The 142,270-nt window shown below is 46.2% G+C and overlaps 4 protein-coding genes and 2 long non-coding RNA genes across 12 annotated transcripts; 4 read left to right on the top strand and 2 right to left on the bottom strand.

Moving 5' to 3' along the window:
* Positions 1–6,023: 6,023 nt before the first annotated feature.
* Positions 6,024–35,606, top strand: DCTN4 (dynactin subunit 4). The gene is made up of 13 exons (XM_039836568.1): positions 6,024–6,168; positions 8,504–8,574; positions 10,661–10,839; positions 15,716–15,759; positions 17,785–17,892; positions 19,454–19,527; positions 19,757–19,869; positions 20,165–20,274; positions 24,796–24,869; positions 27,592–27,646; positions 28,692–28,799; positions 30,523–30,620; positions 33,002–35,606. Exons 1-13 carry the CDS (start codon positions 6,034–6,036, stop codon positions 33,213–33,215), a joined length of 1,383 nt encoding a protein of 460 aa, XP_039692502.1. The 5' UTR covers positions 6,024–6,033; the 3' UTR covers positions 33,216–35,606.
* Positions 35,607–41,723: 6,117 nt separating this feature from the next.
* Positions 41,724–50,911, top strand: RBM22 (RNA binding motif protein 22). Its single transcript, XM_039836569.1, has 11 exons — positions 41,724–41,878; positions 42,320–42,373; positions 43,374–43,403; positions 44,042–44,174; positions 45,163–45,263; positions 45,366–45,538; positions 46,363–46,563; positions 47,518–47,682; positions 48,395–48,483; positions 48,677–48,808; positions 49,839–50,911. The coding sequence occupies exons 1-11, from the start codon at positions 41,825–41,827 to the stop codon at positions 49,967–49,969; spliced, it is 1,263 nt and encodes a 420-aa protein (XP_039692503.1). The 5' UTR covers positions 41,724–41,824; the 3' UTR covers positions 49,970–50,911.
* Positions 50,912–51,634: 723 nt separating this feature from the next.
* On the top strand, positions 51,635–53,649 carry LOC120581566 (uncharacterized). The gene is made up of 2 exons (XR_005647324.1): positions 51,635–51,997; positions 52,874–53,649. It is a non-coding gene; the product is annotated as an uncharacterized LOC120581566 (long non-coding RNA).
* A 412-nt stretch (positions 53,650–54,061) lies between these two features.
* Positions 54,062–69,323, bottom strand: MYOZ3 (myozenin 3). Its single transcript, XM_039836570.1, has 5 exons — positions 66,604–69,323; positions 61,402–61,556; positions 60,226–60,361; positions 59,586–59,748; positions 54,062–56,648 (listed from the first exon to the last, which is right to left on the bottom strand). Exons 1-5 carry the CDS (start codon positions 66,872–66,874, stop codon positions 56,480–56,482), a joined length of 894 nt encoding a protein of 297 aa, XP_039692504.1. The 5' UTR covers positions 66,875–69,323; the 3' UTR covers positions 54,062–56,479.
* A 1,059-nt stretch (positions 69,324–70,382) lies between these two features.
* SYNPO (synaptopodin) lies at positions 70,383–121,203 on the bottom strand. Of its 7 annotated transcripts, XM_039836562.1 has the most exons (4): positions 121,137–121,203; positions 105,911–106,540; positions 78,191–80,547; positions 70,383–73,149 (listed from the first exon to the last, which is right to left on the bottom strand). In XM_039836562.1, exons 2-4 carry the CDS (start codon positions 106,296–106,298, stop codon positions 72,469–72,471), a joined length of 3,426 nt encoding a protein of 1,141 aa, XP_039692496.1. In that variant the 5' UTR covers positions 106,299–106,540; positions 121,137–121,203; the 3' UTR covers positions 70,383–72,468. The 7 variants fall into 7 exon arrangements, 6 of the variants coding, with proteins under 6 accessions (XP_039692496.1, XP_039692497.1, XP_039692500.1 ...); XM_039836563.1 differs by lacking the exons at positions 105,911–106,540; positions 121,137–121,203 and adding an exon at positions 100,790–100,808; XM_039836566.1 differs by lacking the exons at positions 105,911–106,540; positions 121,137–121,203 and adding an exon at positions 99,393–99,629.
* On the top strand, positions 101,027–107,002 carry LOC120581562 (uncharacterized). The gene is made up of 4 exons (XR_005647323.1): positions 101,027–101,479; positions 104,527–104,629; positions 105,772–106,242; positions 106,549–107,002. It is a non-coding gene; the product is annotated as an uncharacterized LOC120581562 (long non-coding RNA).
* Positions 121,204–142,270: the final 21,067 nt, after the last annotated feature.

Here is a 142,270-nt window from a genome sequence, read left to right as displayed (position 1 = left end):
TATAATAAAAACCCTTTGCTGTATTTTTTTTCAAAAAAGATTATTTACTTAAAAAACAGTTCTTCAACACTCACCACATAGCAAGTGTTTTTATGTACAGACCATTTAGTTCTTGCAACAATTCTATAGTGAAAATGTTATTAATCCCCATTTTACTCATGAGCACACAGGGACCCAAAGAAGATAAGTTAACTTCTCTAAGATTACCTAGCCAGTAAGTGGCAGAACTGATTCTAAATGTCCTACACCTAACTGGTTCTTAATGTGTTAAGTCTTCTCTGTGCCTCTGTCTTCTACTCTGTGAAATAGGGTAATTCCTGCCCTATTGCAGAAGCACAATCAGACCATGCATGACTATGATAAAGGACAGTAATTGTGAGGATCAAAAGGAAAAATTGTTTTGACACTTAAGCAGTGATATTACATTTTAGAGAGTATTGGTAAATACTACTTATTTACTTTAAATATGCATGTAAATTGGATTTGTCCTTCTAGATTCACCCTCCACACACTCCTCCAACTTGCTTTGTGCATGGGTTGGTACATCTGTACCATATCTAGCCCACATCAGTGGGCCCTGTAGCAGGCACTGTCAATGCCTTGCCCAAATTCTTTGAACCTCACTCACTTCAGTTCTCCCCAGACTTCCAACTGTCAGTACCTCTATCTTTGTCTGAGGGCTTTTCCTGGACCCACAGAAGGCCAGTCTGCTAGCCTGGCAATCCAAAATACCCCCAAAATAACCTATCTCCAGGAGCAGCCTCCAACCAGACTTTAGGGGCATAAATGTCCCACTCTCTCATCTTTTGGTAGAAAAATGCTGAGATATGTATTTACACTGTTTCCCAGAGTTTTTCTGTGGGCCTAAGATCCTGTCTCTAGTACATTTTGCTTAATAACAATCTTATCGGCAGCTTTCTCTTCCCTTTATCACTTCCTCACTGCTCAACTGGTGTACCCTGAACCTCTCAAATAAATTTTCGCTTGAACTTTCATTTAAATAGACTTTTCACTTAAACCCTTATCCCAGAGTCTGCTTCTGAGGAAACCCAAACTAAAATAGGTTTCCTTGATGTCTGGCTTCCTGTTGGGTTTCGCTTTCCTGTTGGGAAGCGCCAGCAGGAGCTGTGGTGTATTGCATTCTACCCTCCATCCCAGGGTCTGCTAATGCCTGATTCTGCCCTGGATCCAAACGTCCAGCTCCGGCCAGGGGGCCCTAGTGACATAGTGCCTTTATTAAACTTTTCTTAAATTCTGATTTTAGCCCATCGTCTGTTCCTATTGGTACCAAGAGTGCTTTAGCAGGTTTGATGATTTCCGGGTTTGGCCTCAGTTTGTGATGAGGATACATGGGGAATGCACAAGGCAATGACAAGGATGGTAGAGGGGCAGAGATGGAAAGACAAATGTACAACAGAAGCTCACTGTTAGAATGATGGTAAGGGAGGGTGGGGATATTAGTTTTATGTCGCTGTAACAAAGTATCTCAAAATTTAGTGACTTAAAACGAACATTTACTATCTTACAGTTTCTGAGGGTCAGGAGTCCAGGAGTTGCTTAGCCAGGTGGTTCTAGCTCAGGTTCTCTTGTGAGATTGTAGTCAGTCTGTCAGCTGGGTCTGTAGTCATCTCAATACGTGACTGGAGCTGGAGAATCTACTCCCAAGCTCGTGTACTAGTTGTTGGCAGGCCGCAGTCCTTGCTGGCTGGAGTCTCTAGTTCCTTGCCACGTGGCCACAGGGCTGCTCACCAAAATGGCAGCCAAACAAGTGATCCAAGAGATCACCCAAAACAACAAGATAGTACCCAACAGAGAAACCATATATATGTTTTTTTTATATTATAATCTCAGAAGTGTTATTCCACCATTTCTTTTGTATGCTATTGGTCTGACCTTGGCACAATGTAGAAGGGGAGTACACAGGGTATGAATACTATCGAAGGCCAGTTTGGAGGCTGGCTTCCGCAGGTGTTCAAGGATAACAAAACATCCCATTGAACTTCCCCGTGAGGGCAGAAAGATTCTCAAATGAGACACTGACCGCTCAAAGTCTAAAAGAGCTTCCCAGAAATTAATTGTGAGAGGCACAAATGAGAGTGTGGGCAAGACTGGGAATCCTAATCATACAAACATAATAAAAGGAATCAACTTACTGTTCATTAAGTAAGCTGGATATCCAGTGTAACTTCAGACAAACCACTTCCTCTTTCTGAACGTGTTTTCCCACTTGCAAATGAGGAGATTGGACTAAACTCTATGGCCTAATAACAAATACTTGCTTAGAAACTTACGGTGTTCCATGCTTTATACCCACTTTAACTTTTATTAACTCATTTTGCCTTCACAGTCATAGGCAAAGCTTGTTTGGAAGAGCCCTTGGCACCATTCCAAATGGGCTGGGCTCTCTCCGACATCAGCTTCTCCTTCTCAGCTTGAGCTGGAGCTCTGAAGATGTGATTAACATGTTTAGCAACGGACTGGTGCTTTCTCTGAGCCTCTTGTGAAATATGCTTTCCTGTGTAGTAATCACAATGCTTTGTGATTTGGAACAAAGTCAAGTAGGGAAAAAAAACAGATAGTCTTGATAATTTCTGAGGAAATAAACTCCCAGTGGCTGAATTCAACTAAACTGTGAAATGGATTATCCCTTGGCCCAACAAGAGCTTCCCTGGTGTGTGACTCCAAACTACCCTTCATATGACAGTGTGTGTACATGACTTCCCAGATTTGGGTATCAGACTCTACTTTCAAAATATAGTAAGAATTCCGGTCCACGGCACTGTCACCTCATGCCTAGATCACTGCTGTAATCTCCAAACTGACTTCCTGTTTCTGTTCTTATCACTCTATAGTCCACTCTCAAAACAGCATCCAGAGTGACCCTTGTTAACTATAGCTCATATCACGGCTCTGCTTGAAATTCTGCAATGGCTCCCCACTTCTTTCAGAGCTATGGTCTCTTGAGTCGGTTCTGAGTTTGGTGGGCAAACATGCAGGAGGAGGAGATGAGTGGAATAGAGAGTGAATGGCCATGAGCTGTCTCTTATGAGCCAGCAGTTCAGGAGCCAGAGGTCTGCCTTAAGCACTAGCAGCAATTGGATAACAGCTGCAGTGGTTAACTCGAGGTCACCTTGCACATCCTCTGGCCAAAAAGGATGCCTAGCTCATGTCTCTGCATCCTCAGCAGGGCATGGCGAAAGTCTTCCTTGGTGTCACAGAACTGACATTAGCTTCTGGTTAGTCTACCAAGCACAGAGAAGGGAGCATGAGGGGGACAAGCTTTTGTTAGGCTTGAGTCGTTCTTGAAAAATTCCTGTTGAAGTCAAGGGGAGAGCAATCTAGAGATGTGAAACTCATGTGCCCCAAATCAGAATGATGCAATTCCAATAAACTTCCAGGGCAAAATTAAATAAGCTATCCATTAGCATCCTGTTTTCTCTTGTATTTGCTTTCTTTTCTTTTTAAGTGTTGTTAGAAGAGCCATCCATTTCTTCCTTAGCTGTGTATATGGATTAACTGATGTGGTGTACCGGGAGCTCCAGTTATGGAGTTAGAGAACAGAACATGGTACCAGGAGTGAGAAAACCTATGGGTATGTTCCTTTGACTCTCTGGACATGTTCTCCATCTGAAAAATGCAGGGATTGAAAATAGGATCTTTCTAGTATATGATAATTCTAAGTCATCCCGTCTACTACACCAGGATACTATAGCAGGCATGAGCAAACTGCAACCTTCAGCTGCTGTCTGTCTGTTTTTGTAAAGCCTGGAAGCACCACTGAAGCAGGTTGGCACTGTGAGCCTCAGAAACTAAGCCAGTGTCTTTCTGCATGTCCTCCTCCCTCTGCTTCCAGTGATTGTCTTCTATGCCAGTGCCTGTGCCTTGCTGCTTCTCAGGCCCATGCTAGTCACTATCTGTACATTGAGTATTGTGCTACAGGTGACTGCTAGTTGCCAAACAGTGACTCTCATTCAGCTTTAAAAAAAGGAAATCCTGCCATTTGCAACAATATGGATGAACCTAAAGGACATTATGCTAAGTAGACTACGCCAGAACCAAAAAGACAAATATTGCACGATTTCACTTATATATGGAATCTAAAATAGTTGAACTTACAGAAGGAAGCAGAGAGAATAGTGGTTGCCAAGGCCTGGGGCAAAGAGGAAATGGAGAGATGTTGGTCAAAGGCTACAAAGTTTCAGTTATGCAAGATAAATAAGTTCTGGAGATCTAATGTACAACAATGTGACTATAGTTAACAATACTGTATTACATACTGAAATTTGCTAAGACAGTAGATGTGTTTCGGGGGAGAGAAATGGTAACTATATGAGATGGATATGTTAATTAGCTTGTGTTATTTCACAACGTATATCAAATCATCAAGGTGTACACTTTAAATATATGTACATTTTAATTGTCACTTGTACCTCGATAAAGCTGGAAAAAAGAACTTAAGAAAATATGTGGAAGGCAGTATGCATAGGGGTAATGCATGCAAGCTGTGGAGTCAGAACAAGGTTCTGCGTTATTTATGGAACCTCAGATAAGTCATTGCAATTCTTCTATGAGACTCAGTTTCCTGCTCTGTAAAATACAGATAATAATATCTGTCTTTTGAAGTTTTTGTGAAAATTAAATGAGACAATGTAAAATTTTGACACACTGTCCTGCACTCAGTAAATATTAGCTAATATTATTCAGTTGTTTCTTCTCAATCACCAATTCCAATGTCAGACAGGTAATGATAAAATACCAGTACAGTAAGAAAAGCATAGACCCGGTGGCAGGTAATATAGGCTCCAGTCTTTGCTATGCCAGTTCTAAGAGGTCATTTTCTATATCTTAATTTATGCGTTAGAAACATCTCAAAGACACCTAGTAATATCATTCATTGAATTTATTCCTTCATTAGTCGACACTTATTGAACACCCACCATACTGTAGTTCCCCCTCATCCATGGGGGATTTTGTTCCAAGACCCCCAATGGAGGCCTGGAAACACAGTACAGAACCCTATATATACTGTTTTTTCCTATACATACACACATTTTTTCACTTAAAAGGAGCACTTTACAGCTTCTCTTTGGCACATCCGAATTGCCAGCATCATTACTCTTGTGCTTTAGGGCCATTATTAAGTAAAACAGGGACTACCTGAACACAAGCACTGCAATAGCATGACTGTGATATCAGTCAATCGAATCAAGACAACTAGCTACTAAATGACTAACGAGCGGGTAGCATATACAACACAGACACCATGATTCACTTCCCAAATAGGCCAGAGCAGGATGAAACGAGATTATATCATGCTACACAGAAGAGCACACATTTTAAAACTTATGAATTGCTTATTTCTAAAAATTTCCATTTACTATTATCAGACCGCAGTTGACTACGGGTTACTGAACTGTGGAAAGCGAAAACTATATTTAAGGGGAGACTACTGTATAGAGAGTTCTAATGCTAAGTACTCAAAACTTTAGTTTATGGCCTCTGCGTGGAGGAGCTCGGAGTCTAAGAAATTTCAAATAAGATAATGTCTGCCAGAAGTTTCCTACAGGTCAGTGGCAAGACTATCAGAAGAAAGTGCTGGTATGACTCGCAGCTTTCCAGTTCCATGGAACTCTGTCCCAGAGACCTTCCATCTACCTTCCGGATGTTTGCCTGGAAGGTGAGGGCAGAGGAAACAGTTGTAAATATAAGAAAGAGCATCCTTATTTTCTGGAGGAAACAAAGAAAAGGAGAGCGCTGGGCCTGTTTGGATTTGATCTGCAATTCTGTACTTAATTGGGAAGTCTAAGTCCCCCACAAGGTGTCCGCGCTCATTAAAACAATGGGATGAAGACTTAGGTGGGGGAAGAAACCGGGAATCCCGGCTGCGCATGCGTACTTTGACTTTCGCCCGCTGGCTAGGAAACCTTACGTTAATAAAAGACGTTGAAAGACGTAGGGAAGGCGGCAGGGAAAACGCCGGCTCTCGGGTCACGTGATGCGGCGGGAGCGTCGGTTGACTCCTCCCTTTCCAAGATGGCGTCTCTGCTGCAATCGGAGCGGGTTCTCTACCTAGTCCAGGGGGAAAAGAAGGTTCGGGCCCCGCTCTCGCAGCTTTACTTCTGCCGCTATTGTAGCGAGTTGCGGTCGCTGGAATGTGTGTCTCACGAGGTAACAGTCGTCCCGTGAAGAATATGTGTTGGGGGAAGGGGAAAGGCGTTCATATTAGTCACCGCGTTGGGCAGGGAAGCTCCGCGGGTGGAGGCGGGTAGTCATTTTCCTAGTTTGCTAATTGGTTATGTCTTCCGTCGCTCACATTTGCCTGCTGTTTAATTTGCTTATAATTTGTCACTTGGAGAGGAGGAGCGGACTTGGGTGGGGCTGAGCAGATTTTCTTGGTTTCAGAGCGCCCTCTGATTGGACAAACTTGAGTTTGGAGCCCTAGCAGTCTTCTGGGGGGTTTGGTAATAAGGTGGATTGGAGAGAAAAAGGTGTGGACCTCTTTAGTTCACGCCAGTTGAGGGGCAAGATACCGTTTTTTCCAGGATAGATTTGGGTGGGGTGGATGCAGGCATTGTCGTTCCTGTCCCTCCCATCCTGGAAGTTCTGTTTCTGCTTTGGCTAGAAACTGGGCCCTCATCAGACTGCCTTTCTCTGTGTCCTGGCTCAGGCCAAGGCCTGCAGCCGGGAGAGATTAGGATAGGTCGAGCTGAGTGAAAAGCACTTTAAATTGGGCATGTCATGTAAGAAGCTGGAAGTGTTATATTTATGGCGCTTCTCTTGAGGGCAGGGCGCTGTCCTTCATAGGCACAAATGGGTGTTCGTGGTGGGATTGCTCAGATCCAAAAGGCCCCACCCCATAAAAAAATCATCAGACAACCGAACTCAAAACTTCTGTAGCGCTTGGCACATCTCATTCTTTTAGTAAGCTTTGGAGATTAAAAGATGAGTAAGACATAAACCCTGCTGTTGAGTAACTCAACAATCTAATGAAGGAAAAGCTGATAGTAGTAATAGATACCATTTATTCGGTACTTTCTATTTGTAATATGATTTACATAATCTCCTTTAATATTCTAGAACTCAGTGGAGTAGATACCTTTTTAAAAAAATTCTTTACAGGGAAACACATAATGTTTGCCCTAGGCCACAGAGCCAGAAATTTGGGGATCAGAAGGAGGACTAGGATTTGAAAACGAGCATCCTAACTCAGAGAACTTCCGTGAAGATACCTGGACTGTTAAAAATACATATGAAAAACATGTTCTATATTATAAGCCACTTTACATATTAATAATTATTATTGGGAATGTTTTTTACAATTTTAAGAATAGTCAGGGAAAGCATTTAATACAAGAAAAATCAATGCCATGTATGTGTAATATGGTATTGGTTTTTCGTATATACAACATGGCATTGATTTTTTTTGTATTTTTCTTCTCCATTAACGTGTGCGCGAGTGCGTGTGTGTGTGTGTGTGTGCGTGCGTCTATCTTCTTGGCATGTCCTTTTTCTTTTAGATGCTTCCCTGTTCCACGTCCCCCCTTAGAATTTACTGGGATAGATTATCATTTGGTGGTTATTAGGGAGCTCAGTCTCATGATCTCTAAGGATCTCTTCAGCTGTGACATTTAGTCTGTAATTGTATCTTTTACAGACTGATGTGTACCTAGAGGTGGAGGCCGTTAGGGTTAGGGGAAGGATGAGACTAGTGAGGGCTGGAGCAGTCCATAAAGTTCTGATGGAAAACCTTGGATTAGAGCTGCACGTGAAGGGACAAGCGTAATTCAGAAAGGGGGTGTAAAGGAATGAATAATACTGCCTTTTATGAAAGGGGGTGTAAAGGAATGAATAATACTGCCTTTTATGATAAGTCAGTGTAAATATTAGCGATACTATATTTTATGTTCCTGGAGATTATTTGAGCAGCAATTGTATTAATCTTTTCAAAGATGGTCTTGTTTATAGCAGGTGATGAAAAAAGCCAGTTTCTGTCATAGTATTTGAGTTCAAATGAATTTGTTTTTCCATCTGCCCTTGAGTAGAGTTCTAAAATTTTCAAATAGACTCTACCTACCTTTAAGAAAATAATTATACAGACTTTAAAAAAAAGAATTTAATTTTTATACAGTGTTTTTGAGTTAAATACAATAAGACCCTTGTTTGCTTAGTAGTTTTATTTGTCATTTAAAAATGTCTAATTGGTTGGCTGTAGCAGACTTCATAAATGTTAATTTATGCTATTCAGTGAATGTGTATTTCTTAAATGAGAAAACGTTTTAAATCTCTTACAATTTATGCGTGGTCAAGTTACTATAATCCAATATAGCTATATTTGATCACAGCTTTACAAATTAGGTTATTTATTAATCTATTCTCTAGATTATTGTAGAGTTCTTTTATATAGACAATTTTTAACACATCTAATACATAAAACCTTGATGAAAGGGAACAGGAAAGATCAAAATGGAAAAATAGAAGGGTTCGACTTCTTGTTTTCTTCTAGGTGGACTCCCATTATTGTCCCAGTTGCTTAGAAAATATGCCATCAGCTGAAGCCAAACTAAAAAAGAACAGGTAAGACTGGGATCCATTTTTTCTGTTTCCTCAACTATTTTTTTAATAGTGGTAAGAAAACACATGGAATTAACTCTCTTTTTCAACTAGCTTTTTTTCATTTTTTAGCATTACCTTTGCCAGGATGATAAAGAAGATGATAAAGAGAATTCCCATTTACTCCATACCCAGTCTCCCCTATCGTTAACATCTTACTTTAGTGTGGTATATTTGACTCAGTGAGCAATACCGGTACATTATTAAATAAACTCCACATTTCATTCAGATTTCCTCAGTTTTTTCCTAATGTCTTTTTTCTGTTCCAGCATCCTATTCAGAGTTTTCACAATATATTTAATAGTTATGTCTTAGACTCCTAAAGCTATGATACTTTTGACTTTCCTTGGTTTTGATGACCTTAAAAGTTTTGAGGAGTACTGGTCACATATTTTGTAGAATGCCCCTCATTTGGAATTTGTCTGATGTTTTTTCCATCAATTGGGTGAATGTGTTTTGGGGAGGAGGCCCACAGAGGTCAAGTGCATCATATCAAGGGAATATACTATCATATGACTTATCACTGTTGATGTTAACCTCGATTACCTGGCTTGAACTAGTGCTTGTCAGGTTCGTTCCATGTGAAGTTACTCTCCCCCCCCCACCCCCCTTTTCCATGCTATATTCTTTGGAAAGAAAATCACCAGAGCCCAAACTTAAATAGTGGAGAGTTATGCTCCCCCTCCGTGAGGGCTGTCTATGTTAATTATTTGGAATTCTTTTGCAAGGAAGATTTTTCTCTTTTTTTCCTAGTTATTTAATCATTTACTTAAAGTAGTATGGGCTCATAGATGTTTATTTTATAGTTTAGGTTATAATCTAATACTACTTTTTTTTGGCTCAAATTATTTTACATTTGGCCATTGCAAACTCTGTAGACTCCTGTATCTCTTTGACATACCCCCATCATTAACTTTGAGGGTGGTTAGTTCATTCATTTGAGTACTTTCTTACTTTCCGGTACTAGATACTCCAGGCTCATTCTGTATATTTTCTGCCTCAATCCTAGCTTTAGCCATTTCTCCAAGGAGCCCTGGTTCCTTTTATTGGTGAATGGTATTTAAAACCGAGATCTGGGTGGTAGGCGTGTTCATTGCTCCTCGGTGCCATTTGGTTTTCAGTTTGATGTAAAAATACTTTGCTACCAGTCACATTTCTGCAGCTCCGTGGATGTGAACCACTATTATCTATCTTTCCTATCCTCAAGAAATACTTTTTGATAAGCCAGACACTGTTTTGTATGCTGTCCACACATTAATTTTATCATTCAGTCCTCAAAATATTCCTGTCAGGTGGGTACTATTATTATCGTTACTTTAGGATATTATCCAGATGGCAAAAATATTGCAGATAATTGGAGTTATAGAATAGAACTTCAGTACAAGTCCAGGATTGGAGGTGAAATCTTGATAATCTCAGGTGGTGGAAAGTTAAAAACAACAAGGCACAGGGGCCCCTGAAGGGGAAATTTTGGCTGAGCACTAGAAAGAATAGTGCCTAAGGAGAGAACAGAAAGCCCTAAAAATGCAGCACTTCTGAACCATTCCAGTTTGACAGCACTGTTTGGTTTCTATTTCATTTCTCTGGCACAGCAAACAAGCAGTTATTTTCCAAACCAATTTCATCGGTCATTGTATTGTTGCCTCTCAGTTTTCCATTGTGCAACTTGTCTGTTCTCTCTGAAGGCATAACTTGTGACATTTCTGTTTTCCTTGGAACTCTTCGTGGTGTGTACATGCATAAAAAGAATCCAAAATAGTTCATGCTAAACTGTTAATGCCGATTCCCTCTGTGGAGTAGCATTGGGTTGGCTCTAATTCTTTAGGAACTCTTGACGGTGATTTTTTCTTAAATGAACATATAATACTTTTGAAATTTTAAAACAAAGTCTATATGAATCTCAGGAATACTTATTTCATTTTGCTTTTGAGACTTCAAGAGTGAATACAATTCTCTCTTGAATTCCTAACACCTAGAACAACATCTGACACATAGTAAGTGCTTGATAATATTTGTCGAGTAAAGGAATTGTTGTATTTCTTTATCATAGATGCGCCAACTGCTTTGACTGTCCTGGCTGCATGCACACCCTTTCCACTCGGGCTACTAGCATCTCCACGCAGCTTCCAGATGACCCAGCCAAGACCACCATGAAGAAAGCCTATTACCTGGCTTGTGGATTTTGTCGCTGGACATCTAGAGATGTGGGCATGGCGGACAAATCTGTGGGTGAGTGAGGTAGACTTCACCATGAGATTTTGTGAAATTAACAGTGCTATAATTGCCCACAGATTATTATTTCTGTTACCTGTTGGGCAGTAGGAGCTAAATTCATAGTATTTTGTCATTCAGTCTTCCGCATTCTCAGATTCTCCCATTTATGGACAATGATATTTCATCTGAGACCAGGTTAACTTTAGTTTTTTTAGAGTTGGTAAAATAGTCTTTATAAATCACTTTCTTAGAATCTAAATATGGATGCTCTTCATAAAAAATAAACGCCCCTGATGACAAAACACATCATTCACACATTCACAAAACTAAAAGACAAAAGCGACAAACTAAGAACAATATTTGGATCATATATAACAGATAAAGTTAATGAGGAACCCTTATAAATCAATAAGAAAGAGACCCAATAGAAAAATAGGCAGAAGATAGGCAGCTTTCAGAGTGGGAAAAAAAATGGTCAGTAGCCAAAATGTGTACTCTGAAGGGACCACGGTAGAGTTAAAGCTCTCCGTCTTCACCCCAGACTCTTTATTGTCCTTGCAGATTCCATGGAAAGACCCTAACCTTTTATGAAGTTTCAACCCAAGTCCTACTCTTTCTTGTTTTCCTCCTCTCAAATTTTATAGACCTACCTTCTATCTTTTGGTATCATGAACTGTCTTGTACTATTACTATTGTTTAAATGTGAACTTTTCAGCTGTTCTCAACTCTAATATGAGTTCTTTGGGAACAAAGACCTTGTTTTGAATGCCTGAATTCTTCATTTAGTTTTCATTGTCCAGTTGATTAGAGTTTTTGTTTTCACTCACAACTTGATGTGAGGTAATATTTTTAAAAAGTATTAAGTATGCAGAAAGATATGTTCAACTTTGCTGATAAGCAGGGAATTGCAAATTAAAACTTTATCCATTGATTTTTTATGTCTGGTAATATCAGATGTTGGCAAGAACGTGGAAAATAGTTCTTTCATATGTTACCACCTCGAAGAGCAGTTTGACATCTGTTAAAATTTTAAATTGCTTTTTTCCTTCTGCTCAGTAATTCCGTGTCTCAAATATCTATCTTGGCACATTCAAATACATGCTCAAAGATATGTGTGTGTGTGTGTGTGTATGTATATACATACATATGTACGTATATACATGTAATGTTTATCAGTGAAACAGAAATATTGTGTGTGTTTGGACCTAAACACCACCTAACACATCAATTACCTGTCCATTATTTGAGCATTTCAGAGTGGAGATTGCACTTATCATTATTAGGAAACTTATTTTTACACTTCTTATACTTCATGGTTAACATCAGAGTAGAATCACTCCTTATATAGTCAGTTCAAAATCTTGAGTTGCTACTTATTTTTATGTAAATAGCATTGCTAATTCCCCATTGTCTTTTGCTTTCCAAAATTTCATTCATGAAATTTTCTGAAAACTTTTTAGACTTGTTAAAAATTCCCATTTTTGGATTTTCATGTAAAATTTCAGCTTTCCTACTAATATATGAGGAAACCCATAACAAACTCATGTTATTTGACATACTAAAGTGAAGATAGACTTTAGCTAAAAACTTTCATAGGTTCTTATACAATTTGGAATAAATATGGGTGAAGTTTCTTTAGATTCAACTCTGTTCTTAAAATTTTAATCTTTGATTTTACTCACTTTGCCCCTTGGTTTAAAATGCTTGAGCTCTTGGTTATTTTTCTGACTTTGTACATTAAGTTGATAAAATACTCTTCAAAAACAAAAAAAAGTTAACAAGTATATCTTAGTTTGTTAAAAACATTCATTGGTGGGTAGATAGTTCCTGAAATGTGATTTATATTAGAATGATTTTAGAGCATCTTTTTAGATTATGAGTAAATATTTATGTGTGTATGTTTTAATGTCAATGTAGCAAGCAAGTTGTTTGAATTTGTTTACTAATTTAAGGTAAATGTAAAAAATAAATTCCCTCAAATTGGCATAGTATATGCCTCAGTGAGTTAAAGTGTATTTTTCCATGTTTGTATTTTGTCTCTTTTTATCAAATTAAACAAAGCCCAGAAATCTAAATAGATTTATCAGCTTGTTCCTCTGTAAATGAATGTTTATGTTTTTGAGATTATGAGTCATTAGGATTAGAGAATTTATATTTCAGAAATTTAAAAACCCCTGCTTGCTTCTAGAAATCTGTTTCCTCTAGGGTATCTTGATAGCGATAGTTGAATACAAGGAGTTCTTAAAAGAGTACAGATAATTTCTTTTCCATGATGTTATTGGCATCTGAGAAGCTCTGAAACCACTTTAGTTATAACTATTCGTTTATAAATAAGCCATTGTATCAGTAAAGTGCATAGAAAAACTTATAATGAGATTGTGGGGTCTCCCAAATTGCTGTTGAGAATAAATTACCACTTCTAAAGAAGCAATTAGAACATTCACATTTTTAAAAATATTGCAACTAAAACATTTATTTTACATAATTATTTCTCATCATTGCCGTAAGTAGGCAACTTATAAAATATGAATCTTGTACTAAAGGATATTACTGCTGCCATTTCTTGCAAGGGAGTATAGTGTCGCTTTGAACAGGGTTCTTTTGTTTTGGGGAAAAAAAGTTGTTTTAAATTCTACAAATAATGCACATTCATGTATTTATCACCCAGCTTAGAAACACTAAACATAAACAAAACAGTTTAAACCCCTTGTGGAGCCACTGACAATACGTTTCAATGTGAAGCATTTGAAAACATACTGTATGTATCCTACCACTTTTCTCTATCCATATTATGTCTCTGATAGTAGTGGATTTCATGTCATCGGTGACATACCACAGTTTACTTACCCAGTCTCCTCTTGATGGGCATTTAGATGGTTACATTTTTTCCTTTTGACAACAAGTGGTGTTAGAAACATTCTTATATGTGTTTCATAAGTCACAAGAGTAAGGGTTTCTTTGCATAAGTAAAACTACAATTGCTAGGTTTAAGTTGTGTACATCTTTAGCTCTCCAAAATGGTTTACTAGTTTTTGCTCCTGCCAGCCATCGTTCCAGGCCCTTGGCAGTTTTTAGCATTGTTTTTCCAAACTGTTGGTTGTAAGATGCTATCTCATTATAGTTTAGCTTTCTCCTTTTTTTGGTTAGCTTTACTGAGATATAGTTTACCTATAACGAAACTCACCAGTTTTAAGTGTAGAATTCTATGGGTTTTGACAAATGTGTGTAATCAAGTAGCCACCACCACAATCATGTTACAGAACAGTTCCCATCACTTCAAAAAGTTTCCTTGTGCCCCTTTGCACTCAGTTTCTTCCCCCTACCTCCTTCCTGGCTGCTGACACACTGATATGCTTGCTATCACTGTAACTTTGCCTTCTCTAGATGTTTATACAATTGGAGTCTTGCAGTACATAGTCTTTTGTGTTTATCGTCTTTAGCTTAGCATAATACTTTTGAGATTTGCCCATGTTTTTGCTTTTTATTGTTGAGTAGTATATCTGTTGTATGGGTATACCACAGTTTGTTTATTCATTCTCTAGTTGATGGACATTGAGTTTTTCTCCAGTTTTTGTCTCATGAATAAAGCTGCTGTGAACATTTGCCTGCAAGTCTTAGTCTCATTTTTCTTGAGTAGATATCTAGGAGTGGAATTGCTGGGTCATAGGGTAAGTGTATGTTTCAGGACTGGAAACTGCCAAACTATTTTCTAAAGTGGCGGTACCATTTTGGATCCCCACAGCCACATAGGAGAGTTTCATTACATCAGCAATCCTTAGTATTGCCAGTATTTTTCATTTTAGCCATTCCAGTAAGTGTGTAGTGATACCTCATTGTGGTTGTAACTTGCATTTTCTTAATGTGCTTAATTTGCCATCGATGTAGTTTCTTTAGTGAAGTGTTTGTATAAATATTTTGCCCATTTTTTAACTGAACTTTTGTCTTTTTATTGAGTTGTAACAGTTCTGTATATATTGAACAAGTCCTTTGTTCAATATATGTTTTATAAATATTTTCTCCCAGTCTGTGACTCGCCCTTTTAATTTCTCAGCAGTGTCTTTTGAAGAACACAAGTTCCTAATTTTGAGGTCCAGTTTAGCAATTGTTTTATTTTATAGTTCATGCCTTTTGTGTCCTAGTGAAGAACTTAGCCTAACACAAGGCCACTAAGATTTTCACTGATATTTTCTTCTAGAAAGATTATAGTTTTAGCTCTTACATGTAAGTTTATTGTTCATTTCAGGGTAAGAGTTGTTTACATTGTGAGGTAAGGGTCAAGGTTCATTTTTTTTGTATGTGAGTATCCAGTTGTAGCACCACTTGTTGAAAATATTCATTATGGTTTTACTTTCAGTTTTCTGGAATAATCTTTGCCTTTATGATTTGTGCTGTTTGTTTCTTAGGTAAGAACATTTCCTCTACGTAGGGTCATAAAAGTAGAACTTGCACAGTGTTGCAGATAAGAGGAGGTTCTCTGGAGTCAGAGTTTGAATCCTGATTTACCACTTAACTATCTGTGTGACTTCAGGCAGTTATTTAACTCTCTGAGCCTCAGTTTCCTCAATTTCTCATTTGTAAAATGAGGCTAATAATAAGAGTTCCCACCTCAGAGGGTTATAAATATAAAATGAAATGTAAAACATTTCAGCTGCCTGGCAGAGAAGCTATACATGTGTTAGTTGTGGTGTTGGTGATGGTGGTGATTATCACCATCATTATATTTAAAGAAAATAATTTATTCTGAGCATTCTGATCTATATAATTTTTAGGACTCTTTCTTGGAAGTTCTGTGAGTTTATGTTTTACTTTGTGGCTTGCAGATGACCTATTTTTGTGAAAATGAAATTATCAAAATTATGAAATTCTTGTTTAATGTTCCTTTATTTTGCAGCCAGTGGTGGTTGGCAAGAACCTGAAAATCCTCACACTCAACGGGTAAGTAAAGGTCATCAGGCTGAAATAAGAAAAGATGGAGAGAAAGACTGAAGATCTTCCATTTTATCAGAGATATGGCCTATGCTTAGAAATCAGTGTTGTATATTTTGGTGTCTGTTACACATAGAAAGTGCTTCTCACTGTAAGACATTAAATCACAACGGCAGTTTCTTCCATTAAGTTAATAGAGAAACCTAGGTGTAGTTTTAGTTCTGTATTCAAGTTGTGAATCAGAAAAAGGAAACTGGATGTTTTTGTTTCTCAGATAATCTGCCAACTAAGTTCTCAAATACTCTTGGAACTATCATCAATATATAGATAACTTAACTCCTGGAAACACCACTAATTTAGAGGATGTCCTTGGACTTGACAGTGGTTGCTTATAGAATCGTGACTTGAACACCCTTTAACAGTTCATAGTGACTTCATCTCTGTAGTATACATTAGAGCTAATTTTTTTGCCCCGGAACTAGAATATGAGGAAGATAATTAAGTACTATTGAAATGAGTGTATGTACAATCAAGCTGCAAATTAAACAACAATTTATAATTATCTACTTTTGACATCAGCAAAAATTAGAAACACTGAAAATATCCTGGATGATGGTGTGGGGAATTGGACCTTTATCCATATACTATTGTTGGTGTAAATTAGTACAGATTTCTTAAGCTTCAACAGTGTCTACTTCCTAGACTCTAACCGATAGAAATACTAATGCATGAAAATATATATATTCATTCATCGAATATTTATTGAGCACTTACGTGTGCCATGGACTGTGCTGAACAATAGGAGTACATGGTCCCTGCCCTTATAGAGCTTAAATCTAATGGGAAAACAAAAATCAGATAACCCGCAGATAAAGGATAAACTGTAAATAATGTGAAGAAGACATAAATTGTACCATGTCAACATTTCTTAGGGAGAATTTCAGCTAGTTAGGGCCATAGCTTAAGATGTTGCTAAGATTTGAAGACAACAGGCATAAAAGGGAAAGAACTTAAGGTGGAGGAAAGGCATAGGCAAAGAGCTTGTGAATGGAAGAGGCAAAACAAGTTGTAGGCAAGATGAGTGTGACTAGAGTGAAGCATAGCATCAGGTGAATGGAGAGAATTGTGGTCAGACCACACAGGACCATGTAAACCAAGTTAAGGAGTTTGAGAAGGCTTTAAAGGTTTTAAGCAAAGAGCTGGCAAGATCAGATCATGTTTCTAAAACATAATTGTTATGAATTGCAAGAATGAGAGAAGGTACCAGGAGACCATTTAAGTCCTATCGTAGGAAATGGTTAAATAACTTACAAGACTTCCATACTATACAATAAGATGTAGCCTTTAAAAAGAATAAGGTAGATCTATTTGCACTGTCGTTCATGAAACTTTCAATGAAAAAGTTGTTTTTTTTCTTTATATGAAATATAGAAAGACCTGTGTTTATACATACAAAAGCGATATTTCTATACATAGGTTGTTACACATGTGTGCAAAATATACTTGTGTCTGTAAGTGTATAAGAAAGATATCTAAACTGAAATAGTAGATAACCCTGGTGATGAGAAAGGTGGACTTGAGATAGAAGTTTCACTTTTTATTTTTTTATATTTGAGTTTTTCACAACATATTTTTATGATTAAAATATATTAAAAAAATAAAAATGTGCTGTGGAATGGGGGAGGAAATAGAGTACAAAATGTCACATTCTTAGAAATAGATGGCCCTCTGGCCATGCAGGAAACAGGAGCAGTTATGAAAGGAAATAATGAAGTAAAAGAGAATAAAAAGAGAGCATGACATTTTTAAGCCTTTTCATTGCCCATTTCTACCTGTTGTTAAACTTGAAGTTTCTATTTCAATTCTGAAATAGGTCATGTAATGAAGAAAAATTCTTTTCAAAGAAAAGGGCAAACTTGCCCACCTTAATAATTTGTCATATATATATTATGTGTCTGGTCAGTGTAGTTGACTAATTTTGTATGTTTCTTTTTAGCTTTTTCATGAAAAAATACTGTCTTTGATTTCTTACAGATGAATAAACTGATCGAATATTACCAGCAGCTTGCTCAGAAAGAGAAGGTTGAGCGAGATCGCAAGAAACTGGCACGGCGTAGAAACTATATGCCTTTGGCCTTTTCGGTGAGGACCTGGTACAAAAAGGAGTTTGCACTTCATTGATCAGGACCTGTGTGGCATAAGGACAGCGACCATTTCAGAAAGTGGCCATTGTCCCTAGATTCCTGAAGGATGAGTAGCAGAGAAAGATTTCTCAGATTATAGGTGTTTTAGTCCAGTAGTGATGCTTTTGCCATATTATGAGTTCCATTTGAGTTCTTAGGTTTTAAGGGAATTTGTGTTTCTTCATCACTCCTCTTCTCTTCTGATTATTGCCCAAAGAGGCTGCTATTTGTAAACACCACAGAATTTGTGCAACTTTTAGATATTACAGAAAATCAGGTCAGCAAGTGGTAGATTTTATTCATATTACCACCATGTAGCCTACCCTCGACATCCTGGTATCTAGTTACCATAATTTGGGGAGCACCTTCCCATATTTCTTCAGTATGAAAACACTGACTTTTACACAGTGCATTTGTTAAATAGTAATATATGCAAATTAATTTTTGATAACGAATTATTTACAGAAGTCATTCTCCACTAGTTTGTATGCTACCGATCAGAAGCAAGGGATTAGGATTTGGAGCTTTTGTTATTATCCCCCAAGTTTTATTTGCTCTCACAGAACAATTTTTTTTCTGTATGTTTGCTTGGCATTTAATAAATAACATTTATTGAATGGCAGTAATATGTCAAGCCCCATGCTAAGCACTTTACACATGTTATTTAATCCTCACAATAATTGTAGATGGTATATCCCCATTTTACAGTTCAGAAAATGAGACCTGTAAAGGTTAAATAACTTGTCATACTGCTTCTGCATGAGAATTAGTTAAGCCATCAAAACCCTAAGAATTGGTAAAGTCCATATAAAAATATCTAGTTCAGAATTTAATAAAACATTAAAACTTGGAAAACTTCTAAAAGCCAAAGACTTTGATGAAGTCTTAATGAGTTTTTCTGCATAATCCAGTGATGCAAATAACGTATGCAAATAGCATATGTACTAGTGTATTTAGGAGAGAAATGTGAATTAAATGCACTATCTTTCCAACTTTCCCATATAACCTGCCTGCTGTATAAGTTTGCTTCTATCTTATGCTACATTTTTTTTGTCTCTGTTGCAACCTGCTGCTAATTTGGGGCCTACAGCAACACACTATTCATGTAGTGGTAAGTTCTCTTTTATGATTCTTGCTAACCCTGAAGAAGTTAGCAGGTGATCACTGGTGTCCCAAGAAGACATTCACCATGTGTCTTAGACATTCCACATAGTTTTGGTCTAAGCCATAGCTTAGATACTTTTAGGTTAATAGTTAAAAAAAAACATTTTTAATTTTACTGTATTAATATAGTTGCCGTCTCCATGTTTGGTGCTTTTATTATTTTAAGAATAAGAAGATATGGGGCTACAAATTACTCTCTTTAAAAGAAGCTTCAAATTAGTTTTGTTTGTTTTGTTTTGTTTATGTTTTGCTTATTTCCCTAAGCTTCTCATGCTGTCCCACCCACAATTCTTTCTTTTGACAAATAGGATTTATAAAGGTGAAATTTCTCATAGAAATTTCTGAACTCTGTTTAGGACAAATATGGGCTTGGAACCAGGCTTCAGCGACCACGAGCTGGTGCAACCATCAGTACCCTTGCCGGACTTTCGTAAGTTTGGACATAAGTGTCTTTGAGAAAAAAAGCAGATAGTAAAATGAAGAATGAAGGAATGTGATTTTTAAATAAATAAATAACAATTACCAATGGTGAAGAAGAGTCTCACTTAGAAGAGACCTAAAAGAAAGACTATAATAGAAGAATGTTTCAGTTTTTGATGTCATAGACTTTACAGATAATCAGGTGGACCCTTAAGAAAGTACTGCTTTTTCTCTTTTAGCCTTAAAGAAGGAGAGGACCAGAAAGAGATCAAGATTGAGCCAGCTCAAGCTGTAGATGAAGTGGAACCTCTACCCGAAGACTATTATACAAGACCAGTAAATTTAACAGAGGGTAATTTTATACGTGATTCTACTTTGTTTATATTTTACAGATAATTCTGCTTTTGTTACTTTTATGCCTTGGATGTGAGATTTTTAATGGCATAGTTGTCAGTAGTAAAATGAATCATGTAGAAAATAAAATAGATGTAATAGATGTAATCGTTTGAAGAACTTTAAAATGTCCAGTTTCTATATGGTAGTTTTGAAGAATACTATTCACAAAAACTGTTGTTTTATGTAATTTCATATAAGTCTGATTTTGAGCAAGTAACCAAACTAAGCCTGATTTCTGCCTTTCATGCTAGTGACCACCCTTCAGCAGCGCCTCTTACAGCCTGACTTCCAACCAATCTGTGCATCCCAGCTCTATCCTCGTCACAAACATCTTCTGATCAAACGGTCCCTGCGCTGCCGGGTAAGTATTGCATTCTGTCGAGTTGCCATTTGTACCAGGGAAAAGCAAACATAAACATGATTGATATCTGGCCAATATCAAAATCTCTGGAATGTAGTAAATAAAGAGAATGCATAGGTGTCCAGGCACTATTTTGAAGGTAGACTCAATCCTCACAACTCTGTGAGGTAGGTACTATTAATACACCTGTTTTACAAGTATAGAAACTGAGATATCCAGAAGGTTGAGTTCATGGTACTAAGTCCTAAAAGATTAGCAAAAGAATATATAGTTTAATAGAGAAAAAACAAAAAGGACTAATTTTTAAAAAATAAGCAATTTAAAAGAAAGCCAGAAAGAAGAAAAAGTAGCAAAATCCAGGCTCTGGGAATCTATAAAAGAAACAGTAGAGTTTCTTCAGTAAATAAATTGTAAAAAAAAGAAAAAAAGAAAAAAGAAAAGGAATCCTTTTAGATTACTCCTATTCAACAGAACTTCCTATGGTGATGGAATTGTTCTGTGTCACGCAGTCCAACATGATAAACACTAGTCACATGTAGCTTTTGAACACTTGCGATGTGATAGTGCAACGGAGGTGCTGATTCATCATCTTAGTTCATTTTAATAACCACATGTGACTAGTGGCTACTGTTATCACAGAGTTCAGTGCTAGGTTAGAAGAGACTTAAGAAGCATGTTAAACACAATGTATAGACTTTAATTCTTGATGCAAACAGAACATAGAAGGAAAGGGGCCAGAAGAGGAAGAACAAAGGAAAGGAAGGGGAAGGGGAAGAATAAGAAAGGAAAGAAAAATGTATGAAAACTTTAGAGAAATTTAAACTTTTTTTATGCTACTAAAAGAAATGTTCATTTTTTTAGTATTGTAACTTTTTAAATAGTATTTTAACTTTTTAAAATAGTTTTATGTTTTAGAGATACATAGCAAAATATTTTTGGATGAAATGACACGATGTGTGTATCTGTTTCAAAATAATCAAACATGGGGAGTGGATAAGAATGTGGATGAAACAAAATTGGCCGTTGTTGCTAACAGGTTGCTAATTGTTGAAGCCAGGTGATGGATACCTAGGGATATATAATACTGTCCTGTATTTTTGCATATGTTAGAAATTTTCTGTAATGGAAAACTTTTGAAAAGAAAGGAAAAGCCTACTTTAAATATAAAGGCACGTATAGATTTAAAAAAATGGATGGAGAAAAATATACCATGCTAACACTAATGAAAAGCAAGAGTAGCATTATTAATTTCAGACATAAGATTTCAAAGTATGACAGTTATCAGGGATAAAGAAGGGCATTACATATGGAAAAGGGATCAGTTCTCCAAGAAGATAATAATTCTTATATGTGCCTTATAGTAGAGTGTCAAACTATGTTAGGCAAAAACTGACAACTGCAAGGAAAAATAGGTGAATCCACTATTGTAGTTGGAGACTTAACACTCCTCTCTTAGAAATGAACAGATCCAGCAGGCAAAAATTCAGGACATAGTTGAACTCAGTTATATCCATCAGTCATTGAATATAATTGCCATCTACAGACTGTTTTATCCAAAAACACATTTTTCTCAGCTCACATGGAGCATTCACCAAGAGAGACTATGTTCCGGGCCATAAAAAAACACCTTAACAAATTTAAAAGAATAGAAATCATACAGTATCTGCTCTTACATCAAAATGGAATTAAACTAGGAATTGATAACAGAAACATAACTGGAAAATCTCCAAATATGTGGATTAAACAACACACTTCTAAATAACACATGGGTCAAAGAAGAAATCTCAAGAGAAATTTACAATATTTTGAACTGAATGAAAATGAAAACACAGCTTATCAGATTTGTGGAATGCAGTAGAAACAATGCTTAGAAGGAAATTTATAGCATTGAATGTATATAAGAAAAGAAGATCTAAAATCAGTAATGTACGTTTCCACCTTAGGAACCTAGAAAAAGAAAAATTTAATTCAAAGTAAGCAAAAGAAAAGAAATAATAAGAATTAAAACAGATCGATGAAAACAAATCAGTAGAGAAAAGCAGTGAAACCAAAAGCTAGATTTTTTGAAAAGATCAATCAATAAGTCACTAGCCAAGGTAACTAAGAAAGAGAGAGAAGGATACAAATTACTAATGTCAAATGGAAGAGTGGGTATCACTACAGTTCCCATGGAAATGAAAAGGATACTAAAAGAATACAATGAACAACTCTATGCCCACAAATTTGATAACCTAGATGAAATGGACCAATTTTTTGAAAGATAACAATCTGCCAAAACACACAAGAAATAGACATCTGAATAGGTCTATATCCATTAAAGAAATGGAATTAATTACCTTCTAAAATAGCACCCGGCCAAAATGTGTTGACTGGTGAATTCTACCAAACATTTAAGGAAGAAATTATATCAAATTTTCTATAATCTCTCAGAAGATAGAAGCAGTTAACTGCCTAACTTGTTCTACAAGGCCAGCATTGCCCTAATACTAAAACCAGACAAAGACATTACTAGAAAATCTACCAAAAGTAAACTGTGTGTTGTATTGACTCATCAACCTCACTTCTAGGAGTCTGAAGATATACCTCTACACAAACTAAAATGAGCAGAGATTAGAGTATACCCACACGATTGATTGGTACTCTAAATCTATGAAAAAGAATATGATGGTGTGGAATATCTTTTTAAATGCAAAAAGCAGGTTGCATGGCAGGTACATAACTTTGTGTGTAAGAAAGGAAGGAAAATAAATACATGTATGTATAAATAAAAAGTAAGAAAAAATGCATATGTTAGATTAGACTTGCAATAGAATGAAGAAAGCAGAAACAGACTCATATATGTGAGGAAACTTGATTTTACTAAATATGGCATTGCAGATCATTGAGGAAAGACTAGCCATTAAATTTTCCTAGGTCAAATGATTATATGAAAAAAATAAAATTGGGACTCTACCTCACTATACACAAAAGTCACTTTCAGGAACATTGGGAATTTTAAAGAGGGTAAATAAGAGACTATCTTTATGACTTTTGAGAGTATTCCATAAGTAAGGGAGGATTCTATAAGTAAGACAAATAAACACAAACTATAATGGGAAAAGTTATATATTTGATTAAAACTTGTACCCCTCTGAAGGAAACCCATGAAAACCCTAGGGTTTCATGGGTTTCCTTCAGAGGGGTACAAGTTTTAGAAGAAATGAAAAGATAAGATGTAGACTGAGAAAAATAATTTGTGGGGCATATAATTAAAAGATTAGTATCCAGAATATATAAAGAACTTGAGCAGAATAGTAAGGAAAAGGTACCCCAGTATAAAAATAACCTGTAGATAATAACATACAAATATTGGCAGAGGAAATGCCAATACTCAATAAATAGGAGAGAGACTCAAATTTACACAGTAATTATGGAAATGTACATTAAAACTACAAATTGGCAAAAGTTAGCAGTTTCGCAATATCTATCAAAATAAATACACTCACCCATTGATCCACTTTTAGGAAGTTATCCTACAGATACACATGTGGGAAATGATTCATATATGAGAATACTCATTGTGGCATTATTTGTAGTAGCAAAATCATGGAAACATCAATTAGTTTGGGTCTGGTTAAATAAGTTACAGTAGGATACAGGGGCACCTCTGCATGTGCTGTTAGGGAATTCCAAGATAGATTAAGCTTAAAAAACAAAGGACAGAGTATAAAATGCTCCCTTTTGTGTTATTGTAAAAAACAAGGTGATGATATGTATACCTTTATGTGCATAGGCTGTCCATGAGAAAACAGGAGAAGCTGGTTGGCTTTGGGGAAAGGAACCAGGGCACAGGTTAAATGGTTATCTTTACGCTATACCTTTTTTGTATTATTAAAACAAATTTTTAACCAGATTCATGTAGTACTCATTCAATAAATAAATGTTACTGTATTTTAAAGCATGAGGTCTGGAATCACACTACTTGGATTTAAATCCCAGCTCCAGTTCTTACTGGCTCTGTGAAGTTGCACAGATTACTTACTCTTCCTGTGCCGCATTTTCATCTTCTGTGAAATGGGGACAATAATAGTTATAGTACCTACACTTACCTCATAAAGTCAACGTGGTATTTAAATTCACTTAAACCAAGAATGTATACCTTCTACGCTATTTAGAGAGGAAATAAAAAGGACTGATACAAAATAGTTGAAAAGAAAACAAGAAAGAAAATCAACACAATCCATATTGATCAACACACATAGTAAGTACTCTGTATGCATTAATTTCATTATTTCAGTAGTTTTGAAGCACTGCAAAAGTATAATAATATTTGACAGTATAGTTGTTTATAGCTAGAAGTCCAAAACATCTTTTTTTGTATTTCCTATTTATTAGTAGTCTATACTATTTCAAAACATATGCGGTCTTACAGCAAAATAAAACAAAACTTCTGAATTTAGCAGCTGTCTTGAATTTGGCAGCTCTATGGATTAGCAGAATATGTTCCTGTTTTTCTCTGATACATATATTTTTTCTTTTTAGAAATGTGAACATAATTTGAGCAAGCCAGAGTTTAATCCAACATCTATCAAATTCAAAATCCAACTGGTTGCTGTGTAAGTATTTTAGGATTGCAGTTTTCAGTTACTGTTCGTTTGTTTGTCTTTTTTAATGTGAAATGTGCTTTACTCTTCGCTTAAAAAAGGAAAGAAAAACTATTTCTGTCAGAATGATCTTGCTGTTCTGTTTCTGTTTAGATTTTGAATTACATACCATGAAGTTTAAGGCAAACCTATAGGTAGAATCTGGGGTGTGTGTTTGTATCAGGGACACAATGATAGGATAGTCCATGGCAAAGTGATATGTTGACTATCGAATGGAGATTTACTAGTCATTCATTACAAATTCTAAAGTACCTAAGTTTTGGAGTCATCTTTTAAAAGCTTAAAAAATAATAAAGTATAGCAGATTGAAGAATATCCCTGTCACAATGTTCATTTTATTTAACTATATTCTAATAATACTTCGTTGAGTGAGATCAAAGTGATTAAGTTAATGTTAACTCACTGGGACTTGTCTTTAGAAGGGAAACTTCTATATGAAAATCACCTATCAAACAAGAAAAATATTTTGAAAAATTAGGAAAATATTGTCTTGATTTTAGGGTGAGATACCCTTCCTACATAAGGCAGGAAGCTCAGAAGCCACTAAGAAGAATAGACAGCTTTGACCTTAGCAAAAAAAAAAAAAAAAATGAGTTATAAAAAACAAAATTGACAACAAAGTCCTAAGACAGTAAAGTCACTCCATGACAAAAGTTAAAACACTGGAATGCAGGATTCCCACAAATTGGAAAGGTAAAAATGGAGAAGGATGAGGTGGGGCAAAGAATTTGAACAGACAGCTCACAGAAGAGGAATTGCAAATGGTCAGTAAATGTGTATGGAAAGATGCTGAGAGTTGATAGGAAAAGCTTAAATAAATGCATCTGTTGCTCATTAAAATGTGGGTAAATGTTTGCGTGCGTTAATGATAGGCTTGTAAATTGCTCGTCTTTTTGGAGTGGTCTGAAATATCAAGACAAAATTACATAGACCTTTTAACCGAGCAGAACTATCTCAGGAATCTGTTCTGTTGAAACAAAAGCACCAATATCTAAAGATACATTTAAAAGGAATTGTATTGCAGCATTTTCATGGCAAAAGCTGGAAACAATTTCAACATCAAGCTGATTAACCATTAACAAAGAAATAGTTTATAAAATCGGGATACACTAGTGCCGTAGAATATTATGCAGCAATTAAAAAGTCATTGGCAGTCAAAAGGGTAAGTGCTGGTCTGGTGAGCTAGGAGGAAGGAACTAGAAGGGCTTGGTCTGGAGTCTTTCGCTATGGCTAAACGTATTTCCCTCAGTCCTGAAATGAGAATAATACCAGCCCTGCCTTCTTCTTAGGATTGTTGAGAAGAAGCAAATGAGCTATATATTATGTTTGCAAATGCTTTATAACTGTAAATCACCATAAAATGTTCCATTTTCCTAACTACTTCTATTTAATACATGATTGGTTAGCAAAGAAGAGAACAACAAAAATGGAACATGTGAAGTCTGGCATGAGCATCTTTCTTAATTAAGAATTACTCTAATTATAGAAACTCTGAGTGGCAGGATGTGCTTAGCATTAATTTCTTAAGCTTGCTTTGAGAAAACGTGCTTTTTTCTGACATCATGACAGAATCACCTGAGAATCTTAATATAGAAATCTGGCAACATGTTAGCCCCGCTAAATCCAAATCCTTGATACTGGGGCCTTTGAATTTGTATTAAGTTACTCAGGTAATCCTGGCGACTAGCATGAAAAATATGTAAAGTTAAAATACCTCTTGCCTAGATTCTAAGGTGAACTTTTGCCTCCACTTCAAGTGTTTCTGCAGTAGATTTTGTCTTATGTTAATATATGCACACTTACTAACATTTATGCGTGCTTTGTTCTAAGCACTTTTTGCACGTATCATTTAATATATTCTTCACAGTAACCTTAAGATATAGATGATAATGTTATCCTCATTTTACAATTGAGAAAACCAAGGCCTAAAGAGGTAAACGTTTGCCCTAGTCTTTACAAAGAAATACCCTGGTATATGAACACTAAGCTGGGATTTGAACCTGGACAGTTTTGAGTCCAGAACAAGCACACATACATACAGTAGTCCATGGTCTTATTGAGAGAGGCTGCATAGCATAGTAATTAAGAGCAAGGACCCTGGAGCCAGACTGCCTGGGTTTGAATTCTGGCCACTTACCAGCACGTTACTTTTGTTCCCAAACCTAGTTTCTTCATCGTTCTAAAGAAGGTAATAATAATAATACCTATCTTGTGCTGTTGCAGTGAAGATTACATGAATTCGTATCTGTAAAGTGATTAAAACATTGTCTGGCATATATTAAGTACTATATAAAAGTACGTGGTAGTGTTTTTACACCCCTACAATGCATTCTTTAATCAGTCTTGGATCTTACAACCAGTTGTCTTTCAGATTGATGGAAATGAATTAATAAAATCTCAAAAATATATCTAATACATAAGGAAGATACCTTCTGTCATGCACACACATCTATAGGCTCTAATCAAGAAGTATTCATAAGATTTCAGAGAACTCATTACCAGTTTGGTTTCATGTCTTAAGTTCATATTATGGTGATGATATAATTTGCTAAAATTCTTTCTCTCTGACATGTTCTAATTAACATAAATCTTTTTATAGTACACTAGCTTTTTAAAAATGATAATTTTAAGAGACTCCAGTGACCATTAATGCATTTTTTTAATTCATGCACAGCAATTATATCCCAGAAGTGAGAATCATGTCAATTCCCAACCTTCGCTACATGAAGGTTAGTACTTTGCTTATTAACAGGAACAGAAAGCTCACTATCAAAATTGTGTGCGTGTTTATGTGGGTAGCTGTGTGTATTTGCCATGGGGCACAATGAGCAAGCAATAGAGAAAAAGAAAGTTTGGAATAATGAAGGGGTTGAGATTTTAAATTTTTTAAACTGGGATTCTTGACAACAGTGTCTTTGAATATATGCTGAAGGAGCAGTGCGCACATTATGTAGAGATGGAATTGTGGGTGGGGAAGGAAAGGAGATGTTGGACCCTGCAGGCATTTAGCTCTTCTCTACCATGTCATGTGTGTATATGTAGCAGATACCAGGAATCAACTATATTTCTTCTTTACCACAGCCCCTTTATTTGAGGTCCTTATCTATGGCCCTTCCACCTACACATGCCCCTAATGAATTGTATAATATTTTGCAGCAGCAGCTTGTTTAGTTCTTTCTTTTTGTGCTGCCCATGAAGACATTTATATAGCCCCTGTTCATTTTAAAAGTATTTTTTGCTCATCTCAAGAGAGTACCAAACAAGGGCAAATTATGGTTCAAGAAATCTTAGAAGTCTTTTACAGGCTTAATGTGCCATTTTTTTATGTTAATACATCTGACTAGCCCATAGCTTCCATATTTTATTTTATTTTATTTTTTCATATTTTATTAATGAGAGCTTCCTACCTTTTAGTCCTTAAGTGGAGGACTGAGTGGAACAAGAGTTATAAACTTTAATCACTCAGATAATATGCCTTCCTCAGGATTTCTGGATCTAGTAACAGGCCCTTTCTATGTGATCTGTCCCATTTCCTTAAAGAAATGGCAACTCCAGAGAGTATATGCCCTAACCTATAAATAACAGAATAGGAATCAGTGAGCACTTCGAGAATGCTATGATGTATAGGTATAAGTGATTGTTATTGCTCAAGAGTAAGTGGAGAAGGAAGTGGGGTTGAAGATTTTGTAAAATATTTGGTATAGCAACTAAGAAAGTGGAATTAGCTGTGGCAGTCGTGGAACATGTCTGAGAGATGCTTTTCTTACTCCACAGGAGAGCCAGGTCCTCCTGACTCTTACGAACCCAGTGGAGAACCTCACCCATGTGACCCTGTTGGAGTGCGACGAGGGAGACCCTGATAATATCAATAGCACTGCTAAGGTAGGAGCATTTCATCTCGTCCTGAATCACCTTGACTTTTCCTGGAGTGGCCTCATTTGACCTGGCTTAAAAAGGACTCCCCATTGTCTCTCATTTCCACATCCAAGCTGTTATCAAGTTCTTTTGATTCTACCTCCTAAGTTTTTTCCTTTATCTGTAAACACACTGACACTGCCCTATTCGAAGGATTCATCATTTGTTACCTAGACTGTGACAGTGACTTCCTAACTGACCTCACTATTTTCAGTCAACCCTTGCTTCCATTCCAGTTCATCTTCCGCCTTGCAACCAGGGTGATCTTTCTAAAATCAAACTTGACATGCTGATTATTTGCTATTTCTCTGACTTTGAGATGAAATTCAAATTCATTAGCAAACCATAAGAGCTCCTGAATGTCTTCACCTCTTTCTGTTCTTCCAGGATGATCTTCCCTCAGGTCCCCAAAGCTGGCATTCTCTGAATCATACATAATAATGGTGGTGATCCAAGCAGATCCAATGGTTGTGAACTTGCATGCTGGAGCATTACATATGCTATTCATTTTATCCAGAATGCCTCCTTCCTGTTTCCACTTCTCTAACATACATGCTCATACCTCTCTTTCAGTCTCATACATACTCGTTCTTCAGGACGCATAGGAAATAACACCTTTTAAAAGCTGGTATGCCTCCTCTAGATGCCTTCTGCTTACATAAAGGATACATAGGGCTAACTAAATATTAAAATAGGTGATTTTGACTTTCGGTGTCAGTCGAATGAATGAAATGTGGCCTTACTACATTTTGCTACTTGATGATTCATCTAGTACTTGAAATTTTACCTCAAGAACTTTTCTCTTAGACCATCTATTACTGACTCATAACTCAGTGTGATGTTCATCAACAAAAATTGGTAGACAGGATGCCCGTGTCTTTAATTAGCTGATATTCAAATAATATTTACTAGTAGAGAATTTCTTTATCCCTTTTTTCTTTCTTCCTTGTGCTTTTAATGATTTCACTTATAATATTATGTACAAAGAGAGATGACACATCTGTCCTTGTTCCTTTTCTTAACACCGAGAAGGTATTCCAGTGAGGATAAAGACAGAAATAAGTGCCTGATTATATACCCAGCTTGTGGATTTGCTGTTTTTCTCTTTATACTTCCCCAACCACATTTGTATCCATAAGAAGAAATGTGGTTGATATTATTATCTGTTAACCTCTGACATAGCAAAGTTGAGGCCTAGTTAAAATGTAAGTGAAGAATGCATAACTACTTTCCATGACCATAAACAAACCCAACTTCCCCATTTCAGAAAATATTATATTGGGAACCAATGTTTCTCCTTTATGTTTTTCTTAAAAAAAAAAAAATTCACGTACACCAGAAAGTATAAAGAATAATGTAGCAAATACTCATGTACCTCCATCCCCTTGAGAAATAAAACTTCAAAGACACAAAGCCCCTATGTCCTTCCCACTTGAATTCCCCAGTAAAGTAAGCTCTCCCTTGACTTTATCACTCCCTTAAATTTCTTTGTCCTTATATTTTTACTGGAAATGTCTATTTTTAAACTATGTTTTTAAACTAAATATAAGTGATATAAAGCTATATGTTTCTTGAATCATGCTGATTACTTCTGCACATCTAAATAAATATAATACTTTGCTATATTCTGTTGGATGACTCCTGTGATGTACTGATTCCTTCTAAGGCAGGCCTCTCTGTTGCTCTCCAGGTGGCGGTGCCTCCCAAAGAGCTCATTTTAGCTGGCAAAGACGCAGCAGCAGAGTATGATGAGTTGGCAGAACCCCAGGACTTTCAAGATGATCCTGAGTGAGTGACCTTTTTGTGATCCCCACACTACAATTGGCTGACTTCTTATCTGGATTTTTAAAAATAAGTTTCCCTATTTATAAAAATAATTACTATAGAAATTTGGGAAATATATATAAAACATGAAGAAGAAATTAAAATCCCCCCACAAAAGATAAGCATCATTAGCATTTTGGTGTTTGTCCTTCCATTATAGTTCTTTCATCATTGATATCATTCTGCAAGTACATTTTTTTAACTTTTTTTTTCACATAAATATGTTTTTCAAGTGCATGATTTTTAATGGTTGCGAACAAGATACAATATTTAATCTCTATAGATTTATCATTGGAATTGTCTACCCCCTCCCTTGCTCTCTTAGAGTAATTAATAGATTTACTCTTTCATACCTAAAAATTGAAAAGTAAACAATCAAACCTTTTCCTGAATGGGGAATGCATCAGTCAGGATCCAGTCTAAAGACAGAAATGGCGTAAGTTATTTGAACAGAGAGAATTTTATATAAAGAATTGTTACCTGGGTAACTTTGAAGGTTAAAAAAATTCTGAAGTATCCCAGAGATGTCAGGTTTATGAAGCAGCTACCACCCTAGGGCTGAGGGAACAAAAGAAAATGGTTAGGAGTGTTAAAATTTAGAAGCCTGAAGGAGAAGCCCCATGGAGCTAAAACTCAGGAGGTGAGAGAGGGGACAGTGCTTGACTGGTGCTGACATCTTAGGATGGCAGAGAAGAGGTAGCATGATGAAGCTGGTATTCAAGAGTTGGAAAACTGCAGCTGGCTATTGCCACTTTCTAGCTGAAGGAGCATTGCTGGAGTGATGCGCAGGGAACCACACACAAACAAGAAGGTCACAGGGAGGAGCAGGTCTACAGAGCAGAAATGCGGTTAGCAGAGTCCTGGGTCACAAAGCAAGATGTAGGAGGTGGGCGTGGACCTTAGTAATAATAATATACTGACATAGGGAATGTTTAAGGTTTTTTAACAGAATAATCAAAAGCTCCCTCAGCAAGATAGAAAGAAGAGAGAACACGGAATGGATTAGAAAAATAAAGTGAGGGCAAAGGTGAGATTATTATAGTGATTGTGAAACTTGGGTTAACTTCAGACAGCACCAGGGCAGGTGTTGTGCTCTGTTTTGTTAATCTATAGAGTCTGAGCCTCCACTCTACAAGTTCTCTTTAGCAGGTTTAGGCAGGCACTAGAAATTTGATGGCAGTGGTTGCCTAGGAAATTAAGGACAGAAAGACAGACTTTTTCCTTTTTACTATTTTCAACCAAATATTTTTTAATGAATCCGATACAAATTAAAGGTTTATTTAACTACAATACAAAATGCACTCTTTGTAATCTTTTGCTTTATGTGGGTCCTTAAATTACACTAAGTACAGAAATTTGTTAAGGTAAACTTCTGGAAAGATTATTTGAGGTATAGAATTCAGTAAGATTAATTATATGACATTAATAAAAAATTGATTTATAGTTCATATTATACTTTATAGGACTTTTAGATATCTGGAAATTAATGTTACGTAATGCCATTTAAATATGTAAATGTTTAATTCCAGTAACTTTTCCAAGAGTATCATTTGGACAGTAGATTAAATTCTGTTTATTTCATTGCCCTTTCACTTTATGAAGCTGTTTTTAAAGCACAAACTTCAAGTGCAAGTCAGAGAAAACCTCAACTAAAGAGATTGTTTTCTATTCTAAAAATTCCTAATTTACGTAGGTTATTTACAAAAATACACAAATTTATATTATTCTAGAAATTCTTTTAGCTCTGAGCTAGTATCAGTCTATGTCCTACAGAAATATTAGCATATTTGTATACAAACGCGTACAAAAGTAAATGAATGTATAGGGATGTTTGCAGCACCCTTGTTTATAAGAGAAACACTGGCAAAAACCTCAGTGTATACCAGTTATGGTAAATATAGAATAAACTATTAGGTAACCATTAAGTAGAATGAAGATCTAAATGTACCAATATGGAAAGGTGTCTGTGGTAAACAGAATGAAAAAAAGCAAGTTGTAGAATAATGTGTCCCTTTCCTGTTGGTTAAAACAGAAAAGTATAAACTCATAGAAAAATATCTGGTAGGTTAAGAACCCAAGTGTTTACAGTTTTTCTCTTGTGCTGAAGGGGAAAATAAGGGCAAAGACTTTTACTTTTCCCCATTTGAATTTGACCATATTTTACTTTTTTAACCTAAAAAAAATGAAACGAACATTTTGCTGAAGAAACTCTTCATTACAGATAAACGGGATAGTGATCATATCTTATAATCAGAGATTTCCTGTTGAGCCTTAAAATGACTGTAAGTCTTAGTGGCTTGGCTGACTCATGACCTTCCTAATACTGTGCTTATTTCCTTTCGTAGCATTATAGCCTTCAGAAAGGCCAACAAAGTGGGTATTTTCATCAAAGTGACGCCACAACGTGAGGAGGGCGAAGTGACCGTGTGCTTTAAGATGAAGCATGATTTTAAAAACCTGGCAGCCCCCATCCGCCCCATCGAAGAAGGTGACCAGGGCTCAGAAGTCATCTGGCTCACCCAGCATGTGGAACTGAGCTTGGGCCCGCTTCTTCCTTAAAAGGTTTATCTGTTGGGCATATCCCAAAGGACAGTATCACCACAAGCTTGTGTTAAAATGTGGAAGCTGCTGCTTCGGTAGGCCTTGTTTATAATGATGTAGCCGTGCACTACTGAATCCTATTTCTAGGAGGGTGGGGACATAAGCAAGGCATTAGGAACGCTGGGTAACTGCTGTTCCTCTTGCTCTCACTTCTGTTAACACCAGTATATCTGTGTCTCCCTCACTGAACTCTGCACGTTGAATATCAACAGCATAGTTTCATCCTGAGAAAGGGGATGGCTATTCCTTGGAATGGCATTAGATTTACCACCTGTGAAACTCTGACATACTGTCTCCTGATCTGATCTCACAAAGGATCACAATCTCACAAATGAAACTTAAAATGATAACCAAAAGGTAGACTTGCTAGCCATGATCCTGTATTGGTCTCAACTTGTACCAACTGCTTTCTGCATTCCATTAGATATAAACTGGCAGTCTGTAAACATAACCCTTCACTTGCCATCATGGCTCCCATCTTGCCATAGATTTCCATTTGACAGAAAAATACAGTTGTCACATTGTCTTTGGTTTTGTGATGAGTGAAAGACCTCTGAAATTCTTAAGGCGCTTTGATTTGCCCCCTTCTAAGTGAATACAGTATACTTATTTATTGACTGCTCTTAAAATTTTTTCCCAGTAGACTATGAAACTTTTAAGAATTAGAGAGGCAAGCACTTACATGTCATGTAAAGGGGGTGGCAAATTCCATTCATTTTAAATGTTGCCATAATATCCAGGGATTAATGCTGCCACAGGGAGGCAATCTTTACATGCCTTACTCCCTACCCCTTCTCTGCTCTGCCTCTCTAACTCAGTAGATTGTCGTGTGTATTCGGGACCTGGAAAGAGCCCAAAGAAAACTTGGTGGACAAGTTCACTTCTGGAATGCAGAAAACATTTAAAGGTTAGATTTTTAGCATGATCTGAACTAATGTTCTTTCCGTTGATTTTAAGAGGAAATTAAGTTATAATCTCTTGAATCCAAAACTGGATATTAAGAAAAGGAACCTTTCTTGAGTTCGACTTTTATTATATGGTATGTCAAATTAGACCATTTTGATTGTAAACTGTAAAATAGCTCAGCAAGTAACCCAGAGCACTTGCCTCATAGCCACGTGCTGTTTTCGGTTGGTATCCTGGAGTTGGATTATTAACCTTAATTTCTGTGATGTTTTCCAAAATGAGACTTGACAAAGTAGACAACCAGCTGCATTACGTTTTCTATAAAAGCATTGTGAGCAGTGGCCAACGGACTTCTGGTGAAAGAAACTTCCTGTTTATCCTGGTTTTGTTTTTAAGTTCAAGCCTTTACTTAAAACAAAAAAATTAAGATATATAGTAATGTAGAATACAGACAGGACATAGTATCTTGTCAGCTCCCCCTGGAAGATAAGAATATTTAGGAAGCCTTTGAAAGACACTAAATTGTATTCTTAAGGTCAAGCAAATTTTATGAAACAATGTTCCACAGAGTAATATATATGCTGCAGTGTAAGAAAAAATACTCATATCTCTAATATGACAGTAATAAGTAAGGTTTAGCCTCTTAGGAGTGGGGGCAAGGATTGTGTAATGACAAATATGCAGACTATAGAAATAGTTTAATTTGTTGTGACCCAAGTGTTAAATTAATTTTTATTTCACTACTTGCTAGAGCCTACTGTGAAGCCACTCCTCCACATTTGCCAGTGGAGGAAATAGGCATCAAAGTAGAGAATAGCTTCCTATGTTTGCACATTTGCATAGACTACACATAATTGTGTGTCATAAGTTTATGGCATGTAGCTGGCATTTTTTTCCCAAAGGTAATAACGTTGAAGGAATGGGTCTCATCAACCCTCCTGTGACGCAGAAACACAAAAACACTTGATCATAGAATTTTTTTCATCAGAAACTGAATTAACTTGCAGAATGACAGAGTCATTGGTTTAATATTTCCTCAAGATAGTTTTCAGTGCAAGCCAGTATTCTGTGTTAGACGTGGTTCAACACCTGTAGCTAGTGAATTCAGAATTTTGTTGCTTTTTTATATTAGATCAGGTGCAAGATTTTTAATGCATAGTCAGTGTGCACCACTGCAGGCAAATTAGATGTCATTAGCACTAGAAACTACAATTTTGGAAACTTAAAGCTGTAAGTTTGGATTCATGATTTGATTAGCCCACCAAAGTTTTTCTTTGTTCAAAGTGCTTATAGATGTAATGAGCTAAGTGTCATACATATTTGTGAAGAAACATCCTTTTTGGTCCCTTTTGGGAATGAGAGGCATTCCTTGATCTTTATGAATGACAGGTTCCTGTTTTGCCTTATTGCCTAATGTAGTGAAATAAAGCAGACAAAGCTCGAGTGTGTCTTTTCTTTGGTTTCATGAAGACTGCTCGTAATAGCATGGCTCAGAATCAGATGATAGAGGTGGAGCCAAAAGAATATGAGAATCAGTGGGGCATGCTCCCTTCTTCCATTTCTTTAAAGGAACTAAGCTAAAACCTCATACCACGTTAGTTCATTGTAACATTACATAGATCGATGTTACTTGAATTCCTTATAAACATATTCTCAGAACCATTATATAAATGTTGTTAGGTCTCTACCAGCCTTTATCCTGGGTCACTGCTGCCAAAGATATCCTTTCAAATATATAAAATGGCCCAACCCCAACAAGTAGCCACTCATCCACTTTTTCTGTACTCGTATGTATAACTCTTCCCTCCTTTTACTGTAAATGAATTGTTCCCCCTCCTCCCGTCTCAAGCCAGCCCCACCACTTAATGCACTCAGTCTCATCCTCTTACCTTTTCAAGGATATCACTTGAGCAATTCTCCCCAGCCCTCTCCTGCATCGTTTCCAGCAGCATGCTGTGATTTCTCGCATCTAAAAAGAAATTGACCTCACACCCTTCTTCAGTTGCCACCCTATTTCTCTACTCCTTTGACAGCAAAACAACTCCACCTTCCGGTTCCTTTCCTTCCTTTCTCACCTGAACCCGTCCCACTTAGGCTGCCACCACACCACATCATCACAATTGCTCTCGTCAAGGTCCCCAGCGATCCACACTTAAAATACATGGTCAGTTCTCAGTCCTTATCTACTCTCAATCTGACAGTTGATGTCTCCCTTCTTGAAAAACTTCCCTCACTTAGTTTCCAAAACACAGCACTCCTGATTTTCCTTTTACCTCACAACTTTTGTATTTTTTGCTAGTTCTTTCCCATCTTCCCAGCCTTGGAGTGTAGCAGGCCTTGTTTCTTTGACTCCTTTTTTCTCTGCTCACGCTTAGTGATCTCACTCAAGTTTCAGGCCATCTTTTAAATTTACATACCAATTCTAGAATAGTCTGAAATTTGAAAACCACAGTTTGGATTTTCTCTCACCACATCTGCCTCTCCCGCATTGGTCCCTAACTAAGCGGCAGCTGTATCCTTTCAGTTATTCACAATAAAAACCTTGGCATCACCCTTGCTCCTCTTACATGGCACATCCAGTAAGTCAGCAAAATCCTGTCAGCTCGTCTTCAAACTGTGACCACTTTACACCCTCTCAAACATTGCTATCCTGAGCCAAATCACCATCATCTGTAAGACCACTAGATTATTATGTACCATTCAAACTAGTCTTGAAACCACCCTAGTCCCTTTAGTCAATTTCAACATAGCCAGAGGGATTAAGTCATTTCTCCGCTTAAAACTTAGGCTTCTTGGCTTGCTCAAGAGCAAGGCAAAGTCCTTAACAATAGCTTATGAGGTCCTATGTGACCTGAAACCCACTCCCTAATCTATCTATTTGTCTATGCTCACCCACCCCAGCCACATGAGCCTGTGCTGTTTCTGAGTCTCCCAGCCATGTGCCCTCTGAGGGCCTTTGTCCTGGCTGTTCCCTCTGTCTCTAAAGTCCTCCCAGGTGTCTCTCACCCTCACGCAGTCAGGCCTTTGCTCAAATATTTCCTTCCATATGAGGCTTTCCCTGACCATCCTATTTAATGATGTAAAGCGCCCTCCCCTAAATATATTCTCTGTCCCGCTTTAGAGCTTTTTTTTCCCCACAACACTAAATACCATCTGCATACTGTATACTTTATTTTCTGACTTTTCATACTAGAACATAAATTCCAATGCCAGGAAATTTATCTTTTTAAAAAATTACTGTTTCTGCAGAGGTCAGAACAATGGCTGTCGAATAGTAGGCACCCAATATTTGTTGACTAATTCTGTCATCCTTTTCCTTATTTATTTAGCTGTTGATCCTTTATTATTATTTTTAATATATGTATGCCTCTGTTTTGTCATAAGCCAAATATCTTACTTGAGCTTTTTTGTTCTGGTGTTTGTGTACAGTACTCTTACCTCTTCTTACACTCTTCAGAATTCCTTTCCTGCTCCCATCTCTCTCAATCTCCCATCATAGTACTGCAGAGCATTTGCTTCTTCCTTGATTGGGGTTTTCTATGTATGTAGCTCCTTTACTGGATTGCAAACTCCTTCAGAGCCAAATCCAGGCCCCTTTGTCATCTGTTTCTCCTGTATTCCATTCAAAGGGCAGCCTGGAGCAAACTCAGAAGCTCAGAGCTAAGTCATTTCAGTTTCCTGCAGTCAAATCTTGGTCAGAAAATATTAAATAGAAAATTCCAGATATAATTCATAAGTTTTAAATTGCATGCCCTTCTGAGTGGCGTGATAAAATCTTGTGCTGTCCCACTAATCAAGACTGGATAATCCCTTCGTCCAGCTATGCGAGCTGTTTATGCAAACCGCCCGTTAGTCACTTAGTTATTGAATCGACTATTGTGGTAAGTATTGCAGTGTTAGTATTCAAGTAGCCCTTGTTTTACTTAATAATGGCCCCAAAACACAAGAGTAATGATGCTGGCGATTCGGATATGCCAAGGAGAAGTGTAGAATGCTCTTTGAAGAGAAAAGGTGGTGTGTATGTATGTACAGGATAAAACATATACAGGGTTCAGTACTATTCCTTGTTTCAGGCATCCATGGGGGGTCTTGGAATGTGTTCCCCGTAGATAAGTGAGGGAGCTATTGTACTTAACTTTATCCTCATTTTCTTATGGTCAGGGACATCTATAGTGAAAAATAGATGAGCCACCTGCACAAGATAGTGATTTTAAGTGTTAAATGGAAGTAACAAATAATATGGAATCAGCCAGTGAGAAAGTTGTATTCTTGTGTTTTCCTCCCCATACTTCTGATTAAATCAAGGAAAAAGTATCAATGCTTACGTTTGTAACATCTAACTCTCATTCAAAAAAACAAAAACCAAAAAATATAGTCTTCTGGCTCAGAGGCTTTGGCAGACAACAGTAGCTACTTACTAAAAAATACGTCTAAACATGTGATACTAATTTTCCATTTATAGAAGTAATCAAATTTTCCTTTTTAAATACAAGTAAAATGATGTGACTCAGGAGTTCCACTTCTGCCTGTGATGTAGAGATCTGGAAAGAATGTCACTCCCAGTCAACAAAAAAAGATGGATAGATGACAAAATCATAAATTTTACTGGACCTGTCAGAGAGCTAATGTGGCAGAGCACTCAAATAGCCTGAATTTCAAGGAGGAACAGACCCCTCCAGGGAGACAACAGACATGTAGACTGGCTGACCTATAGCAGAGCATGGGAAGAAGTGTTGACCACTATATGAGCAGGTAAGAGGAAATCAACTAAAATATCAACTAGAATCACTAATGGCCAAATTTGGGGCAACATGGCAGTATAAAACCCCTGGGAGCCTAAGACACTAAGAAAGCTGGCATGCATTCACAGGCTTTTTCCAAGACCAGTTGTTCATAAGAAAGACCCATGGAGACAGGAAGGGGAGTGGTGCTGGAGCTCTACAGAGCCTCCCTTGGTTTGGAGTCATGCAGGAGGGGTCTGCTACCAGTGTGGGAAAGGCATTAAACCTTGCCTCCCCCTGCCCAGGCCCTTCCCTCATAAGGAACCAAAAGACCTAAGCCACTGGGGGAGGAACAGAAAATCCTGTCTCTCTAGGGCACAGGTAAAAGACCCATTGCTGCTGGGGCCAGGTAAGAAAAACTCTTAACCTGGGAAGGGACAGAATTTAGTCTTGAACCCCAAGATTCTGTACTAATACCATTAAAGTTCTACCACTGCAGAAAGGGCGGGAAACTCTCCTTCACAAGGCCAGCCACAGATACAAGTCGGGGTTTGGCTGCTGCAAAGAGGAGGAGCAAGAATGCTGAGAGAAGATCCATTCCCAAGGACTGGCCACAAGGGACCTACTAAAGACTGAGGCTGAATTAGAACAAAGAACCCCTGACCCCTTCCTCCTCCTACTACCAATCCAGCAGGCAGCTAGTAACAAACAGCAGCTGCTTAGCGGGGTGGGCAAGGGCAGAGACTTAGCCCCATAGTGCAGGTATGCAGGACAGCTGAGAAGGCTTCTTCAGCACCAATCTAAAGCACAAAATAATGCTGAAGGATGTGAAAGCTGTGGTGCACTGAAGGCAACCGTAGCAGTAAAACCCAAACAACTCAGTTCCTGACTAGATTGACCAAACCCTACAAAAATGGCTTGACATTAGAAGAGGCTTGTCCATTTCCAAGCATTAATACTATTTACCTTAGTCTCTACTGTTATACAAGCAATGACTAGCATTCAAGAAAAATTGAGATACATAAAGCAAAACCAACCCATTTTTCATGGACAATTAACAAAACCATGTATGGACGTGCCCCAGATGTTGGAACTATCAAACAGGGACTTAAACTCTGATTAACATTTTGAAGAATCTAGTCGAAAATATAATTATAGAATATAAAAAAATATATAGAAAATGTATGAACAGATTTCAGCAAAGAGGTAGAAATTATAAGAGGCAAATTGAAAAAAAAGGAGATGAAGAATATCTTCTACGGGATCATCAGTGGACTTGTCATAGCTGAGGAAATAATCAGGAAATTCAAGAGATAGGTCAATAAAAATTATCCAAATTGAACCCCCTTCCTCCCACCCCCCCAAAAGTGAAACAAGAGTATTCAAGATCTGTGGGACAATATAGAATGGTCTAATGTGTGTAATTGGAGTTCCAGATGGAGAAAGAGCTGAGCAGAAGAATATTGAAAGAGATGATATCTAAAATTTTTCAAAATATAGTGAAATATAACAAACCACAGATCCAAGAGGCTCAGATAAACCCAGGGACTTTCTCATACAGGAAAATATATACTTGCCATATGATCAAATAATTTCACTCCTAGGTATTCACAAATGAAAGCCTACATCCATGCAACAACCTGTATGTGAATGTTTATAATGGCTTTTTTTAATGTTCACTGAAATCTGGAAGAACTCAAATGTCCATCAACTGGCAAATAGATTTTTTTTTAACCTCCCTGGTTCATCCATACATTGAATTCTCAGCACTAAAAAGAAACAAATTACTGATACAAGTAACAATACGGATGAATCTCAAATACAATATGCTAAGAAGTTGTTAGACTCGAAAGGCTATATAGGATTCCATTTATGGCATTCTGGAAAAGACAAAACTTTAGGTATGTATTGGACCGTGTGTGGGGAGAAGTGCATTGACTGGGGCACAAGGAAACTTTTTGGAATGATGGAACTATTTGTAGTGAATGTAAACATTTGTAGTGAATGTAAAATTTCCTAACTATAACTAAAAGGTAAATTTTTACTGTAAATAAATTATACTTTAAATAAACCTGAGTTTTTAAAAAAATAGGTGACTTAAACGTTTTAGGGAGTTCGATGTTAGCATCTGTCATGAAAGTGGTACCAGAATGCTTGAAATTTGTAAAATGTTGGCAGTGATTATTAGTTGCTCCAAAAACAGTGTAACAGTGAATGTGTTGATCCATAAGACCCTTTTCATTTCAGAAGTTGGAAAAACTGCCTTTGGATTTGTGGCTACACGACCAAGAGCAAATTAATCTCTCTGAACTTGTTTCTTTTTCTATAAAAGAGAGCCAATCGTCCTTGCCTAGAGTAATGGTTGTCAGATGAAATACATTACATCCAACTAAATTCGACTTTCAGATAAACGAGTCGTTTTTTAGTATAAACTTTTGCGACATATTTATACTAAAATGAGGTTCACTGTTTATCTGAAACATAACTTTAACTAGACGTTCTGTTTTTGCTTGCTAATCGAGCAACCCTACAGAAGTTATTGTGAGAAATGACACTGACAACGCAAGACGTTCGCCCAGCGTCTGGCATAATAAACGCTCAGTGAGAGCTAACGCTGTTTTAATCCCAGCCCCTCATTCATTGTTTGTTCCTTTATTCTTTCACTCAATTTTAAAATAAATTAGCTGTAGTTGGCGTTCTTCATCCCAAGTAAGGACCAACTCAAGGTAGCACCAGGTTGAAGCACATAACAAGAATCCAACTGTTAAGCGAAGAAATTCCGAACGGCTGACGTCACGACGCACAGGCCCCGCCCCAAAGGCGCACAAGACGCCTAAATAAGACGTGGACAAGCCAGGAAACAGCCCCAGGGCCTGACGGGATTGTGGCGGTCCTCTCTTCCTAAGTCGGAAGCTACTGCTGCCTCCGGTCGCTCTCAACATGGCGACTTCGCTGGGTTCCAACACCTACAACAGGCAGAATTGGGAGGATGCGGTGAGTGTGCCTGCGGGAAGAGGACGGGAAGAGGCGGCGAAGCCGGGCCTACTGCGGGCGGGCATAGCCGTGGCTGCGGGGCGGCCGAGGGAATTCCGGGAAGGAGCCAGCGCCGCGGCCTAGCTCGGCTAGAGCGGGAGGCTGGAGGGCGGCCCTCCTGCGGGCTTGGAAGGAGGGGGCTTAGCTTAGGGTCCGGGACCAGCCCTCTCTCCTTCTGTGCCCCCTATACTTTTTTCATGTTGGTCTTTTCTCCCGCCTCCTGCCAGAAGAGCGGGCAGCGCTCCCCGCTGCGACTCGGCCCATGCTGGACCTCGGGTTCCTGCCCTGCCCTGTTCCGCACCCTCGCTCCTCTCCCCTTCTCTTCTCCCGTACTCACGAGTGTGGCTGAGATGGCAGGGTCTTCGGAGCCTGGCCCTCAACCAGATTTCCCATTTTCACCAGGACTTTCCCATTCTGTGCCAGACGTGTCTAGGAGAAAACCCGTATATCCGAATGGTGAGTGATCTCGTGTGAAACGGGAGTTATTCGTGTTCTGTCAACGTGGTGGTTGGTACTTGCACACTGTCCATGAAGTGCTTCTCTTAGCCAAGCGGAAGTAATGATGCTCCTTTACTAACCCAAAGTCTAGGACAGTTTGCAAAGGACTGTCATTCTTATTCTCTCACTTTGGAACTCAGCGACAATCCTATGATGTAAGAGTCATAATAATAGCTAAGACTTGTGAAGCATTTTACCTAGGAGGTAGATCTGTTAACCAGAGGCTGAGAGAGTTTATGTCTTTTCATATGGCAAGTGAGGATTGGAGCTGGGATTTAAATTCAGATATTTTCACACCAGTGAATATTAGGTAGGGAACCAGGACTAGTAACTAGGTTTCCTGACTCCTAATCAAATGTCTTTTGGCCACTGCACCTTGTCTCTTTAATGTAAGCTATCTCCTATCCCTATAAAAAAGGGTAAAATTAGTGGCAGTTAACATTCAACAATTACATTCGAATTGTATTATAATGATCAATCTCAGAGATATTGATATATTGATACGTTCAAGATGTTTGAACCGCTTATGGGAAGGGAACATTTACTATATGCAGGTTATCAGCACAGAATGAGTCTATGGTAGTTACCTTCTGACTGAATTTTGTAAAATGAGCTGGCCATGGCTATATCCTCCCTGATTTGGGGACCATGGAAACCATTAGGAATTTTAGTTCTTGGGAGAAAACTTGGGATACAGAAGTGAACCTAAGAGCTGTGGAAAGACACATACTTACCTGGTGTTAGATCCATAAGATTCTTAAGAGATTACACTCATAGTAGGTAGTTAGAATATATAAACCTCCCCCCCTCAAAAAAAAAAAAAAAAAAAGGCGTTCTTCCCAACCCTCTTTAGGATGCTATGGATTTCCAGACATGTTTCTTGGGTTATATTTAGGAAAGGAGCAGACATCTGCTCTTTCTGAAACTCTAGTTCTTTTCTCTTTTTTTTCTATTTCAGACCAAAGAAAAGTATGGGAAGGAATGCAAAGTAAGTATGTCTGTTAAAGAGTAATGATTGCATTTTCCTTTTCTCTACCAAATTAGCCTTCAGCTTGCTGAGCTTTGAGGTTCTCCAGTAAAAGTCAATGCTACCCAGCTTTCATGTATTTATATACTTATTGACTGTTAACTATTTAGTGTGTGAGGTAAGAAAATGAGCCCTTTAATGTAGGGGTTCTTAACCTGGCATCTGTGGATGGGCTTTAAACCCCCTGAGACAGTATACCAAGTGTTGTGTGACTGTACATATGAGAATTTTAGCTGAGGAGGAAGATCATAGCTGTTATAAGATTCTCAAAGGAGTGTATGACGCTCCTTGCTCCTTTCTCCCCTCAAAAAAGATTAAGGGTAAGATTATTAATGGTGGTTACCTCTGGGTTGGAGAGGACTTTGAGTTTTGAGTATTGTATTTCTGTACAATGTACAGTGCGAACTTTACCAGGGCAGGGTGTTGTAAATATGATTGAAATATCAGTTGGCATTTAGACTAGATGATTGCTAAGGTCTCTTCTAAACCCTAGATTTGGAGATCCTTTTTTTTTGAATTCCTCATTATTATTAAGTCTCCTGGATTGGTTGTCTAGGTCAGGACCATTCACACTCTGTGGCTCTGATTTTGTGTTAAAGATCTGTGCCAGGCCGTTCACAGTGTTTCGTTGGTGCCCCGGGGTCCGCATGCGTTTCAAGAAGACTGAAGTGTGCCAAACCTGCAGTAAATTGAAGAATGTCTGTCAGACCTGCCTCTTGGATCTAGAATATGGTATGTTTGCCCTGTCCAGTAGATTTGAAAGTATGTAGATGCTGTTGCCCTAGACAACAAACCAGTCTTTTTATCTTTCATGTCTCACTCTGCCTCTGATTCTGACCTCCTTTGAAATGTCTGCTGTGGTTTGCCTTTCCTAGTAAGAGGATAACCATACTAGGCCATTCTAGAGTCCTCCTGAACAATAGGAAATTACGAAAAGTTGAGATTTAATCAGAACTGTCCTAAACCTCCCTCATTTATGTCCCTGTAGCCAAGGGGAGGTAAGGGCATTGTCCCTATGATAGGTAATTTCTTCGACTTCTTTCTAGGACCAAAGCTTTTTCCCACAATCTCTACCAAGAAGCTCATAGGCTAATTGTGCTTTAGATTTTTGTCTTAACTGTGTTGTTAGGACTGATATACTGCCACTGTTCAGAGTAACTGCTTCTGGAGTGATTTTTTTTTTTTAACTGCAGATGACTTTGTTTATGAGAAAAGTTCTTTTTCAACAAGAGTTTCAACCATGCAATAAAATAAAAGGGAAAAGGAAAATATGAGTTTATGTGTAAGATCAGGAAGTTACTCTGTTAATCAGAGTCCCGGTCACATATTATTTATATGTTTGTTAAGGACAACCCTTATATGACTGTGGCTATTCCAGATAATATGTAGGAGCAGCCTAAAAATTAACTGCTTCTACATAAAAGCTAGATACATTATTAATTTACAGGTTAAATCTGACTATAACCAAAGTTTGTTCCTCTAAAAGATTTTCTAAAATATCTGTTTCACCCAATCATGACAGCTCAGGAATTTGCATAATTTCTTAGAATGCTCTGTAGCAGTATTTGCTAAAGATTTTGAATAAAAATACAGTAAAGCCTCTGGTACCTAGTAAGAAAGTGGAGAAAAGAAGAATGGTATTGTATTTGTGTGCGTATTAAGTATGAATATTTTTAAATATACATGAGTTTTTTTTCCTCCTTTCCTTTGTACCAACCAGGCCTGCCTATCCAGGTTCGTGACGCAGGGTTGTCTTTTAAGGATGACATGCCAAAGTCAGATGTCAACAAAGAGTACTATACACAGAACATGGAAAGGGAGGTATGCTGCCGCTTTCTTGATGCAGTCTTATATTTGATAAGAGAATTAGTGGCTTGGCACCGTTTATATAATTTATCTTTTGAATTTGTCATCCCTGTGTAGATTTCTAACTCTGATGGAACACGACCAGTTGGCATGCTGGGGAAAGCCACGTCCACCAGTGACATGCTGCTCAAACTGGCCCGGACCACACCCTACTACAAAAGGAATCGACCCCACATTTGCTCCTTCTGGGTGAAAGGAGAATGTAAGAGAGGAGAGGAGTGTCCATACAGGCAAGAACTGAAGTGCATTTTCAGTATTTGCTTTCAGATGATCAGTCATCTAAGAAGTGAGAGATGCTGGCTTAAATTATTTTCGCTTTTAAAATCTAAAAGTTTATGAAACTGGTGTGGTATATCTTGTCTTAAGATTGTTTAGAAGAGCTTGATTAAATTGTTTTTACATATAATGGAACTTTTACTATAACTGAGCTTTGGGAAGTTTTGTTGCTATGCCATTTAATATAGATATTGACTCAAAGTTTCTACCCAAGATTTAAGTCTTCACCATCATGGTATAACTGGCTTGAATCTCAGTGTATAGCTAAACTAAGGCCAGGCATCTAAAGGGAGTGTGAGTATGTGTCAGTCAAGACTGCCAAACCTAAGAATTAGGAGTTCTTAACCTGGTGTTGGTTAACCCCACCCCCTCCAAAAAATTATTTCTTTATCTAGGGCTGGGTGCCTATCTTTAATCAGACTCTCAGTGGAATACAAGACCTCAGATACATTGAGAACCATTAACCTAGAGAGGGATAACCATGTTTTGGTTACCTCTTGTTTTGGAGAAGATTATGCCAAAAGCATTTCTGTATAAAGAAACTGCCATTCCAGATGGCTATTTAAATGGCTTTTAGGAGACTGGCATGGCCTTGTGGGATACAGTAAATTACTTGGTATTAGCTCTGTTTTGATAATTATGTTTCATTATGGCCAAAGTTATAGTTCAAAAGGCACTTCAAGGTATGTATTTAGGACTTGTGTGGCTACTATTCGGTGATACCTGAAGTTGTTTTCCTTTGTTTCACCTTTATGCATTGTTCTTTCTTGAACCATAGACATGAGAAGCCTACAGATCCAGATGATCCCCTTGCTGATCAGAACATTAAAGACCGATATTATGGAATCAATGACCCTGTGGCAGATAAGCTTCTAAAGCGGGCTTCAACAATGCCTCGTCTGGACCCGCCAGAGGACAAAACTATCACCACATTATATGTTGGTGGTCTGGGTGATACCATTACTGAGACAGACCTAAGGTTTGTGCGTATAATTTTATGAGCTCTTTTGGTTTTAACGGCCTTAGAATAGTTTGGAGGATTTTTTTTGTTTTTGTTTTTGGCAAAAACACAGGCAAGCATGATAATCCTGTACAAAGTACATTTTCCTGTAGCCGGTCTGTAGTCAACAGTATGCTGATTAGAATGTTTATAAAATTGTCCTTTATGATGCTAGAGTGGTAATGTTCATCAGCTGTGCTTGCTTCTTACTCGCATGTGGTAATAATCACATGAGGTTCTATTTGGCCTCATAGCCAATTAGAGTTTTTAAAATAGAACACACATCCAAGTATGATTAGTTGTGTAGAGAGGGGAGAGCTTTGCAATTGTAAAAGTCTTATGATTTAAATTGCTGGCCTTTTAAAGAGAGTGGCATTTTGTAAATTTCTGATTCTTGGCTTGTATTATGCTCTGCTAGATTAGACATCTGAGCAGATAGTGGAAGTTACCTCTTCCAAAGAGATGAAAGTAGAGAAGAAACTTAAGTTTATAACCTGCCCTTGGTAGCCTGTCTCCATGAACCCCTGTCTAAAGTGAGTTAGAGAATACCCAGGGGTTGGCAGATTTTTTTCCCTCCTCTTCCTCTTTCTTACAACCTTTTAAAAAAGTTTTTTTTAACACTCTTGACTCATTAGCCATGGAGGCCATAGTTTGCTAACTCCTTATCTAAGGTTTAGGGTTCTTAAGGAACCTCTTGGGGCTCCCTTTCCTCAGTGGGAAAAACCCTGAGATGTTCATTATTTTTTCTTCCCTTCCTCATTACACAGCACTCACAGTAGAGTTAGGTGTTGGAGCTGCCTGCAAGTGGTTAGGCAGATAACCATGGGGCCAAGTACTTTGTGGTGAGTCAGTGAAAGAGTTAATAATCCACTTTCAACCTCCTGGGAGTGTCTGTGTGTTAACTCTCATTTTTCTTTTCTTGTATCCCTTCAGAAATCATTTCTACCAGTTTGGAGAAATCCGGACGATCACCGTTGTGCAGAGACAGCAGTGTGCTTTCATCCAGTTTGCCACAAGGCAGGCTGCAGAAGTGGCTGCGGAGAAATCCTTTAATAAGTTGATTGTCAATGGCCGCAGACTCAACGTGAAATGGGGAAGGTGATAATTAGGCTACTTTAAGATATCTTTATTGAGATTTTCAAGAAACTTCTAGTATCTGGGCATTAGTAAGCCTTTGGTGAATAGGCTTATATCAATAGGTCCTTTAAAATGAGTTTTTATTCTTAATACTCATTCCTGTGGATGTTGGGATCATCTGCGGATGTTGGAAATTTATTCAGGGTTTTGGTTTAGTAATCTTTGAAGGTTCATGTTTTGTGACTAGGCTGAGTGTGATGCCAGGGCTTGAAAGATGGATTTGAGAGTGTACAAATAAATTAGACTCACATTCTATCCTCCAGAAGCTGATTGTCCAGTGGAGAAGAATAGCTAATTTAGGTTTGAAAGTGCTGATTGCATAAGGGAGACACAAGTAAAGGGCCCTGAAAGTTCAAAGGGGGAACATGTTTTCAACTTAAAACCAGGGAGGAGATTGCTAATAGCAGCAACCCTTATAGAGTGTTCCTGTGTGCTAATTAGGCTCTGTGCTAAACAAATGTAGGTTGCCTTTTCTAGTCCTTACAACAATTCTAGCAAATTTTGAACCTAGGTCTTGCTTCAAAACCTTTGCTCTTATCCACTCTGCACTGTGGCATTTATGGGAAAAGAGTGTTTGCTGAAGCGGAGGCAAGGAGTGAAAGAACTCCATTTGATGAGGAAACATGAGAAGTAGAGGTGTGAGAGAAGGTGTCGTGTTGTCTGTGACTCCCAGGTCCCAAGCAGCCAGAGGAAAAGAAAAAGAGAAGGATGGAACCACAGATTCTGGGATCAAGCTAGAGCCTGTTCCAGGATTGCCAGGAGGTGAGTACAACCGAGTAGCTTGCCAGCTTCAGATGCTCAGACTGCCCTCATATTCCTCCCATGTTAGACCGAACCCAGGTCTCTGGCTCCTGTAGTAGCTCTGTCCTCCCAGCAGGAACTGCTAAGAATTAAAGGTGGTGGAAACAACGTTGCACAATTGTCTTCCCTCCTAACTCTTGGCTGTTTTCTCCAGCTCTTCCTCCTCCTCCTGCTGCAGAAGAAGAAGCCTCTGCCAACTACTTCAACTTACCGCCCAGTGGTCCTCCAGCTGTGGTGAACATTGCCCTGCCGCCACCGCCTGGTATTGCTCCGCCCCCACCCCCAGGTAATTTCCACCTTCCTTCTTAGTAGATAGGTCTGACTTAGCCCAGAAAAATCCTTGTGAAGGTCCTGTCTTTATACCTCTCCATCATGTCTAACAATCTAAATCCTTGAGTTTGCCCCACAGAAGTCTACAAGTAAATCTGATTTGTTAGGATTCCTGGTATTTCATTTTTTTCCTGGCCTGCCAAGGAGGGGAAAGTTGCCAATTTTCTAAAGATCTAAGTATATATAAAATCAGAATGAGAGTTATTGGATTACAGTGACCTATCATCAGTTTGTTCTCTGTTCTAACCTAATCTTGATGCCCTGGAGTTTAAGTGTAGACTGTGGACGTGTGTCATTTCACAAAGCATTATTACCTATCTGCAACAAGATAAGGAGCTGTCCCAGAATGTAAATTCATTAAGAAAGTCTTCTTACAAAAAATTGTCAGACAAACTAAACAGTGCACTTAGTTGTATAATCAGTTACATTTGTTTTAAGGTCTTTATCTTGTTGGTGGCCAGTAATAAAACAGTTTGAGGATGGGCACTTTGTATAGCACTGCTCTAGAAAATGTCAGCAACAGTGTGAACAGTGAAGTAAATCACAAGTACCAGTTCTGTGGCAGAGTTCCTAGACTCTGAAGAAAGTCCTGGTTTCTGAACACCCTCTATTCCAGTGTAAGGCATTGAGGTTAGTGATGAGGGTGTCTTCCATCAGCCTGATTTCTTCCTCACCTCCCAAATCCTGATCAAATCCTGTCTGGTAGGATTGGCATGTTTGATTGATAGAAGTTGCTCACATGACATACTAGCAGATACCTTGAGGCCTGTGGAGTTTTCTTTTAACTTGAACTGAGAGGAACGGTTTCTCAAACCAAGGAAGTAATACAGGGAGACAGTCCTAAGCAAACCCTGTGAACGGACATTCTCTGAAGCACCTTGTCGTTTGATTTACGCGTACATGATTTGACTTTAGAAAGATTCAGAGGTTTGAAAGATGGTCAGGGAAACTGCAGGCCTAACAGATTTGTCTTCTCCCATCTGCAGGTTTTGGGCCACACATGTTCCATCCAATGGGACCACCTCCTCCTTTCATGAGGGCTCCAGGACCAATCCACTATCCTTCCCAGGACCCTCAGAGGATGGGAGCTCATGCCGGGAAACACAGCAGCCCCTAGCACATTGTCACCACTCTGGGGCTCTACGGAAGACAGGGCGCTTAAAAATCCCAGTAAATGAATCTTGGAATAAATATATTTTTCCTTTCTTTGTAGTTTCCATGGCAGCTGAATGTGTTCAAATGTGAGCAGTCAGAGAATGACAGCCATGCTTTGATTGATGGACCTAAAATAAGCTGCCATTAACACATCTGGTTACTACTATAATATTACTAATAAAACTTAATGCCTGTTCAGGACAAGCAACGGGTTGAATTGGAATGTCCAATGGAGTTACCATCCAATTATATGTTCATTTTATATTTTGGGGGGAGTGGGGCATTGACCTGCAGAAAAATCTTTTGACCATTTTTATGTCCATTGGGTATTTTCCTTTTTATCACCTAAAAAAAGATTACTAGTACTAATCATCGTAGTGGCATAAGTGTGATTTAACACTTCTGAAGTCACACCCTCAGAAAGAAATGGAAACCAGCAGCCAGCACAGCCCAGGTCTCTTCTTACCTCTCCTTTCCTCATTGATTGCTGAAGGAATCTGGCCGATAGTTTTATTTCTCTACACTACCAAAAAAAAAAGACAAAAATAAAAATTACTTTTTATTCTATCAATTGGGTAGAAACATGTCATGGAGCTGTGTATCACTGAAGAAACCTGGTGTCTGGGATGAAATTATTTTAAAGAACTTCCTTTAAAACACTTTTAACAAACTGTGAAATGAAAAAGCATTGGAGTGTGTTTGAATGGAAGATTTGTCACCTACAGCTGGAACTTTGATCTTCAGCATTCACCTTCATGTGTCTCATTTTAATTCCCTGCTTCTAAGGCAGGGGACTGTTTGGTCTTCACATGTTTGGATATAACTGAATTGTAGATGGTAAAAATAATTTGATGTTGTGTTGTATTTTTGTTTTTAAAAAATTAAAACGGGTCAATTTTCCAAATGTTGTCATAGGCTTATTTCTAGATTTCTATCTTCTTTGGTAGCTGAAATTCAGGTCAGTGGAAATTAGAAACAAGTTATATAAATATGTAAATTTTTGCTTTAGACTTTTGATTTTTATCTCAATCCATTCTATGATGATAAAAAGGACTAGATCCTGACATATGATGGTTGCTAAATGGTAGCTTTAAAAAGTCATCTTCATATTATACAAGACATTTTAAAAGGAAACAGGCAAAATTTCTCTTAAAAAATCTCTTTTCTGAAGCCAATTTCATGTCACTTTAAAATATGTATAGTTATGGGCTGGATGTACCCCATATAACACCCTTTTTTAGCTTTGTGGGAGAATTTTTGTCCTCCAGAGGGCGCCATCTTGCCATTTTTGTTTAAGATTCAAAAATTTATCCAAAGATATCCAGAAACACTGAGATTTAATTTTATTTCTAGTAATATCAAATGTGAAGGAATATTGGGTATTTCCAAGTATTTCAATACCATTTTGGATAGGGTTTTGGTTCGGTTTGTTTTGTTGGTCTACTTGAGCATGTAAAAGATTTTGAGCCAGTTCTAAATAAAATGAATCGTAGTGTTTTAATAATTGCTAAATTTGATTATACATATATACATATGCAAATTTATGACTACCCAGTTGTATATTGCTTTTTTGAAGAGATTCTAAATTTTGTGCACTGGCTATGGAGATTTTATATATATGTATATATATGTATATACACACATTTAAAGCATAAGCCAGTATAGATTGAATAGATGCTCAATTAGTCTTAAGTAAATCAGAATTATGAGCAATTAGATTTTGACAAAAACTTTTAGGTGCTTACCAAACTCCATTTCCTTTTCTTCTAGGGCACACAGCTGGGGTTACACTTGGTGAAAAGTAACCTTTGCCATTCCCAGACCTGGTCTGTAAAAACACCTCACTCAATCCTATGAACTTTTTCCCCAACTGCTGGCTGAATGCACAGGAGGATCCCTGGAAGATGGCAAAGTCACACAATGGAAGGAACCTGGGGTCCTCTGTCACTGCCTTGAGGAAAGCATTGTGATACGAGGAATTTTTGTTATAGTAAGCCATTGAGACCTGGGGATTTATCTGTTAAAGCAGTGTTTCCTAATAACAGATACAGTCAAATCTGATCGTGGAACATTTTTGTTTATACCAAGTAATAGTTTAAGCAGACTGAAGCTAGATTACCTGAATTCAAATCCTCACTTCACCTCTCTTCTGTGTGACCTTGGTCGTGTTACTTAACCTCTGTCTAGTCGTAATGCCTCACCTCCCACCCTTCTCACTACCTATGATATTTTGAGCTGCTCCCCTTATGGAGAAGACTCAGAAAGTATAGCATCATGACAACTGAAGACAGTGCCCATGAGGCAAAGAGTAAGATGTGACATGTTTTGAAAGCCAAAACAAGTCAGTGAGACATTATAACCTGAAATAAATGGAGGTGAAAGAGAAGTTGTCTAGGGTGACCCCTCCCCCACCCCAGGTCTCTGACTCAATCATTTGGTTAAGGAGATGTCTTTCAAGTTTCTTTGTAAACGTACTTTTTTCCCTTCCTATGCTCTTTTCCTTTTTATGGCTGAATAATATTCATTGTGTATATGTACCACTTTATGTACATCTTCTTTAGTCTCATCTATCAGTGGTTGCTTCTATAGATTGGCTATTATAAATAATGCTGCAATAAACATAGGGGTGCATATATCTTTCTGAATTGCTGTTTTAGATTTCTTCAAATACCCAGAAGTGGAATTGCTGGGTCATATAGTAGTTCTATTTTTAATTTTTTAGGAACCTCCATACTGTTTTCCATAGTGGCTGTACCAATTTACAATCCCACCAACAGTGCATGAGGGTAGAGCGCATTTCTTTGGGATGGTATTTGACTGGTTTATCCTTTTCCATTTACTTATTTTACTTCTGTTATATTTTTAGGGATGCTGCTTGTGAACAGCATGGAGCTGGAATTATTTTTTATCCAATCTGTGAGTCCCTATCTTTGAACTGGTGAGTCTTATCCATCTTCATTTATTATGATGATTGATACAATTAAATGTATTTATACCACTTTATGTGCCTTTGCTTTTTTTTTTTTCCTCCGCTCATTCCTTGTTAGATTCTATAATTCTTTTGGGACCCTTCTCCAATCATGTAGTTCTTTCAGGGGTGAGTGGAAAACTCTCTTAATATTTATTTGACTGAAAATTAATTTATTTTGCTCTCACTTCTTGAAGATATTTTTCCATTATTGCTGTTATTTTAAGTGTTGTTCTTTTGCAGGTAATCTAACTTTTTGGTCTGGGTGCCTTTCATATTTCTCTGTGACTTTGGAGTTTCGCAGTTTCACTACAGTGGTTCTTAAGTGTGTATTTAATTTATCGTTCTCATGACAGGGTGAGGATTGTGTAAGTTTATGTCTTTTATCAAGTCTGGAAAATCCCCAGTCATTTTTAAACTCCTTCTGGAACTCCTAGTAGTAGTATTGGGCATTTTCATTTTATCTTTTATATCTTTAAATATGCTCTCATGTTTTCCATTTCTTCACTTCTCTGTAATCCATTGTGGGCACTTTTAGTTCAGAAATTCTGTCTTCAGGTACATCTAATCAGCTATCAATCTATTAACGTTTTTTTTTTTTAAAGGGATTATTTTGGTATGGAAAGAGCACATAAAACACAAATGTACAACTAAATTAAATATTTTTAAGTGAATGTCTATGTAGCAATCACCCAGATCTAGAAATAGAAAATTTCCAGCTTTCCCAGAAGCATTTTATGTGTCACCTCACAATCACGAACTTTCTTTTCTCTCAAAGTTACTACTATCCTGCCTTTATTAAACACTTCTTGCATCAGTGAACATATACATATGGATTTTCCTTCCTTTGCTTACTATTTTGTTTCTGAGATGCCTCTGTAATGTAGCATGTAACTGTAATTCATTCACGTTCATTACTGCTGTGTCTAATGTCAGGTTCCCAATGTTTTGGTTATTCCCAGTCTTTCATTTCCATATCACTGTATGATTTCATTTATACAAAAAACAAAAACAAAGAAAAGTGAAGTTTTATGTGAAAAACTTGTTAGGCATCCAATTTATAGGAAACTTTAATGACGTGTTTTTTCAGGATCCAAATTTTATTTATTGTTGAGTAAAGAAGCAAAATACAGAATAATACATATAGTATGATCCCATGAACACAAAGATATATCTTTGCACTTATGCAGCTATACACATGTACATATTAATCTATTAAAATAATCCTAGAATTCTAGAAAGATCAAGCTTATGCAAATGGTTACTTCTGATATATGGGAATGGGGCAGAGTGCAGGGGAGTGGGAAGGTCTGTGTTGCATGGAAGGAGCTATGTAGGCATATACCATCACATTTTACTTCTTGCTTCATTTGTTCATTTTTATAATAAGTAGTCTTTTTAAAAAATCAGTGGAAGTCACATTATCAGAAGAAAGGAATCAGGATTTGCTTTGGGGAATAGCAGGCTCCCCCTTTCCCCTCAACCCCCACCAGGTTCTCCTCTTCTGTACCTAGTGGTTGCCATTACCCTCCAGAGTACAGCAGGGACAACCCAAGGTGGTCCAAACCCTCTCTTCTGTTTCAGACAATTTAAGGGCTGGTTTTCAGCTCATGGAAACATGGCTTTAAGTGGCAGTGCCCAAATTCAAGACAACATATCAATTGTAAGTAATTCTAAGAGTCAGACTGCCTGCCCCTCGAGACTGTGTGGGGTACAGTAAAGTCTAGAACAAAAAGAAAGTGCAACCATTATTCCATGCACCTGAGGACCAGCTGGATTCCTGACCTTTTCATCTTCCCAAGTGTGGGGGTCAGGGAGGAGGCAGAAGGAGGCAAGGGAAAGGGGTAATTCATGTTCAAAGGGAGCCCTGCAGTGATCAGAGACTTTCCTTCAGATTTCAGCTTTACAGACCCCTCAGTCACATCTTAGCAGCCTACTTCTCAAGCTGCATCCACTGCAAAAACATCTTTTCCAGTCAAGAGCAGGAGTTACCTGAAGTCTAATAATGACTGAGTGCCTATTATGTACGTGTCCAGCACTGTGCTCGCAACAACCCAATACAGGGGCTTCTATTATTTTCCTCACTTTACAAGAGGAGAAACAGAGGCCCACAGGTGAGAAATGACCTGTTTGAGTTCACATGGCTAACAGAGGCAGTTAGAACCTCTCTCATCCTGTCTGACTCCTCAGCCTGTACCTTTAACCCCTAAACTCTAAGGCAGGACACCATGATTCCAGAGCAAGTGAGCATTGGCTTGGCTACCCAGTGCAGTGAAAAGAGACACCCACTGGGATCAGACACAGTTCCATTTTGGCTCTGTCCCTGGACAGGCCACTTCCCCCTTTTGAATTTGGATAGCCACATATGTAAAATGAGACAATACCTTTCTCTTAAGGTTGTACCAAAAATTAGAAATAGGATATGTAGAGAACCTACTACCAGCCTGAGCACTGAGGCACCCAATAAAAAAGCAGCCATCATAATCATCACCATCATCGTCATCACCACCACCACCACCACTTGAACTTAGAGGCATTCCTTACTCTCCTCTTCCTAATGAGCTGGAGTAAAGTCCCAAACTGCTGATGAGGACTAGGGTAAGATCTACCTTGGAGCCTGCTCAGAATGGTGAGCAGGAGGAGGTGGGAAAGGTCTTTATAAGTGCCCCACTTTGCACTTGTCCTGCAAGGTGCCCAGAGGGGTTCCCTTCTTACCGTCTCATGGCCACCCCCCTAGTCCAGGCCTTATTCCTCGAAGCCCTGGCTTCTTGCCTTACTCCTCTCCAATCTGTGCCCCACATAGCAGCCATCAAGATCCCTCACTCCCTCGCTTAAGAACCCCCTCATTTTCTTAGTACGGCCTACCCCAACCTGGCCCTCTAAGGAGTCACCAACTCCTCTAACACAGCCCTCTCCCTTCCCCAGAACACCCTGCATCTGTGACAGTTCCACGCCTTTTCAGCAGACACTGGTCCCCTCACCAGAAATGCCCCCCATCACACTTTTGTTCCTTGATGGACCCTTACTTCCCCTCCAAGGTCCCACTCAAAAAAGCTTCCTCTGGGAAGCTGCTTGGAATCCCACCCCACATCCAGGGTTAGAGACCCCCTCCTCTGCCTCACAGCACTTTATTCCTCAGGTGTCAATTAGCATGCTTTAGAGAAAATTAAGATAATTTACCCCTTTATAAATCTGTATTTCCTACAGTCCATTCCTACTCTAGGCCAAGGCCGGGGCTTCTCTCCCTGCAGCTGTCACAGTGTCTAGCACATAGTAAGTACTCAGTAAATGTTTAGGGCATGAGTAGCTAAAGATCATCTGCATGTCAGTAAAAGGAAAAACTTTCTAAACACATTTGGGGACGACTAAACTTTTTGATCTTTGAGGCCATTTGCAATAGGTTTTGTGTGTGAAGGCCTTTCTTAAATTGAAATGCCATTAACAAGTCTTGACTCCAGCCATTCCCAGAACTCTGAGAGTAGAGAACTGAAGATTCAGGCTGGGCTACAGCTCCTCAGACTCCGGGAGGTTGCGGACCCAGCCCTGGGCCACTCTGTTGAAGCTGGGTCTGAGGCGGAGGAGTTCCAAGCCACTGATGAGCTCCGGGACGAAGGGGGTGCCCGCCCTAAGCATGGTTTCCCCGACCAGGGGTCCTCCAAAGGGCACTGGAGTCCTGGGGAAAGAAGAGCAGCAGGAGATCTGGGCTGTGTGGAAAAGGGCTGACAGAACACTATGGAGGTCACCATGTCTGTCTCTGGGCCTCAGTTTCCCCTTCTGTACAGCAAGGTTTTGTATAATCTTTAACAGTTTTCTCCAGCTCTGCCTCTAGTCAATATGGCTTGTTGCTTAGAAATAGGAGTTAACTTTTCAGAGTTAGAATTGGCTTGTCATAAGCTAAACTCTAGGTTCCCCATAAGTAAGCTCCAGAAGGGAATAGAGTTGGAATAGGGTTTTTTCCTTCCCCTTGTCATATCCCCTTAGAAGAATATACCATAAACTGGAATGAGAAAGGAGGATCAGAAAAAGCATTGAGAATCATGGAAATGCAGATTACAACAGACATGCCGTTTCTCACCCAGAAGACTGACAAGAAGAAATAATTCGTTAATGGGGCAAAGTTTCACTCATAAACTACTGTTTGGAGGGCACTGGGGCTGCTCCGTTGGAGGAGAGTTTGGCAGGAACTTTTTAACCTGAAAATGTGCAAACCATCAACCAGCAACTCCACCTCTAAGCATATGGCTTAGGGAAGCACATACACAAGGAAGCAGATATGAACAGGGATTAGTGACAAGCCAGAAACAACCCACTATCCAGGAATGGACACGACAAATGTAGTATACTCACGTGATGGAATATTTTACAGCCGCTTAAAAGGAATGAAAAGATCTATATGTATTAAGTTGGGTAGATTTTAAAGTCATCATGTTGCAGGTTACAGAAAAAAATGAAAGTTTTAAAACACATACACAAAACAATGTTATATCCCCCATAAGTACGCAGCTGCCTGTAGGAAATGTTCTAAAAAGCTACACACCAACTGTCAACAGTGTTACCTTTGGAAAGGAAACTGGGGTTGAGGATAATGAACAAAGGAACCTTACCTTTATTTGTAGTTGCTAGTTTAAAAAATTTGTATAAGTATGATTTTAAAACTAGTTTTTAATTTTAAGAAAAATAAAAAGCATTGCTCATATAGTGATTTCTCCACAGCCTGGGACCAATGGGAAGCGGGGAGTGCTTGCCCCTGGGGTAGAAGGGCAAACCTTGGGCCAGGGCCTGGGTTCCAGCCAGGACGGGGTTTCTGCCTAGACCACCCCAACAGTGGCGGCAACAGCCAGGTCCTGCGGGAACAAGCTGGGCAGTTTCCAAGCCAAGCAAGTCTCACAGTTGGGCCCTTGACTAGGAGCCCAGAGCTCTGGATCCTGAGCACAATTTGGCCACCAACATTGCTGTTCTTCCTCAATCTGCCTCGGTTGGCCCTTCTGCCCCAAAATGGGCCTGGGCTCAGGGTTCCCTAAAACCCTCCTTGGCTGGTGGGAATGTGCCTGGGCCTGTCATACCTGAGGTGTGAGGTAGATGGGGCTGTGACGTGAGCTGGCCAGCCTGGAAGCTGGTTGCCAGGACTGAATGTCTGCTGAGAGTTTTAAATAGCTGGGCAGGCAGAGCCTGAGGGCCCCAGGAGGTGAGGGAGAACAGTCCTGTCTGGCAGTAAACTCCAGAATGTCTGCCAACAGCTCATGGCTCACACAGTACCTGTTGGATGCAGTTCCTCCCATCAGGGCCCTCCCTGGCTATCAGCTGTTTAAGGGAAGTCATGTCTCTTCTGAGCACAATCTTTTCAAGGTCCATCACCCCCAGTTCCTTTTGCCCTTCCTCAGAGGGCCTGGCCTCCAGGCCCTGCCAAGCCCTGGTGGCCATCCGTCTGTCTTTGTCAGACAGACACAGTCTCTACATGTGGTCTGAGCAGGTGCCAGAGTTGGACTGCGGCCTCCTCTCTGTGGACCCTCCACTTTCACACTTAATGCAATCCAAGCCTTGGAATATTTTTCAGAAATAGCATCAGACCGAGGAAGCCATTTGCAGTTGAAATACAACCTCCAGCCCAAGGCCTTCCTCCAGTGCCAAGCTCCTGTCTTTACTCCCATGATTTGTTTTCAGGCCCCCAGGGCAGAATGTTAAATTTATCCCTTTCAAGTTCTCCCCTATTAGCTCTTCCAACCATCACCATCATTTCAATCTATAAATAATAATAATAATAATAACAACAACAACAACAGTAGCTACTGTTTATTAAGTGCTTATTACTGGCTGGAAACGCTGTCTATGTCTTCTTATGCCATCCTCACAACAATCTTTAGGAGGTAGGTACTGTAATAGTCTCATTTTACAGGTGGGGAAATGGAGGCTTGGAGAGGTTAAGCCACTTCCCCCCCGAGGTCACACAGCCAGATGAGGAGTCTGCACTGAAGTCCACGTTGAGACCCCATGCTCTAAACAGTACGAGGTGCTCCTCTGTGGCGCTCACCTCTGGTGTCTAACGTTTCACGGCCACTTTGGTACAGCCTTGAAGACGCTTTCAAGGCCTCTTGCAAATCATTGATGAAAATGAGGAAAAGGCTGAGCTAGTCTGTTACTGGTGAGATCTGGGGCCCCCACCTAGAGAAGGACATGCACTTCAATGTCCATCAAAGAGATGGTACAAAGCAATGACAGAGAAGAAGAAACCAAGCTCTGGCATCAGACAAACCCAGACTTGGACCCCAGCGCTGCCGCTGCTCCTGGCTTTGGGACTTTGGGCAGGTGGTTGATATTCCTGAGTGTGTCTCTTCACCAGCAGAATAAGAAAAATTGTAGCACCTGTCCCACCTTGTTGGGAGGATCCAACAAGATGGGTGGCACATTTTCCCATTCATTCCTTGTACATTTATTAAGCACCTACTGTGCTCAGGCAAGAGTTTTATTATGTTCTAGCAAGAGCTCAATAAATGTATATAAAGTGTTAGAGCCTGTCATGTAGAAATGCTCAGGAAATGCAGTTGCTGCTGTGGTTGTGACTGGCACCTGTGCACCCTCCGGATCTCTCCCCAGGCCACCCGCCCGGCCTTACTTGTTGAAATTTCGATACTCTGCAGGGCGGGCGATATGACTTCGGCCATTGCTCTGGTAGTCCCGGTAGCTGATGAACTCCTGCCACGGGCAATGGTAGCCCTTGGGGATGACCGTGTGGTTGAACTTCTCAGGCGGGACGCTCTTGAGTGGCTCGGCATAGCCTGGAGGTGGAGCAGGGCGCATGAGAGGCAGGCGGGAGGGGGCGACTGGGTTCCTTTCCTTCTCCACCCTCACTCCCACACCCACCCCATGGATGCTGTTGGTGTTGGAAAGACCGGAGCTAAGAAAGGGGAGTGGGTACGGGGGAGCAGTTAATGCCAAAAGTTGCTCCAGCAAAGGGGACCGTTTCCCATCCCTGGAAGCAATGAGGGTTGGAGCAGTGGAATTGTGAATTGGAATGTAGATTCTGGTCTTGGCTGAAACTCAGGCTCTCCGTGTGACCTAGGCTATGTTGCTGCCCCTCTTTGGGCTTGTGTTAGGTACGTGGAAGGATGTGTGTTTGGGAATGGAGGGTGGACTAGATGCTCTCTGGGCGCTCTCCCTGCGCCCCCACCCCACCCCCGCTCGGGCCTCCGTGGAGCACGCCCACGCTCCTCCATTCTCTCAGCCTCTGGTCCGGGACCAAGGAGGCCACTCACCTGGCGCCAGGGCGCTGGGGCTGTGGGCGCGCTCCACCTGGGTAGTTGCAGGTTGGGCATCCTCGGGGTCTCCAGGTGAGGTTGGGAAGGTGTGGAGTTCAGAGCTGCAGTTCTGTTCCTCCGGGCGGATGGCAACCTGGGCACAGGGGCGGGCACTTAGAGACAGCTGATTGCTGCCTGGGAGGCGCCAGGCAGCTTCCCCAGACAGCCACTGGGGTCTCTCTCTGTGCTCACCGTCCCAGCTCTACTGTTCCAGTCACCTTCCCCTTGGCACTTCCAGCTGCCATCTCTGGGAGGCTCAGTGGAGCAAGGGGCCAGGGATCACCCTCCACCAAAAGAAGAGGAGGCATAATCCTAGCACCCACCTCTCAAGGATGTTGAGGGGTATGAGTTAATAGTGAAGAGTGCTAAACACAGCACCTCAGAGAAATACTCTCTATATATTTAAGTTGCCATTATAATATTGACCCTGGGCAGACACTTAATCTCCTTGAGCCTCAGTTTCCTTCTCTGTAAAACTGAGATAATGATATCACTTTTTGAGCATTAAGCGAGATGATACATGTGAACCACTTAGCTAGCACTTAGGCACATAGCAAAGATAGGTGTTTTGTCATCTTTATTATTCTGCCCCATTGCTCCTTCTCAGTTGCCTCCTGTCTCATCCAGAAATTGGGTGGAGTAAGTATGGAACGCCCATGAGTTCATTAGAAGTACCTGAAACTGCCTGCTGCCTTTCTGAAGCCTGAGGATAAAGAATTTTGCCTGCTTGCTTCTACCAGCAGACTGTTCCCATGGCCTTTCCTTCTTCCAGCAGGAAGAAGAGAAAAAAGTGTTCTGAGTTTTCCATCTTAGATCAAGTCTAATCTACATCCTACTTGTTGCAAATTCAGCCCAGAGCACAGAGCTATTCTTAGCACTTTTTGTGGGAGCCAGAGCTCCTTCACGCCACAGCTCATCCTGCTCGGTCCACTATGTTTTATATCCGGGGAGAAATGCCTAAAGAAGTAACAGTTTTCTAGGATTGCACAGCAGGGCAGGGGCTCAGCCTTCCCCAACTGGAACTTGAGGGACTCTCCAGGGACCAGAGGTCCCCACCTGGCTCACTATTTGGCTTTAGGCTAACCACTGGCCCTCTCACGGCTCAATTTCCCTGTGAGCACAATGGGATCTTACCGCGCGCTGGCTGTCTGCTAACTCAAAGGTGAATTTCTGCACACGGCGTTGCCTCTTCTGGAAGAGGAGGGATCCTCTGTTGTTCCGCAGGGACAGCTCCTCCATCATCAAGTCCTGGGGTACACTCAGCTTCTTGCCCAGGTCCAGCAAAGGGACTGCAGGGAGAGGTCAGAACAAGCTCTTCTGACCTAATGCTCAGGGCACTCGGAGCCACCTCTAAGGGGACCTCCTCACAGCACCTTCTGTTTTGTATGAGAATGCCAGCTTCTCCCCACACTTGTCAATACTAGGTGTCATCATTCAGTGTACTCGTTGCCTACCTGATGAGCGGAAATGATCCCTCAGAGTTTAATTTGCATGTTTGACACTCAGTGAAATTGAGCACTGTTTCAAATGATCTTTGGCCATTTGTATTCATTACATGGATTTCTGGTGCAGCATTTTGCCCACGGTGGAGGTAGTGAGAAATGATCAGATTCTAGATCTCTTTTAAAGGTAAAGCCATAGGTTTGGGACGTGAGAGCGGGGAGTGGAGGATGATGGCAGGCTCTCTGGCCCGAGCCATTGGAGGGCTGGAGCATCTACTCCCTGAGGTGGGGAAGGCCGGAGGAGGAGAAGGTGAGCTATCAGGAGCTCAGTTTTAGACATGTGTTCTTTCAATTTTAAAACAGCTTTTCATTATTATAAAACATCATACATACGCATTGAAGAAAGTTAGAAAATTCAGATGTAAGAGAATGAAAACAGTTCTATTTTCTATCACAGAGATCGCCACTCTTAACACCTTAGTATCTATTCTTTCATATCTTTTTCAGTGACTGTATATTCATATATGAGTTTTTGACCAAAATGAAATCACGTGCTTTGTGGCTTTTATCAATTAAGGCTCTCTACCTTTCTAAGTGAACGAATTTTTGTTTTATATCATGTCTAGTTCATGTTTAAAGCCCCCTAATTTTCTTCAAAATCGGGCCTATTAGGTTTGAAGAGCCTTGTAGAAATCCAAGTGGAGATACCAAGAAAGGAGCTAGATATGTGAGTCTTTGTGTTCATGAGAGGAAACTGACCTAAGATAAAAATCAGAGTATCACGAGCTTAGAAATGGTCTTTGTTGTTGTTGTTTTTCGATGAAGAACATTACGGTTATTTCTTTTCTTGTACTTAGGACTATAGCTGGTTATAGCCTGGGGCCTCCAACATTTAGACCGAGGAGAGGAGGAACCAGCATGGGCGCCTGGGAAAGAGCACCCAGTGAGGCAGGAGGAAATCTAAAGAGTGTGGTATCCTGGAAACCAAACGATGAAAGCGCTTCAGGGAATATGGGGGTGATCAATGGCATCAAATGCTGCCGGTATGTCAAGTAAGATGAGGGCTAAATTGACCATAATATTTAGTAGCAGGCGGTTACTATTTGGTGATCTTCACGAAAGCCGTTGCTGTGGAGTATTTGGGTGTTAAAGTCTTACTGGAAAGGGTTCAAGAGAAAATGGACAGAGGGACAGATGAACCACCCCATGAGGAAGCAGTGAGCCAAATCTAGGATGTGGGACATTCAGCAGGGCACCTGGCCTGGTTTCGTCAAATGAATGAATGACATGGAAAAAGAAGGGGTGCGTTTTAGATTAAAAGAGATTTGAGAGACATAGCAACCAAATAAAAACAATGGTGCTTACTTGGATCCTCATTAAAACAAATTAGAAAATTGGAGAAAGTTAACTATGGGTCTGGTTATTAGATAGTATTCAATCGATATTGCTAATTTTGTTCAGTGTGCTAATGTCTCTGTGGCATGTAAGGAAAGGTACTTATTATTTTTGAAGCATTCAGAAGTATTTGGGGGCGTGAAATGACATACTCTTTGGGATTTGCTTTAGATTGCAGCAATAAAGTAGCGGGGCATGTGGGTTTCCACTCTCTCTGTATGTGTTTGGATATTGGCTTAATAAAATGTTAAAAAGAGAAAGAGAAGAAAAGTAGAGACAACTGCTTTGAGGAGCTGTGCTTGCTCTAAAGGACCATGGCTGGAGGCAGCTGCGGAATAAAGAGAGGTTCCTTTATTTGTTTGTTTGTTTTTAAAGAGAGAGAAATAACAGCATGTTTGTTAACTGATTTGAAAATGTGACAATAGAGAAAGGAGAATTTATTATGTATTTACATATAAATCGCCTTTAATATGTAAAATGTAAATACAATACAATAGAAAGAGGGGAGGGGAGGGTGCCCGGCTTCAGATTGGGGCGAGGAGAATTCATCTACCACACCAAGAAGGAAAACCGAGGGCGTGGACACAGGGCAAGCGAGTGGACAGATGTGGAGGAGGGAGCTTGCAGACATTCTCTTTTGGTGACCTGACTTTTCTCAGTGAAATAAGAAGCAAGATCGTTAGCTGAGAATGAAGATGAGGAAGGAGGTATTGGAGGTTTGAGGAGAGAGGTTGCTGTTTGTCGAAGACAGTGGTTTGGGAGAGTGAACGGGTCAAGGAAATGGACATGGTCACCAGGCGCACTGAGGCCATTTGCGTGTTAGAAGAATCTGTATTCTAAGGTCCCATTCATATATTTTAAAAAATAAATATATGTTTATGTACATATTGAAAAAGCTGCAAGGAGACTTACCTAATATTAGCAGTGATGACTTATGGGGCGTAGGAAGGAGGAGGGTTGGAAATTGTTTGCACTGTTTTTTTCTTCTTTTAAACAAGAAAATTTACTGCATACTAAAAATATAAAAGGCTATTTATATGTAAATACATAATAAAAAATCTCCTGGCATTATATTCTCAAATACTATCCAGATGAACTGAGCTCAATAAAAAAAGAAAAAGAAAAAGGCTCTAGATAAAACCTATTTGACTAAGCAATTCTATTTCTAGGGATTCATTCTTGGGGAGAAAAATTGAATAAACATGCCCAAAGATATTCGTACAAGGATGTTTATTGCAGTGAGGTTTCAAATTGTGATAACTGGGGATTAGTCTTGTGGTAGATGCTGCCCAGATGCCCTTTATCGGTAGCTAGCTGTCTACAACTGCCACTTTCTGCATAGGACTGTCCAGGTGAACAGAAGTGGCCATGGTCCCCTTGCTGCAGATGGGATGAATTCTATGGAGCAAGCAGTTCATGCTCTGGAGCCCTCACAGGGTCCTACACTAGAGCTGAGACCATATTCTTGCTGAACAATTTCCCCTGCCCTATCTGCTTGTGTCACTTCCCTTCTGAGAACATGACGTCAAGAAGTTACTTGCTTGGGAATGGTCAGGCTCTGTTCCTAAGAGTCCCAACCTGAGAAGAGCCCTACTTGGCCTGGGGTATTTGTGTGTGTGTGTGTGTGTGTGTAAATATATGTAACATGTTACGTGCTGGGGAGTGAGAGGAGGGGAGGTGGTGGGCTAAACCATACTAGGATGGAAAGAAATCACTGGTATGCTGCTAAGTGAAAAAAAAATTTAGGCTGAAGAACACAATATATAGTCTTTAGCCCATGTGTATGTATATGAGTTTATATAAACATGTTTATATGTTTATATATGGACAGAAGGATTGACATAAATATGTTAACAGTGGATCTCTCCAAATGGTTCTGTTATGAGGAACTTTCACTTTCAGTCATTCATGTCTGTTTTGTCTAAATATTTTATAAAGTGATGTATTATTTGCATAACCATATAGTAAAGAAGCAGCTCTGGAGACAAAGATTTGGAGTGACCTTTCAGCTCTACCACCTATACTAGACGTGTGACCACCTAGCTCCTCTGAGACTCGGTTTTCTGCAAACTGGGGATAATAATGTCTAACTTACAGAGTTGTTGTGAGGGTTATGGTGACATAACATACAGCATAAAAGCTCTTAGCACAGTATCTGACACATGGTAAGCACTCAATAATAGTAAGTGTTTTTGTTATTACTTTACAATGACTGTCTTTTGGTGGTGAGACCATGAGCTTATTTTATCTTTCTACTTTTCTTTAGTTTCAAAATTGTCTTTAATTAATACCCTAGCAAATAGCCACCAATTTATAATTTATATTTGGGGGGAGGGAGGGGTATATAATTAATTAATTAATTAATTAGCCACGAGAAGAGATAATGCATTGCCTGATTCTTCTGGTTAGAGCATGAACACCTCACAAAGTCTGCATATTTCAACACACAAAATCATGGAATAAAATTAGAAGAAAGAAACTGGACTCCAACAAAAGGAGGTAAGAACACACAAAATAGGTTAAAAGGATGACTCACATGTAAAGTCATACGATATGATTACATACTTCTTAGAACTCTGAAGGAGGCAAAACTGTAGCGGTACCCTTAGGTGAGGGTTCACTGTCCACCTGCATCTGAATCACCTGAGTTTTTGTCTAAAAGGGAAATGGATGGCCCCCTCCCCAGGTCCACTGAATCAGAATCCCTGGGGTGGACGCTGGGAATGTGCATGTTAACTAACAACACCATGTCACTATGATTCACATGAAAGTTTTTTTTTATTTATTTTTTTATGCCTACAGCACCTGGTCTTCCTAGGTGGTCTCCCATCCAAGTACTAACCAGGCCCGCCCTGCTTAACTTCCGAGATCAGACGAGATCGCACTTGAAAGTTTAAGAGCACTGATGTAGTTGAATTTGTTTTTAAAATACTTGAAATGCTCTAAAGTAGGCCAAATAAGCAGTCTCCAAAATTATGCCAGTAGTTCTGGAAGAGGTCTTACAAAGTTGGTAAACATGTATTTTAGATGATTTATTCATTGGATTAATCGGCTTTTAAGTGAAATGATTTGAATCAGATTGGATAGCCTGCTTTTGCTACCCTGCCCCACTCTTCCCCTGCCCCTTGTCTCTTGCCATGGGGACTTCATGAGACTCATAGTTTTAATCAGCAAGGAAAGGTGTGTGAAGAGTTTCAGGTCACTGTTAGGGCTGGATCTGGGACCAGAGCACTCAGAGCTCCATTTGTGGCTGAAGTTAGTTTTTACCTAGAGCACTCAGCCTCAGCTCCTGGGTGTGAGGACATCAAGGCAAGGCCCCTTCCTAGTCCTTCGGGAAACTTCCCAGCTCAGATGGCAGATTCCACAGGCACTCCCTCGGGGCTAGCCTGGAACTCACACCTGTTTGCCTAGGCGTGGGGCCAGCCGGCCTGAGCTGCCGCAGTCTGGAATCTAGAAGGGATGGGGTCTGAGGGATGCACAAGGGCTGGGTCCACCTTACCTGGTGTAGCTTGGTCTCCCATGGCAGCCATCACTGGCCCCTTCTGTTCCTTGGGGATCATCCTGTGGAGGAGATGATCCACAAATGGGCCAGGTCGCTTCCATTCGCCCCCAGACTGCCTCCCAGTCTCTGGTCCACCCAGCTCCAGCCCTGAACAGCCTTGGTCCACCCGAAAGTCTAAGGCAAGGGCTATCTGAGCTGGAAGAGTCTCGTCATACAGAGGAGGAGCCTGTGGCCCAGGGAAGGTGAAGGAAATGCTTGATGCTTCCATGCAGCAGGAGAAGCTCTCTCTCCTCAGGGGCTGGTTTCTGGGACATTAAGAGTGGGCAAAGTGGTTGTCTCAGACTATTGTCATCCTCCGACTCAGGTAAGCTCTGATCAAGGGCTGAAAGAGGATGGAAGTTTACATCAGGGGTGGGTATGGGTGGATAGTTTGGGGCGACACTGGGATCTACAAGGCAGGTCCCCAGTACTTGGCCCTGAGGCTTGAGGGCACAGGCTGGTCCAAGGAAACTGAGAGAAACATCACTCCCTTCCTCTACCCCCATCCCTGAGCTAACTTTCATAGCGCTCTCTTCTTTTTAAAAAATATAATTAAACTTTTTTTTCAATTACAGTTGACATGCAATATTATATTAGTTTCAAGTGTATAATCTAGTGCTTAGACATTTATATAGCTTACGAAGTGATCACCCCAATAAGTCTAGTACCCAATGGTGCTTTCTTCTTCCTCGCTCCTTTTCTCCCTCCTTATCCATCCCCTTGTTTGCATCTAATGGCACTTTCTAGGAATCTTGGAGGAGATTTATAAATAAAATGATGTCCAGAGCCCCAGAGAACCCTGCAGGCCTCAAGTCCAGATCCCCTAACTTGCCCCCAAGAGAGAAGGCAGAATAGTTGAGCCCCTTGACAGACTATGTATCAGTGTGCCCCTCCTCTTTGCTTCCAGATTTTTCTATATTCTTTCCTTTAAAAAAACAATCTGCCTCCATCGGTAACCCCAACACCCACTCCCACTCCCAGCCCAGATCAGTGGGCATTGAGTGGGGTGACCTGGCATCTAATCAGTGCCCGACTCCCTCTGCAACTAGGAATAAGTTGGTCTCCAGCTCTGTGACTCAGTTCCCCCTTCTGTAACATATGGGGTTGGGCTAGACCATAGGGATCCATGGAAGGGCTTCAGGGGATCCACAAGCCCCCTAAAACTGGATATAGATATGACCATGTCCACATGCATTTGGAGTGAGGGTCATGAGATGATCTGGAGTGTTCCAACAGTGACCGCTGAGGACCGCACAGTCCACCGGTCTGTTTATAAACACTCCCGTTACAGAAATTCACAGATGTTGGGAAGGGCCCCTCATATTCTAGACCCAGACCTCGCTTCCCTACTGCCTAAAGATCTTGGAGGCCTGAGCCCAGCCATTACCTATCCCTCACTTTGAATCCTAGCCACCCACTCCCCATTTAACCTAGAGAAACCTAGAGCTTAGAATCCCTCCCTTCCCAATTTAGGATTCAGGCCGTGAGGCCCTACAGCTCCCAGACCCTCCACAGGGCCCATCCTCTGCTTGGAGGAGAAGGGGCTCTGGGAATTGGCTCATTTCCTCCACTCACTCCCCTTAGCAACTCGAGCTCCTGGTACCTGAGAGCTGGGACCACAGTGGGCAGAGGGAGAGTCAGACCCTCAAGATTAACACCTCTGTCTGGAAGCTAAAAGCTGAGTGGTCGGTGTCCTTACAGCGGTCGCGCGGTCAGGAAGCAGAGTGCATTCTGCAGCCAGCTCTGGCCTCAGCTGATGAGAAGTGTTTCTGCCTTGTTGTGGCTCACAGCCTTATTTCAGGCTGCAACAGGATCCAGGGACAGATGCTAAAAGCACCAGGCCCCAGGGAAGACAGGTGCCAGGCAGCAGGCCCTTGCCGACAGACGGGTTTATACACACACATGCACATATGTTCATATGCACACAACGAGGTCACCTGGAAATGCCGAGAGTCAGTTGCCAGTCACTTGAGCTTGCTAATTGTATCCTTTGTGCCTAGAATGGGGCCTGATAGGAATGCAATAGATAATTTGTTGAACGAATGGATGGATGGTTGAATGCATGAATGAGCTGTCCTCCGGTATCTTTGACTTACTCATTCCTTCTTTCTTCTTTTCTGCCTTCCTTTCTTCCTGCTGCCTCCTTTCTTCTCTCCCTCCCTCCACCTTCACACATTCTCTGAGCCTCTCTATGGACTGAAAATAAATAAGGCAGGACCGTGCTTAAGGAGCTCAGCCAGGCCCGACTCAGACCCGTAAACAAGCCTCTGAAATGCATCATGGGAAATGCTCTGGGAATGCCCAGGGGATGGTGCCACCAACTCGTCTTAGGGATGGGGAAGGCTTCCCAGAGGAGGAGACATTTGAGCTGGGCCCTGAAGGCTGAGTGGGAGTTCACTGGGCAGAGAGAGGACACAGGAATTGCAGGCAGAGGCCCTGTTATGGATGAAGATGTTAGGGAGTCAGCGAGTAGAACCAGAATTGGTGGTGGGGGCTGCTGAGCGATGAAGCCAGACAGGTGGGCAGGGGCCAGACCACAGCAGGCTTTTCAAAAGGCAAGTGTGCTTTATAAAGAGCCATTGAAGAGTTTAAAGCAGTGGAATGGAGCGGTCAGATTGGCATTTTCCAAAGATATCTCTGGCTGCCATGTGAAAAATGGGGTTGGGGGCTGGGCAGGGGAGCCAAACTGGAGGTGGACTCACCAGACCGAGGAGTGAATGGGGCAGCTGGATGGGGGAGTGGGACCTGAGGGGGTATTTGGGAAATCACCAGGTCCTGTGAGAGACTGGATGTGGGAGATGAGGAGAGGGCCAGTCCTATGTCTGGCTTAGGTGACTAAGGAGGGTCATGGGGGAGAAGCAGATTGGAGTGGAGTGTGGATACTGAGTTCAGTTTGGGATGAACTTGGTTTGAGGTGTTCAGAGACTGGGACCACCAGGAAGCAGGGAGATACCATGCTCAGGAGAGGTTCCGGCTGAAGATATAGATTGGGTTAGAGGAGTACCAACCACTCCCAAGGAAGGGTGGGACCAGCAGAGACATGCTGGGTCCAGGGCAGGGAGCACCTGTGCCTGTGTGATGGCACACCATCCACGGGCATAGTTCTAACAGCTTCTTAGGAAGAAGCTTCGGCTCGGCTGTAGACGACTTGAGTTCAGCTTCCCGCTCCTCAGGTGCCTCTGCCAGCTCTGAGATTCTAGAGAGGAAGATGAAGGATGTTCCCAGGGCAGGCTTGGCCTCACCTGAAAATGGGGCCACAATCCCCTCTCTGGGCAAAAGACGCCCCCATCAGGAGAGAAGCATTCCTGCTGGTATGAGTCCTGAGCTCACTAGGGTTGCCTGGACTCGGACATGACTTCCTCCTTCTGCCTCCTTCTGACCTACCATTAGGAAACAGCCCCAGAGCATTGGGCCCTGACCCAGCCTGGCCCTGCCCACTTCAGGCCCTGTGGTCAGGACCTGGGCAATACCACCCTGAGACATCACCTAGCCCAGCTCACTCATTACACAGATAGGGAAGCTGAGGCCTGGAGGAGTGGCCAGTGCAGGGTCACCTAGTAAGTACTTCAGCCCAATGACTGCTATGGCCTGTAGTTTTTCTGTCGTTCCCCATCTCTCCTACTTCCCAAGCTCCAATCCCATGTGGGTCAAACATGCTCATCTACCCGGAGTCCCATGGACTGTTCCATGGTTGGAGAGAAGGGCGTTGGACACAGCTGAAAATGACCCAGGAGGCAGAAGGATGCAGGAAGTATTTATTTAGGGCCAGAACTGAATTCTACAGGAGGCAAGAAACAGGACACAGGCAACCTCTAGTAGGCTGGAGGAGAGGATTGGGGGAGAAGGCAGTGATAGGAGAGAACAGCCAGACAGAACTGCAGCTTCTCGAGGCTGCGTCCTGCTGGCTCTTTGTGGAAATGCAGGTAGAAGTAGATACTCTATGCCACTGTCTCAGCCAGTGGCCTAATAGTGTTTTTTCTCTGAAAGAGGCCTTAGCCCCAGTCTTCTATGCTGCAAGTGACCCTGAAGCAGGTGGAGACTTTGGTAAATGTGGTCACTCATCATTGACCAAGCAAGAGCACCCTCTCATCTTCCCACCAACAGGGCCTATGTTCTCAATCCTGAGGGCCTAGGAACAAACCCTCTGGTATCACTTCTTTACTCCAAAGCACCCTACCTGCACCCTGACTGCCATCCTGACCCCAGCTTTCCCTAGCCTCACTTAAGGGTCCAGGTCTAACAATGCCCTGATGGGTAGGTAAGTCTACCCCTAACCCCAAATCACACTCCGTCTCTCATCTTTAGCAACATTCTGGTATCTTTTCACCTATATACCTTTGACCCTCAGCCAATTCCAACCCTTCCCAACCCCCATCCCCATCCCCACTGGTATTCTGAAGCAAATATTCTGAACCTCTGGAGGGCACCACCAGCCAACTCTGGACACTATAGAACTTAGCCACATTCCTTCTCCTGTCCCTCCTGGGGATTGGAATCAGAGCCATCAAGGTTTAAGAGACGGGCCAGGGCTCTCCAAGGTCACTGGGCACCAGGCACTAGCTAGGTCAGGGTGCTCTTGGAAAGAGATAGGCAGAACAGTGCCCACTCCTCTGGGCATAATATGGATGCCGGGGCCTGGAACTGAAGAGTAGATACTTCCTAAGGAACCAGAAACACAGGCTGACTCTGGTCTACCCTTCACTCACCTACCCAAGCTCACCTGCCTCTGAATTCTGCTCAGCCAATCTTTCACCACTACTCTCCCTCCCTTCCTAATACCATGAAATGCATTTCAAGACTGGAATGGCCCTCAGAGGACATCTGACCCAGTTCATTCCCTACTAGAATCTCCTCTGTGCATCCTGGCCATGGCTTGCATGCTTCCCCTGACAAGGAACTCTTTGATTCCTTCCTTCCAAATGGGCAGCCTCAAACTCAGGGCCATCAGGTAAAGCCATAGAATAGCAAATAGCTCCATATCAACTCTGAAAGGGCTCAGCTTTGAAAGGGCTGCCACGAAAGTGCCCAGAAGGGTTAGAGGCACCTATAGCATTCCTGGAGCCCAAGTCCTGGGCCTGGGGTAAATCATTGCCTTATAGTGCTCTTCTGGCTGCTGATAAGATGCCCTGGGCAGTCTGAGCTGGAGTGGAGAAAAGCATGAAAGGGACCTGGGAGGAGGAATTTTCCTGCCTCTTCTCTCCAGAGGAGCCAGCGGGGGCACCTTGAGCTGGCCTGTGAGACCTCGCTAAAGGTCACCGTGGTAAAAATAGAGCATGTCTGGGAAGAGATGGAAAACAGCTGCTTCTGCCTGGGACTTGGTGCCAGGCAGGCGGATGGTCAAGCCAGGGTTGGACAAGAGAACTTAGACTTACGATCTTCTGAGTACACCCCTCATTTGCCAGACTCCAGAGAGCAGAGCCAGATAGGGAGGAGTATGGAAGCCTCGAATGCAGCAAGTCCGGGAGGGTACATATACACAATGCCCTGCCTCTTCCAAGGCACTAGAGTGTGTTTGTGTTGATGGGAGGGGGCATTTAGACCTTTGGAGATTGTTTTGGTTCTAAAGCCCCATTAAACAGATGGGAAATCTGAAGGTCAGACAGAAGGGTCTTGCCCAGGTTCACACGACTGCATGATAGGGCTAGAACCCAAGCTTGGATCACTGCTCCTCCCCAAGCCCAGGGCTCTCCTCCTTGACCCCTTATCTCTAGGGCTGTCCAGAGGCCAGATCCCTTGGGGACGTGGTGCTGGGATCTCTCAAGCCTCATGACTCCTCTTCCGGCTCGGTCCTCCCGGGGTGGGGTTGGGGTGGGGCGGGAGGCATTAGGTGGTGCAGGAGGCCTCGGTGGGGAGGCTACCACGCTTGAGCCTCAGGCTGCCATTCCACCCGCGGGGACAGATGTTGTAGCCGAGGATGCCGGGGGACTTTGCCCCGGAATCCTCGGAGTCGAGAGACACGTCGGAGTCCGTGGGCGAGCGGCGGTAGGGGAAAGGTCTGGGCGGCGCGGGCAGCGGACTGCGGGGGCTGGCGCAAGGCGAGGGCCCAGCCAGCAGCGGGCTCCGCGGGATCGGCGCGAACGTGGCCCCGGGGCAGACTGCCGGGCCGGGGCGGGCGGGCTGCGGCGAGCGCATGCGCGGCGGCGGCGGCGGCGGCGGCGGCGGCGGCGGCGCGCTGGGCGGGGAGAAGGGCCGCAGGCTCTCGGCGCCCACCGGCCGCGGGGAGGCGCTCTTGCGTCGGGCCGCGTTGATGATGTTGCGCGCCAGGAGCGCTTGAAGTTGGCGGCTGGGAGGCCGCACCTCGGTCTCCGGTCGCAGCGGGGATACCGAGCGCTCGCTCCACGAGGGGGACATGGGCGGCGGCGGCGGCGGCAGCGGCGGGGGGCTGCTCATGCTCCCGCGGCCCTGCTCCCACGGCCCCGGGCTCACCCAGCCGTCCAGGCTGCTGGGGGGCCGGGACGCGCCCGGGGTCCAGGGCGGGGATGTGGGCAGGGTCTCGCGGCGGTCCTGGGGAGAGAGCAGAGAGGGCGAGGGCGGGCGTTAGTGCTGGGGTTTTCTGTACAGGGGTTTCGGAAGGGATCGGGGCTTACTTGTCCATTGTACAGAGTTGGGGAAGCCAGCGAGCAAAGTCAAATAATACCTGCGGTAAAACCTAGGTACCCCATTCTCAGCTCAGATGCTTGAAAAAGCCCAGGCTGCCTGCCCCTCTGCTTGACAGGGAGGCGGTTAGTGCTTAGGAAGGCTCGCTTTGGAGGCAGACCCCCTACCTATTGAATGAACCTGGATAAGTTTCTCCAGCAGCAGAAGCAACTGGAAACCTCTGGACTTCAGTTTCCTCTGTAAAATGGGGGTCTAATATCAGCACGTACCCCTAGAGGTTTGTTGTGAGGATTCAGTGACAGAACTCACTTAAGAGAGTGTTACATGTATGAGAAGATTCTCTGGAAGAAAATAAGTGCTCACTAGATGTCAGTTTTCATAAAGAAATACTTTATGAAATACCTTATTTTCATAGGGGTGGAAATAAGACTTTTAATGTATTATTTTTTATGTAAGTTTAGTTTTTTGAACCATATGGATGTATCTATTCAAAACCTTAAAACAAAAATATCGATTATCATTAAGGTTGGACTTAGGCATAGGCTTTCTCAGCCCCCTTGCCATGTTGCCATGGTAACCTATTTTTTTTCCCCCTTGGATGCCTTGATCAGGGAGGAAGTTCCCACTGACAGATGAAAACACAAAAGGAAGATGGGTCATTCTTCCCTAGGCAGCACACTCCCCTCACTGGACTTCTTGCCTGCATGGGGTGGGGAGTATGGACATCTTTGAGGTTATAAAATACTGCTCTGCTATACACTATCATACCTGTTTCCTGCCTACTTAGGGGCTTTTCAGTCTACAAGGTTCAGTCTTATCTTTTCTGTCTCATTAGATCCTCACAACAGACTGATGAGATAGCTGATATGATTACACCCATTTTACGATGATGAAGGTGAAGTTCAGGAGTGTAAATTTAACTATCCTGTGTGTTCTGCTCATCAGGAAATGTGTGTGTGTGTGTGTGTGTGTGAAAGGTGAAAGAGAGAGAGAGAGAGAGAGAGAGAGAGAGAAGGAGATAGAGAGAGAGACTATCTGCTGCTGAAAGGCTATATCATGCTTAAGTGGTCTGAACTGGTCTGAAAATGGAGGGGCTGGTGATCCATGCTCAGCGTGTATCTGCTAAACCATCCAACTGTTCATCCAATCAGATTCCCGCAATAAACCAGTCTGCTTAGGCTTTAATCCAATCCAAATTCACCAGCAGTCATTCCTCAGAGTCCAGAACTAGCCAGTCCATACAGTACCTCCTACCCAACCAAAATCTAGAACCATTTATAATGTCCATTCTCTCATCCAATCAGTAATCAGACACAGCCAAGCCACTCAGTCTCTCATCCAATCAGAATCTAATTTCTCCCCATCAAAAGGAAGCAACATAGAGTTATTGTTTTCTCCACACAATACAGCAGCTACTAGGTGAGTCGAGACTCAGAATTTGAGCCCTTTAACCTGAAGAATGCTGTACAGCCATCTAAACAGATTTTTCATGGGATGGTAATGCTGGAGTGACCCTTAGGGACCTCCTGGAGACATCCAAGGCCCCAGTCAAGTAGGAAAGTTAAAGCTCAGCATGGGATTCATCCCCATTTACTCCCAGGGTCAGAGGTGTGTATAGGTGAGCCAAAGACACTGGGAGTTGCTTTGTCTGAGACATCCCGGGAAGCCTTCCCGTCAGCTGAGCTGTGGGAAGTGGTGCCAAAAGTTCAAGATCAAAGCCTATCACATGCATTGAGGCAGAGTAACCAGGGCTCTTCAGCCAGGAGAAGAGTAGGCTTGGGCAGGGGGAGCTATAACTGTCTGAAATCCCTAAGGATTGTCTCTGCCTTTGGTGGCCACAAGGGGAAGACTAGGGCCCGCAAGTAGAAGTAACAGGATTTATTTCTCAAGCCTGGATTGGAATGTTGGGGGCAGTGGTGAGCAGCTAGGTCCTCATCATTTGGAGATGGGCCAGAGTCTGACCTCATTGGAATTGCCATGGCTGGGAACTGCCATAGCTGGGCACTGACTCTGTGTGTGCAGGGGAAGAAGTGGGGTGCACCATACAAAAAGGCTGTGGGAAATCAGAACTGTTCACTTTCTGACAAAGGTCTCAATGCACCATATGCACCAGAACTCTTTGGATTTCCAAGGAGTGAAAATTCAGAAAGCAGCACCCACTTAACCCAGAATTAGCCCCAAAGCAGGGTACGTGTGTGGGTGAAGGCATGGGTAGAGCAGAGTCAGACAGGAACTATCAGAGACCAAACACAGCTAGCTCCCAGACTGCTTTATACAGTCCTGTCATTGCAAAGAAGGGGAAACTGTGGCCCGGAGATGGGAAAGGGTTGTCTAAGGTCACACAAGGAGTCAAGTGCAGATCTGGAACTAGAACCCACTTCTTCTGACTCTCCATGGCAGTTTGTTCCTCTCCACCAGGGGCAGAAACTCAGCATTTTCAGGAGGCAGGTAGTGATGAACAACATGGAAAATGGCTAGATTTGGATAGTAGGAAGAGGAAGAGGGGACCTGAGCAAACCGGAAAGTCTATGGTCTGGCTAAAGGCATTTAAATTCTGCTTTTCAAGAACTCAAGACAAACGTGGACCATAAGAGGTTGCGAGTTTTCCCCATGCTCTACGGAGTTTTTGGCCAAACTCCGAAGGAGAAAACCCAAAATATGTGATTTCCACAGGACTCTAGTTTCCAGGGAAGAGAGAGGGCAGTCCTCACTCCCAAGCCAGCACATATCTGTACCCATGGCTGATCCAGACACGCAGCAGATGCAGGCAGCACCAGAGACACACCACACATTCACACACAGTAACTGAGCAGTCCCGCCCCACCTTCCAGGCCAGAGTCTGGGAGAAGGGAGAGAGCCCTGAGCACCATTCAGCGAGCGCAGAAGAAATAAAGAAGCAAGACAGATTCGAGGCAGAATGTATTGAGAACAGGAGAGAAAACAAAGTTTGGGGAAGAGCTCGGCCAGCCTGGCTGCAGGAGTTGCAGGACGAAGGTGGGCTCTTCCACTGCTGGCCCTCGGGAGTCCAAGGGAGCAGGGGTCTAGGCGAGGAGCTTCACTCTGTCCTGGGAGGGGCCTGGCATGAAGGAGCGCTCATTCATGACTCCCCCGCACATGCCCCTGTGTTCTGGGCAGAATGAACTCACTGAGAAGGGGGAAGGCACCCCCTGTTCCCATGGAGATGAGCCTGGAGCTCACGAAAACTGCAGGCTCAGCCCAGCATGGGCACCGCCTCCACCACCCCTCTTCCCGCTGGGGAGCCCAGAAATAGGGCTGGGAAAGAGAAAGTGGGTGGTGCCTTGGGAAACTTCCATCTGTATTCTGCCTCTTCTATATTCTCTCACCCCCCCCACAAAGCCTGGTTTTGGGGGGCTGCAACACATTAAAGGTGTCAGAGGTGGTGAGGCTCTCAGACTAGCTGACTCAACATCCTCACTGCACTACGAGTGGGGAAACTGAGACCCAAACACACACATGGAGTCAGTCTCTTATGTCCCAGCCTTTTCCTCGAAACCTTAAGGTCCCCTCGGCCTCATTCCACTGAGCTGCTGTGCTCCTGCCCCAGCCCTTGCCATGCTCCCACTGTCTCTAGGCAATGCTGTGCCTGCGCCATCCCAGGCTAGGCCTCTGACCCCCTGGATCCTGCGGCAGCTCACTCCAGCTACATCCTCCCCAGGATGCCCCGTATCTGTTCTATGGCAACTGTCCATTTCCTTCCCCTGTCTTCCTAGGAGACTGCCTTTATCACTTGCAAGGCCTTTCTCCCAAAGCACCAGCCTATCCTCTCAATCCTCACAGATTGTCACAGCCTGTAGAGCCCCAATTATATAAATAAGAAAACCGAGGCCCAGAAAGGGAAAGTGACTTGGCTAAAGTCACACAGCAAATGGAAGGCTGAGATGGGACCAGAACCCTCCTCTCCTGCCTCTCTCCCTGTGGCCCCTGCCACTGCACGGAGATGACTGCTTTTATTCAGGCAGATTGGCTGAGGTTGAAGCCAAATCAGCCAACAGATATATATATCACTTGGGGTCTCTGTCTTCACTGCACGCCCACATCTGCACATCCTTCTACAGGGCTCTCCTGCTCTCACGGGTCCCCTGGGACCTCCTCTACCTCAGAACAGTGAGGGCAAGCCAGATGGAGCTGGGGTGGAGGTCTGGGATGAACTGCTTTAGCTGTCCCTAAAGTGGAGCCGGGAGTTTAGAGAGGGCATGGAGGCAGCTGAGCAGCAGGGCAGGAAGTAAAGCGTCAGACAGCAGTGGTGGGCTAAGTCCTCATCCAGCAGAAGAACCCAGGAGAGGAGAAAATATGGAGGCCAAGGCAAAGCTCTCTAAAGTAGTGGAGAGGAAACGGTGTCCAGAAGGCAGAGGTGGAAGAGAGAGACCTGTGGAGGTGAGAATCCAGCGACAGGCAGAAAGATGCCACGAGCCGAGGCCACAATGAGGGTGGCCCCACTGGGCAGCTGAGGAGGCAGCCCCTTGGCTGTCTGGTTCCATAGGCACTGGCAGGCTCGGTTTGCTCCAGAAGCCCCTGATTGGGCCCCCTTCTAGGCCATTCTCCAGCAAGACGCTGGCTTCCCTGTAGTTCACAAAGGCCAAAGGAACCCCCAGGCTCGTTAGGGCCTGCCAAGGGAGTTCTCTCTTCATGACCCTCTTCCCCTCCGAGTAGCAGACCAGATCCCCCAGACATGGATGGAATTCAACCACCCTTGTGGTAGGGGACAGGCAGCTGCAACTCAGAGAGGGGTGGTGATTTGCTCAGTGTCACAAAGCTAGCTGGTGGCAGCGTCAGCCCTTAAGCCCTGAGTCCCCATACTCCTGACTCTCAGCCCTGTAACCACTTCCTGCCACATCTGCTCTCCATCCTGCCCTCGGAGACGGGGCCCTGACAAGCAGTGGGATCCCGGTGGGGTCCGTTACTTGAAGCAGAAGGAAGGCTTCCACACCTGAGCCTCGATCCCGGCATTCCGGGTGGAGAAGGAGGGCCTGGGGGCCTGCTTGGCTCGGGGAGACCAGGCCCTGGAGGGAGACACAGGGGAGATATCCCTGCTGTAGGTAGGGCTCACAGCAGTAGGCTGGAGGCCGTCCTGGCCGGGGGCTGTGTAGAGGCCTGGTGAGGAGCGGGTGGGCCGAGGCAGGGCGGGTGACCGAGGGAGGGTCGTCTTGGGTAGGCTGGGTACCAGGTCCAGGGAACTTGGCTTGGCAGGTGAGGCGGCTCTTGGAGAGGCCTTGGTAGGCTCCTTGATGGGAGAGAGGACAAAGAGCGAGGGCCGCAGCTGGTACGGTGGCTGTGGCTGCTTGGTGGGCTCTGGGCGCAGGACCCCGTCCTCAGGCAGGTAGCCGTGGTAGAGGGAGGCAGGTGGGGTTCGCGCTGGGCTTCGAGATGCCACTCGGAGGCTGCCAGGGGCATTCGTGGAGTATTTCCAGGACGAAGGCAAGGACATAGTGGGTGAAGGGCAGCGGGCCAATTCAGCATGGCCCGAAGACTCGATGACATACTTCTCCATGCGGGACTGGCGGCGGGCATAGAGCTCGGCCCCCTTCCCAGAGGCCTCAGACAGGTTCTGGTTGGGTTTGGGCTTTGGCTTGGCCTGGATGCGCGGGGACTTGAGGCAGGAGGCCCACTCAGGGAGGACGTCCTCGGCCGCAGCGGGGCTGGCCCTGTCCCGGGCTACCGGCTCCTGCTGGAAGTTGGAGGCCTCGGCCCCCAGCGCGAAGGGCTCCTCCTCCACGCCGGCCTCCCCCTGGTCCCTCTGCCTCCGCTTCTCATCCGCTGTCTGCACCAGATCCAGCAGGTCTGGATTCGGGGTCACCTTGGGCTTCTCCACAAAGGTGAACATGGATTTCCGGCTGCCCCTTCGGGCCATCGACTCCTCCAGAATGCCCGTCTTGCTGGCAGGAACTGCCTGACCTTTCAGATGGGAAGGCTTGAGGTCGGAGCTGGGGTACAGGGCAGAGTAAGACGGGGGAGACCTAACCCGGGAAGCCAGGGGAGCTGTGGACAGGGTCTCAGCATAGGTGGGGGGCGGGGTGAAGTTCCCTAAGGGGCGTCTCTCCAAGGCTGGGCTTCGCTGTGCCACGGGCCTCCTCTCCACCATGGGGCTGTGGGACATTACATGTCTCTGTGGCCGAGGGCTCCTGTCTGCCATGCTGTGGAGCTGGGGAGCTGGGGCCTTCCCCCCGAGATGTCGTCTCTCTACCATGGGGCTCCGCTCCATCTGGTTGGTGCTCTCTGATGCCTGGATCCCAAAGGGCCTGGCTGTCCTGTTGACCACGGATGGGGGTTTGGCCAGCGTTAGATGCACCTCGCTGTACAGCTTGGTGGGTGTGGTGGCGGCTGCTGGGCCAGACGTTTCTTGTTCTGCTGACACCGCTGGGGCACTGGGCTGGACATCAGTGAGCAGGGAGCTAGATGGGAAATCTGGGGCCGGAGGCCCGAAGTTGGAGGTGGGAGCGGCTTCTCTAGAGAAGATGGTGGTAGGTAGAGCTGATACCTTATCAATCAGGAGTGTGCTGGATCTCACCTCTGAAGCCGGCTCCTGGGGTTGCCCACCAGCACACAGGGTGCTGGGTTTGGAATCTGGCACGGTGCCGTTTGCTGGGAGTTGTGCCTCTGAAGAATTCTGTTGGGCGTTAGAAAGCGGCAGGCTCTGAGGGGTGACAGTTGCCGGTGGGTTCTGATTGACATCTGTGGCTGGCAGGTTGTGGTTGCTGTTAGAAGCTGGTGTGATGAGGGTGGCACTGGCTGAGGGAAGGTTTTGGTTGACATCTGCAGCTGGGCTGTGGACCTCAGCTGGGGGTGGGGTTGGTGGGCTCTGCTGGGCTTCTCGGTTCTGGGACAGGTGGAGCCCATTGGCCGTTAGCAGGGCTGCATTCTCCTTTAAATAAACCACCAATGGTACCTCTTCCTCCTCACTGGCCACCTTCTCCAGGTGCCGCAGCAAGCTGGCTTCCTCTGAGCACCCCTCCATGCTGTGACTAGGGACCCCTATGTCAGGGCTCTGGCAGTCGGGGTTCCTTGGAGGGCCTGGCTCGGGGAGTGAGGTAGGACTCAGGCCGAGTCCCAGGTCATGGCCTGTGGGGCTGGCAGAGGGCACTCTGAGGGACTCCTGGCTGGGCTTCTGTCCCCTCTGGCCGTGGCTCTCCAAGGTAAACTCGTTCACCCTCTGCCGGCGCCTGTTGAAGAGCTGGACACCGCGGGAGTTGGAGCTGGGAGGGGTGGTCAGCTGGGCTGCGATCTGCTGGCTCCGAGCCTTGGCTTCTTTCAGATCCTTCTCAGTGAAGCTAGTGCTCCGGCTCAATGCTGCGGGGAGGGACAGAGGCCCAGTTAACAAATGGGAATGCAGAACCCCAGGGTTATACAGACAGACAGACAAATGGCCACCTGAGCCCCTCCTACTGATGATCTTTTCCTCTGGCATTTGATCTTTACTCACTGTTTCCTAGAACTCCCTTTGTTCATAAAGACCCCTGACCCGACCATCGCGGCTCAACCCAAACGCCACCACCTTTATAAAACCTTCCCTGCTTTCCCTTCAGGGTTAACTGGACCGCCTTGGAGCACCGTGCTCCCCCCCCACCCACCCACAAAGGTGGTCAATGCAGCACTTTACCACACTCAGGAAGGAACACCCACCCTAGCAGTCCAGCCCCGCTACGTCCCAACTCATCTCCTCCCACCTCTCTCCTTCCCACTGGGCTCTTCCCTGCTTTCTTTTCTGTTCCTTGAAAATGCCAAGGTTGCTGTCCCAGGGCCTTTGCGCTTGCTGTTCCCTCTGCTTGGAACGATCTTTTCCCAGGTGTCATTCCATGTGGCTTCCTTCCTGCTACTCGGGACTCGCTTGAATGTCACCTCCCTGGAGGGGCCTTCCTCTGTAATCGGCCCTCCCCTTTCCTAGTTCGTCTCTTGGTCTTATTTTCTTCATGGCATTCACCGCAATTCAGAATTATCTTCTTTGCATACTTCTTAATTATCTATCTTCCCACTTAGAACATAAACTCTAAGGGGGCAATAACCTTGCTTGATTTGTTCAGCATTCTAACCCTGGCCCCTAGAATAGTGCCCAGTATAAGGTGGGCCCTCACTTTGCATGACTGAATGCGTGAATGACCCCCCCCAGAATGTTTTCTATGTGCCTTTCTTAGGCCCCTTTACACTTTCAAACTCATAGTATAGTCATTTGTTAAAACTAACACTTCTTCTTTTTAGAATAGGTAATAACAGTCACATAGTCTGGAAAAAAACCCATAAAGAAGTATACAGTGAAAAAATATCCCTCCATCTCTGAGCGCCCCACACCACAAGTCACGTAACAACAGATAGTTTCTTCTATGTCCTCAGAGTTTCTTCCTATTTTTATTAAAACAGTCATTTAAAATTTTTCATATTTTAATATTATAAAAGGAATAATTGGGCTAATTTCAGCACCAACTATACTAGAACATTATATTACTTCATTTTATTCTCATGAGAACACTAAGAGACAAGCATTACTGGCCCCTGTTTTACAGAAGTGGGAAATGAGGTCGAGAGACTTGTAAATAACTCACCAAAAGTCACATGGCAAAAGATGGCAATGCTAGAGTCAGAACCAGTCCTCTCTGGGTCCACAGCCCATGCTCAAGCTGCCTGATTGCCCCAAAGTGTCCCTTTGGGACATCCAGGAGACAGAGTCAGTGGAGGTTGGTATTCGGTCTGGGGCAGGAGTCTGGGGCCTGAGGTCAGGGATCGGGCTGGGGTCCCACCCCTATTAACCCATAAGTTCACCATAGGCAACCATTTTTTTATCCCCGGCGCCCAGCTGGCACACAGTTGTTGCTCAATATATGCTTATTGAACAATGACTGAACAAATGAATACATGAACGACAGACTGATGGACAGATAGATGGGACAGGCTGTGGCCTGGATTAGCAGCTCACTCAGTGGCTGGGAAAATTCCTCCCTCCATCACTCCCCCTTGCCCCGACTGTGGGAAGCTAATTAGTTCTTGAGGAATCTGACCTTGCCCTCCCTCCTCCCTTGCCCTCATTAGCACTGGTCATGACATGCCGCGTGAGTCTCCAGGGACAGTCTTTCTAGGCATCCTGCCAGGGAGGTTTAGAATTCATAGACTCTCAGCACTGGAAGGGCCCTCATAGAGGAGTGACTTCACCATCCCCGTTTTAGAGATGAGGAAACTGAGGTCCAGAGAGTGGCTCAGAGCAGGGCTCCCAGTAGGGTCAGCAGGGAAGCCACACAGAGCAGAGTGACACATACCCGTGCCCACCTGTCCAGAACAGCGAGAGCACACGGCCTGCCCCACGTGCCCCTGACACCTGGGAGGGCTCCTCTCTTGCCTGGATCATCTCATCTATAAAAGACAAAGTGTTTAGGGGTTTGGCCAGGCTGCTCATCTAGGGGGAGCTTAGGTAGGGGGAAGCCAGCCACACAGAAGGACCCTGAGGGGTCCTCGGCTCATGCGATGTCCATCTCCTCTGCTCTGCTTAGAAACCAGACCTCATGGCCCACATCTGCGCTCTGCCATTTACTAGCTATATGACCTTGGCAAGTTATTGGACCTCTTTACTGGACCTCTCGGAGCCAGTTTTCTTAATTGAGAAGGTGATTCAAGCACTATTGTTAGGGTTTGGAGGTTCTCATGAGGTCAATTATAATGGAGGCTTACAATTGTCAATTCCAGGTGGGTGAGGCAGAGGACTCATGGTACCCTGAGGTGTGCTGTTATTGGTGACCCCACTCTCCTCCCTGGAAGGGGTCAGAGCTCCTTGTAGCAAGGACATTCACTCCACATATTCGAGTCCTGAGAGGAGAGTCGACTCTTTAGTCACATAGCAGGGGATTCCAGAGTTCTGAGGCAGGGGACAGGGATTACTGCCCCAAATCACAGAACCTCAGAGTCTCAGAGATGGCTATCACTGGGTCCAATTCCTGCATCCTTAAAACCACGCCCCTGGGGGTACAAGCCTCTGTTTACCTACTCAACTGACAGGGAGCTCGCTACCCCGAAGAGGGGCCTTCTACTAATGAACATTCCTCAGCTATAAAAGTTACTTCTTACATTACCCTCCACCCCTTAATATGGTTCTGCCCCCTACTGTCACAAAGAGAAAAAGCTTCCTCTTTCCAACCTGAGAGCCTGGCAGAGACTGAGACACAAATCACATCCCCATGGGGCATGGTCAGAATAAACATCCCCAGTCCCACTGATATTTCTTACGACACAATGACACAATTAAGGTAATTGTAGTTAACACTCACTGGGTTCTTACTGCGCACCCAGCCGTGTGCTTTACATATCTTGTCTTAATTAATTTCCATGACAACCCTATGAAGCACAAACTATTATTATCTGCTTTTTGGTAATGAGAAAAGCAAGGCTCAGAGAGGTACAGTGAGCTGCCCAAGGGCACAGAGCCAGAAAGCGGTGGAGCTGGCTCACCTTTGCTCTGCATGACTCCAGAAAGCACCAAACTTTCTGGCTAGCGGGTTCCCACAGTAGGAGGCTCACAGGAAGTGCTTTGCTGTTTGGAGAACCTAGAACTCCTAAGTCCCTGCACTTTTCTTCGTTTCTCCTCACTTCCCTGCTTCAACCCTATCCCCAGGCTGGTTCTAAAGGCCACGGGTTTAGGAAATGCTCAAATGGCAGAGCGTGATAACCCTCAAGGATAAGCTGGCCTAGGAGGCTTAGAGAGGGAAAGGGTCACAGAGGAGGCCGTGGGCCAGGACCCCGTCTGCTGACCCCGAGCTGGGCTTGGAGCCTCCCCGGCTCTGCTGTTCTGAGACAAGAGGGACATGGCAGAGCAGGCCAGGGGAGAGCCGTCGCCCTTGATCAGGCTCCCGTGCCCCCCACCCCAGACTGCAGTGACTCCATGGAAAAGGAATTCGGCGGGAGGCTTGGACAAGACCCAACCAGCAATCCAGATGATTCTTGCCACCCTGCATAAACAAAGCTGAGAGAAGTGGGGCCGGGTCAACCACAGGCACTCGAAAGTCCCCTTTTGCAGGGCGCCAGGGGAGGTAGTTCCATCCAAAATTCCCCAGACGAGGGAACTGCCACCCCTGGCAATACCCCAGCCAGCGAGTCCAAGATTGTGCTCCCTGGTGTCACAGAGGAGCCAAGGGCCATAGGGGACAGGAATCTCACTGAGCCCCAATCTTCCTGGCTGCAGCCTGCACCTGTGCAAATCATAACACCTCACTTCTCTAAGCCTCTGTAGGGCAAGATCCGGGGTGCTGGCCCTTGAAAGACTCATCCTGGGCAATGTATCATGAGCTCTGAAGACAGGCCTTCAGGAGAGGCAGGGGTGAGAGCAGGCACACGGAAAAGCTGCCCCAGGGCAGAAGACCAGGATCCAAAAAGGTCAAATCCCTAAGTGGGGGAGGGGGACAGGAAGCCCTGAGTATAGCATTGGAATGAGTTTGCAATGGCTGCTGTAATTATGGAACCCTCACCACAGCTCAGGTGCTGTGCTATGTACTTTATACTCATCGTCTTGTTCGATCCTCCCAACAGCCCCCAGAGATAACGTTATTCTTCCCAGTTTGCAGATGAAACTAGAGCTCAGAGAGACCTGTCCAAGGCCATACAATTTGTTAGTAGCAGAGCTGATATTCAAAATTCAAAGTCTGGTTGCTGGGTCTCATTTCTTAACTTGTTACTCTGCCTTCCAGACCCTGACTCTAGAGGGAGAAGCACTAACAGAGGCTCCAGTGCTCCTGGATGATGGTCTGCAGAATCCTGTTTCCTCATCTCGCGATCAATGCCCCCAGCAGTGCCCTTTCCCCTGCATATTCAGCTGTTTTCTTTTCTTCTTCTTGGGAGAAGAGCTGATAAACTCATTCTTACTAAGACAGAAATGACTGCTAGGACATAAAAGGCTAGCGGAGTGGGAAGAGCATGTTGTTGGGAGTCAGAAGACCTGAGTTCTAGCTGTGCTGGGGCAGAGATACACCCTCCCTCCAATGCCATCAGCTCTGCAAGCAGCTGCCTGTCCTGCCCACCATCAGGCTTGTCTGGACGAAGGAGCCGAAGAGGGAGGTGGGGCAGGGGAAGGGAGGCCAGAGCAGAAGGTCAGGACAGGGAGAGAATTCAAGGAAATGTTTCTTCACACGGCTGCTGCCGTCAATGGGAGTGTCCAGGCCCCGGTTAGGCTGGAGTGGGAGGGGGCGGGGGGGACGGGCAGCCAGAGGTAGGAATACAGGCTGGCTGGAGATAGCCCACTGTGGCCGCCTAGGAGTCTTGGCAACGGGACAGGTAAACAGGCTGGGTAAACTGCCCCCCTGGTGGGGTCAGGAAGGAACCAATGGCTGGCCGCTGCACAACCTCTGGCTCAGCTGGGGGCAGGAAGATGAACTGGGCCTGAGTAATGGCCTGGTTACCTTGCCAGCCCCTGCCCCATATCCTCCCTGCTGAAAGGAGGAAATGACACAGCCTCCATTCCCTGGGGAGTTCTCCATCCACGCCAAAGTTCTGGTGAGTGCAACCTGACTGAGTTCCGGCAAACTGCCAGACCTCCACTCAGGAGGATAATAATTCATACTAAGGTGGGAAGGACTGCCAGGATATGGGAGATGCATAAGAACAGGAGTGGGGAGCCCCAGAACTAGCTCTTGCCTTGCTACTAACAGGTTGGCAGAAGTCATCATATGCCTCCCCTTAATGCCCAGAGGGGAACTGAGAACAGAGAGGAAAGCCGTATGCCCTAAGCCACACACCCCAAACCACAAAGGCACCTCCGAGCGCTCATCTTACTCACTCTGGCTGGGTCCTCCCTGCAGCCCAGCTTCCCGCTGGATGCTGAGCCGGCCTTGGTTCTCAAAGCCTCCGGGAAAGGCAGCCAATCGCCTCACTGACAGCAAGGAAAATCCCACACTGACAGCAAGGCGGAGGAGCTGGATGTGACTTCTCTCCTCCACAGATGACTCAACTCAGCTCTTTATCAGGAAAACTGATTTTGCAACAGCCTTTTAAATGGCCTCTCCACCTCCAGTCTCTCCCCCGCCAATCTACCCACCCCGTGCTGCCAGCCAGATTCATCTTCCTCCCGCTTGGCTCCACCGGAGTCTCTCTTCTGCCTCCTCAGGAGGTGAAGGATCAGGCAGCAAATCCTCATGGTGGCATTCAAGGCCCTAACGTGAAGGTCCGCCTGATCTCTGTACACTCGGCAATGGCCAGAGAGAATCCAACGACTTGTGGTCCCCACACCTGTGCTTTGAGTTCTTGCCTCCACTGTGGGGTTTGCATAGACACCTCTACCTGGAACCCTTCTCTGTCTCATCCTCTCTGCATGCCCTGGCTTTCTCAACACAAACGCCACCTCCCCTCCAAAGAGCTTCCTCTGACCCACCGATATTTTATCTGCACCACTCAATCACCTCATCACATTGCACTGTATTCATTATCGTGAGAGTTACCCTTCAGGGCATGCTTGCCACATGCCAGGCCCTCGCTTCATTTACAGTCACCCATGAGGTCAGCAGTACCCTCATCTCTGTGGTAGAGAAGCAACAGTTCAGAGGGAGCAAAGTGAGTTGCTCAAGGTGGCACAGCTAGTCAAAGAGCTGGGATTCAAACCCAGGGTGGCTCAGGGTCAAGTCCAGGGGCCCATCCCGATGTCTTGCTTTGCAACAATCAGGGTTTGAGTCTACTTTTCCTCATAGCCTACAGGAACCTCAGGGGCAGAGGCCTCCACTGCCTCACTGCTGTGCTCCTCCCTTGGCCTCCACCCCTTCTGCAGTGCTCATCAAATAATAATGAAGTTGATGAGGATGACAACAGCCAGCATAGGAGGAGCACCAGACTCTTCCGAACTGAAGGTTTAGCATGTTATTTTCTCTTTGAATCCTCACAGCAACTCATAAGAGAAGCTCCCTTACCTTCATGTGACAGATGAGGAAGACAAGATCCCGAGAATTAACAAACTCACCCCAGGTCCCACAGCCAGCAAGGGGCAGGCAGAGCGGAGTTGGAGCCCAGAATGTGACTGATTTTAAGCCTGGGCACCTCCTCCTAAAGAGCTCTGACCACAGAGCACACTCACTTTCCCCTCCCACTGTCCCAGGCCCAGCCCAACTGCCACTTCCTCCAGGAAGCCCTCATCCATCCAGACTCCTAGATCAGTGCTTCCCACCCACCCCCAGCTTGTACTGGCCCAAGGGCCTCATAGCAGGAGGAGGACTCCATTGCAAAAACAACAGGTTGAGAAAGCTCAGAAACCAAGGCCGGAGGGGAAGGAGGCCAGGCCTGGCCCAACTCCTGGTATCTCCCTGCTGGCAGTGGGCAGGGATCAGGCAGAGCAGGATGGCTGGGCTGGGAGGAACGTGAGACAAAGGCTCCCAAGTCAGGCCACAGCACTGCTCACTGCTGGCTGACCAGGGCCTGCTGTTGGGTTCACCTCTGTCTTTTCTACTGGCCTAAACGCTAATCTACAATTAGATTTTCAGGGACTTGGAAATGGTGACCCAGAGAGAGGCAGGCTCAGCCCAGGTGTACAGCAAACCGGAAAGGGCTGGTTCACCGATAGCCAGGCTCAGACCCAGGCTCCCACCTCCCAGCACAGTCCTGCTAAGCCAGGCCTGCCCACTAAGCCCTCAGCTGCCATCATCCCAGCCCCAGGAGCCGTGGATGCACAGAAAGGACTGCCGCACCCTCCCTTCCAGAGGAAACACTTAATCCAGGAAAAAAAAAGGTGGCAAACCAGGGTGGAAGAGTGATCATTTTTCTTAAACTGTGCCTCTACCAGGGGCAGGGCTGGACCTAGGTCACTTCTGGGTCCCCAGACCCCAGCCCAGGGCCTGGCACACTCTGGCCCTTTACACGGTTATAGCCCCCTCCTCTGGGCCCTGGGGCAGTGGCTGGTCTCCATCTCTAAACACCCCAGACTCAGCAGAGGCCATCACCCAGCAGGGGTTTAATAAGTGTCGACTGCATAAATGACTGGAGGTAGAGCACCCCCACAGTCCAAATTCACCTCCACAGTTTGCTCCACCATTCATCCTGGGAGATGAATTCTAGATTCATTTAGCTCTCAGATGTGTCTAGATTCTAGATCAGAGATCTAGAGGGTGGCTCCTGGGGGGAAAGTGGAGAAGGATGGAGGGAAGGATCAATAAGTCTGTGGGTGAACAGGGAGATGAAACCTCACATCCCAGCGTCAGACCAAAGAGGCAGAATATTCCACTAAGTGCCAGGAGAATATAGAGCCTAAGAATGAAATAAATTAGGATGAAGGACCCTGGGAAGCATTCCTGGAAGGGTGGCACATGTTCTAGGTCTTGAAAGATGGAGATGTGGAGACATCCCAAGCAATAGAACAGCCTTGCAGAGGCTGGAAGGCTCAAGGCAATCCCTACCCCACCCCCATCCCCACCCCACCCACACCTCAGTAAAGCCCAGGTGGACAGTAAGGAACCTTTGATAGAAGAGCACACCTGGTGGGCGTGCCCAGAGGCCGAGGGGGAATAAATTGGTCCAGGTAGAGTTCCACTGCAGTTATGACATCATAGGGCTCCTGCCACTGTGACGTCTGCCTTGGGTCTCTGGGTGGGTTACATAACTGCCCCACGGCCCCGGCCTCGGATTCAGCCGGGACGCTCTGCCGCCTCCGTCTCCGAGGCCTCGGCCATCTGTCTCCTCTGCCTCCCTCTTATAGAAAAGGCCACTCAGCAGCCGAAAAACGAAAGCCAGCACCCTGTGGTAAATTCCCCACATTCTTTCCTCACAGAAAAATAAATAACCAGGGAGAAAAAACGCAGGACGAATGGTAATGATGGCCCGACCATGCCGGAGTCGGAGTCGCACCAGGGCATAAACAGCGAAGGGAGCCCATCCTGTGCTGAGGCGGTGCCGAAGCTGCTTCTGCCCAGGAGGGGTCCTCGCCAGCGGGGCTCTGGGAGAGACCAGTTGGCCCGCAAACCCCTCGTGGCTCCTCCAGGCTGTGCTCACTCCCTTTGGGTCTCAAGCTCGCTGGCACCTGCCAGTGAAGGCCTGGGAATCCCCACCCCCCACCCCCACCCGGTCCTGTCCGGTGGCCTCTGTGGGCAAACTTCATTTTTATTACTCAGGTTGCTATTTACTGAGTGCTTCTTATTTTCAGGCGTTCGGTTAAAGTATTATTTTATTATGTCATTTCATTTTATCTTTGCAAGCTGTGAACTGGGAGTACTGTTTATCCATTGTACAGATGAGGAAACTGAGCCCCAGAAAGGTTTTGTGATTTGCTGAGGTTATTTGGCAGTGAATGGTCAGCAATCTCCACCTCCGTCTCTCACTCCCACATCCATTCTGCCCGCGCGCCCTCCCTCAGACAGCCCTCTTTTACCAAATCCAACCAGAGGTGCTGGCTCTTTCCCTCACAGGTCTTGCTCAACAAGTTGTCCTGTGCAACCTTTAGTAAATCACTTCTCCTCTCTGAGTGCCAACTTCCTCATCAGTAAAACAGGAACGATAAAATCTGCTTTTGCAGAGCCGCTGCTGAGCAAATGAGATGCAGAAATGATTTCTATAGTGTATAGCACTGTGCACAGCTGAAGGGCATTTAACTCAGCCTTTTGCACAAACCCACCTCCGCATAACTCTACCAGGCTAGGGCTCTATCTCCCTCCCTTCCCCAGTCCTCTCTGCTCTCCTGCTTACAATTAGGCCAACTCAACTTCCCTCACCCTCACCCCCTCACCTCCCCAGCATCCTCTCTGCGAGGGGACCCCAACACCAACCTCTAGCCAATGTGCGGTAGCAGAGAGAATCGAGTTTGAATCCCAAGTCTTGCTAGATGTGAGTGCCCAGGCCCCCTTGCACAGTCCCTAGGTCCAAGACTCCTAGGAGGGAAGGTACAGGTGAGGCTGGCTCCTACCACTTGGTACACAGCCTTGCAGCCAGGAGGGCACTGAGGCCCTGGGTGTGCCTGAGCCTGCTGACCCTGCCATGCCCCTAATGCCATTCACCAATTACTAGGCATGGTTGGCACTCCTCCAGCAGGAGGAGTCTCTTGCTGGAGGAGAGGCTGCATCATCCAGCCTCACCCTCCCCTTGTCTTTCAAACTGCAAAAGAAGACAGGATGTCAGGAGACTTGGTTCCAGTGTCTATCCTGTCACAATTTAGGTGAGACATTGGACTAATTCCTGACACTCTTTGGGTTTTAGTCTATTCATGTGTTCTCAGAAGGGGCTGGACCGTACTAGTGATTCCTACAACGTGGCGCCCCCACATGCCAGTGGAAGCAGAAGGATTTAGGTGGTACCCTGATAATTTAAATCTTAATAGTGTTGCAAATTTCACATATGTATTGGAAAAGGAGTATAATAAACACTGAATCTGTGAAAGGTATATTACTGCTTAGGAAGAGGTAAAAATAGATATTTTAGTAACGAATTTAGACAATTTAAATAAAGTTAGTAAGTATAGGTGGCGCATGGACTCATTCATTCATTCAACCAGCATTTATTGCATACCAACTAAGGCTAGGCACTATCCACAGCCACGAAAAGAAACAGACAAAAATCCCTGCTTGCATTCTAGTAGAGACACAAGATAATAAATATATCAGTAACTAGACAAATAAGTCAGATGGGAAATGCTTAGAGAAAAATAAAGCAGAGAAATGCAGACTGCATGGCATGGGGAGTGGTTGCAAAAGTAAATATAGTCATCGAAGTAGGTGTCACTGAGAAGTCACATCTGAGTAAAGAAGGTGAGAAGTTGAAGCATGTATGTGTTCAGGGAAAGAGAGACCAGAGAGAGGGAACAGCTAGGGCTAAGGTCCTGAGGCAGGCTCACACCTGGCAAGTATGAGGATGGGACACATAATGTGAAGATGAGGCACAAGTGAGGAAAACAGGTTCTCTAATGGCTCTTCTACCTCTGCCTTTTGGATTTCAGGGATCCCCCTGCATTGCAATCATTTGTATGCACACGTACGCGTGTGCGCATGCACACATACACGCGCCCGCACGCGCACACGCGCGCGCGCGCACACACACACACACACACACACAGGCACACCTTGCAACACATACGAATTTTTAATAGCTTCTTAATGCTGGCGAGAGCCCGGCCAGTAGCAGCGCATCCTCCCCTTCATACACACCCACTCACAGAGGTGCTGCTTGCTTCATACCTGCATTACACGAAGTTGAGTGTGTACATGCACGCACAGAGAGAGCAGAACCCACACGCGAATGTGTGCACAGGTATGCATGTGGAGACACAGGTACTCAGGTGGCAGACTGGCATTGATGCACACGCAGCAAGTACATATCTGTGGAAGGGCACAGGTGTCTCCCTCCTGCCAGCCTGCCCTGCCTCCAGGTAACAGAGTTACCAGACAACCCTTGTCTGGAGGGCACGTGCTACTGGCAAATGGTAAGTGCACCAATGGTGTGCTTTCAAATTCACTTCCTCAGCATCTCTGCACTTCAGACATGGTTTCCCTTTTCCAGGGGTACATTAAATCTGCCACCTGATGCTCAAATGCCCCAGGAGATCATGTTGCTGTGAAGAATGTCCCCCTTTCTCCTGTTACTGCAATTAAATGGATAAGCCATGTAAAATGCCTAGCACAGCGCAGTAAATGTTACCAGCTGCTACCAGCATCGTTACACGTCGCAGTCATCTCCAGCGCTGGCTTCATCCCTTCGGGATGCTCAGAGGCAGCTGAAGAGAAGGAAAGGGCCAGATTGGGAGCTGCAGACCTGGGCTTTAGTCTCCAACTCCAATTGTGAGGCCTCAGGTGAGTCCCGTTCCCTCCCTGGCTCAGATGGGAAACCTGCAGTGCTGTAAAATCCCCCAGGGAGTGTGTCCAAAATGCAGATTCCTGGGCTCCTCAGGCCTTATCACCTCATCCCATACGGTTCTGACTTCCAGCCCACAGTGTACCTGTCCTTTCACTGCAGGTTTACAAAAACTCTGGACATACATGACTTGTCCAACAACTTAGGCTTTGCGGACAATGGGACAACCCCAGTTAATGTCCTTCCGGCCATAAGGGCCTCCTCACAGGGCAGTGCACGGGGTTCCCAAAGTCTTAACACTACATCTGCCATTTGATCTGAAATGGTCTTTCTGTTCTAGCCAGCCTGAGTTCAAGTTCCAGCTGAGCCAATCACCGGCTATGATGACCTTCAGCAAGCCTTGTATAGGCCGAGTCTGTTCCCTCTTCTGTAAAAGGGTCTCCTAATTCCTACCCAGAAGAGTGATTAGAATTAGGTCTCACATGTACAAAGTACCCAGCATCAGGCCTGGCACGTACGCTCCCACGATGACGAAGCAGCATTACTCACAAGCTAAAGTGTGAGCTCCTGGAAGGCAGGAATCCTGTCTCATTCGTCAGTGTACCCACCCCTACCACATGTAATACGTGCTCAATAAATACGTGCTGATGAGTGAAGAAATGTCACCGAAGCAACCTTCTCCTAGTCCTAGCTTACCATTGTATTTCATGACCCGTTTCCCAGCTTGGGGGCTGGAGGCACTGAGCAGGGATGGTCAGGGCCAGAAGGGATAGGTATGGTTCCCGGGAAGCACCCTCCCATCTGCCCAGGCAGTGATGAGGGCCACTCAGGGAGGGCTGTGTTCCGGGAGCCCCGCATGTTGACTCAGAGGCATCAATAATGCACTAACATGTTCTCCTCTTGCCACCCTGTCACACTAAGAATAGCAACAGCTACCCTTTCAGGGATTTCACAGAGAAGGGAGCAGAACACTAAGGTGGGGACGAGCAGGGAAAGACGGAGCTGGGCTGTGGACCGGCAAGCCCTTCCCTGCAAGCCCATCTTCCCAAACTCATGAGACAGAGACCCTTGGAGGTCAGAACCGAAGGGCCTTCCAGGTGCCTGGTCAGGAGCTCTCAAGGGATAAGGGAGAGGCCTGAGAAAATGGAGCATCACCTGCCCTCTTCCACCAGAACTGTGTTATCTTTTCCTCCTCCCTTCCGATACCCATTTTAGTAAAGCTCAGTTCTCCACTCGCCTCCTGCTTCCTCTTCATGTGATGAATAAATACAGAGTAGGTACTTCTCCTCGTACGTGTTTCACAGGTAAAACTTCGTAGAGAGAGTAAAATTCTCTAGCTTTTAATTTCAATTTTTAGTTAAGTTTAAAAACAATTGACCTAGAACAGTGCATCTCATACTGTCACGTACATAGTAAGTACTCAAGGATGTCGTTAAATTGCAGATTCTGATTCAGGAGGTCTAGAGTGGGGCCTGAGAGTCTGCATTTCTAAGAAGCTTCTGAGCGATGCTGATATTGCATCCATGGTCCATATGTTGAGTATAAAAAAAACTAGAATATTTCTCTATAAAACAGGAGAAACTGAGGTCCAGAGAGGGAAAGGGATGTGCCCAAGAGCATACAGCAGGCTGGGCTCAGAACGCAGGTCCGCTTCCTCCTAGGACTTGGTCCTGGTGGGGCTTTGGGGTTGAATGGAGGTGTCTGGACTGGAGGGGACAGGCAGCAGTTATAAGCAGTGGGAGTCAATTCAGGGGCAGGCCTTTATTCAGCCAAAAGCTGAACCTCCTAGGATCCACAGGCTCCCACAAGGAATAACAGGAAAAAAGAACTCACCTTAACAGAGGCACTCAGCCTGAATGACAGCAGCCTCCCACCCTAGAGCATGCCCTCAACAGCTTGTGTTTGAGGCCTGATCGATCCAAACCCTTCTGGAAGGCAGGATGCAACAGGTGGCCATCAAAATGCAAACAAGATCCAGGGAGAGGAAGAGATGGCCTGAGCACTCTGCATTCAGTCATGGGCGAAGTGGCTGGGGGAGGGCAGAGGGGCCCGCTGGCAGCACTTATCAGGATGGGCATTGGAGGGAAAGAGGAAAAGGGAGGTAAGATCAGCCTCCTAAACCAGCACTAGGAACAGCTCCTCCTTCCTAGGACCGGCCTCAAACCCATTCGATTGCCCCACTGCCCCGTCTCCCATGCTGTGGCTCCCTTCATTGTGCTTTGCCCTGCAGCCACGTGGGCCCTCCTTCAAGTGCTCAGACAGAGGCCAAGCACTTCTCACCACAGGGCCTTTGCACTGGCTGCTGCTGTTGCCAAGACCCCTTTCTCCCTTCATCCCCCTATTGTGCCTGTCTGACCACACCTCATCCTTCAGGTTTGTTCACAGGTCTCAGAGGGAGCTTACCTGCCCTTGGAGGTCACATTCTTCTGCCACAGCACCCTCTGCCTCGCCGCTAAACTCTCATCAGATTTATAATTCCATCATTATTTGTTTTAGCATCAGTCTGTCCTGCCTGATGGTAAGCAGCCCCCACAGGCCAGGGGCCTTGGCTGTCATTTCTCTGTGTGTCCCTGCCCCTAGCCATAGCTGGGGCTCAATAAACATTTGTTGACTGAATGAAGGAATAAATTAATAAAAACACTGCTCACATTACTACTGCAAAGCCTTCACCTCCGTGGTTCCAAGTGACCTTGCTTACCCTGGAGAAGTTGTACAGGGCTTGGATTTACAAGATTATCTGGGCATGTAGCCCTCTGCTCTGCTACATTCCAGCTGAGTGGCCTTTACGGTCACATGGCCTCTCTGAATGGGGTCTCCAGCATTGTTGGTTGGGTCTATATAAGAGGTGGAACCTGAGAAAGGCTCCGAAAGCTGTAAAGAGCTTTAACTGGTAACATTAGTCTGCCCATGTTTGAGGCTCAGAGAGGGAAAGGGCCTCATTCAAGGCCACACAGCCAGTGTGTGGTGATGCCAGACCCCCCTGGCATAGCTTAGAGCCAACGGCTGAGCTGCAGGCCCACCCAGGCTCAGTAAGGGCACCATCTGCCTGGAGGCTGGGCAGGGGTGGAGAAGGGAGAGGAGAGGGTGGCTGGAAGCGTTCAGCCTCAGGCCCAGAGCCAGCGTAGGGTGGGCGGGGCCCCCAGCAAGAGCCCTGAGTGGGGCCTGGCAGCTGGGCATGGGGGAGCCAACTGGCACAGGCTGGGTGGTAACATGCCTGTTCCCCATGCGCGTGACAGTCTATTTTTTAATCAGCACCCTTCCCATCCCCCAACTCCATGTGCCCTCCCAAAGAGCCCCATAACAGAAATCATGTCCTGGCTGAGATCAAGGCCACCTTGAGGATCGGTGGGAGGGTCCCCAATTCCTACCACCCTATGGTGCCCATAAGTACTAAGCAGCCTAGGGGCAGGACAAAAGACCCAGGGAGGTAGGACACCTCCTATCCGTGACTTTGGGCCTGTCTCTGGACTCTCTGACCTCAGTTTCCCCCATGTGTACAGTGATGGGAGGCATGCCAGACTCCATGGGAGTTCATAACAACTCAGGCTCTTGGGACCTACTCAACCTCCACAACACTAATGACACCCACTCGCCAGGCCCTGGCAGAATCTCCCGTGCCCATAGCACTCCCAGGGCACACTTGGTCCTCCCGTACCTACTCCCAGGGGAGGAGTGTAGAGGAAGAAAAGAGGCTGAGCTGGCTCAAGGGCCCACCTCAGAACCCCAGAACCGGGACCCAGTGAGGTTCTTCCTTCCAGGACCTGAGGGCCAGAGATGATGAGGATTAAAGAGGAGTTGTAGGTGTTCTTAAGCAGGTGGTTCGGTCCCTCTGAGCCTCTGGCGGTCTGTCTAAAAGCAGGAGAGACCATGCCATGCAATCATTAAGCATATGGGCCTTGAGGGCCAAACTGCCTGGGTTTGAATCTGGCCACTTAGCAGTTGTGTGGCCTTTGGAAGCTCACTTACCCTCTCTGTGCCTCTGTTTCCCGTCTGTAAAATACTGATAATAACAGTACTTACTTCATGGAGCTGTTGACATGCAAAGAACTTAGACCATCCCTGGCACATAGTAAATAACCATAAATGTTAAATATTTTTTCAGAACATTCTTGCCTTTTGAACATTCTCTCTACAAGATGTTATTCCAGAGGATAAACAAAAGTCCCAGGTCAGCCCACTCTCCTGTCTGTGGGGCTCATCCAACCTGCCCTTTCCTGACCCACCCTGGTGACAGCCCATCCTGCTGACCCCATGGAGTCTCCTGAGCTCTTTCACACCCATGGCCCCCTCATATCCTTCCCAGCCCATTGCAGAGAGTCTCAGAACAGAAGCCTGAGCCACAGAGGAAGCAAATCATTTGTCCAAGACTACCAGCCGGTTAGGTAAGACTTGAAGTTCAATTATCCAACCCCGAAGCACAGGCCAGGCCCTTTCCCCTGTGCTGTGCCCCTCCTCCCACCATCAAAAACGGTTCCTGGTCAAATGTCAAAAAGTAATTTATACTGAGATATGAGTCTTGAGCGAGTGTCCATCTCCTCAAGGGCTTGAAATTTTAACAGAATATTATCGAAACATGATAATACTATTTAATAACTAATAGTTAATTTTTTAGCAGTTATCATCTCATTTGATCTTCAGAACAATCGTACAAGATAGGGTCTACTATCGTTTCTATCTTATAGATGAGGATGCAGAAGCCTAGAGAGGTTATATAACATGCCCAAGATCTCCCAGCTAGCCAGGAGGAGAACCCAGGGGTCCATCCACAGAATCTGTGTACTAGCCATGCAGGAAGCAGGTAGCACAGGAGTAGACTGAATTTTGCTCCATCTTCAGCAGCCCTTGGAGGTGGGGCAAGGTAGGGTAGGGTAGGGTCACACAGTAATGTACAACACTGCCTCAGCAAGTGGAAAAGATGAAGCTAGGATGGTGGAATTTCAGGCAGTAGCCAGTTAGTGAAGATTTCATTCTGGAGAGAGAAGGCTTTTGTAAGCCTCTGGAATTACAGGGCCTGGAGGCTGTCCTCACACTGACTCCTCCTCTGGCCATACTGGGTAGCAACTGAATCCCAGTGTCCAGGGACAGTTCACAAAGGACTCAGCTCACATACACATACTGGCCTAACTCAGCAGAGCCCAGCCACCCATCTGACCAGATCATGGGCCCCAGGCTCCTTTGGACATGCAGTCTGAAGCTCTGAGGGATGAAGGCATTTTCATAACCGCAGCTAATGCCCCCCTTGCCCTCGCACACAGGATTTCTATTTTATACCTTTTACCATCATTCGAAACACCCTTCCTCCCCACCAAATCCCTCCCATTCTTCTAGACCTAAGTTCTTGTCATGCCTCCTCCATGAAGCCATGACCACACCTTTAAGTAACATTTAGGTCTCTGCTCCAATGTCATCTCCAAAGAGAGGCTTTCCTCAACCACTAACAAAGCAGCCCTTCTAATTGCTCTCCATCTTAGCAGCATGGCTTACTTTTTTTAATGCCACTCTTATCTATCTGAAATTATCTTGCTGATTTCTTTGCTTCCCTTTTTCTTGACTACCTCCCCAATTAAAATGTAAGCTCCTTGAGGGCAGGACCTGACCGTAACCCCAATGCCTAAGGACCCACTCCACCCTAATTGTTAGCCAGGGGCACTAAGGTCCATAGAGAGCAAAGGATTCACACATCATACAGCAAGCAAGTGGCAGAGGTTGGCCTAGCACCTAGGTCTTGCATTGCAACCCAGGGCCTGTCCCCGTCCCCATCCCCACCCCAGTTGACCCTCTGCTGGCTTATCTTGTGTCTGCCTCCCCATTATGATCGGGGCCAAAGCCTGCAAGTCCTCAACAACAGCACCCTCCACTTCCCCAGGGGCCCATGGTGCCCCAATCTGTGCAGCCCTGCCCGCTTCCCCCTGTCCCTCCCTTCCTGGCATCAGCAGCTAAGATGAGCTCATGTCTGGAAGCCTGGGAGCTGCCCTGAAGGAAAACGTGCCTCCCAGGCCAAGGCCCCTAGGCCTGGAGGTATGTTCAGCCTTGGGGATGGCAGCCCTGGCAGGTGGAGGGAGCGACCTGACCCCTGCTCAGCCCTGGGATGTAAAGTGGCCCAAGTGGGTGTGAATCATCCATTGTGCAGTGGCAGAATGTAGGGAGGGGGGGTTATGTGTGAAGAGGAGATAGAGAGAAGGCTCCTCTGACATACTGTCCCCAAGGAGCTGCTCTGTCCCAAAGAAAGGGAGATTCGCCGCCTTCTACTCACAGCATCATCCCAGGCAAATCTCTTCCCCTCTGCAGCCTCAGTCTCCTCAACTCTATGATGCGGAGATTAGACCAAATGCTGATGAAGAGCTAGGGGTCAGTTGGGAACTAGACACCAAACACCATGGCTCTTTTCTTGTTCTTTTTTTCGCCTTGGGTAAAGGCAATAGCTAACATGGGAGAAAAGGAGTTAAAGGCCTATTTTAACCATGTAAATGCTGATTCCAACCACACTGTAATTTAGGTACTAGTTTTGGGGGGTGGGGGGAGCTGGCCCATGGCCTGCAAAGTGGGGCCAGCCTGAACACTGGTGATTAGGAGCCAGGGTGGCACAGCAGCAAACAGTTTGCTCTGAAGAAGTTCTCTCACTATCAAACTAGAGTGATCCTACTCCATTCCCCTCAATGTATAGATGGGGAAATGGAGGACCGGAGAGGAGGAACCAACCCAAGATATATGGAGACAGAGGCCGAAGACCAACCTCCTCCCAGCAAGCAGAGCATTTGTAATTCCTTTGAGGGGTCCTATTCCTGAGGTATATGGTAAGTAGTGGGAGGAGGAGGTCATTGGTTTGTTTGTGGCTCTGCCCCCAACATAAGATGGGGCCAGGCCTGTGGTTGGTGACAGGGAGACTGACACCAGAAAGGCTTCCAGTCTCTTATCCCAGTATACCCTAGTTGCTCTGATCAGCATCCTGTCTCATCCTTGCAATGTGACAGGGGTGGGACACTCTGTCACCACCCCTATAGCCACCACCAGCACTATTATCGCCAATGCAGTTGTTCCCTCGGGGCCACCCTGCTCGCCCTCTCACTGGGAGCCAGAGAGGGCAAGGGGCTTGCCCCAAGATCACGCAGCAAGTTGGTTTATTCCTGTGCCACCTGCCACTCTGGGTAGGGAGTGGGGCGGGTGCAGCTTCCCTGCTTGCTCTTGGCCCTTGTAGACAACTCACACATATGGAACACAAGTGGGAAGGGGTCCCTGTCCCCATCCAGAATAAGCCCATAACTTGGGGTCGGTAGCGTGGGGGGAAAGGATACCTCTTCCCCAGAGTCCTCAGAGAGGGCTCATCAGGGCCCTGGATGGGGCCTCCTGATCCCACAGTGACGCGGTTAGAAAGGAATCCCACCCTCCACTCGGGCCACATCTAGGGCCTCCATGCTCACCTGGCAAATGGGGAAAGAGTATTGATGTTGTGAGATTTGTATGTAGAGCCCTTAGGACAGTTCCCCTTCTCCCCTGGGTGCTCAGGAAAGGCCTCGATTTCCCCAGGCGGGGCTTGGCCTGTGGTCCCTGCGGTCTGACGGTTCGCGTCCTGCGTGCCTCGCCGGCACAGCCTGACCCGGCGCCAGCCGCCCCGCCCGCGGGAAGGGGGGACGCGGGCCCAGTACACGCCGTTCTGCTGCCCCACAGGCGCCCATGTTGTCAGCCCCAGGCAGAGTCCAACATGCCGTTTTCCTAAGTCCAGCAAGCCCGACCTTTCCCAGGGCGGGCTGGGAGGCGCCGACTTCCGGCGGCTGCCCACCTGTGAGCCCCGGGCTGCTCCGGCCCCTGATCGGCTTGCGGGCCCGGGCTCGAGGGCGGGAGCTCCCACGCAGCCCGGGGGAGTAGCTTCCCGGCGTCGGGGCGTCCTCCCGCTCCTCAGCTGCTCCAGAGCTTCGAGATCTCCGGCCCGCCCCCCACACCACCATTCAGATGGGGAAACTGAGGCCCGGAGTGTGGCAGTGACTCGGCCAAGGTCACCCTGCATGCGGGGACTGGAGCCCAGATGTGTCACCTCCACCTGGGCGGTGCCAGGAACAGCACAGGTGGGAAGGAGAGAGGTGCGCTCGGAGCCAGCACCCCTGCCCGGCCAGCGCCCCTCACTCACCACCTCTAGCTTCCGCGAGCGGTCCTCGACTTCACAGGCGACGCCACCTCTGCGCACCTGGCCGCGTCCCTCAGGGCGCCCAGCCCCGAGACCCCTGCCACCACCGATCCAGGCCGGGCGCCCCCTCCGCGCCTCCGCCGCAGCTACCTCCACCGCCTAGCGGGCTGCTCCGGGACCCGGAGCCGGAGCCGGGAAGGCTGGGCGGGCGGCAAGTCGCGCTCCTGCGGCCCGCTCCCCGGGGCCCTAGCGCCGCCCCTCCCGCCCCGCCCCGCTCCGCCCCGCCCCGCCCAGCCCAGCCCTCTGAGGTGCGACTCCCCTCTTCCCCTCCTTCCACCCCACCGACTCGGCCTGCGGTCTTCTGGCGGGTCCCCTCTCTTCCCTCCGCCTGTGCCTCACTCTCTGCTGCCTCGTTGTCTACCTCTGTTTCCTCTTCATCTATACATCTTTGGGTCGGTCCCTAAACCCTTCTGCTTTCTATTTCGCTCAGCTTCTTCATGTCGCCCCATCTATCTCATCCCCCCCTTTCTCTATTCCTCCCATTACCCCCATTTTAAATCTGTCTTTGTGATTCTGTCCCCATAACTGACGCCACTTCCCACCTCCCCAGCCTGTTTCCTTTCAGACCTAGATACAGCACCCTCTATGGCCCATCTTCCCAGCTTCTCAGCCCCAGTAACTAGAATAACTGTGGACCTTGGTAGAATTTAGGCAGTGAGCACTGAAGTAGGTTGTCACCTCCCCAGCAGCCTGGAGCCATCATGCCCTGACTTAACTGGTGAGCCAGCAACAGCAAGGGCAGTGATGCGAGTCTCTTGGGCTTCGGTTCCTCATCTTTACACTGAACTAAACGCCATTCAGATCGAGCTCAGCAGAGCCCCGTGGCAGCCACCAGTATGCACTGGAATCACATGAGGTGCTGTTAAAAGTCAAGATTTCCACATTCTGGTGCCCCCTCCCCAGTGTAGGGCGGGGAAATTGTGGGCTTGGAAACAGGACTGATAACAAGCACCCTTCACACTCCCAACAATTTTGAAACAAAACCACACTTGGAAAAATGCTGGCCTGGGTTTTCAGCAAAGTTTCCTTGAGTTCCAAGTACCCCACCCCTTCAACCAGGGTGGTTCCACTTTCATCGGTCTTTTATGTCAAGGTTCTGTGTTTAGATTTCTGCTGAAGGAAGTCAGAAATGTGCTGATGTGAGCCCACCCCAACCAAGGTTCTGTGAAATGCAGAGCTGCAGGTGGCCTGGTTCGGGGACATTTCCTGTCCCCCAGTGGGCAGGCTCAGAGTGTGGGAGGTCAGGTGACCAAGGAGACAAACCCTCCTTGGCTGCTCCTGTCCCTCCACTTGGCCTCATGGACCACAGAGAATTCCCCTGACCTTGTAGCTGCTCTTGTGCTGAGGTGGGGGCAGGGGGCACGGAGTGAGTCCTGGCGACTGGCATCAGGCAGGGTATTGCCTGCCCTGTGAGCGCGTGTGCTAGGAAGGTGGCTATAGCCCAGCCTGTGGGAAAGCAGGAAACAAACTGTGTGGGTGAGAGAGAGAGAGAAAAGAGAAAGGCTAAGATTACTGTGTGGGTGGATATGAAAAAGAAAGAAATAAGGAAAAGGAAGGAGGACAGAAAGTGGTTCGGTCTGTATGTGGGTGTGTGACAGTGGGCGTGTAAGAGTGGATATGCCTGCAGAAGAAAATGTGTGCATGCAAGAGAGATTTCAAAAGTGTAGGTGATCAAGAGAAAATGGAGAAAAGAACATACTTTTAACCCGGATCTAAGGAGGGAATCTGTGTGCTTGTGTGTTTCAGGTAGGACCGCAGCTATGTATACAAATCTGATACATGTCAAAGTGAGGCACGCATGGGTCAGGGTGTCTGTAGGAGGCTGTGTGCCACTGTATACCTCATGCATGGATGTGTGGGTGTCTGAGGGTGTGCACACGTGTGCATGTGTGTACATATAGAAGTATACACATGTGAGTGTTTTCATAAGAACATGGTGTGTATATACCATGTGTGTTTACACATGTGTCTACAGAGGGTATGAGCATGTATGTGTGAGCGCACATGTGAGGTTTATGTGAACCCATGAGCCCTGCTCCTACACGTTACCTTCTAATTACGCTCCCTATGGTGTGGAGGAGTGGGAGGAGCAGTGGGTGGAGGAGTGGGTGGTACTCTGCCTCTCTATCTGCCCTCTCTACCACAAGCCTGAGGAGCAGGGGCCTTGTCTTTGGCCCAGTGACTGCTCTCAGCTCTTATCATGAGCATGAGTTTCTCTGCCTCAACTAGATAGACATGGCCAGGGTCAGGGCTCACCTGCCAAGCCAGATCCACACCGCCATCCTCACCCAAGAGGCTCAGATAGTAGTGTCCATTAGAGTTGGCAAGGCCTCCAAATCTTGTAGATATCCCCCAAAACAAGTGGCCTGGAGAGGAGCAAAGGTGGCTCTCCCAAAGCCACAGTGAAGGAGGGGCTGGGTCAGCCGTGGATCTTGGGTCTCCCTGAGTGTCTCCAAGGAGGAGAAAAGATGGCTTGGCAGAATCCCCTGCCATCCTCGGGAGCCTGAACAACCTTTTCACAGCCCCAGGTGGGTGGAAGAACACAGCCTGCTGCCTTGTTTCCATGGAGACAAGGCAGTGCAGAGGATGGTGGAAAGCATGGGCCAGACCTTCCAGAGTTCAAATCTCAGCTCCTCCACCCACAGGCCTGAGACTTTGACAAGTCAGTTAAACTTGTTATGCCTTAGTTTCCTCATCTGTGAAACAGAGATAAGAAATGAACTTCCTAGGGTTATTTAGAGGATGAAATGAAGTAACCCATACAAAGCATTTAGCACAATGCCTGGCAGCTGAACTGAAAGACAGAAGCTCTGGGTTCTAGCTCTAGCTTTGCCACCAACTTACTATGTGACCTTGGACAAATTACTTGCTGCCTCTGGACTTCAGAGTCTCTTACAAGATTACCCACATAATAATCTCAATGAGCCCTTCCAGTTATGACCAGCTGAGGCTGCAGAGAGACAGCTGTAGCGTGGGGCTCGCTTGGTGAGATGTGGACTAGATAGTGCGGGCCGAGGCCTGATTATGAGCCCTATATGATAACTTCCTTCCCAAATATGTTCTCCCAAGTTGGCAGCAGCCTATGGCAGGAACTTGAGCTGCTGCCCACCTCATTTTTCTGCACCCCTGACCCCGCAGTCTGACAAGGACCCATTCTGCCCTGCTTAGCTGGTACTCAGGCCTTAGAGAAGTGGTCCTGGTACCCACCCATCCCAAATGGTGGGTGCCCAAGGCAGAGGATGTCATGACCCATACTTAAAGCTGCCAGGGAGCACTCAAGAGAAGCAGTTATAATTGCAGAAGGATGGGTGTAATTGTCTGAAGATGCTAATAATCCTCAGGCGGTAATGGGAGGAAGCTTTAAAAGGAAGCCCTAATCCACTAATAACCTGGCAGTTCCATAGGCCTCTTCCCTCTGGATCTCCGGGCAAAGAGAAAGGAGTCTGGCCACTCCCTTTCCCAAGGGAGCAGAAAGGCCACTGTGGGCTCTGACTCAAGATCACCAGATTTCTACTCTTCTGCAAGACTCAGCTTCCTTCCTGTGTTCACCTCTGAGAAGTCTTCCCTGCCCATTCTATCCTCCTGAGATGACTGCCTCCCCTGTCCCCAGAAATGTTCAAGACAGAACTGGATAACCATCTGGCTGGACACTTAAGAGAGTAATGAACAAGACGGTGAGGCAAGAAGGACACAATCGTAGTCTCAGGTCCAACACTGACTAGGTGACTTTGGACCAGGGACTTCATTCTCTGAGCCTCAGTTGCCTCACTGTACAATGAATAGAGTACCTGCCTTGAAAGGCTCCAGTAAGATCAAAAGATTGAGATACTGTGTAATGACTTAGCTCTGTGTGACAAGCCAAGAAGATTCAGCAAATGTAGCCCTTCTTCTCTCCTCTCCATCCATGGTCTCTCACTCCAGGTGTCAGCAAACAATGCCCTCTCCTTATAAATCCAGAACACAGTGGGAGCTAAGGGCAAAGCCCCATATTAAAAAAACTGTGATTGAATCATGGCTTAGCAGCTTGCTAGTCATAAGTCTTGGACAAGTCACTTATATTCTTTGAGCCTCAGTCTTCTTATCTGTATATTGGAGATAATAACAATATATGCCTCATGGGGATCATTATGAGATTACATGAAATGGTATGTGTAAAGCTCTTAGCACAGTGGGATTGGCACATAAGAGTTTAACAAATAATAACTGTTGTATTATTGAGCTGATGGTAAACATTTTAATTATCAACATCTTCACATGCTTATCTTGATTACTCTTAAATTTCCAAAACACTGTCCCGTCTAAGGTCATGGCAACTTCACAACAGCTCTGTGAGGTATAAAAATATAACTCATATTTTTATTTTATTTTCTCAGATGAAGAAATTGAAGGTCACCCAGGAGAAGGGATTTTGCTGGGGTTTGGCTAGTCAGCATCAGGTCCAGAACCAGCACCCATGTCTCCTGACTCCCAGCCATGGTCTGTGAGTGGGAAGGGGGCAGATCCTGGGCTTTTAGGCTCTAGGGGAATTGAATTTGGGCTGAGTCTGGTGTGAGGGCCCACTTCCAAGTTTAAGGTTGTTAGGCCCTCCTGGGGTCCTCCCTCTTCCTGTCCTAGATTCATTGAAGGCCCCTCCTTGCTCCTACCCAGCTCCCTGCTTGACCCAAGCATGGGGGGCGGGGAGAAGGTGGCTATGAGGGGTGGTTAAAGCCTGAAAAGAATTATTTCTGAGAAGAGAGTGGGCAAGATGGCTGGTAAGATGCCAACCAGGGCGTCATTGACGCCTGCAGAGAAGTGAAATGTTCCTTCAGTTTCCTGACGCACAAGCCCTCCCAGGCCTATGTCCCCCTCATGCCCTGAGCCCCCAGGATCTGCTGGCAGCCGTTCCTGTCTGAGTGGGCGTGGCTCAGCTCACGTCCTCCCATCTGGACCCGCTTCGGCGTTTCCATGGGCCCGGCTGTGGAGGTGATTCAGTATGGGTTTCCTTGACCTGTTCTGCTGTGCCGACTCCTGCCTCCTGAGAGCAAATTATCATCATTCCTTCCTTCCTTCCTTCTATTGGTGCAGTGCACATGGAGCTCTCCCCTACATACTGTCATTAGGTCCTCACTGCAGCCCAGGTGACCCGGCTCCTGCCTCTGTCATCTCTAACAGTTGGGAAACCAAGGCGTGGGTGAGGAATGTGGGCCCAAATCGGCCACCGACAGGCCAAGTGACCTGGACAGTTCTTCCTCACTCTGGGTCTCAGTTTCCCCACCTGTATAATTAAGAGGTCCAATTAAGATCTAAGGCTTCAGTCTCCACCTCATAAGCTCCATGAGGGCAGCAACCATGTCTGCTTTGCCCAGTGCCGGGTGCCCAGCAGCCTCAAGTAGCTGGCATTTAATACGTTCGACCAGGCAGCCCCACCCCATCAGTTGCTCACACTCCATGGTCATTCGTTGCCACGAAAGATTAAAAGGCAGACAAGAGTGAGAGATGGACTTTTTTCAACCAAGCATGATAACGTGGCTTTCTCTCACTGCCTTCTCACCTGCTCTCTTTGGAAGAGGGAAGAGCGGGCTTAGATGTGGTCTAGCTGGAGCTGCACATAGCTCACAGCCTCCCCTGTGTCTCCACAGCTGTTGATCTGGGCATGCCCGTGCGACTGTGACAGACCATTATGCATCACGGGAAAATGTGGTCAGGAAGCCCTGTGTGAAGAACCTGTAGAGTCCCCTATGACTCTGGCAGTCCAGGAGAAAAGGGACATAAGCTTACCTGGTTTCTGGGGAATCCTGGACACAGGGCTGGCTGTCATCACCTGCTGGGCCTTCACCACGTCCCAGTCCTGGCTGGCCCTGTCGTCATGCTGGGGCCCCCTTCGTGGCTCCCTGGAGCAGCTGGGTGGCTGGATGCCCAGGGCTTTGGGCAGCTTTGGTGCTCCTTGGGTGTCTCTGCAGGCTGAGTTGTCCCCACTCCTGCTGACCACCCTGTCCTTCTCCAAGTCCATGAGCCCTGCCTCTCCCTGCAGGCCCTCCTCGCCGCCACTCTCCTCAGCTTCCAAGGCCAGACACCTGTAGCTCCCATCAGGGATCCGGAAGGCACAAGGGGTAGGTCTGCCTTCGCTGGGTCCAAGGACCGGGGGTTGGAGGTGGGGGCCCAGCATGGTGCTGCCTCTCCTTGGCAGCACTGCAGAGAAGCTGGGGCCTGGGCTGGTGCTGGGGCCACCTGTGTGAGCCCTGGTCTCTGCTTCTCTCTGGGCCTCCTCTGGCTCTCTGCAGCTTTGCCTTCTTTAGCTGACTCACAGAGGTGGGGCGAGGTCCAACTGCGGGGCCTTCCTGGGCTGGGTGGGGTGGTGGGCCCCCAAACCCTCCTTCTGGTCAGTGGGCCCTCTTCAAGATGCTTTATCTATACAGGGAGAAAAGAAACAGCATATGAGACAGTTCCTGGGTGTTCTCGGCTGAATTTCTGAGATCCATCCACCTTATGGTTGGCCCTGAGAACTGCTCAGGGTTTGGGGCCCAGGTCCCTCAGATTCACAAGGAAGTCCCAAGCTTCGGTCACTTTACATCCCCAATTTTTGCCATATTGTTTGCCCCTTGACTTTTTATTTCCTTAATGCTTTTCTGTAAATCAACTTTAAATAACTTACTTCTGTTGCTTTAAACTTAAGCAATAAGTGCAGGCAAACCACAAGTATGATCTGCTGTTGTTTTTCCCAATACACGTTAAATAAATATCTAGTATTTAAAAATACTTATCTGGCACCACCTAGAAAGAATTCTTTCACACACCACCAAAGGTACATATGTCACCGTAATCACAGGAATAGTGGGACAGAGGGAGCAAGACTGGGCACAGGGACCCCTGAGAAGGCTGTGCACCAAGGGAGATGGTGTAGCAATGTGCTACACCACATGACAGGCTTTGAGCTAGAATCCCAAGCTCCGCCACTTGTGTGCTGGGCAGCAGTCATGTGACCTCTCTGAGCCTTGACTGCTCCATCTGTAAAGTGAGTACTGTAATATCTCCAATGTAGTGTGTTGCATTGAAGATTAAGTGAGAGAATGCAGGTAGAGGACTTAGCATAGTTCCTGAGACATAACTTAATACATGCTGGCTATTCTTTCCTTCTACAAAAATTTCTTGAGTTTCAGTCACAATTCAGACAAGATAAAGAGTATGGGGGATACAGTGAGGATAAAGAAGATATGGTACTCTGGCTCATGAAGCCTTAAAATCCGGTGGGAGAAGGGAGCTGTGAATGATAACAGGGATAATAATAATAATAACAATATAATTACTTAGAAACGATAACTATGATGATAATCCAGGAGAGGAGATGAAGGCTTCCTATAGGGATGAGAGGAGGGGAAGGATAGGAGAGAAACTTGGGCAGAAGAATTGGCTGGGCTGGGAGGCAGATGGAGAGTGGGTGTGGAGGAAGGGGGAGGAGTCTAGGATGCAGCTCTGGTGACAGTGTGGTTTCCTGATTTCGTTAATAGAGATCAGGAATAAATGGGAAGGAGCAGGTGTTCAGGGGAGCGGGGAGATGAGTTAGAGTCGGGATTTTGGAGAGAGATGAGAACAATCATCTCCCCTTGGGGGCCTGAGGAGCACTGGAGAGTTCCAGGCTGGAGACAAAGGTTTGAAAATCACTTGTGGAGGCACAGGGTGGAGGTGGACAAGATGCCCCAAGATGGGCAGGTAGCACTTAAGACAGGGCCAATAGCCAGTTACACTCAGGAGAAAACCTTGAAATTTGCAGATCTTGATTGCATCTGTACTCAACCAGCCATGTGAACTCCGGTGCGTGTGAACTCTCTGAATCTCATTTACCTGATTGCAAATGGGGAGAGAAGACCCCCCTCCCCCGCCCCGCCACACACACACACACACACAGACATTGTGCAAGTCAGTGGATATTAGTGACCTCAGGGCCTGTACTGACCTCAGCTGCTGTGGTACTTGGCCCAGAGGCAACGCCCCCAGCCCAGGCAGCGTCGGGCACCCCACCCCCACCCCAACAGGCTGGGTCAAGGCCTCCAGTTCTGGTTGGAGCTGGGACAGGAGAGTCTAATAGGGAAAAGGAAAGATAAGCACATAACCAGGTCCTGAGGCAAATCAGTGCCAACCAAGGGAAGGATCAGAAAGATAACAGGCACCTGTTACAGCAGCCTCAGTGACGGGGAAGTCAGCACGAAGAAGCCAACCTCTTCCTGGAGAAGAACAGGTGCTCATAAGATTGAACACCTATTCCGTGCTGGGTTATTCACTTAGGTCATCAAAATAAATCCTCTCAACCACCCTGTGAGAGAGATACAGTTATTCCATTTCAGAGGCGAGAAAGCTGAGGCTCAGGTCAGCAAAGTGACTCCGGGCCTGTCACACAGCTAGTAAGCGACAGAGCCAGCATCTGACCCCAGCTCTGACACTTTGATCATGATGGTGGGCATAGAGACATACAAGAGATGGCTCCAGGGCCTCATTCTTCTCCAAATTTTTTCACTCACCAGCTGCTGCCAGATTTCTGCCATTAATGTTTCAAAGAATCTTAGAATCTCACAAAGGGCCAGTAGAATTATGAAGAGCCCTAAATGGCTGTGTGACCTTGGGCAGATGCCTTCTGCACTTTGGAGTCAGTTTGCCAAAAGGCACAATGGCAGGGTTGAGCCAGAGGATGCTGGCGGCGGCGGTGGGGTGGGGGAGTTGTCCAGCCTTGGCACCACTCTGGTTCACATTGCAGGATGCCATGATTCTAAGCACTTGGAGTCCCCAACCCCGCTGCCGGCACCACCACAGGGCCAGATGGCTGGAGGTAGGAGTGGGCATGGGGAGCAGGGCTCCCTTTTACACCCCGCAGGGGCCTCATTTTGCTCTATCCCTGCTTCTGTTTTGCTGTATTTGATGGTGGCCACGGTTTCCAGGAAAGAAGAGAGAGGCGGAAAAGTTAACTTTCCGCCACCCACACAAATATTTTTGGCCGGCGTTGTCTTCATGCTGCCAAGCCAGGCGGGAGGGGTTGGCAGGAGCACTCCGATTTAAGTCTCCCTCCCAAGGAGAGAGGACTCCCAACACAGCCCGGGGTCCTGGGCAGGCCCCATATGGGCCTGACGCCTGGAACACCCACCCTGCTCAGGAGCCGAGGGTGAGGCGGGGGTGGGATGTTGGGACCCATAACAATCGTGGCAGCTGCCACTTTCCGCTGAGCATTCGCGAGTGCTAGGCCAAGCCTTTTACCTAACGCTCCCTGTGGAGCAGGTGTGCGATTGCTGGCTACATATGGGGAAACTGAGGCACAGAGAGGTTAAATTCTGCATCCAGAGTCCCATGTATGGTGAGTATAGTACAAGAAGCGATTTGAGCTGCTGGGCCCTGTGCTCTTACCCACTGCTCTCAGTGGCTGCAGACTGACTCTGGGGACCTCCACCTCCGCTGAGGTTGCATGCTCAGACACAGCACATCAATCTGTATGGGCACATCTTCACTGTGGGCAGCAGAGGGCTCACTCTGGCCTCAGTAGAAACACGAGGGGGGTCCTCTAGTGCCAGCTCCCCCACATCCACATCCCTCATCTGCCCATAGGCTCTAGACACTGAGCCTTGGCAGGCAGGGCTGATCGAATCCAGCCAGCGCACCGTTCTCATCTCAGAGAGGGGACTCTGAGCCCAGAATGGGGAAGGGCTCACCCAGGTGGCACAGCAAGTCGGACACAGGCCAGGTACCTGGTGCTCCAGCTTTTCACATAAGCCCTGCTACTCCTGAGCAGTCAGCCTCACCTCCCCTGATCTTCCGTGAGTCCCTCCTCTGACCTTCCATGAGTCTGAGCAGGGCCCCGGGACCGGAGGCCTGAGGGGCTAGAAGCAGGAAGACCAGGCAGAAGGCAGGAGGCTGAAACAAGGGCTGGCACGCAAGGATCCCTATGAGAGGAGCATATTAGAGCAATTTCCTCAGCACCTGGCACAGTGCCAGCCACATAATAACAATAACGATGATAATGGCTGATGTTTATGAAGTGTTTACTACGTCAGGTGCTATTCCAGACACTTAGCGTGCATCATTTGATCCTCATCATAACCCTATAAGGAGGGTGCTATTATTAACACCATTTTACAGATAGGAAATCCAGCTTACGTGACTTGCCAAGCTCACACAGCCAGTAAGTGACTGAGTCAGGGTTCATATCCTGATAGTCTAGCTCTAAATATCACGCTTGTCTGTAAGGCTGTACTGCCTCAATAGTTTAAGTAGTTACTGAATCGAATGAGTGAACGAGGAAAGAGAAAGGATGAGAGGATGGGAGGATAAAAGGGAGAAAGGGAGGAGATTATCTCTAATGCTTGGTACATTGCCTGGCACACAGTCGTCACTCGATAAATATTTATCAAGTGGAATAATGAATGTGGGGTGACTGTGGCATTAACTGTGTATGTAGCCTAGGGACAAAAATGAAGTTACCATGGGAAAGGGGTAACTCAGAACTGGTCCAGACGGCTCAAGGTGCACTACTGACCCCACACCATCTTTAAGGGCAGAATTTGAGCTGAGAGTATGTTCCTGCCTAGTGCTTCTCTCCCATGAAGGGGACGGGAGCCAAGGTGAAGGTCTCTTCCCCACGGTTCCAAAGGGGGAATCCCAAGCTCCTCCAACCTCCAGAACTGGTGAGTGTGAGGAGGTCTGGCTTTCGCAATTACCATTTTTTGCGTTCTTAGAAGAGTCGCTTTCTTTTAGTGGGCCTCAGTTTCCCCTACTGAAAAGGGCCTTGGGCAGAGTGGTTGGTGAGACTGATGGCAAACAAGGTTGAAACTATTCCTGAATCTTCTTAGTATTTCCCAGCGGGCAGAGTCAGTCCCACAGGGATGTGACCCCACGTTACCAGCCCCTCCTTCCGGTCCTACAGGACAAACTGACCAATCCTGGCCTCTCTCCTTCCAGCCTCAGCCTCCAGCCATCACTGTCCTGGCTACCCAGACTGCTCTCACCTCTTTCCCTTTCTCCCTACTTCATTTCCTCCCTCGGTTCCTGTCTACCTCCTTGGGGGCAGAAGGGGCCAGTGTTGGATCAGCATCATGTGAAGCTGAGGAGAGCTCTAGAAGGGTCAGGAAACCATCTCTTGGCAAGAGGTAGCTGTGAAGGGCTGGTAAAAACTCTCCAAGCTGGGATGCTAGGTGATCTCAAGAGGGATGACTGTCAACCAGGCCTCAGTTTAGCCTCATAATAGCTGGATAACTTTGGACCACTCACTCATCTCACTGAATTTCAGTTGTCTTCTCGGTAGAATGGAGACTCAGACTCAGTCATTCACTTATTCATTCATTCATTCATTCATTCAACACGTATTCACTGACTGTCAGTAATGTGCCATTCGCTAGTTTAAGTGCTGGTGGTACACAGTGAACAAAAGAGAAAGAAACCCTGCCCACGTGAAGCTCATCTGTTGGGGTGGATCAATAAATAAACAAGAAGGTATGTCAGATCATGATAAATGCAATGGAAAAATAATTAAACAGGAAAAGGGACCGGGGAGTGTGGTGTATCATTAGGTCAGAGAAAACAGTGGTATTATGGAAAACTTTGACAGATGCCATCCTGTGTTTTGTACGGCATACGTACTTCGAGTTCATTATTATATTAACTTCTCATATGCAATTATAAATACATAAAATCAGTAAATCCCTAGGAGACATATTTCTTATGCTAATATCCTGATTATTCAGTTGCTCATCATTTTAGAAGTTTCATGTTCCACTATGAATGAATAGTGGAACATGTCTACCATTTAAGACTGAGTATTTTTTTATGATCCGGTATATGAAAATATGATTTCACACATTAATATTCTTTCTTTGAGAACATTCTTTCCTAAGTTCATTTAATTGATAGAGTGTCTCCTCAATGTAAAACACATACTATACAATGAGTTTGAGGATAATAATAATGATATCATATAGTTGTGAGGATTAAATAAGTTAACGTGTATAATTACTAAAAAAGATACAACTTTACCATTGTAATTGTTTCTTTTGTTAAGGGGTGATTAAGGATATAATCAGAACAAGAGCAACAGCTTATTGAACATTGGCTATGTAGTGGACACTGTATGGTACATTATATCAGGTATGATCTTGTTTATTCCCCCAAAATAACCTTATGAGGCAGGCACCTACAACTATCTTCATTTAACATGGGAAAATGGAGGCTCAGGAGGGTAATCTCTGTAGGAAAACAATCAAGTCAGGACCTGATGGGTGCCTGGGACCTGGGCATCACTGGGGAGATTCTCTGAGGGACTGAAGTGAGGCCATTTTTCATAGCCCAAAGAACTCTTCATTCTGGCCCTGGCTCTACCATCCTCTGTGATCTTGGCCATGTCTCTCCACTCCTGGGCTTCGGTGACCACCAACCACACAATTATAGGACTGGGCTTGGGGTCTCTAAGTGCCCTTCCACTTCTGGATTGTTCATGAGTCCTGGCACCCAGCATATAAGGGGACTTGAGCCTATTCCAAGTGGATGCCCTGAATCCAGCCTGCTCTCAAAATCAGCCAAATCCCCTGCACGTCACATCTATTTCTGCCCTGCTAGGATTATAACTACATGGGCCAGAGAACCAGCTTCAGCAGAACTGGAGAGACTGAAGTCATGGCTATAAATACAAGGTCAAGGCTGGCTGGGGTCGGGCGGAGGGTGTGTCAGGGCCAAAGCCAGTCTGAGAAAAAAATCCCAGGGGTCCTGCATGCAGTCTGGCCTCTTCCTGGACACATAAGAAAACAGAGACCCAGAGGGGCAGGCTCATGTCCAAGGCTACAGGGTGGTGAGGGTTAGAGGTGAGCCTGGGATACAGCCTCTTGGCTCTGAGAAGAGGCTGCTTCTCAAGCCACCTATTTCCCACACTCACAAGACTCTTTCACCCAGCCCCGAGGGGTCAAACTGGCCTTGCCTTGTTTGGACAAGAGTAAGATATTATGATTTAAGTTTATAAAATAAAACTCTACTGATAACATACTGCTTTTCATCTGTTGGGTATATTGGGGTTCTCCAAATTTTCATTTGGGAAAGGGTTCTATGACTAAAAATTCAGAAAATTGCTAACATATCTACCTCTTACTCAATAAGACACCCTGTTCACCGTGCAGACTGGCCCAGCCATGTGCCGGAGCCATCATACTGACCCAGCAGCCAACTGTGTGAATCATGTCCCAACTTCGCACTCAGTGACATCACTCCAGTGGCTTGAAATTGGCCGTGGCGGGAGTTGTTACGCCATGGAGATGGGCAAATGCTACAAAGCCATGCTTTTCCTCCCCCCACCTCCCTGGAGAACCAGTTACTAAACATTTACCAGCACGCTACTGGGTTAAGTCCTTGGCTAGTGAATCCCTACCATGCCTGCTTCCTGGCTGTCTGAACTTGGGCCAGTTATTTTACCTCTATGAGTCTCTACTTTTCCCTCTGGAAAGTGGGAACCATAACCACACCTGCATCATGGCTACTGTGAGTGCTAAATGAGCTTGTGCCCCTAAGGGTCAGCACGGCAGTTCCCGCATTTGCCTGCATATTAGATCACCCAAGGATTTTTCATACATTTTAAAACTCTGGCCACACTGCAGACCATTCAATCACAACCTCCGGGGGCACCAATATATTTTTAAATTCACCAGGTGACTCTAGTGTGCAGATAGGTTTGGAAGCCACTGGCTTACATTGCCTGCCTCTTTGCAAGCCCTCGGCAGCTGTCCAGGAACCAAAGAAAGATAGAGGGCAGTGCAGACTCCTCTTGATTTAACTCTTGGGGTTTCATGAAAACAAATTTGTATTAAAAGAGTGATGGGGATATTTTCGTTTATTTGTTTGCTCTGTGTAAAGGCCTAATCTGCCTCAAGCACGCATGAGGTGCTGCCTTCAGGGACCACAGGAGGAGGGGCCTTTGCCTTCTCCCTTCCAGATGTGCACCTGGCCACTCCACACACTCCAGGGCAGATGGGCCACAGGCTTATAAACCCCAAGGAGGCCTCACTTCATATGGTGCTCAGATGGCTGGCTGGGAGATGGAAAGACCTCATCCTGGTCTCTCCCTCCCCCTCCTAGAGAGAGTTAAGCTGGCTCTTCTCAATCCACAGGCCGAAGACTCACAAGCCTGGCTCAGCCTGGGAGACATCAAGCTGCTGGCTTGGAAGACTCAGATTAAGAACGGAAGTATCAACTCTGATGACAAGGGCTTGGGGCCTCAGCCTAGCTTTCCCCTGGACCCCCACTACCAGCAATCAATGATGAAAATAATCATAATAGCAGCTAACATGTATTGCATTATACCATAGTAAGCACCTTAAAGGCAGTCTAATATAGAACTGTGCTGTCCAGTGTGGTGGCCACTAGCCCATGTGCTACCGAGCACTTGAAATGTGGCAAGTACAAATTGAGACATGCCAGAAATAGAGAATACACACCAGATTTCAAAGACTTAGTGCCCAAAGAAGAATATAAAATATCTCATTAATAACTTTCTTTAGATTTATTCCATGTTAAAATGATGCCGGTTTAGATTTATACAAATGTATTATTAGAATAAATTTCACAGTTCCCTTTTTTTTTTTTTTTTTCACTTTTTTAGTGCGGCTGCTAGAAAATTAAGAATCACATATGTGCTTGCATTTATTTCGATGGCCAGCGCTGGCATAGAGGTCAGGACGGTATGCTCTCCAGTGCTGCATCCCGGGCTTTGAATTGTATGCTGTATTCTGCCACTTACCAGCTGTGGAGACCTTGGGCAAGTTATATAAGTCTCTGTGCTTTGGTTTCCTCATCTGTCAAACTAGGATAATAGTAGTACCTACCTCTCGTGGCTTTGGTGTGGATTTGAAGTGCCTGGCACAGAGAAAGCACTCGGTAAAGTCAACTATCGGGGGACCTTTTGGAACTTGGCTAAGTGATTTTATTGGATCATCTCATGCCTCAATAGGTCTTGAGGTCCCTGTCACTGGTGGTGAACTAGCAGAGCCTGGGAAACTCCATGGCAGGCTACCCTAGCGTGAGATCAAAAACTGAATGTGGGTGGGGAAGGCACTGGCTGAAATGGTCTTTGAAGATGGCTCCCAGCATTGACCTGTGCTACGCTGCTGTCTGCCCCTTGCTTGGTGTTCTCCACTGTTCCTCTCTTTCTTACCATATTCTCCTTTCCTTTCCCAAATTTTCCCTCAATACAACTGAATGTAAAACACACCTATAGGTGCCGCTGGGGGCCAACATGAGGCAGGACACTGTGGGGAGAACAGAATGAAAACAGATGTGGCTCCTGCCTTCAAGGTGTCTAGTGTGGGGAGAAGGGCCTAAGACAGGAGCTCGAACATCTATAACATAAGGTGGGGGGAGACAAGGGTCACGAGAAGCAACGATTTCCCTAAGCCTCGATTTCCCCATCTGCAAAATGGGGCCAATAATAGCACCATCTCCTAGGCATTGTTGTGAGGATTAAACGAGATGATGCGGGAGAAACATTGGCCTGGTGCCAGGCACGTGGATGGGCTGAGGAAAGCGTTGGTCATTATTCTGGTTCCACAAGGGCTGGCACAGTGTCAGTTTTGCTCACCATTCTTTCATTCGGCACGCAACTTTAAGCTCAGGGGAGGACTTTGATATGTATTTCAGTTAGTTCCACCCTCTGCTGGAAGGACTCTCAGGGAGTGACAAAGCCAAGATAAAAGAAAATAGTAATCACCACCTCCCCACCCCCACCCCCACCGCCACCACCACCACCATGCATACAGGATGAAATAAATAATGAAAGGGAAAAATGTTTTGTCAACAGTTATCCAAAGCCGTTATTAAGGACGCTCAGGACACACTTGTTGAGGCAATGGCTGGCAAGACAAACAAGTGTGAGGGTGTGAGACTCTGGACATGCAAGGTCTAGGAGTTAGAGGTCCGGTCTCAGGAGTCGGGGCAGGTGCGGAAAGGGAGCTATGGCAGAAGACACTGAAAGAGGAGGCCGGAGAGCCCTGAGCCTAACTCTGCAGAGGCAATGGTTTGTCCAACCCCATCCCCTGTCCCTCCTCGCCACTGAAACCTTGGCTGTGACTGTGGGCAGGTCACTTCCCTCCTCTGGGCCTGAGAAAAGGGCAGCATCGTGTTGCTGCTTCCCCTGGCAGGGACAGCAGGGGAGATGAGGCTGAGCCGGGCGCCCTCGGAGACAGTGTGGGGCAGTGGTCAGCCAATGGGTTCTGCACGCCAGAGGCCCGCTTTGCAGTGGCCACTGAACAAACTGCGTGACCTTGAATGAGTTTTTTTCATCTTTCCGAGCCTTTTTTTCCACCTGCAAACAAGGGCTAATTACAGTGCCCACCTCCTAGGGCCGTTGTGAAGATTAAACAAGTTCACCAAGTAAAGAGCTTAGAGCTCAGTGGTATGTGCTCAGTGCACAGTAGGTGTTGTGGTGACTGCAGTGAGGGGCTGTGCTAGTGTCAGTTTTGGGAGGAGGGGAGTGAGGAGGTCGAGCTAGAAGGAACCACAGAAACGCTGCGTCCTAGCACCTGCCCCCCAGCTTGGAGCTCCTGTGCCATGCGTGTCTCTGCGTGTGTGTGTGTATGTCTGTATAGGTGTCTATATGTATCCATGTGTGTCTGTGTATATGTGTGTATGTGCACGTTTGACTGTGTGTGCCTATGCGTGTGTCTGCATGCCTGTGCGTAGCTGTGTGTCTGTATCCGTGCACATATGTGCACGTGTGTACGCATTCACACACACATGTGGCGGGGGTTGTCAGAGTCTGCCTGCAGAGCTGCCAGGAGTGGCCCAGGAGGTGGCTCAGCCAGGCCAAACGATCCCAGCACTTCAAGCTCCAGGCTTTTCTCTGACTCTGTTTGCTTTCTTTCTCTCCTTTCCAGTTCCCCTTTAACCAGTTCCTGCTTCTCGTGAGCGGAGGCAGGAGGGAGGCCCTGGCAGGGTAGGTACAGGGCCCTCCCCTTCCCCGCTCCCCACACAGTTTCCCACCTTCTGGCCTCCATCCTCCAGCCCCTGCCTCACTGCCACGTTGGCCCCACACGGGCCCCTTCGCCTCTCCGAGCTGTAGCTTCCTGGTTTCCTCCAGTAGGAAACCATCCACCAGTCCTGCTGGCAATGATGATGGATAACAGAATCACTGCCCGTCCATACCTGGGAACCGGGGCACAGCATTGCCCCAGGAGGTGTTTGGTAGTGTTTGTAGGGAGCTATGAAACCAGTTCCTGGGGGAGAAGCCCTCCCGGGCACCCCAGAGCCTCTGGTCTCTGGCTTTAACACCTACAAAGGCTATGGCTCTGACTGGGGACTAGAAGGACTATTTGAGGGGAGGAATTTGAGGGGCTAGAGCCTCTGGGGTCAGCCAGGGCCAGGCTTCAGCCCTCCAGGTTCCCCATTAAGCTAGGTAGCACTTACTGACCGCCTATACTATGTGCCAGGATCTTTAGGTTGGCTCATTTAATCCCCACAGCCACCTTATGGAGTAGGTGCTATCTTTTCCCCAATTCTATAAATGAGGACACTGAGACTCAGAGGGGTTAAGTAACCTTCTTGAAGTTACACAGCCTGTGGGGGCAGGGCTGGGGCTGGAACTGAGGCCTGAGAAAGAGTTGGTGCTGTTCCCTCACCTCAGGGCCCATCACTCAGTGACTCATTCTCCCTTATGTAAAGCAGAGAGGACACTCTCTCCGTAAGTCGGCAGAGTTATTGACAGGCCAGATGCCTCTGACTTACTATTTATCAAGTGCCAGACACTGTGTGCCAGGGCTTGTGTACCATCATCTTCTGAATCTTACAGATCAGAGAAGAAGAGCTGAGAGAGATGCCATGAGCTGGCAAGGTCCCATGGCCGCAGCAGAAGCGGAGCACAGGTCCACCTGACCTCTCTTTATTCTTTTTCTTTGTCCCTAACCCAACAGCAAACTTTAGTTTTCTTTTGCCCGAAGTCATTATTGTTACCAGTAGACCTGGATGAGAACTACAGGTAAACCGCTTTGTCACCATTCCACATTCTGCCTTTACCAAGCCCAGGACAAAGAAATTGAGGTGAAATCTAAGGAAGTGGTGCCCCAGGGCATCCCTGTGGGTGAGTGAGCTAAGTCTACTAGAATCCTCAGCCTCCATCTGAACCTGCGACTTAGCCCACCAAGCGTGACATATTTAAGGGGACCATGGCCATATGAACAGTTTCATTTTCTAAATGAGAACGTTTCATCAGAAAGAGATTCCTCTTTAAGCCCACATCCTTCCCACTAAACAGTGCCACCTCCCACTCGCTGGGCAGGCAGATCTCTCTACAATGACATCCACAAAGCTGCTCAGCTCATAAAGCTGGTATCTGTTTGCCCTTGGCCTTGGGTGTAGCTGCAGGACCCACAAGGCCAGCTAGGATGTGATAAGCAAGGAATATGCCCCTGACCCTAGCCAGATGCTTCCCCAGGATTTGAAACAACTTTGAACCTCGGTCCAAGGAGTGTGGATGACTTTGTGTGGCCATCCTAGCTTCAGAGAACCTGACCTTACAACTCACAGGGTTCTTCTCCCCCGCACCAACCTGGGAAGGCACCGTTCCAGAGGAACAAGAACCCTCTCTAAGTAGACAGATATTGCCCTATTCTAAGACAGAGCTAGAGAATTATTTCAACCTCACCGAGGACAATATCCCCTGGGGTTGGCGGGGACATTGGGCCCCAAAAGGGCAAGGAGCTTGCCCTGGGCTCTTTCTTTGCACCTACTGTCTCCTGAAGAAGGGGCTATGAATCCCCACTCCAGGATGCCAACCACATCCTTGAGCCAAAGTTTGGTGCCCTCTGCCTATTGCAGGTGGGACAAGAAAGCTGCACATCCTGCAGGGCCGTGCTTGCCTAGAGAGTTGCGGATGAGACAAGTCACCAGTGAAGACCCACAGATAAACAATCATTGGCGTGAGTAACAATAAGCCCAACAGAGAACCATTCAGTGAGGGGGAGGCATGCAGGGGCATGTTCTCAACGACGCTAGCTCCAACTAGCCCAGGCTGGAGATGTGACCAAGGGGCTCTGCTGAGGGCCTCCCCACTCCTACTTCCTACTTCCTCCCAGTGCACCCCTCCCAGGCCAATCCTAGGTTGGCACCTAAAACGCAGCCGAAGGGCCAGGGAGCCGAGGATGAATGACAGGAAAGGCTGAAGCCAGGGTGGCCCCTTGCTTACCCACCCACCGTGGCAATTCAAAGCAAGACTGACGCCAGACAAAGCACTTGAAAATGTTAGTCAGGAAACAATCTCTTTCCCAAACTCCTTGCCTTTGACCTTGGGCACCCAGCCCTGATCTGGGATGGGCTGATCTTTTTCCCAGTTCTGCCTTTTCCATCCTTGGTCCCTTCCCACACAGCACACACAGAACATGTACACACACACACACACACACACAAACTCTGAGGGGATAACTGAGCTTTTCACTCTAATCACAGAATTACAGGGCTGCTAATTTGGGGGGACCAATAGATGGTCTACACAGCAGATCATATCTTCCGGTCCTAGAAAGCCAGAACCAACACTGCTATGAGGATTTAAAATGATAGCAGCATAAAGAGAGCCTGGTGCCCAAATAGATGGGACCCTGGAGATATTCTACGGGTCTCCAGTCTTTGTTCGTTTGGGTAGTTTATACTTTTATTTAAATCCACTCACTGGTTTGCTGTGCTGTTATATATTTTTCCCCAATGTAGGTGAGAATAACATGCAATCCTTGTTAAATGAAAACTGGCAGTCCGCGGGGCACCATCTCATGAGATGCCAGAGCAGCACGCGCCGCACTTTGGGAAATGCTATCTTGGCTCAACCTTGCCATTGTGAGAATGGGGAAACTGAGGCTTGGAGACAGGAGGAGACCTGTCCCAAATCCACAGCGAGGCAGTAGCATGGCCACCACCAGAACCCAGAGCCCAGCTTGCAGCCGGGCTTGCTCCTTGAAAAACAAGACCCAAGACTCAGGTCCCCGTGAGGCCCCTGGGGTGACCCTACTTGCCACAGAATCAGAGTGCAGCTTCCAGCCTTTTCCCCAAGGATGAGCCCTCATCCCAGTAATCTTCTGACCCCTCCGAGTCTGGACGACCCCCCTACTGTCTCCCTGATGCCGTGGGCAAGCTGTCCCCCTCCCGGGCTTGATTCTCTCACCTTCTAGGGCTATCATGAACATGCCATGCTCCTGGAGGTGAACATTCTGAAAAGGTGAAAACAGAGGAGGGAGAAGAGATTATTATTATCAGCCTCTTGCTCTCTGCCTCAGCCTTTCTCTCTGAGAAATGGGTAGAAGTTTGGCAGGTGTGAGAAGACCGAACTGGGCTGGAGGAAAAGGAAGGTGGGAGGATGGTGACCACAGAGGAGTCGCAGCATAGAAGGGCCACCACCAATTCAGCTGGCGAGTCTCCTCATCCCAGAGGACACTCCCAGGAGGCAGCCAGCAGACTCCTAGGCTCTGGGTGACAGGACTCGGGCCCCAGGAGGCTGAGGGGGAGGCCGATTCAAGCCTGTGAGTGGGACACTCCACTGACCCGCAGACTCACTTACACGTTCACACACACACACACTTATCCATGCAACGTGTGCACACACAGAACTCAGACATTCGCTCATACGCTTTGACACACTCTCACTTGTACAGATGCAAAAGACCCCAACCCTTCCTGAGGGGGACCCCTCACACACACACAGACACACACACAGACACACACTCTGTGGCACAAGGTGGGGCCAGCCTGCATCTCTTCTCCCCCAAGCCCCAAGCCCCTAGCCCCAAGCCCCAGGCTTGGCGGCGTCTCTGTCCCGCTGCCTGGAGACACATGTGGTTTCAGTTAGCAGCAGAGCGGGCATTTCCGTCCCAGACAGCCGGGCCCTGCCAGGGCCCCGGCCCCACCGACACCCGCAAGAAGGGCCACCTCATTCTCCACCCCTCCACTGGTCATCCGGGGGCCCCGGAGACCCCTCTGCCTTGGAAGACCCAGCTCTCCTCTTCCAAGGCCGCCCCCTCACCTGGAGCCAGAGTCTGCACCCACTCTCGCAGAGCCCGACTGTGCCCGGGCTCCGGCCACAGCTGCCCGCCTGCCTCCTCGCTCTCGCTCTGTCTCCAGCAGGCTGAGTGGGATGGGAGGAGGGCAGGGTGTCAGGGGGGCGGGAGGGAGGGAGGGGAGGGGGCGTGTGGAAATGAAACTTTAATAACAGAGCCCCTTTTGTTTCCGAGCATATGGGATATTTCATACATACTGAAGACATTAGCCGTCTATATTTTTAAGGGCTCGGGCTAAAGGATGAATAAATACAGCCCATGTTCTGCTCGGCACACACGCACATGCAGAGTGCTGACTTCTGGAGCATTTCAAAACCCAAAGAAAAAGCCCCCAGTGACACCGGACACTTAAAAATAAATATGTTTCCAAAACCTCAGGCTAGCCTTGCTCCCTCTATCAGCCACCTGGAAGGCTTGAGTGTCCTTTTCTCCCACCACCCTCCCTCCATGCCTTCTGCCCTCAGCTCTAAAGCAGGAAAAAGCAAGCCCCTAGAATCCAGCCCCCACCAATCCCAATTTTCTCTCCCAGGAGTCCCACTCCCCAGCAGGATCCTAGAGTGTCAGAATTCCCAAAGAGCTTAAAAAAATCTTTGTTCTCCTCATTTCAGAGGCAGAGGACCAAAGGCCCAGAAAGGAGCAGGGACTTGCCTGAGGTCACACAGCAAATCAGGATCTTGAGCCAAGGGGCAGTGCCTTCTTCTTTCAACAGGAGGGATCCCTCACTTCTCCACCTCAGGGTTGGGGGTGGGGAGGTCCAGAAGAAGGGACAAGGTGTGGTCTGGGAGAGTGCCCGCCTGCCTTTCCCACTAGAAGGCTGCTCTGGGCACCCCCCACCCCAACTCTGGGCACCCATCCAGGGGAGACGTCAGCAAAACTGGGAACTGGGCCGGCCCCAGGAAATCCCCTTCAGGCCGGCAGATCCCAACAGGCCTGGAGGCCTCAGGTGCGGGAGCCTCCCTCCTTGACAGCTTGGCTCCAGGTCCCTTGTGTTCGCCATCTGTCCTCTGGGAGGGAAAACAGAAGCCGGGAGAGAGCCTTGGTCAAGCTGATGGCAGCGAGATGATGGCAGAGCGGAAAACTGTGCTCACTGGCATGCTTGGCTGTCCAGTTCCCCCTGGTCAGAGCCTTCCTCCTGGGCTGCAGTTTCCCGCTTTGGCACCCCCAGCAGTGGCCGCAGCTCCCCGTTTCTGTTAGAGTTTTGTCCTTTCTCAGTCTAACGATCCATTGAGTTTAGTTAGCATAGTTCTTTATATACAGTAAGTACCCATAATAAATGTGAACGACTTATGATGATGATGTTGACTGAGTTTGTGCCGCACACCAAGCCCAGTGCAAGCACAGCAGCTGCATCAGTTACCACGAGACAAGCCTCGCCCTCCCCGAGCTCATGGTAGAGAAAGAGCCTCCCTCTCTGCAGATCTCTTCTCCCCATTAGGGGGGAAACCGAGGCTCGGAGAGGTGTAGACACTTCCCTGGACCACATTGGTGGTAAGTAACGGGGCTGGTTCTCCAACCAGGACTTCCTGATGCCAAAGTCAGTGCTCAGAACCTTCTGGGGGCTCACTTACTGCTTGGCCCCAGCCCTGGTCCCAAGACTGCCAGCACTGTGTTACCAGTGAGTGTCTCTACGTTTAGTGAGAGTAGGCAGGCAGAGCACCCCAAACCCTCCATGAAAAAGGGGCTTTGATGCAGGAGCTGGAAAATTAGGTTCTTGGCCTCCTTCCTCCACTAACAGCTGTGTGAGATCCTCTCTTTAAGGACGCAGTTTTTCTCCAATGCAAAGTGGAGATAACCGCTTCACCGAATAATGGCTATTATGTGATGTAAAGGATGAGGGGGCTTCACCAAGTGTGCGGTGATAGCCCTGTCTGGAATTTCATGTCGTGGATGGATCCTGGCGTTAAATCCTGTCTGGGTTCCAACAGGTCCTGATTGGCCTCCTTGCCAGTGGGTGCCCCTCGGTATAAGCTGCAGCAGTCCCCAGAGTCAGCTTCCTGAAGAAGCCCTTGCTTCTCATCGCCCTTCCCCTATGCAGTGATCTGAAAGCAGCTCCCCACTGCCCTGGGGGCAGCCAACAAATTAGAGTGGCGTTCAAGACCCCTGGAACCTGATCCTCCCCTGAGCTCCCCCTCCTTCCCAACTCAGACTCTCTACCCATGTCAGTCTTGCATCCTTAGGCCTCCAGGAAGCCTTCCTGCCCCCAAGTAAACTGAGCCGCCACCACATCACCTGTCCATCACTCTCCTTCCTATCGCCAGCTAACTGATGAGGCGGGTCCTTCAGCTTTGGTGCATAAACTTGCTACTCTTTAGTGGTGACAACTCAGAGACCTTTGTAGAATGGGGCTTCGTATGAGTTCCTGGAAGGAACCAGGTAAAGGAGAGGTTATTGTCTGCTAATTGTTTCATAAGATAATAATAAAAGAGCCATTCGTGGAGCACGTACTCTGTGCCAGGCACCATGCTAGTGTTTCACATGCATCACCTGACTACCTGACAACTGTACAAGGCTGGTAGAAAGGCTATGCCATTTACCTGAAGCCCGCCCCCAGCACCGCATGAACTTGGCAGAGCCCATATTCGAGCATGGCCAGCCTGGCTCCAGTTCATGCTCTTAACTGGCTTTTAGGTCAGTATTTTCTATCCCCGGGAACGGTGTGAGCCCCTGGAAGGGTGAGATTCCAGAAGGCCCTGACCAGACTTCCCATTCTCTCCATATTGGAGCTGAGCACAGTGCTTTGTTCTTAATTGGCATTAATGAATATTTGCAGGAATGAACACCAGACTGGTCCTGGTGAGATTGTCTGATGAAAGGAAGCAGTGGTGGTGGTGGTGACAGTGACGGTGGTGGTGCTGGTGCTCCTGGTGGTGGTGGTGGTGACAGTGATGGTGGTGGTGCTGGTGCTGCTGGTGCTGGTGCTGGTGGTGTGTGTATGAATGTGCACACACACTCTGCTTCCTCAGCCTGGCAAGCCCTGCCTGGCCCATGTGGCACTCATGGCCATGAGTGCCACCTGCAGGGCAGAGGGCACTCACAGGTGTGTGCCCCCACTGCTAATGAGCATGAGGTTTTTGCCCTGTTCTGTTTCCAGTGGCCTGATTTACCCCTTCTTAGGCACCCTTATGGTCCCCTGCTCCCAGGATGTCACTATATTGATGGACACAGCACACTCCAGCCCTGGGCTCACAGACACTCCTGTGGAGGTGAGGGGTGGGTTCTTGAGCAACAGAATAGGAGATGATAAATGCAGACTTAAAGAAACAGAAAACCCCAAAGCCCACTGCCCAGCCATCGTCAGCTTAGCAGAAGCCACAAGAAGACAGCAGGAATGATCTTGATTCCCAAGGAGGGCACACTAAGACATGGCCCTCGGTTCCCAAACCCTCACTATCACAGCCAGGCTCTCCTGCTAGGGATCAGAATGTAAAGAGAAGTCATGGAGTTACCACTCTCACCGACTCCACCAGCTGGGCACTTGGCTGAGCCAACTGGGTGTACAAATTGGGTATAAAAGTCATACACCACTTTCTTTCTCTTTCTGGCCTCTATGTGCTTATTCAGGTCTTGAATGAAAAGGGGTCTTGAGACAAGGCAGGAGGTGGCAGCCCCTTCTGGGCCCCCACCCCCTGCTCATCAGGACACTGGTGACCAGGCCCCATCTCTCCAGGGGCCTCAGATAGGCACCCTGGCTGTGGACCACAGGCCCAGACACTGTCATCTCTGGCAGAGCAACCTTCACCAGGGCCCCTGCTGACACATGAGCCGTCCTGATCAGATCACTGGTAATTGAGTTGCTTTGGGGGGTAAATTCCATCCAGATGTGAAGGGCGGGGTGGACTTCCTGAGCAGAGGCAGGGTACTGATACATGGGGGCCATGCAGCCAACTTGCCAAGCACTCAGGAGGTCTGAGATAGAACATCGTCTTCTGAAAAAGCCAAAGGTAGAATTTCAGGTCCAGCATATCTGAGTCCAATCTCCTTAGTGGGAAGATGGGGAAACTGAGATCAAGAAAGCCTGGAGGGCAGAAGAGACTGGTCCAGCAACAATAACTGATGGATCCCAGCTCTCCTGCCTGGCCAGATCTCTTATGTATAGTGATTTTTAGATGGAAGTAGGCAGGACAGCCCCTGCCCCAGAAGTTCCCATCAAGCCTTGGATTAGCAGATCAGGAGTGGGGGTCAGAGAGTAAGGAATCTGCTGGTGGGGGAAGCTCTAATCACCTCCAGCTTAAACCCCAAACCAGAGGGAGCTCTGTGTTCCATTTGCAGGGATTGTGGGGGCAGGGAGAGAAGGTTCCAAGGGAAACCCATTAAGGCATGTCCCTCTCTGCTGCCCTCCTTGGCACATCGTGGGCGAGTCTGTGGCCTGGGCCTATGTCCCCAGGAGAGGCCCCTCTACGCTTCTCTCCTTTGACCTCCTCCGGGCTACATACCTTCCTGGCTCCTTTGGACTGACTTACTGGAAGACAGGAAGAGGCCAGCCAGCCCCAGGGAGGTGGGGGGGAGGGCACATGAGAACTTGGAGAGAATGAGAGGAAATGAGGGGGGGAGTGGGCTAGGGTGGGGGGAGATTAAGAAGGGAATTTTTTTCCTTCTGCCTCATGTTTTGGCTGCCTTAGTGTGAACATGTCTAGGTGCCTTATCGCGAAGGCCAGCACAGTCTGCACGAGAAAGAAAATAGTGTCTGCAGTGGGAAAAATTACATCTAGATAAAATATCCCTTTGGAATGGCATTGTGGGTCTCTTACCAGCAGTAGACTAGGCTTCACATATCTCTTGTCTGACCATCCCCGGGCCCCCGGCCCCCTCTTTCTCCTCCCCTTCCCCTGTCCCCCTACCCTGTTGCCTCCCCCAGAAAGTGGACTGGGCTGAAACTGTCTGGGAAGTCAGGAGATCCAAGTTCTAGTCCTGTCTCTGTCACTGGTGCTGTGTGACCTGGGCCAAATCCCTTCTCCTTTCTGGGTCTCAGTTTCCCCTCAGTTAAGGGCAGGGAAAGATGAATGGGCCAGATGGTTTTTAAAGATCCTTGCAGCATTAATGCTTGGTGATGCTGACATTTTTGTGCTTTGTGTTTCTATATGTTGTGAAATTTTCCAACCTCCATTCAAAAGCTATCACATGCTAAATGTCTCAGATCACAAAAGTGCAAATCTCCTTCATTGCCATTGGACAAATGAAGCTCTTGCCTGAACCCCAGGTAAAGCTACCTAACCCAGAATTTGTGCAGCTGAGAGGGGGTCCTTCCCAGCTCCCACCTCAGAAGTGCCGGAAGAACACAAAACTTGCAAATTTTTACAATCTAGGGGTGTGCACATCATGGGCGCCGTGGGTGGAGGTTGTGACATGGCCACAGGACCCCCGGCTCAGCCACTGCTTTGCTGTGTGAACTTGGAAGAGGCTTTGCCTTTTCTCAGCCTTAATTTTATCATCCGAAAAAAAATCAGAGGGATAGCATTCACCATTCCCGCTGCACTAACCACCAGGTTGTTGAGAGAGAAACTGAGTGGGAAATAGGAAAGTGCTCTGCAAACGGTAAGAGCTTATCATTACTAGCATGGAGAACTTGGATTCCCAAATGTGAGACCTGGGAGGGCTTTTAGAGACTAAGTCTTCCTCCCGCAGTTGGGGAAACCGAGGCCCAGAGGAATGGGAAGGGACTTGGCAAAGGTCACACGGTAAGATGGCGGCAGAAACAGGAGCAAAGAAGAGAGCTGGGGAGGCGGTGGGACCCCCTTCTCTGGTCGTATTCAAAAGTAAGAGATGTCATCTGTCAAGAAGACCTATTCGTAGGCTGGGGAAGACTTGTTGATGTTTAGGGATTCTGCCCCGCTTGGGGATTCGATATGAGCCTTCTGAGATACTCAGAGTCTGGGCTTTCCCCTCTTCCAGCCTTCCAGCCCTACGGAGCTGGCATGGGGAGAAAGGCCTTTTGTGTAGCAGCCGAGCCCCAACTCTGACCCATGTTTTTTTCCTAAAGACCTTCCCCCCGCAGAGAAGCCCCAGCTGCCCACCCCCAGCCCCACCCAGCCAGCTCCCTTGCTGCCTTCCACACCACCCTCAAGCCACGCATCTTGGCCTGCTCACGGGATTCCACAGAGCACCTCTGTCCTCTGGCTGTCTGGGTGGCAGGGTGTGGGCAAACACATATGTGAGAGTCTGCAGGCTGGAGAACAGGGCCAGGCGGGGAACTTCCCTTCTCTCAGCAAGGACAGCCCCTACGCCATACCTAAGTTCACCGATCACCTCGTTTTGTCCAGCTTTGTCATTCCAGAGCCATGCACTGCCCGAGCTGGCAGCCCCTAAAGGCCATGGTTGACACGTATGCAGTTCCAGGACCACCATCCCACTGCTCCCACACTGCCTGTTTTCCCACTGAACCCAGACACTGCCTCAGAATTCTTCTCATCACAGGACCCCAGCCAGTGCAGACTTGGGCTAGCCAGCACCGATCGGTCAGAACAGGCAGACACATTTTTACCGATAAGAATAGGCCAAGCCGCTTGCAGTACATAAAGTAGAACTAAGGCCAGACAGGAGAGGAGACTCACTCGAAGCCATAGCAAATTAAGGACTGAGCAGGGAACAGAGCCCAGATCTTAAGGGCTCTTCCTGCAACTCCTACTGGCTAAGCATCCGCAGGAAAGGAACTTCTCTCATTGCCCTGGTTCTATCCTTGCCTCTCCCGGCATTCCCCACGTGCAACCTTTTCCTGCTCGTTGTCTGGACATAGTACGCAAGTCAGGGCCACCCCAGACAGTGTCTCCAGTTCCAGGCCCTAAGCTGGTTTCCCTGCAAATGAGGAAGCCAGAAAGCGAGCCCTAAGAAATACAGTTCATAGAAATGGGTCTATTCGAAGCTATCTTCATGGCCGACAAACCCCTGAAGGACTGCGTTGGGGCAGAGGGGAGACCTTTGTTAAGAAGGCCAAAGTGAATCTCCAGAGATAGAAGAAGGAATCTACAGAGATGGAATGCTACGGGAAGGCCTCTGTTCGGTCTAAGGAAGGGCTTTCTCACGGTCAGTGCTGCCCAGCAGTGGAAAGAGATACCTTGGGAGGCAGTGAGTGCCCCGTCACTGGAGAAGTGCAAGCAAGTTTCTGATTCCCACATGGGGTGGGCGGGGACTGGGGGAGGTTCAGAGGAGATGCCCTCAAAAGCCCTTTTGTGTCCTGAGAGGGTGTGATTTGGGCAAACACACTCAGTCACTCACGCTCACAAGCCACAGTTCCTCAAACACAAGCCCCTCTGTCCTCCAAGAGCAGGGTCAGACTTTATCCCTGAGGCGTGTCCTCAGTCCCTCAGGCTCAGGGGTGGAAGGGGGAAGGGTGCTCAGAACTCCAAAATCGCTGCCCTGGACTCTCTGGCCCTCAGGACCCAGCCCCAAAGCCTCCTCCTCCTCCTCCAGGGAGCCTTTCAGAATTTCCCCAACTGCGGTGCTCTGCCCCCTCTTCGAACTCCCACACTCGTGTGTTTTGTTGACCTAATTCTACCTTGAATCAGAACAGCCTTTCTCGAGATTATTTTTGGTGGCCTGGAGATACCGCTTGCAAACATCTAATCCCATAGTACTGAGAAAGCTGTTCTTTTAAAACCTGTCTTTCGTCCCCCATGGATAGGGTGACCAGATTTAGCAAATAAAAGCACAGGATGCCCAATTAAATTTGAATTTCAGATAAACAACATATAACTTTTTTTTCACTCTAAGTATGGCCTATGCAATGCAATATTCAGGACAAACTTGTACTAAAATATTATTCATTGTTTATCTGAAATTTAAATGAACTGGGCATCTTGTGTTTTTATCTGGCAGCTCTAATCAAGGAAGAAGTTTTAATTGGGTGCTAGCCTGCCTTTCTCTCACACTTGCTAATCCCTCTCTCTCTTTTTAAATCAAAGAAAAAGTAAATCTCAGGGTCTAGGTAGAATTTAACAGTGTTTTGTTTTTATTGTATTTATTTACGTGGTTCTTCTGTACGGCAAGGGACACAAGTCTTCCATTTACAGTAACAATGTAAAGTTCCTTTTTAAAGAAATGCATTCAAGTGCTAGGAAGTGAGGCAATTTAAATAAAATATGTTATATAAGCAAAATCACAGGCTAAACACAGATATGACAAAAAAAAGAAAAGGTGGAACCCAGGACAGACAGCATGAGGCTACCTGAGAGGTTGTTTCTCCTTTCCCACCTGTGAGCTCCTAGGGGCAGTGTCCCTTCCTGGTCTTGGTTCCCTGTCCACACAGGAACGGTGGCTGGAATTCTCCAGCCCCCAAGGCAGCCCCAGGGGAAGCGCAGAGGTTCTGCTGGCTGTGTGTGTTGCAATTCTGGGGGAAAGGTTTCAGCCCGTCCTCCATCACTGAGATCCCCGGAGCCCTTTTATACAAAACAGCCTCCTCAGCCCGGGCTCAACTTCAGAGAGGCTGTTTCTGAGGAGGCAGCCGCCAGGGACTTCTCAATGCATTTCCAAGTCAAATCCAAACCTTTTCGGCTCTGCCAGGAAACCACCCCCCCTTCCCACTCTGGCTGCCTCTCCAGAGTCAGGGCCTCAAGGCCACGGCCTCCCAGACGCCCCACCCCAGACTCCCTGCCCAGACCTCAGTGGTGCCCCCACCCCATGCCTGGCACTCTCCTCCTATCTGTCCCCCGCCCCCTCCAGTCTGAGAAGAGAGCCTTGCAGTTAGAGTCAGGGAGCTGGGAGAGGAGCAGAGAAGGGTCTATCTAATTCCTTGGATCGCATGAGGGCCCAGCCCCTCCTTGGAACATGACTGGGTGGGGACCTGCATGAGCAAGTCTACTGCACACGAGCCCACTCCCTTTATCCTCAGCAGCAACAACGATAGGAGCTATTCTTCTTGAGATTCTCTGCGGATCAGGCTCTGTGCTAAGTACTGTCCCAGATCTTCTCATTTCACCCACACAAAGACCCCCTGAGATGGGAGTCGTCATTATCCTATTTTAGAGAAGAGAACGTTGAAGTGCAGAGATGCTGAGTCACTTGACCAAGATCACACAGGGACACAGCCCAGGATTCGAACCCAGGTAGGATGATTGCAGACACCCTCACGGAATCTCTTGCCTCAGCTGCAGGGTGTCGGCGCCAGAGAGGTTCTAGGAAGCCAGGTGGGGAAACGGCGAGATGAACAATCAAAGGCTGCCAAGCTCCATTCGATCCCAGCAGAAACCCCCCCTTGCCGCCTCCCGCAGCGTCTGCTCACCACCAGAGAAGGAGCGCACTGTCTTTTCCCTGTGTGGCCTGGGGCAGCCCCTTGCCCTCTCTGGGCCTCTGTGTCCTCTTCTGGGCTCTATCACAGAGGTCTTTGGCCAGACTGTGATGGTCCCACGGGCCCCTCCAGGAGCCTGCCGTCCCAGCTGGAGTGGAGCCAAGGGAGCACATGGGGGGAGGGGGAGGCCTGGGGACCATCTCAGCGTGACTCCCCTCTGATCCGCAGCAAAGATGCTTCTCCCCAGGGCGGAGGCAGGCTCGGCCCAGACATCAAAGGGCCTGCTCCACTGGCGCTTTCATGGGAGCCTTGTAAAGTAATAGGAAACATGAGGACGACACTGTGCCCCAGCCCAAAGCGCAAGACTTGGGAAAATGAAAAGAAGAAACTCTTGGCAGCCCTCGACACGGGCTTTGGCTGAACTCAAGCCCCTCACAGCTGCCGGCAGCCTGTCCTCTCCCCACCGGCTGCTCGCAGCCACCCTGGAGCATGCCACAGGGCTGGGACCTCTCCTCACAGCAAAGGAACGTGTCCACTGGGGCCCCCTTCTCTCACACTCCAGGGAGCACCAGAGCTGGGAGCTCATGGAGACTCGGAGCGAGCCCTCATTTGAAGATGCTTGAGTTGTCTCAGACCTCGAGACTGTAGAACTCATCATCAAATATCTTACTCTCTCCATCCCTGTCAAACGCATCAAGAGCACTTGGCCCGACAATAGAGGCCTGTCACTCCCTTGCTCAAAACTTTTCCCAGGGGTCAGTTTGGTGACGTCTAGTGAATATTGGGTACATATACCCTTTGACCCAGCAATATCACTTCTAGGAATTTATCTGACACATGTACCAGCCCGTGTGTTCAAAAGTGGATGAACAAGGACATACTCATTGCAAGATTGTTTGTGGAAGCAAAAGGCTAGAAAAAAAATGTCCCTATCCATCAGGAGGGACTGAGTAATGAAGTGCTGAGCATCCATACAGCTGGATGGCATGTAGATGTAAAATCAATACTAAAAGATGATCTACAAAGCATACAACGCAGCAGAATAGTGTGTCGGGTATGCTCCCACTGGGTACAAAAAGGTTTAGATACATTGAACAACTACAGCCTAGAATATCTCTTCAAGGATATGAAAGACCTGGCAATAGCCAGGGAGAGAACTGGAGAAAGGGGGAGAGAGATTTATTTTTTACCCAGCAAAAAAATTTATTTTTTACTCAGTTGTACTATTTGCTTTAGACAACAACAACAACAACAACAAAACGATGAGTGTGCAATATTTTTTTAATGTCAACAATAAATGTGAAAACTTAAAAAAAAATGCTTCCTTACTCTAGAAGATAAAGTCCAAAGGCCTCAGTCTGCCTTTCTGGCCCCAGAAGTTCCTGCGACTGCCACCCCAGCCTCCTCCTCTCTGTCCCCTTCCGGCTCCCCACCCCGCACCTCTGTCACAGGGTGCAGGTGGGGGTGTCCTCCCTCTTTCTCTTTCTCTTTCTCTCCTTCTCTTCTCTCTATCTCTCTCTCTCACACACACACACACACACACACACACACACACAGGGAGATAGAGATCCCCTCCTGTTCGGACTCCCATAGTCCTTTGTCTGGGACCTCTGTGTATACTTAAGACCTACTTTGTTTAAGGATTGTCACAAAGCCTCCTTCCTTTGTGGTCCTGGGTCCTGGGGCCTCATCCCCTGGACCCAAGGGCCTGGCAACATGTGAGACCCCTTTTTCTTGGGGCTGACTATAGGGGAGTTCTCTCCTCTTAAACACACTTCCCCCGAGCTTCAGGGACTGGGGTTGCACAAATAGGTGAGAGTTCCAAGCACAGCATGTAGAGCCAGAAACTCACCAAGGGGCCCTTCCACAACCTGCATCACTCCACCCCCAGGGGACACCTGAGAGTGGAAAATCATGTACTGAGGTGGGGCTGATGGCCAGGCTGGCTGGAGAGAGGAAGCCTGGTCCTCCCATCCCAGACCTGGGGCCTCATCCCCTGGACCCAAGGGCCTGGCATCCACCTCCATTGGGCTTTGAGAAAAGTGTGTGTGGGGGGAGGGGGCGGTGGTATCTGTACCAGGCCTAACAAAGCCCCATGAAGCTGGCCTTCCCAAGAATGCAAAAAAACCCCTAGATTTTACAGCCTTTTCTTTTAAAGAGAAAACGGAGGCCCAGTGACTTGTCCCAAGTCATACAGAAACTATGGAGGAGACAGGACTGGAACAAGGGAATTCAACTTTGTTTCCAGGGGCCGTTTTGCACAGTGGTTAGAAACCAGGGACTTAGGGTCACCTGGTTTGCTGTGTGACCTTAGACAAACCTACCTGACCTTTCTGAATTTGCATCTAGAGTTTCATGATTATTAATATTCTAATAGCTTAATATTCCAAAGTTCCACCCACCCATCCTTCCATTCATGCAGCTGTCCATTTAGCTACCCATTTATCTCCCTACCATCCAGCACCCATTATCCACACATCCTTTCACTCAACCATCCACTCATCCTCCCATCCATCCACCCATCCATGCACACACATACATCTACTGGTCCACCCACTCATCTGTTTAACAAATATCTCTTGGATTTTTACTATATGCAGATACTCCAGTGAACGTGACAGACCGCGGCTGCCCTCTCAGAGCTCACGGCTCGAAGGTGCACAATATCACGAAATAACTCCACAAAGGAGAACATAAAGTACTGTAATCAGAGAAGCCCCAGTTCTAATAGTGCTGTACTTCCAGTGTGCGATGGGGGTTGGGGGCCAGGTATTAGGGCAGGTTTCCCTGAGAAACCTTGAGCTGAGACCTGAAAGAGGAGGAAGCAGTTAACTGGAAGATGAGAAATTGGGGTGGAAAGTGAACCTACAGATTGTGGTTTAGGAGGTTCCTGCCTGAAGCACTCACTGGTTCTGCCACGGTGTGATTGATTCTAACCTCTGTGATTTGAGGATTTGCCTGAGCACATCACAGTTCTGGTCTCAGCTGCCCCACCCCAGACAGAGATGGCTGGTACAGCTAGAGTTCCCTTTCTCCCTTCTCCATTTTTCAGCCTCTGCCAGGCACTCACCTCTGCCAGCCTGGCATAGTGGCCTGCAGTTGCCCCATAAGCCAGGGAGCTTGAAGCCGATGTGTCCCAAGAACCTTCAGAGCCTGGTACCTCTGCCCACTCGGCAGTGTACCTGTCTGGGGGTAGCAGAGCTACTAGGGCCTCTTGGCTCCACCCTCCATGGGGCCTCATTAATGACACCAGGAGACCTTTGCCCAGCTCAGGGCCTCCCGTGGCTCCTCTGAGACCAACCTTGGCAGAGTCCCCAGGATCACCCCACCCCTGTCAGGCCCTCCTTCCAGAAAGAATCTGAGGGATAGTGAGAGTTCATGCAGTTCTCTCACAACTCAGATTGGTCTGCCCCTCATTGGTGCTGGGGCTCACAGATGCATCCCAGCCTCCATACCCTGGCTACAGCTATGCCCACTTCCTAGAATTCTCCCCTCTCTTCTCTCACCCTTTTAAAAGCCTGCTCGAGTTCCTGCTTGCCAAAGCCTTCACTTGTTAGGTGCCCCATTCCCTTCCTCATCCAAGGCAGTGAATGCAGCTGGCAGGAGAGCTTGCATTTTGGAGGAACCGTCCTGGGTTTCAGTAAGCCTTGATAGATAATATTGTCTACCTTACTGGGTTATCAGGAAGAATAAATAAGAGGAAGCAAATAGAGTGCCTGATGCGCACAAACACCCGCTCCATTGGCGCTGCAGTTAGTGTTAGTGCTGCTCCGAGCCCCTGAACTCCAACCCCCTTGGCTGGATCACGCATTCGGAATACAGCACAACCATTAGTTCTCCCGGTGGGCTTGTGCCAGCTCCTCAGAGAAAAGCCCTGGCCTGGGCGTAGGGAGACTCGGCTATTGGGCCCGACTCTGTCCTCACTCCTTGTGTGACCTTGAGCAAGCCGGTCCTCTGAGCATCATGTGACTAGCTGAGTTTTTAGTCCCTTGAGGATGAGAACCCGTGTTCCCTTCCCACCAAGGCCCAGTATTGACCTTGGTGCCAGGCACACAGTAAGTAGGTCCTCAAGGTTGGCTCGAGAGGGCAAAAGAGAGAGAGAAGGAGGAGAAGGAGGGAGAGGGGTGTACAGAAAAGTAAAGGACTCAGCAAAGGACTCTGTGACATGGGGGTGGGATACTGCCTCCTTGAAGTTCAGAGCAGGTCTGAAGAAAACTCTGGGTCTATATGGAAATCAAGACAGTAGTTTACGGCCTGGATTTACAGTGTCTCCAGCTGCCTGAGTCTGGACAAGCCTCTTCTGTTCAACTGTGTACCAAGGGCAGGGTGAGGCCCAGAGGAATTTATGTGGTGAGCACAGGGCGGGGCGCTTCTTCTCGTGACCTCTGTGACCTTGGGCAAGTGACTTCATCTCATCTGTGCAAAGGGACCGATGGTAGTGCCTGGTGTAGGGAGGATTAAACAAGGCCTGGGATGGTCTTGGCACATAGTAAATGATCAATAAGTGTGTTATTAAAATTATTATTGTTCTATTATTATCGTGTGTCTACATATGCTCACGTGTGTGGGAGGGATGAAAGTGTAGGTTTCAGACTGTGTGTGTATGCGCATGTGTGAAGGGAAGAGAATGCTGGGATGCTGTTGGGAGTAGCTGACGTGCGGGTCCGGGTCCAAAGTTGAATGAGAGTGTGTGCATGCGAATGTCATGAAAGGCACTGGTTTTGTGAAGTTCACAGGATTCTTGGGTACCAGGAGCCCTTGAGAGGTCACCTCCAAGTCCATTCCCCTCCTCCAACACTTCTCAGAGTGGTCACAGCTCTTGCTGTGTGGTCACACACCCTCCTCCCCAAGGACCCACGTAGGCCGTCAAGTCTTCCTCAGCAGCAGCCCATGTTAAGGCTGCACTGCTCACCTGAGCCTGGTCTTCCCATGTCCTCCTCGTGGTTACTGCCCTATGCCTGGGGTAAAAGCACAGCCCCATGCCTGAGGTAAAAGCTCAGGAAATGACGTCCTGCCCTGGTGCTTGTCCTAGTACCCACACAAGTTGCAGAAGTCCCTGCCAGCAGGCGGGGTTACAGAGGAGGTGCTGTTGTTCATAGACGGTATGAATTGGAAGAGAACTGTGAAGCCGGCTTCCCCAACTTGCAGATGGGCAAAGTGAGACCCAGACAGGACTTACCCAAGGTCTCCTCGTCTCCTTGGTTCCAGTCCTGAACTTCCCCATCCCGTGGTGCTTGGAAGGAAGGATTTCTGTGCCCGCAGGTGACGCCAGCTGCCCACTGCAGACACTGCCAACCACCTTCCTTCAAAGGTGAGGCCGGGGCATGGTGGACAGCAGGGGCAGGCTCCAGGGTGAGCACATGAGCCGAATTGGGGAAATGAGGAAACAAGGGTCTTCATGTGTGAGTTAAACTGGTTCAGGTTTTCAGGAAGTCTGTTTGATCATATTCTTCCCAAAGACCCCATAAGAGAAACTCTTCGACTGACTGATTTTACTTCTTCGAATTTATCCTAAGGAAATAATTCACATGTGTACAAAGGAGTAGGTACAGAGGTTGAATGCTGCATTGTCCATATTAGGAAATTGTGAAAATCACCCAAAAGCCAGCAACATGGGCCAGCTGCACAATGGAGACACCAGCAGCTGGATGTGGGTCTATATTTCTGAACATGAGTGGAGGAAATTAGGTTACAAAGCCAGACGTACATGATGAGCCCATTTGGGGGAAAAATATGCATACATAACTATTTCTATACATAGACCCAGAATATAAACAACAGAAGAATGTACATGGACATGTTAGCACTTAATCATTCTACATGGTGAGTCGCGAGGTGATGTTTAGTTTTCTTTTTGTTCTTTCTTTTATATATATATTTTTCCTGTTCTCTTTTAATTATTATATGTTTAATATTAAAAGTTATTAGAAAGCCCAGAGATGATGCTATGTGACTCTTTGCCACAACCATGTGCTTGAGAGGAGCATATGAGGCAATTGTTAGGTCTATTTCAGCACCTGCTGGTGGAACACAACCTTCTTGCCCTGAATCTTCCTTCAGACCCACTCCTCCAATCACAAATCTGAGGGCCTCACCTGGATCTCACCAAGCCATGGAGGGCTCAGACCCTATTCACACCTCTCCCTGTGGCTCTGGCCAGAATAACACAAGACGTGGGGAAATGAAACACTTTCCTCTTTGGAGCTGAAAGCTCTTTCCTGGGCAGCTATGTGCCTCTCCCATCAGGACGGGGTGAGCGAGGACCACTATCCCCAATTGTGAACAGAGTCAAGGCCCAGGGAGATGGACCACTGGTCAAAGGTCAACAGCAGAATGAATGTCACTTGAGCCCAATTGCCGAAAAGAAGGAGGCAGAGGCTTGACATCTGGGTGGCTGCCCCCTTGGCCCACTGCCGGCCTTCCCTGCCCCCATCGCAGCTCCCCAAAGGCCAGGAACATCTGGCTGCTGGCCTGGCTCCAGGAGGGGTGAACGGTGGAGGGGCCTCCTTCCGCCAGGCCCAGACGCTGCTGTGGTGCCGAGGCACATCAATCAAGGCTGCAGGGCTGGCTGGTGCTGGGAGGGGAGCTGGCTACTTCCCCACCCCCTCCCCAGACATTCTTGTGTAATGGAATCTTTTTTCCTGTCCATTTATTACCAACCCACAGAGCTCCACCAAGCCCAGTCTGCAGATTCAGACCCCACCAGCCCTGCCTTTTCCGGGGGAAAGGAGTTCCCCAGCGGGGACCTGGAGGAGAACCAGACCCTAACTCTCGCTAGTGTGTCACACCCTGCTCCTCCACCGCTGTTTGCTCGAGGAGCCAGATCTCCATACCTGTGATAACACCACTCTCATTAACATCATGTTAACAGATGAGAAAACTCAGGCTCAGAGGGGTTAAGTCACTTGCTCAGAGTCACACAGCACCATGATGGCAGATTCTGCCTAATCCCTAAATCCAAGCTCTTTCTTTGCTCTTCTCTTATTGAAGAGAAGGGCCAAATCGAGGTTGTCTCACTTGCCTCTTCTCTCAACATCGAACTGGAGATTGTAGTCAGGATAATTAGGCAAGAAAAAGAAATAGAAGGCTGGATCCAGATTGGAAAGGGAAGTAAAACTAATCTCTATTTGCAGATGCCATGATCTTGTATAAGAAAATCCCAAGGAATCCACTAAAAAACTCTTAGAATCAGTAAATGAGTTCAGCAAGTCCGTAGGATGAAACGTCAATAGACAAAAATCAATTGTATTTCTATGTATCTGCAATGAACAATCTGAAAATAAAATTAAGAAAACATTTCCATTCACAATATCATCCTAAAGAAAAACATACGTAAGAATAAATTTAACAAAAGAAATGTAAAACATATCTCTGAAAACTACGAAACATTGTTGAAATAAATTAAAGATCTGAAGAAATGGAAAAACATCATGTGTTCATGGATTGGAAGACTCCATTAACATTATTAAGATGACGATACTCTCCAAACTTATCTACAGATTCCATGCAACCCTGTCACAACCCCAGCTGACATTTTTTGTACAAACTGACAAGCTGATTCTAAAGTTCATATGGCATTTCAAGGGATCTGGAATAGTTGAAACAACCCTGAAAAAAATAGAATAAAGTAAGAGGACTCACGCTTTCCAATTTCAAAACTTACTACAGAGCCAGTGATTAAGGCAGTGTGGTATTGGCACAAGGCTAGACATTTAGATCAATGGAATAGAACTGAGTTCAGAAATAAATCCTTACATCTGTGCTCAACGGATTTTCGACAAAGGTGTCAGGACTCCTCAGTGAGCTTCCCTGTGACTTAGTTTCCCTATCTGTAAAATGGGGGGCATTACAGTAGCCACTTCAGAGGGCTGTTGGGAGGATTAGATTAGCTAATACGTGAAGAGTTTAGCAGAGGGCCTGGTGTGCAATGGCGTTATGTGAGTGGTTCCTCTGCTGCGTGTTTGGCACCCGTAGATGTCAGCCTGGCCATGGTGAGGGCCTGTGAGGCTGCCCATGCTAGGGGGCCTGGGAAGGGATAGGTCCTTGCTGCTTGGACCCCTATGGAGTCATGACTTCTGTTCTCTCCTAGGACTGGGCTCCAGGGTATTTGCAGGCAGCATGGCATTTTCAGACGAGGTTAGCATCTGAATCAGTAGACTGAGCAAAGCAGATTGCCCTGCCCAGTGTGGGTGGGCCTCATCCAATCAGCTGAAGGCCTAAATAGAACAAAAAAAACTCATCGTTCCATGAGTAAGGGAGAATTCTTTCTGCCTGGCTGCATTTGAGCTGAGACATTGGGTTTTTCCTGCCTTCAGACTCAAACTGAAACCTCGGCTCTCCTGGCCTGCCAACTCACCCTGTATATATGCATATGACAGGGTTCTGTGTATATATATATATATATGTGTATCTCCAACTCATTCTTTGTGTATGTGTGCGTGTGTGTGTGTGTGTGTGTGTGTGTGTGTATTAGGTAAGGTACACACACACACACTCCGTTGGTTCTGTTTCTCCATTTCCCTGAAGAACTCTGCCTAATATAGGGCAGGCTGCCAGGAAGGGCAGACTAGAACTCTCAGGCACAGGTGGAATATCTTCTTCAGGAAAACCTCAGCTGTGCTTTTCAGGCTTTCCAGTTGGCTCAGTCAGGGCCTCCCCAATTATGGAGGATAATCTCCCTTACTCAAAGTCAACTGATTATGGACTTTAATCGCATCTACAAGATAGCTTCCCCGTAACACCTAGGTCAGAGTTTGAATAAGTGGGCCCTGCAGCCTAATCAAGCTAGCATATGAAACAGACCATCACAGCATGGCCTGATGCCAAGCCCCTGACTACATATCGGTGAATTTGCTTCTCCAACAATTCCATGAGGAAGATGTTTTTACTCTTTTTTTTTTTTTTTTCTAGAAGAAAACAACTTGCTCAAGGTCACACGGCTGAGAGGGGAAGAGCTGGAGTTTGAGTCCAGGTTGCCTGCAGTGCATACTCCTCCCCACTTTCAGTTTCTGCTTCATGACCTGATCCTTCTCAGCCCTGTACATCCTTCTGTGCTAGATTCTCTTCTCTGCTTTAGAAGCAGGGGGAGGCTTGGAGAGGGTAAGTGGCTGCCCTAGTTGCTCAGCCAGGAAGTGGAGGGCTGTTCCATATCAGCTCAGGCTCCCCTCCTCCCAACAGCCATCTGCTTGCTCTTGGTGACCTCGGCTATCCACCCCCACCAAAGGAAAACGCTAAGCTTTTACACCTGAACACTCTGTGTGGCACAGGCAACCCCTTCTTCCTGGCCTCAGCATTGTCCTGTGCCATGAGTTTGATGTTGGAGGGCCTGGCCTTAGGAGCTCAGGGTGGCATCTGGGGACTCCTGCCTCTATTCTGAGGCTAGTCCCACCCTGGGGGATGTCCCAAGGGCATCCCGTGGGAGATGCCCAACTAGGATTAAATGCCCTCAAAACATGACTCTCCCCAGCCACAGGTTGGACAAGGCCTGAGTTGCCCAGTAGAACAACATGCATTCCTTGGGAAACCAGGGCGCCTTCTGAGACACTAGACCCCTGAAGGGTTTCGGCTGAGCCAAGTCTGCGGCCAATGCTGGCCATGGCCTGGCCCGCCCACCCCTTCCTGTGGGGGCCTCAGTGCCAGGGAGGTGGCCCTGTGAACAAAGCTCTGCTCTGTACTCGGCTGGGGAAAGGGTGGTTCATTCAGCCGCACCTCACACTCGCCGGGATCCAAGGCTCCCCTGCCGTCCCCAACTAACTGGCTCCTTTAGGCATCAGAGGAAACGCACCCCACGCTTAGCGCCCTCCAAACTCCCAGACAGGCCACACCTCAGAGGTCAAGATTCAGGGGCCTGAGGCTGGGGATGGCTCTCCAACAGGGCTAGCCATGAGCACCCAAACCCCGCCTCAGCCAATGTGGCTGCACCTTTGCTCGGGCCCTTTGACCAGGCCTCGGTCCGCGTTTGGTGAAGGAGGACAGGAGGCTGGGCAGCTTGCCCGGTCACATAGTCTGAAAGCAGTAGGGGCGGAACTGCAGTCCAGGGCAACGAGCCTCCAGAGTTCATAGTCTTAACCTCTGAACCAAACTGCCCTTTAGAAAGCCTGCAGTGCTCATGAGTCCAAGGGCTCAGGGCACCCTTCATGGAGTTCAGCGTGCGCCCACACACACACACACACACACACACTACAGACACACACATGCACACCCTCCTCAGCAGCCAAACAACCTGGGAAAGGGCCTGAGGTGTTCCAGGCCCAGTTCCCCATCCTCACCTGGAGAGGGCCTCTGTCTCCTGCATCCCCAGGCTGGGGCAAAGCCTCAGGGTCCCAGCTCAGGGTCTCCTTGGTGTGTGTGTGTGTGTGTGTGGTGGGGGAAAGTCAGTCCAGCCCTGAAGGTGCTCCCCCGCCCCTGCCCCGGGCCCTGCAGGCCTGTAGGTCAGCCGGACCTCCTCCCCCAATCCTCCCAGCACCCACAGGCCCCGGGCCAGGCTTGGCTTCCGGAGCTGCCGCCACCTTGGCCAGCCGCACCACACACATGGTTTCAATCAGCAGCCTGCCTGGATGAATGGTGCCTTGTGAGAGCGCTGCGGGGCTCACCTCCACACAGGACGGGCCAGGTGGGCAGCCTCCAGGAGGCAGAAGTGTGAGGGGACCTCCGGTGGGGGATGGGCTGGGAGAAACAAGACATCGCAACCAGGCCTGTGGACAGAAAAGAGTGGGATCCCAACACTGCCACACGTGGTCTCAGTCTGGGCAACTCACAGAACCTCTCTGGGCCTTGGCTCCACCCTCTGTGTGCGGAGGGGGCAGGTAACAGAGCCCCTTCGGAGGGCTCTGAGGATTCAGTGGTGTCATGCTCAGCACGTAGTGGGGGCCTGGCACACAGTATGCACTTTGTACCTAGAGTCTAACCCAACCTGTCAGGGGCCTGCGGCCAGGGGGCTTACAAACTCGATTTAATGGGGGAAGGGAGAGGACCCCAGCTTGGAGCATTGTGAGTTCATTCGTGAAAGGGGAGAAGGTTGTAATCAACTCTGCGGTTCACACTTCAAAGGCGCCTCACAAAGGGAGCTTTAGAAGCAGACCTCAGCATCATGACGGGAGAAGCCCGACAGGGCCTGGCTTGCCACCCACCTCTATTGCAGCAGGAGGGCGTCAGGTGAGACAGGAAAGTAATAACCAATGTTCATTGAGCACTTACTGGGTGCTGCACTCTGCATTACATGCACCATCTCATTTAATCTTCTTCCTCCTTCTATTAATGTTTCCATTTTAAATATTGCAAAACTATAACTCAGAAAGGGTAAGCAACCAAGCCACAAGCCGCACGGCTGAGGGGAGGCAGAGCTGGGGTCTGAGGCGGCAGGACACGAGCAGCCCGGGCTCTTGCCTCTTCCCCACCTGCTGCGTGAGTGGCAGTTCCTTCTCTGAGGGCCTCCAGTGCATGGGGCTGTTGGGGGCCGTTGCCCTTGCTCGGTCAACTTTCTCACCCCGGCGCTTCCTCAGGCCTGGTCTGGAGTGGGCAAGGACCCATGGTCTCCACCTTGCCTCCCTCCCTGCACCCTGCACAGCCTGGCACAGAAAAGAGGCTCCTAGGCATTTGAGAACAGAGGGGAGGGAGAGAGAAGGTGTTGCATCTCCAGTATGGCAGTCTTGTTACCAAGTGCAGAATCCTTACCCCTTGCATGAGGCCCCAAGGACCCAGCAAAAGCCTCCAGCTCTACCACCTCTCCTCACTCCCACCCTAACCTCCACTCTCCAGGCTAAGACCTCCAGGTTCCCAGCAGCCCTTGGCCCTCTCTCTCTCACCTACAGGCTTCGCTCATGCTTTCACCTGCCTAGAACCCTCTCCTTCACCCTGGCTAACCAGTCCTCCAAGACTCAGCCA

The sequence above is a fragment of the Pteropus medius genome, unplaced genomic scaffold (genome assembly GCF_902729225.1).
Source record: "Pteropus medius unplaced genomic scaffold, Ma_sr-lr_union100, whole genome shotgun sequence".
In the NCBI taxonomy this organism is placed as follows: domain Eukaryota; kingdom Metazoa; phylum Chordata; class Mammalia; order Chiroptera; family Pteropodidae; genus Pteropus; species Pteropus medius.
Note: the sequence above shows the minus strand (reverse complement) of the source record. Positions and strands in the feature narration are given on the sequence as shown.

Excerpts from the sequence above, each read along its gene's own strand:
- DCTN4 (XM_039836568.1), top strand. The coding sequence starts at position 6,034 with ATGGCGTCTCTGCTGCAATCGGAGCGGGTTCTCTACCTAGTCCAGGGG. Across the intron at positions 19,870-20,164 it reads ACCAGTAAATTTAACAGAGG|TGACCACCCTTCAGCAGCGC; the intron begins GTAATTTTATAC and ends CTTTCATGCTAG. Across the intron at positions 30,621-33,001 it reads GACTTTCAAGATGATCCTGA|CATTATAGCCTTCAGAAAGG; the intron begins GTGAGTGACCTT and ends TTCCTTTCGTAG.
- RBM22 (XM_039836569.1), top strand. The coding sequence starts at position 41,825 with ATGGCGACTTCGCTGGGTTCCAACACCTACAACAGGCAGAATTGGGAG. Across the intron at positions 44,175-45,162 it reads CCTCTTGGATCTAGAATATG|GCCTGCCTATCCAGGTTCGT; the intron begins GTATGTTTGCCC and ends TGTACCAACCAG. Across the intron at positions 46,564-47,517 it reads ATTACTGAGACAGACCTAAG|AAATCATTTCTACCAGTTTG; the intron begins GTTTGTGCGTAT and ends GTATCCCTTCAG.
- MYOZ3 (XM_039836570.1), bottom strand. The coding sequence starts at position 66,874 with ATGGAAGCATCAAGCATTTCCTTCACCTTCCCTGGGCCACAGGCTCCT. Across the intron at positions 61,557-66,603 it reads GGGAGACCAAGCTACACCAG|TCCCTTTGCTGGACCTGGGC; the intron begins GTAAGGTGGACC and ends CTCTCCCTGCAG. Across the intron at positions 59,749-60,225 it reads CCCCAGCGCCCTGGCGCCAG|GCTATGCCGAGCCACTCAAG; the intron begins GTGAGTGGCCTC and ends CTCCACCTCCAG.
- SYNPO (XM_039836562.1), bottom strand. The coding sequence starts at position 106,298 with ATGCTGGGCCCCCACCTCCAACCCCCGGTCCTTGGACCCAGCGAAGGC. Across the intron at positions 80,548-105,910 it reads CAGGATTCCCCAGAAACCAG|CATTGAGCCGGAGCACTAGC; the intron begins GTAAGCTTATGT and ends CCCTCCCCGCAG. Across the intron at positions 73,150-78,190 it reads ATGCCGGGATCGAGGCTCAG|GACCGCCGCGAGACCCTGCC; the intron begins GTGTGGAAGCCT and ends CTCTCTCCCCAG.